Source organism: Grampus griseus (assembly GCF_964374135.1).
Source record: "Grampus griseus genome assembly, chromosome: 1".
In the NCBI taxonomy this organism is placed as follows: domain Eukaryota; kingdom Metazoa; phylum Chordata; class Mammalia; order Artiodactyla; family Delphinidae; genus Grampus; species Grampus griseus.
In genome coordinates this window covers 13,965,124-14,109,302 of record NC_139017.1, presented here as the reverse complement: position 1 = coordinate 14,109,302, position 144,179 = coordinate 13,965,124, and the positions used below count along the sequence as shown (strand labels likewise).

The window sequence follows — 144,179 nt, the reverse complement described above, 5'->3', positions numbered from 1 at the left end:
GCTGGCTGTTCAGTGGTTAAGACTTCGCCTTCCTGGGCTTCCCTGGTGGCGCAATGGTTGAGAGTCCGCCTGCTGATGCAGGGGACATGGGTTCGTGCCCTGGTCCGGGAAGATCCCACATGCCGCGGAGCGGCTGGGCCCGTGAGCCATGGCCACTGAGCCTGCGCGTCTGGAGCCTGTGCTCCACAACAGGAGAGGCCACAACAGTGAGAGGCCCGCGTACCACAAAAAAAACGACTTTGCTTTCCAATTCAGGGAGTGCAGGTTCGATCCCTGGTCGGGGAGCTAAGATTCCACATGCCTTGTGGCCAAAAATCCAAAATATAAAACAGAAGCAATATTGTAAAAAATTCAATAAAGGCTTTAAAAATGGTCCACATCAAAAAAAATCTTTAAAAAAAAAGGGTGTATTATGAGAACTAAGAAATTTTGTGTGTCCAGCAGGATGCCTGCTACACAGTAGGGCCGCCTCCCCACTCTACCCTCAGCCTCCCACTAAATAAAAGAAGGAGGTGCTTTCTTCCAAGAGGGAAAAGAGCCAGGTTAACAAAATTCTTATGTCACTAACAGTCATTAAGCCGGTGTTAGAATGTAAACATCTCTAACCAAGAGCACAATTGGCTCTGAAGGTGTGATGCCCCTTTGATGAGACAGTTCAACCTTCCTGGTCCTTGCTACTCTCTTCCCAGGAAAAGAATGACTTGCCCATGTTCCCACGGATAAGATTCTCTCGAACTCTGATAGTCTGATTCTACATTTCTGTGACTGGTAACTTGCTTCAGATTCCTTGTTTTCTCTTGCCATCACCCTTAACTCATTCCTCTCTTAAGAGATTTTTGGTATCGTATTTAGAGAAAATTCATTGAGCATGTTTTCTGTTTGGCTTTCGGCTTGCATTTAATCAGGTATGAATCCCCCTAATGTATTTCTGACTGGCGTGAGGCTGTTGTCTGGTTAGTTTCTCCTACGGGATCTAAGCTGCTTCCCCCCACGACTCCCACAGCTCAAGGTTTTAAATGATTTATTGCTGTTGGCTGACTCAAGCCGTGCATGCGTTCTAACACCTTACAGCCTGAGCGCCACAGCTTAGACTGAAGACCATCAGGACATTTCGTGAATGGAAATCTGAATTCTGGCACTCGGGCCAGGGACCGTGTTCTTTTTGGCCATCAGGTCTTTTGTTGCAACAGGAGGTCATCTCTACCTGTGAGGGCGCACAGGAGCACGTCTGTTCTTTTTCTGTCCCTCATGGCACCCCCTAGGGCTCTACTCCTAAGCCTTTTGTCAGCGATCTCTACGTTGCCTTTGAGACAAGTTACTCGTCTGAAGATGGGTTGCTTCTCACCTTCCTGTTGACCCAACTCACTTAAGCCATGATTGATCCTCCTGTCTCTGTGTTGGAAGCTTGTTGGCTGGGCGTAAAACGTTCAATGCAACCAAGTTTTCTCCGAGTGAATGTAGGTAATGTAGAATTCCAACCTGCCCTCATGGCTTTTCACAAACGGTTCCTGCTCAGCGAGGTAGCCATAAAAATGAAGGTTCTCCAAAGTCACCTGAAACTTAGGAAAGGGTGAGACATGTTTTCCTTCTTTCCCTTTATCTTCTAAGTTGAGGATTTACTAACTTGTAGTTATTACGCAGCCACCAAGTTCAGAGTGTATGTCTAGTTGCTAGGATTGGTGCAAGAGGCTAAAAACCATGGACTCTGCCGCTCAGGGGCTTAAAGTTGAGTGGATAAGACAAAGAAACAGACAACTCCTCATCTTCAGGGACAGCCCAGTCCCACACCAAACTCTCCTGGACACTCTCATTCCACTCTCTGGCCAGATGGTCTTGAGGAGCACGGGTGGTTCCTTGGCATTAAAGACGAGAAGCATTCCACAGAGACGTGAGGAGGGACTATTTCTCTATTTCTGCAGTCTCACAAAAGATGCTCTTTCCAAATGTCTCCATCCTTATGAGCAAATGCATCTCTCAGCCTGCACACTGTTATTGGTACCTTGGAAGGGTTCAAAATGTTCTCCCCTCCAGCAGTCAGAATCTCAGCAGGAAGCAGTTAAATGTCAAAAGGACATTTAAAGAGAATGTAATGAAAAGACTTTATGGAGGTATGGGCAGGATTAAGAGAATCAATAAGGGATATTAACATATTCTGGGACTAGCCATAGCCAGAAGCCATTACCTCTAGACCTAAAAGGACAAGAGGAAGAAGCTGTTTCCGGAACCCAGTAAATGCTATAGCCAGTGGGGTGGGGCTGCCATTCAGAAGCTGTGCCCATAGAGAAGGAACGCAGACTGTTGCCAAACCAGGATGCCAAAGAGAGAGAGAAGGAGAAAACAAAACCTTTCTCCTTCTTTTGTAAAGCAGTTTGCAGAACCAGCTTCACGGGCTACAGAGAGGAGCAGGGAAGGGCAGAGAATGGATCTGGGGACAAACAGAGAATACCCAGCACATCCCCTGTACCCCAGGTTGGCGCCGCTTCTCACCCATGTTGTGGCAATACCTTCTCCAGTAGAATTCTTTTTGGGCTAGAGGATCACCTGGCAAGCTTTGGCTTGCCACTCTGCGATTATTGATAAAACACTAAGTAACTCTGAAGGCTTTAGGAGGATTGCACTTAAGTACTTGGGCTAATGGTGTATTTCCATTAAGTTCCAAATAAATGTCTCTGTCTCTAGGAAGCAATCAAATCTACAGATGGTGACAAACACGTTAACATATTGAAGTAAATCAGATGCCGTCGATGAAAATCTTGAAGAAGATGGTCGAGGTTTTCTCTTGTAAATTGATTTATCTATCTGTTGGTGAATCTGATCATTACTAAGATGCCTATAGGTGTCTAGGAAACTGCACAGTTCTCTCCCAAAGGCATATTTTCAATGGAAATTGGAAACAAAATTCTTCACTTCGAAGAATCCATTGAATTGCTTCACCATTTTCTTTTTACATACTTTGGGGTGCTTTTGAGAAATGTTAATTCATAATAATGTTAAATGGAGGATGCCACCCAATCAACAGATTTTGACGCAGCAGCAGTATTTCTGAAAAGCCAGACTTTTGTTTATTCTAACCCTCAGAGTTCTAGAGTGAAGAAGTACCCAGAGACAGAGACACAGAGAGACGAGGGCTGACCTCAGAATGTAGTGAGGGTTTTCAGATCTATTGTTGATCCATAACAGCCAAATGGACCCAGAAGTGAGTTACAGAATTGCTGTTTAGTCTCACTTTCTCTTCCAAGGGGTCATATCCTGACTTTTCACACAAATAATATAATAATAACCATCGTTATGTATTTAGTGCTTGCTGTGTGCTAAAGACTATGTTAAAAATTTTACGTACATTAACTCATAATAATCATTTGAGACAAGGATTATTCTGAACAATTACCCTTAGAAATCCGAGGCACTGCGAGGTTAGTTAACATACCCAAGGATGCAGCCGGTGAGCAGGAGAACTCGAATTTGAACATAGAAATTCAAGTTCTAAAGACTGTGTTCTTAAATTCACCCTCCGGTTACTCCACATTGTGTTTGTGTACAGTTCTGGGGCTTTCAAAATCTTAATAAAATATTTACAAATGTACTTATCCACCACCGCATTCCTCAAAATTTATAGCAACTTTATTGCATGTAAATCTCAGAATAGTCCTGTGAGGTAGAGATTATTTTTTCCATATAATCAGGAAACTGAATGACCCAGTGAGGTGCCCAGTCAGAAGACGTTAGAGTCAGAACTTGAGTCCAGATGTTCTGATCCCAAATCCCGTCCTCATTCTGCTGAAGCACAGTGTCCTCAAGTCACACCCATCAGGAGCATGAACTCCTGACTCTGCAAGGATAAACTGACTCAAGTTGTAATCTAGGCTGCATGACTTACTGGTTCTGTGTTCTCAGCCAGTAATTTACTCTCTAAGCCTCAGTTTCCTTACCTGTAAAATTGGGAATGAAAAAGCCTACCTTAGTAGTTTTACTGACCAGGGTTCTTAGCCTCCTTAATCAATATAAATTGATCAGAGGCCAGACAAGAAATTCAGGCAAGGCTTTATCGGGGCCCCTGCTGCAGCAGGAGGGGAGCGAGAACAAGCAACAGGTCTCCTTGCTTGCTCGCCAAGACAGCGGGGAGCTGGTTCCTTACATGGGGTGAGGGTAGGGATGTGTCCGTGGGTCGGGTCAGAGGGTGGCTTAGGTGATCTGTCCACGCCTTTGGTGATGTTGAGTGCAGGGGGCATGTGCAGTCCCCCACTTTTGCTCCTGGCTCTTCAGAAGTGGCAGTTGGCTTTTTTTGGTCTTCTTGTATCTTTTTGTCCATAATTTTGCCCCAAACTTGCATGCACATAGTTATTTTTAGTCCCTTATAGTTTCTTTGTATTTTGTAGCTTGAGGAGACGTTTGTCCAGATGCAAGAACTGCAGCAAAGGGTCCCAGGTCCCAGCCTGTTTCAGTAGGATTGCTATGAGCTTTAAATAAGTTAATTTAAAGGCCAGGACAGTGTCACTCACATATAAAAGTAAAATTTAAGATATAAATATATAGGAAGTAGTCAATATCCAGTTATCCCTCTACAATGTAAGTCAGATAGTCGCTCCTTTACAGGGAACCCTCCCTTGGCCTCCCATGAAACGCAAACTCCTCTCTGGCTCAGTGAGGTCTTTCATGGTCTGACTTTTGTCCACATCTGTCATCATCCTGTCACTGTCTGGCCCTTACTCTCCAAGTCCAGCGGCACCAAACATTTTTGAGACTCCAGCCTCATGGCCTTTTGCGCTTGCCCTCCCTTTGCCTAGAATGTTCTCCCCCCAGGTCTTCATATGGTGGCCTCCTGCTTGTCCTTAGTATCCCAGCTTATCACCTCCTGAGAGCACCTCCTGGACGACTCACCCATTCTCTACTCCATTGCTATAGGCTGTAAGTTGTTTCCTTTCTAGCATGTATCATCACCTTTTCGTTTTGTGTTTATTGGCTGGCTCTCCCTAACAGGGTGTTAACTCCAGCCTTGTTCCCTGTTGTCTCCCCAACTCATAGAATAGTGCCTGGAACATAGAATGGCTCAGTGAGTACGGATGATAAATAATCTTACCTAGTTAACTATACTGTCACTTCTTGAGAAGTTAATCATGATTGGTGATTGTGAGCTTAGCTTACTCTAGCAACTAATTCTGGAGAAAGGATATGTTTCCAGTGTTACGTTAGTAGGGTATAGTTATGATCTCAGTTAACACAGCGGAATTTTTACACATGTTTGGAACAGTAGGGAAAGTATTTGAGTAGCATTTGCCTCTGTACAACATGCAATATTGTTTAAAGCATGACACGTGGCAGCAGGTATGGATGCTGTGATGTTTGTGGTCATTGTCACCACCTCACTTTGGGGCTGTTCTCTGCAGAAACAGCCAGCCCGTGCAGGGGTCAATGACAGCTCTAGGGCAGGATCTCAAACACTTACAAGATGTGTCCAGACCCTCCTTCAATAGAAAAAAGTAGAGAGTTCAGGCTTTTACATCACATACCTGTATTAGAAGGCTGGCCCTGCCACATACCAAGGTGCATAAACTTCTCTGTACCTCTGTTTCCCTGTGTGTAAACTGGTGATGATGCTAATACCAGCCTCATAGGATTGCTGAGAGGATGAAATAAATGAGTACATGTAATACCCTTATAAAAGTATAAGTGCTCAATAAACCCATGACCTACTTTTACGTATCCTCCATGAGAGCTGGATGGGACTGGGTTCCTATTTTCTCTCAGGGAGAGCAGACACAAGCAATAAAAAGGAGTATGATAAATTCCAAATTTTCATTATCATTACGAACATCACATGGAAGCTAGTTTCAGTATTCTCCACTAATGCTGAAGCCAATTTTCCCCTCCTTCTATTTTAGAAGAGCGCCGTTAATATTTGTTGAGCGCCCACAAAGGGCAAGGCTGTGTGCTCAGCAGTAGTGACAGAAGACACCCATTTCTAGCAAGGAAAATGTCTTGTAACCTCTTTACTAGCTTCACATCTCTGAATTTCAAAAGCACCGGTAGAAAGGAACACAATGTTCTGCTGTACCCTTCGTCCCCTGGGTCCCAGAATTCAATTAAAATTGTGTTCCATCTTGCCCGATCCAAAGTGTTTTAGATTAAAGAAGCCCGGAAGGCAAGGACCCTATCTGTAAAAGCATAACTATTAATGGACCCAGCAAAGCACCATGCAAACAGAGATGCTGAGAAAAGTCCACCTGATGAGGAAAGAAAATCAGATAGGTAGATGGTTAAACAGATAGCTACACAGAGCTTTTCAGCAAGTTATTCCTTTATGACTGCAGCCTACAGGACTGTTCATGAAATTTTTTTAAAAAATCTTGTTATCATTTCAGATTTATTGCCTTCCCTTTTTAGCCACGAGTCTCTCTTAACCACGGTTCTGGAAAAGTCCGTTTTGGCACGTTGCTCTTCGAACATATTCGAAACCCCCGGCAAGCTACCCTTTAAAAAGACATTAGCGTGAGTGCCATGGGAAAATATACTCCAAGGTTGTAGATAAATTGATATGATTTCCTTGATTGTATCTTTTTATTTATGAGGCATAATTTATGAGTGCTGGAGAGCAAACTGCAGTGAGTGATGACTAACTACAGCCCAAGTCATAAATCAGGAGCAGTGAAAAAAGAGGTGATTTTGATCGAATCTATTGAATTAGCTGTTGGCCTCAGCCAATACAGGTATCGGAAAGACCTTTTTAATATCTATTTGTCTCTCTTCTGGGAGTGTGATAACAATCTCATTACATGCCCCTAAGAAACAAATAATTTAATTGTTTGCCTGTTACCATGCAACCTATTTACTCTTCTTATTAATTACTGGCATGGCTGTTCATGTTGGATTTTTGTTTACTTCTGATGTGAATCGTCACGAAAATATATTCACATTCTCCAGTTTTTATAATGATGTTGCCTCCCTAACGCTGCTTGATATGAAACAATACTGTTGAAATGTCTGTGTTTCATCAAAAATTACCATTATTCCACAAGGAAGTGCGTTTTAGAATATCACAGAAGTTGCAGAGAACTGAAAAATCCCTCCATGTATTAATCCTCTGAGAGTAGCAGTTATACTGCAACTCATAACAAACAGCCAGGAAGAAAAAGCAAAATCTCAAATTGCTTCAAGGACAAGGATAGCCACTGTCGCTTACATTAGGAGTCAACAGATTAGAGGGTTTTTGTGAAAGATCACTGGCTGAATTTGCTTATTCCTGTGATCCATTTTTATATGGAATATGATAGCAAATACAAGACCAAGTAGACATCAGCTGGATGCTAACAGTATAGAACGCATCACTACGTATGGCCTCTTGGTCTCATCAAGACTTGTAGCATTTCCCCAGCCAAAAGAATCATAAGGTATTTTTACCATTAAGGACTTTTTTATTCCACGATCAAGGAAAAACACATCAAGAAACCCTGGAAATGTGGAAATGTACATTAAGAGTTTCTCTTTGCAGTGAGGCTACGCTTGGAAAGTATCAGTCCTGGGGAATGTTATTTTAGAAAGCTATGAGCCATTGAGTGAGACAACCCATTGAAATGAAAACTGCTTTACAGTTAAGTGTGGAAATTGTGCTAAAGCATAACTAGGTCAGTAACATAAGCACCCAACGGGCCACCACTCTAAGAGAATTTCTGAAGCATCTCCCCTTCTCCCATCCTCGGCAGAGTCATGGGTCCTTCTCTTTCTCTTTCACAAAATTTATTACCAGTGCTTCCATTCACAAATCTTGCTTTCCTTCTGGAATAAAATTAGAAGGAGAAATGTTGTAGGAGAGGAACTAGGAGCATTTTAGAATAGTTACTACTATTCATCTGGGCTGTAAAGAAAAAATAGACCCAACAAGTTCCAGAAAGATCAGTGTTTCAAGAAATTTGCACCTGGAGTGAAAACTAGGCAGCAAATGGTTGTTCTCCAAAGCTAGTGAACTCTGGTTCTGCTTGGAACTGTGGCCACTGTAATAAACTCAGTGGTGATCATTGCAGTTGTAACATACGCAGCCAGATACATGCTGTGTGCTTATTTGAATGGCTGAAGGTAATGACAAAAGTAATGCAAAGTACAACTCTAAATAGACAACACATGAACAGAAATTGAAAAAATGTATGGTGCCTAGATTTGTGTACCTGGTTCTATAGAGAAGAGCTCTCTATGTTTCTCAAATAAGACTGGGCACAAGAATCACTTGGAAATCTGTTAAAAAGGCAGGTTCCGAGATCTTTTCACTATAAATTATCTTACAAGAACGCAAGATGATTTTGATGATTGTAGCCAAGGAACACATTTTGACAAAGACTCCTCTGAAGGAAGATTTCTAAGAGGCAGTTTTCAACAGAGGACACACAACTGAGCCCATTGTTTCCACAGCAATGAGATCTGGGCAGCGTGGTGACAGATGCTGACATCTCATGTAATTAAAACTTTATAAAGCAAACTACAGTGATTAGACCTGGGGGATGGGAGGGGAGCAGAGTAAATAAAAGAACAATTTTATTTTTTAATGGAAAACAGCATAAAGATGGTGATAGTCACTAGTTAGATATCAAAAATTAGATTGAGAACAAATAGATCTATTCTTTCACTAGTCAGTTATAGAATTTATGGTTAGATCATTTTAGTTATTTTTAATGTATTCAAATAGTTAACCTGTGTTTTCCATGACATCTTCTTACATTGTAACTCCTTTCGCTGCTTCACCCAAAACGTTAGAGAGGAAAACACCCCAACTTGGCCAGTCCTGACTTGTTCTCATTTTTAACAGCTCTGCATTGGGAAGTTCCTAACTCTTATGTGTGTGTGTGTGTGTACACACACATGTGCAAGTGTTCATTAAACCCAAATAATAAGTTACTTTAGTGGAAATTTTAATCATCTAATTTTTTTATTATAAAAAAATATGTTCAATTCCACTAATGCTGTGGGTTTAAGGATATTCTGAATAAATGAAAGATAAAAGTATCCTTACATTTTTTTCTCTTGGCCATGGAATTCATAAGCTGTACTTCTGTTTCCAGCTCTTAAAATGTCCCTTCTTTTTTGTGAGTAGCTCACACACTGTTTATATACTCAATGATGATGTGAGGGAACCTTGGGATACAAACCAGGTGGATTGGCTTATCAGTTAGGTAACAAGTAGATAGATAGGCGATAGATGATAGGTAGATAGATAGATAGGATAGATTGAGATAGACAAAGTAGGAAACTCTACGTCTGTTCTCAAGATATTTAATTTCTTGATTCGTTAAAAATAAAAGATCAGGGCATATTACTCAAATTTTCCCACTCAAGATCTCTGCTTTTTCTTTCTCTACCATATAAAGATGGACCCAAATCTTGGGGCCATTATTTCTCAGTAGAAGTAAATCATAAGCATAATCTGTTAGTATTTTTATCCTGAACCTTGAACTATACTTTAGTTCCTTTATCTTTTTTTAATAAATTTATTTATTTTATTTTATTGTTTTACTCTATTCTTTTTGGCTGCGTTGGGTCTTCGTTGCTGCGCGTGGCTCTCTCTAGTTGCGGCAAGCGGGGGCTGCTCTTCGTTGTGGCACGCGGGCTTCTCATCGCTGTGGCTTCTGTTGTTGCGGAGCACGGGCTCTCGGCACGCGGGCTTCAGTAGTTGTGGCTCGTGGGCTATAGAGCGTAGTCTCAGTAGTTGTGGCGCGCGGGCTTAGTTGCTCCACGGCATGTGGGATCTTCCCGGACCAGGGCTTGAACCCGAGTCCCCAGAATTGGCAGGCGGATTCTTAACCACTGAGCCACCAGGAAAGCCCTAGTTCCTTTATCTCTTGCTTAGCTGGGCACAGACAAAAATCTACAGCGATTTTTGGATAAAGGACTTTTTACCTCGAGAGAGAGAGACAGAGAGAGAAAGAAAGAATATCACTGACAGTTTCTTTTTGACTTTTCTTCTGGTGGTTTGGTATAAGATACGATGCCTTGTTGGTGCAAGGTCTGTGAAATCCATAATGCTTCATTAGCACAGCTTTCTCTTCATTGTAACAGCTTTCATTTCCAGAGGAGCTCATGTAAATAGGCTGCTCCTGCTTTGCATAAGCATGTTGATTTATAGGAATGCTATTTTGATCTCAAATTGATTGAATACTAAAAAGAAAGACTAGGAAAAAAGCACTATATTATGAAGGTCTCCTGTCAAAGACAAAAGACGCTAGATCCTACATACATTTCCACTTACTGATGGGGAATTCTGTATTGCCTAGGTTTTAGAAGAGAATATTTCTAAAGATCCGTAGCAAAATACCACACTATTGAGATGCAAGTATTTGAAAATACCATGGATTAAATTACGTTTTGGAACTAGGACTCCTCCACCCCCGTTTGCCCAAGTAGCGCAGAAAGGCATGAGGTCTAGTCCCATCTGCCAACAGCAGCATTAAAAAGCCTTAATAGATGGGATGCTCAGTAATTAATTGGCAACTTGCTGAACTTTTGTCAAGCCCAGTTGCACTTTCCTCCTTGCGTTCTCTATCCTTTGTGGCCCCCACTAAAATTCTGTATACCCTTAAATTACCAACCAACCAAAGCCCTTCTCTTGGCAAAGAATTTGTTATCAATATGTGCACCTTATTTTGCATCCCTTTCTCAAGAATATTTTCCTTTCAGTCTTTGTTACTCGGCGTGTAATCAAAAATCCTCCACCGCAAGACATCAGCAGTAACAGAGGGTGGTCTGGAGCAGACTGGGGAGTCCACGACTCCTTCTCATCAGCCGTGAAATCTGACCTCCTCACCAATTACCTCCTATAGCTACCCTCCCTGTTGGAAGACTGACCATGGCCATTCCAGAGCGGATGCTAAGAGCAGCTACAGTTGTGTTCTGCCCTGTACTCTGTTTTCCATGGAGCCTAGCTTTCCCATTGCTAAGACAGTTTCCTGGGCCTATCAAAACAAACCTCTATCATTCGAGACAACCTGGGCATGTCTGTTTACCCTTGCAAGCTAAGAGACTTTACCCAATCCAGAATTGCAGGTAGGTAATTGTCTATAGAAAAGTCATTTAATATTCATGATCCTGAGTATCTTATTTATGTGTATGGATGACATACAGAATCAAAAGCACAGTTTACTGGGAAGAGCAATAAAGTTTATTGGTGAGTAGAATTCTAGTTTCAGCTCTAGTGACTTCTGTCACCTTGAACGAGAGTCACATTTCAGAGCCTTGATTTCCTCATCTGTAAAAGGGGCTAATAATACATTCTCCAGCCACCTTACGAGGTTGTGTTGTGAGGACCAAGTCAGCAAACGTTTCTTAAAGTGCTTTGTAAAGTATAGAATTTATACAGATATTAGTGGTTATTATGCAAACTATGAGAGAAATGGATCAGAGCTCTGAAAAGAACAGGTTCTGCTTTGTAAGTAGGTTAGTTACCTCTTTTTAAAATGTGGCATGTATGTCAACTATTTCTCAATAAAACCGGGGGAAAAAACAGGGTTTCTGGCAATCCTATCAGCAAGAGGCTGGAGATTTGCATTTGACAGCAATCCAAGAGCAATTCAACATCAGAAATTTTACTTTTACGAAGAAATCTGCAAAAAAAAAAAAAAAAAAGTACAGAAACACTGATAGAAGTTAGCCTAAGTACTGAAAATCTCTCCAATATTTATTTATTCTCTTAAAATTATTATTGATGCGAAAGCAAAATAAACAAAAATGAAACTAAACTCTCACTGCAAAGTATTCTCCTACAGTGTTTTCTAAATATCTCGTATTTTGAACATTCTGCATGCTCTTTTAACGCTGCACACCTAGAACGTGTGTACTATAGAATCAAACAAGTTTTCCAGACTTGTCTTTAAAAGCTCAGAACAAATTTATACATATATATATATATACACACACCTATATAATTATATAAAACATGTATATATCATATAATGGTATATATTGTAATTATTATCTATAGCGTATATATTGTATATATTGTAATATTTGTGTGTGTGTCTTTACATATATAAATACACAGAGACACCAAATGAGGGAACAATTTCCTGAGGTCAGACCTGCACAACACGAAAGCTTACTAAGGAAGACTCCTAGACGTGCAGACAGTCTGCTCGGATTGCCGTTTAGATCTATCATCCTGATTGATCACTGTGTGGTTGGCTATTATTGGGCCTAATTTAACCCTATCCACTCACACATCCATCTCCTCTGTCTATTGTACCTGACATTCTACAAATCACTTACTCATGCAAATGATGACCTAAGGCAACCTCTTAGGATATTCGTGTTTAATTATACAAATGGTGCTTGATAAATAAGATTACACCTCCTTCCATATGTTTATTCCCTCCTTGATGAAAGGAAAATTCAATTTTCATGCAGATTGGGTGGGGCCGGGGTTTAAGAATTGCTGAGTTTTATGGAGTCTGCAGATCCATCCAGTCTGCAGAAGCTGACAAAATCACTCCACACCCCGCACAGAGATGAGCAGTTTTTCATTAGGCTTAAATCAGCCATCAGCCAGCTTGCGTTCAGAAATCGGGACTCTAATAGGACCCCCTCTGTGTTCACAGGGTCAAAGGCTAAACACAGGAAGGACCCGCCCTCCTTTGCAATTACGAAGTTGCAAGATGCAAGTTTATCTCATTCTGTTGTTTTCAGTTGCTCTGAGTTGCCAACTTCTCTGCAGCCTGAAGTTTTCTGGCTTTTGACTGGTCTTACTGATTTCTTTTTGAGGTCTGGGCCGTGAATTCAGCAGGAAAAGCCTCCAGTAGCTGGACGCGGTGTAGAACTGGGCCCGCCCCCCCGGAAGGTCTCAGGGCCCCCAAGTTCCATGCCGTCTCTGCCACCCAAGCAGTGGTCAACATCAGCGCCCCGCAGAAGCCCAACGGGATTGTCAGTCTCTACAGATTGTTCTCCAACGATACCAGCGGGGCCCAGACGGTGGTGAGCAGCAGCATTCTGATCGGTTTATTTAAAACAAATCATAGGGGCTTCCCCGGTGGCGCAGTGGTTGAGAGTCCGCCTGCCGATGCAGGGGACGCGGGTTCGTGCCCCGGTCCAGGAAAATCCCACATGCTGCAGAGCGGCTGGGCCCGTGAGCCGTGGCCGCTGAGCCTGCGTGTCCACAGCCTGTGCTCCACGACAGAAAAATCATAAACCATGGTGTCCTTGCTTTTTCTTCCCCTTGATACTTCTTTCTTATCCATCTGTTCTCAATTGCCCTGTGGTGACCTTAGTGGCACAAAGATCCCTCTGCAAAGAAATAGCGTTAGGAAACGTACAGAATATATGTAAATGCTCTGGGAGAGGAGGGCTAAATGTGGTATTAAAGACTCCACAGATCTTTTAAGGAACCTAAGACTTTAGAGATAACCAAATTAGTTGAATTAATTTAATTAGAAAACACATGTCAAGCACTCAGCGTAGTAGTGGCTTATAGTAAGGGGCCAACAAAGGGTCTCTGTTGGTGGTGTAAATCTTAATATGAAAAAGGAAAAAGTAGAGCAAAGGATATCCTCGGAATCCCCATTTTGGCACGAGCAAATCTCTAATAGCACACTGAAATCTCAGACTTTGTTTTGGTGACTTCTAGAAAGTTCTAGGTCTTTGGAAGAAACAACAGAACAGCTCAGCTCAGCCCTACTCCGCTGTTCGTGTATTAGCACATTTGGGGCACATCGAGGAGACAGGATGGTCTGTGGAGGGAAATCATCTTTCACACTGTGTTTTAGCCAAGCCGTTCACTGAATGGGACACTAAATAATCAACTAGACCAGTTCCTGCGTTATTTAAATGAAGACACTACCTGCCAGGGGATGAAGTCTCTTTTCTCTGCAGGACAGCTGGTGTCACTCTCACATTTCTCATAAATAAGTATAGATTAGAATACTTTGTTCACACAAACCTCATAGAGAAATTGCACAGATCCTGGTATGACATGATAAATTATTTAGACCAATCGAGGGAACAATTTTGGCAAGTGTGGAGAAATCCTCTGAGGCCAGCGGAGCAGGTAGTGAAACACAATTTCAAAAGATAACTCACATGCAAGGAAGTCTTGTATGGAATGTTAAAGAAATATTAGCATATTTTCTACAAGGCTTCCGATTCAATAAATATAGATGATGTAAATACAATCAACCCTTGATTATCCATGCTTATAAAATGATAATATTAATAAACTCAAATAATTTCTATTTGGAGTGCCTTGTATGCATTTTTTTAAACAACAGGTAGCTCTTCTTAATTAAATGTTGCTTATGTCAACGTGAAAATGAGTTTCTAGTTTCTGAGCTCTTCTATTCCAAAGAGCACTTAGTAAAAGCACAATAAGGTAAAAGTATTTGCTCCAGAGAAACCAAAAAGTTTATAATGCAACAAAGATAATTGAGAAAAAACTATATTTCATACAGATCCATACCCTTAGAGGAAGACATGGACTTTCAAACTCTTACATATGTTAATATACAAATAGATAATATATATTTCAAGCTCTTAAATACTCAACTCTAAGATTTGAGGGGATCTGAGGGGAGTTTTGACCCCAAAATTACATGCAAGTAACAATGGCAGAATACGGACCTTAGTGAATGTTGACTTAGAAATCTAATTCAAATATAGATTTTGTTTTTCGAAAAGGCAGCATTCTGAGGGTCACAGAACCCGGTCAGTATTTTGTGATTTTTTGAGCCATTTTCTAATATCTCTTTATGGTAATAGACAACATTGTTCCCTGTGATTTCTACCCTGTTGCCTCAAACTTCTATCAAACTGTTATCTCATTCCATGTTTTTGCATGTTTAAGCCATGCCTCTCCAGCTGGATTGGTCATTCCTCAGGGTAAATATTGTGATAGATGCCAGGGTGCATCTCCCAGAGTAACTAGCATGGCACTCTATTCATAGAACGCATGGTACACGGTAAAAGTGAACCAACTGTCTGTGACTTGCCACTGGGCCTCATCTAGTCTTCTCTCTCCTCCTGCAGCTGGCTGAAGGCCTGGCCACCCAGCAGACGCTTCATGGCCTGCAGCCCTTCACGACCTACTCCATTGGGGTGGAGGCCTGTACTTGCTTCAATTGTTGCAGCCAAGGGCCAACAGCAGAGCTGAGAACTCCTTCTGCTCCGCCATCAGGACTGTCCTGTCCCCAGATCCAGACACTGGCCTCGAGGACAGCCTCCTTCCAGTGGAGTCCCCCGCTGTTCCCCAATGGCGTCATTCAAAGGTAGCGTGGGAGAGCCAAAAGGACAAAGAAACCGAAATAAGACATGAACACGGACATGCAGCTACCCAGCCCTCCCCAAGGAAGACTTGCTGATTGAACAGACACCTATAGCAAATTAGACAAATCAATTGATTTGAGTGGTCACATTCCCCACAAAGTGTTTCAATCATAAATCAGCTAAGGATAGCAAGGTGAACAACAAAATTTTCTTTAAATAAGAAAGGCGAGGCAAGGACTTCCCTGGCGGTCCAGTGGCTAAGACTCAGCACTTCCACTGCAGGGGGCACGGGATCGATCCCTAGTCCCTCATGCCGTGCAGTGCATCCAAAAAATAAAAAAGGACAAGGCAGTGTGTTCCCATTCATTGAAAGGATGTGCTCTTCCTCATGGTTCCCTGGAATGTTTCATTCTACAGGGCTCAGCTAGAACATAAGGAACTTCTGTGACTAAATCAGAATTTCCTTGATCTAATTTAAAATGTCGTAATGAACCACTGTTTGAAAGACCACGGAAGTTATTTCACTCAAGATAATCTGGAGGAAAAACAGATATTCTTTATTTTCAACATAGAAGAACAGTTTTATCACTCTCTTCTAAAAAGAGAGAAATATCTTATCTCTACCAACAAGGATTCCTGGCTGCTGGGTGGACAGCAACATGTGTATACATGTGACTTCTCTTATCATTTCTCTGGTTCCATCTGCTGCCCATTTCCAACAGCATTAAATAAAGTGTTTCTGAGAACAGTCTCCCACCAATGGGAATTTGAAAGAGCTGGCAGTTCAGTGAGAACAAAACATCAACAGGTTTAAAAGAGAGTGAGACTGATTCCTTTGCCTGTTTTCTCTTTACGTGTCCATTCTCATTCCAGCTATGAGCTCCAGGTCTACATGGCCTGCCCCCCGGATTCAGCCACCCCCTGTACTCCTAGCCAAACCGAGACAAAGTACGCTGGGCCAGGGCTGAGAGCCAGCCTCGGGGGTCTCCAGCCCTACACCACCTACAAGCTGAGGGTGGTAGCCCGCAATGATTTGGGCAGCACGGCCTCTGACTGGATCAGCTTCATCACCCAAAAAGAATGTGAGTAGAAGTGGCTGCCACCATAAGCCAAAAAGGTAGGAGGGCAGCCGCAGGGGAAGCTTGTCCTGAAAGGTAGGGGGAAAACAGTTTGCTAAAAGGACTGAGTGTTCAGTTCCTTCGAATGCTACTGAGACATCAGTGAACATGACTATGGGGGAAAAATGCCCATTGGATTCAATAATATGGAGATCAAGAGTGCATTTAGGAAGATTTTTCATGTAGCAATGGGATGAAAACCAATTAAGAGAAAGCTAATACATGGGTAAGATGACTTCTTTTCTTTATTTATTTTGAGCTAACTTTTTAGAGAAGTTTGCCATTCCTTTTCTTTTCAAATGACGTGGCGTCATAGCTCGCATTTCTGGAAAGCTTTGATATACGGCGCTGCCAGGAAAAGCAAAAGGGCTACTGAGTGCAGAAAAGGGCAATTAGCTAATACGTTGGGGCCTCCTGACATGTCTATAAAATAAGTCCTTTTCAGATTTTATAAGGTTTATATGTCTACTGTTTTAAAATGGCAAATACAAAAGGTATTAAGAATAAAATAAGTACTTGTAATTAGAGCCAGCTACGTCATTTGTGGGTTCCACTGGAAAATGAAAATATGGGGCCCCTTGTTCAAAAATCGTTAACAGTTTCAAGATAATGACAGCAGAGCATCAAACTAAGTCCATAATTCTTGTACATGAGGGATCCTGGCATCTGCACGGGTCACACAACCATGAAGCCAGTCCTGCTTATAATCCCACCACACCCAGAGGCAACCACCATTAATATTTTGGCGTAATTCATTCCTTTAATCCCTTTTCTATGCAGAGTTCTTATTACATGGCTGAGATCATACTCTAATGAAAATTTCATAGTCTGCTTTTTATACTTGACATTATTTTATTTGCATTTCCCATGGCATTAAAAACTCTTTAGCCACCGAGGTTAATGGCTATATAACATTGCATCCTATGAATAAATTGGGCATTTCAGTTGTTTCTAATATTTTCCTTTTATAAATGTGGTGAGAAAGTTTGTGAACAAATCTTTGTGTGAATGTCTGGTTATCTTCTTAAATGGCAACAAATGGAATTTACTACATCAGGAATTTTAAGGCTTTGCACACTTATTGCAAATTTGCTTTCCAGAAACATTATATCAGATTATAACCTCATCTTCGGTATTTGGCACTGACATTTTTAGAAGTAAGAGTTATGCATTCGTGAAAGTTCACTGCCTCATACGAAGACTTTAATGTACCCGAGCAGTAACATGGCAGGATGTTCGCAAGAGGTCATTTTTAGAGAGCACTTGCTCGTTCCTGGCACTGTTCAAGCGTTTTACAAATAATCCTTACCACAAACCTATGAAGTTAAGTACTATTATTAACCAAATTTATAGGTGAGAAAACTGAGGCAGGGCTGTGGACTGTGCACTACAATTCCAGGATGCCATTCACATTGATTAGAATCTGAAGTGAGGCTCCTGGAGCTATATGATGAGCTAAAGCCAGAGCTTAAGTCCCTCCAGTTTCCACACCTAGAAGGTAGAAGTGTTACTCTAAGCTCAGGATCACCCAGCTCAGCAGCACCCTCGGTACTGCTGTGTTAACCTGGTCAACTCACTACCTACTTTCTGTAATAGAGATTTCAGACCTTCTCCACCCTCCTCAAACCTTCCACTTCTTCTCATCCCTTTCCCGCAAGCCTATACAATCCTCACCCACCTCTCCCTAGAGTCTTGGCAGAACTCCTTGCCTTGTAATTCACCAGGAAAGGAAATGTCATCAGTCAGTAATTTGCTCCCTTCCCACCCTAGACAGCCACGTGTCCTGCATCTGCATCATTCCCGCCAGGGACACGGCAGGAAGGGGTGGTCCTTCATCTGAAATAAACCTGCCTCTTGTGCTTTGAGTACCACTTCCTTCACTACTATTCATCATTTTTCTATCCTTAATCTTCAGTGTATCACTGTTGCTTCTGCCTTTCTAATGTTAAAGCGAACAGACTCCATTTCCCCTCTGGTTCCTGCCCCAGCTCCTCCCCACAGAGACAACTCTTCTAAAGAATGGTCTTCAAGTGCTTTCCCATTTTCTTTCTTCCCACATGTTCTTTAACTTCCTCCACACTGATTTCCACCTCATCCTTGCATGAAAATCTCTTCCTAAATTTGCCCTTGACCTCCACACTGATAATCCAGTGGGCTTTTTTGGGAACATTGGGGAACGTTGGGAACATTCAACGTGATTGAAGCCTCCATCCTTGGTAGAAAGTGGCTCCCCTTCGTTTTCATGACAAGTCTCTCCTGGGAAACCTGCGTCTTTGGATGTTCAGTGTTAGTCAACTTTGTTGCTTGATCTTCCACCAGCCAAGGTTTTTAAGCCTCAACCCTAAACTTTGTCTGCTCACACTTTCCCTTTTATCCCCTTCCTTCTTTTTTCCTCTCCTTCCCGCCTCACCTCTTCCCTCTTCAGCTGAGTTCATCTCCTCCAGGGCTTCAGTTCCGAAGGCTGACTCCCAAATGGCCACCTCCTCCCCGAGCTCCCTGCTTGAAATCCAGACGCTCACACCCAGCTTCCTTGCCTCCCTTTGAACTTCTCATAACCAGCTTGAGTTGGGCAGACCCCCGACAGAGGGCGCATCTTTCCCCTTGAATGTGCGCTTCCTTTGGCTCTCATTCTCTCCATTTTATCTCCAGCACTGGGCAGAGTCTTAGATACCCAAAATGTGTTGTTTAGTGAGTGAGTGAACGCATCCAGAACGTCTCACGTTTACCATTGGCACCACGCAATCAGTGTCCTTTGTCACCCAACCTATAATCAAAGCAAAGTGTAATCGTTCTTCATAACGTCTACTGCCTAATTGTGTAACCTCCTTTTACCTTTTTGCCTATTCCTCTCGCTATCCTCCCTTCACAAACCCATAAAGAACTGTGAGAAACACTTATTCCTGAAATGAAAGTGTAGTCAAATGAATTCTGACTTAATAAAAAACGCTACTCCATACGAGGAATGGGACAAAACACCACCACCAGCTTTGAGAACAATTACCGTTTACAGTACAGACTGTCCCTTATGCACAATGGTTTGACTTCACGATGGTGCCAAAGTGATATACATTCAGTAGAAACTATTTCAGACTTTGAATATTGATCTTTGTCAGGCTAGCGATCTGTAGTATGATTCTCTCTCATGATGCTGAGGGCAGCTCCCCGTCAGCCACGCCATCAAAAGGGTAAACCACCAATACACTTACAACCATTCCATACCCGACACCCATTCTGTTTTTCACTTGCAGTACAGTTTGCAATAAATTATAGGAGATACTCAACCGTTCAGTGTAAAATAGACTTTGCATTAAATGCTTTCTGCCCAGTAGGCTAATGTGAGTGTTCTGAGCACGTTTAAGGTGGGCTAGGCTGAGCTATGATGTTTGGTAGCTTCTGTGTATTAAGTGCATTTTCAACGTAGGATATTTTCAATTTATGATGGGCTTAGCGGGCGTAACCCCATCCTAAGTCAAGGGAGATCTGTATATTTATAAGCCAATTTTTCTACTTGTTCCAGGTTTTGTGTGTGTATCGCCAGAAGGCCAGGCCAAAACAGCTATGTGAGCTTTGCAGGTTGTCACCAATTCTGTTTTTCAACGTGAAACTTAGTCATTGCCAGACATTTTCCCCTTATGCTGGATGAACAGATTTAAGATGTCCTGCCTTTCTATTCTTCCTTGACATGGAAGAAGTGGCTGAAGGTTGCAGTAGCACTGAAGGAGAAAGCGTTCTCTTAATCTGTTTACTGGATCCACAGACATGGAAAAACACAATAGTTCACTGGCCGTTGTAGGGGGTTTCAATACCATTTATGTTCCTTTTAACTCATTATACAAACTAGCAGAGAGAAAATGTGGATCGAAGAATACAAACCAGAAGATGCTTTGAAAACAGTATTTGCAATTTTATATAAACGTGATCAGAAAAGGGTCTAGAGAAGCATTAGCAACATATTCCGCCCCCTCTGCCTGAATTACACCTGCAGTGGAAGAGCAGAGGTGAGGTGTAAATGTTTAACGACTGGCCTCCATGAAAGAAAAATGTCCTGACTTGAAGCGCTCACCAGTTTCCATGGTGTAAAGTACTCCTGCTTGGGTGATTTCAAGTTGCCAACGTGACAGCACTGAACACAGAGGTGGGAAAAGATCGTGTAGCATTATGTAATATTTCCACCATCCCGATACAATAGATTTAAACAGCATGAGAGCATAGATAATAAAAGGTAGTGAAATAATTAAGAAGTTACAAAGTTTTAATATTTATTACCTTTGTTTTAATATAATTTATTTAGGTTTATATGATTTAATTTTTAATAGTGGCTGGGTTTAATAACCAACTCACAAAATTCCTGAATATTTAACCATCAGGATGAACCCACTCACCACTGAAGGGCACCCATAAAGTGAATTAGTAAATCATGCTCCTTTAAATACATGTGTACTGATTTTAACAAAAAAACACGGGCTTTGGCGTTAAGCAGGCCTGGGTTCAGATCCTTTGTCCCCTACCAGCTACTGACATTAAGCAGATTATTGGATCTCTCTAAACTTTAGTCTCCTCACATGGAAAATTAGGAACTCATTCTTACAAGATTGTTTTGAGGATTAAATAAAATAAAGTACATCAAGTAGTTTATTGTACTTGCATTGTACTGCTTTATTGGCATAGTAGCTGTTATCATTTTCTCAGTCTTCAAATCCGTTATTCCTGATTATTTTGATAGTTTGATCACTCTTTTTCCTCAGGAAGATCTCCAAATCCTGCAAGGCAAATAAAGCCCCTTCCTTTCTACTTCTGTACTGTTTACAAGCCTTCTCCTTATCTGTACTGTTACGATGTAGGGGAGAAGTGGAAATCTACTGAAATTAAGTGACAGAGGGAAGCCACAGACAAATACAATCGTATGTTCCATTGTGATATTAGGCACAATTTGTGTTAAAAATATATATTTAAAGAGGGCTTGATAGCTCTTGTTTCAGTATTTGCAGAAAAATTTTCCTATAACTTTATGAAAATATCTTATTTTAAAAGATGAGAATCAAATTTGTCTTCATGGTTGAATCTTACGATCACAAAAGCGTAATTATTCCTTATTTTGTTATATTTCCTCACATCAGCAACAGATGGATTTAATTTTTAGAGGAAAAAAGGATATCCAATTTATTTCTACCACTCACTTTTTTTTTCTTTTCTTAAAAGCCAATTTCATATATAGCTGGATCTTAATGCTCTTACAAATGTATTGATTATTCTGGAGAAAATGAGATCTCATGAAATAAATCTCTTCTGACTTGACAAGATGATATGGTACGCCTTCATTTGTTCCTACAGAAATGATTCATTTAAAAGATGAGCCTCAGTTAAGGATTATTCTTCCTTTATTGTAGTAAGGAGTTGAAAAACGAAAAGTTCTCATGCCTGTTAAATGCACACAACGTTGCTTCTCTATCTGATACAATACTTAGGAGACCTGAGCTTGATTATATACTAATGTACTGTGCTATTGATTGATTAGTCAGGGCAATGAATTATTATACTCGAATTGCTATTTGCAAGGCTCTTTAACTATCTTAGAAAACAAACGAACGGCTCAAGAAAAAGCTTTAAAAATAAATGGGTGCCAAAGGAACATAATTCACCATCTAAGCAGTTTAGTTAGGAGAAAATAAAGTATTAACTTCATCTAGTCCTTGGGGCTTTGTAGCAATAAATATTGATTTGATATGAAAAATAGCTATCCACTGTAGTTAATAGTGTTAAGGATACTTCACCTGTTAAAAGAAGGAAAATGCAACAAAATATAAGCTCCGGGGCTATGCTGATGAGCAGAACCATTGTATGTTAATAGTTGTATTTCATAAAACACCACTCTCCATTGATTTTTGTTTGGAAAGCAGGTGCGACATTGCTGAGAAAGCATTTCACATGCGTTCCCATGGTTTTCTTTTCACCCCCAAAGCCAGTTTTTTCCTTTAAGCAGTAAGGGAAATAGGAAGGGTTCCAGCAAGGACAAAAAAAAATGTGTGCTCATATTTTAAAATAAAAAGCACACTATTTTTAGGACTTACAACCTTCTCCCACATATTTTTAGAACTTACAACCTTCTCCCACTTATTTTTAGAACTTAGAAACTTCTTCCACCTCTTTTTAGAACTTGCAACCTTCTCTCAACTATTTTTAGAACTAGAACCTTCGTCCAACTATTTTTAGAACTTACATCCTTCTCCCAACAGTGCCCCAGTACCGTGCCCCTTTCTCGGTGGACAGCAATCTATCCGTGGTATGTGTGGACTGGAGTGGCTCCTTCCTGCTGAACGGGCGGCTGAAGGAGTTCGTCTTGACCGATGGAGGGCAGCGCGTGTACAGCGGCCTCGACACCACCCTCTACATCCCAAAGACCGCGGACAGAAGTGAGTTTCCCATTCCCATTTCTCAGGGCACGAGAAGCTGGGTTTCCCAGCTTTCCGAGGTGCGCAATCTGACGATCTGAAAGGTGACCTCCGATGGTCATCATTAACATGTTCTGGGTTAAGTGGTCACTTCTCGTGGGAAAGCGACTGCTCGGCATCAGTCAGGTTTTCCTGATGACGCTTCCTCTGAGCACTGCCTCTGCTGACATGAGGGTCCCCAGGAACAAGACCAGAGGGCAGGTTATGTGCACTAGAGAGATAAAACCCACAGGCAAAGAGTATCCCAAAATAACACACTTTTAGGGACTTCGGAGACTCTCTCGATGCATCCACAGCCTCCAAAGAGAGCATAATCAGGCCATGACCATCCCCAAATCTTAGACCCTGAGTAAGGGCTTTCCTTAACCAACATCGGTATCTGTTCTTGAAACAACAACGCTCTTCCCTCTAAAACTGAATACTTTCTCCCTACTTAATTACATGTCCTTCTTCTGTTTGTCTTGTTTTTAAATTGAAATGAGAAAAAGCTTTTCAAGGTACTAAGTATCTTCTAATGATAAACATGGCCACAGGACCAATAGATGTGAGGCCCTTTTGGGCAATCTGGTCTTATACAGTGAATTCATTAGTGGTTGATTTTTTTTAGTTTCCTTGAAAATATGTACTATTTCTTTTGGCTAAAAGGGGCAGGTAAACAATGAACTCCAGCATTGCATTTACAGCGTTTGAAACTTATCAGTAGCATTTTTACAACAATTCAGCTCCACATTTTCATGGTCACAGTTCTTGGTCACCTGGGCAGTTTGTTGGGATGGGGAGATGGCCTGGAAGTTGGGAAATACGGGCTCTAACCCTGGCCAGGCCTCTAATCATCTGTGTGACTTACAAGACTCACTTCCCTCAGGCTCCTGGCTACTGTAAGAGGTATTTAGATCATTTGATTTCCCAGATCCCTGTTGAGCCTTCCTGCTTGGTAGGAAACTCTGGGTTGCCTAGTGAAAGGAACACCTGTAAGTTTAAAGGAACAGGTTCCGATTATATGCATAACAAGATACATTCTGTGAATTAGCCTTTATTCTTCAGATAATTCTTTTCCTTTGCTATATAATCTCTAAACTTCTTTAGTTCTGTTACATATATATATGTTATTATATAGGGAACATATATGTAATAACATATATGTTATATACGTTATTACACTAATGATAGCTGTTTTTCTTGATAGTTTTTAAGTTAGAAATAAGTTTGCATAATAGGTAAAACCTCATAACTTGATGTGGAATCCTGTTTTCAGACTTCTTCATGCTATAATACATTGCTTTTCTGGAACTGTGCCCACTGTTTGTAGATGTTGAATAACTGACTCATTTACCTTTGTCTAGCTTTCTTTTTCCAGGTCATCTGCACTACAGATGAAGGAAGTGTTAAGACACCTTTGATTCAATATGATACCAGCACTGGATTTGGTAAACATTTAACTCAAATCCTATTTAGTGTAGTATCTACTCATTTTCCTAAAGAAACATGCATGTTTGTTTATACATATTTGTGCTTCTCTATGCATACATGTTTGTTTATACATATGTATCTATACATCTTCCATACACCATGTGGAAGAAATTGTGTTGAGTGTTGTAAGAATTTTTTTAAGTCCTCTTGAAACTTACATTAGGCAAGGAGTTAGGGTAAACCCTTAAAATGCCAAATCATTGAATTGTAGATGCAGAGAGATATGACTAAAGTTCTCTCCTAACCACAAATTCTGTCAATAAAGAGCTATATGAATTTGTGCACCAAAAAAAGTGAATTTATAGAGAAAGCCAGAGGAAAGAGAAAATACTCTAATGCCAATTTGTGTTGATAATAACGATAATATTCCAGATTCAGAGTTAGGGTTAGCAAAGTGTAGCCCCCCTCTCATGGAGTTCAATTTTTAATTTTAGTCACCTTCTCTCCCTCCCTTAAACATCCTCACCCCAGTGCTAAATGCTTCCCCTTTAATCAACTTGCCCTGACAATGTGGGTGTGAAGGCCAAGCAGACCCATCCAGTCCTTGAGGGGCTGCAAAGGGGGAAGGCTGTCAAAAGAGTAGGCGTTTACAGCTGTGTCTGTCTTTCTTCCTCTTGGCCACGAGCATTGGCTTTAGAAGAGCAGCTCCCTGGCCCTCTGCTGCATGCCAGCCTGCATGGCGGCTGCGTGGATCCAGAGGCTTCTGAGCTGGTGCTAGCAAAAGGCTGGGATGGAGATGATCTCTGAGACTTTCTCCCACTCAGATTGCCAGGCCGACGGCGATTCCACAGCTTAACGCTGTTCTGCAGTGATCCCATAAGCCTTTCCGAGTCTGCCCCGCTCATTCCAGCTTTCCCACAACCACAGACTTGACAGTCCTGCTACTCCCCATCCTTCAGTCCTTCATCCCTGGAAAGCCCTTACTTAGCACAGGGACTGGCACAGGGTAAATGCTCATTAAATGTGAGCTACGTCTATCAGCCTCATGTGCAGAGAATCACATCAACTGAACTCTTAACACCTGAATAGAAATCAAAGGTAAGTGGTCCCTTTGCTAAAGGATTTCCATCCCTAGGAAGCTCTCCCAGGGCATTTGAGTGATGACTTGCAGAGCTTTTGTTACTTAACAGAGAGGCCAGAGTACAAGAAGTACTATAAAGACCACATGTTAGTGAGCACAAGCTGTTAACATCCCAATGGAAAATGGTATCTCACGTCTCAAAATCCAGTTTGCAAGAAACTTCGCAGGAACAGGGCTGTTGCATGAAGTGAGGGAACCCTGGAGCCACACAGCATTGACTGTGTATGTAATGGGGTTTCTGTAGCAATATTAGTCTGGGATCCAATCCTCACACAAGCCCAGAAAGGACTGCTCCCCAGGCACACAGCTGTGAAGTAGGCTTTTCCCAAGGTTACTTTGGTAATAACCCTCTTAAAAAATCCCCTCATCCCCCCTCCAACTGTATTTCCCGGGAGCGTGCCAAGGCAGCTGCAATTTCCAACCTGAGAGGTGTCAGCAAGGTCTCCCAAGGGCTGTAAACTTCTCCTTACACCCACCGACCCACTGCACCATTTCCCCAGCCTGAACACAAGTGCAACAAAGCACTATACATGCCTTTCTAATTTATTAAACAACAGAGCAAGAAATCACAAAATTGCCTTCTGAAATAGCGTTTCCTTTTTCTGTCCCTGGGTTTTGCAGGCCTGGTGCTGACAACTCCTGGAGAAAAGAAAGGATCAGGGAACAAAAGCACGGAGTTCTACAGCGAGTTATGGTTCATAGTGTTAATGGCAATTCTGGGCTTGATCTTGTTGGCCATTTTTCTGTCCCTGATACTACAGAGAAAAATCCTCAAAGAACCATATATAAGAGAGAGGCCTCCTTTAGTGCCTCTTCCAAAGCGGATGTCTCCATTGAATGTGTACCCACCGGGGGAAACCCATATGGTATGTCTCTAAAGGCGGCCTCATTTCTCTATCACTGGACTAAAATATTTGTTTGTATTTAGAAGGAAATATTTTCAGAGCCATAGTAGCAAGGGACTAGATGACACTAATGTTTGGCTAAATGTGGAGACCAAGGGAGACTAACCCTAGAAGAGCATTCTCAACTTTGGCTGCACGTTAGAATCACCTGGTGCTACAGACTGAATATTTGTGTCCCCCCAAAATTCATGTGTTGAAACCCTAATCCCAAGTGTGATGGTATATGGGGGAAGGGCCTTTGGGAGGTAGTTAGGTCATGAGGGTGGAGCCCTCATGAATGGGATTAGTGCCCTTATAAAGAGACCCCAGGGAGCTCCCTTGTCCTTTCCACCATGTGAGGAAGTGGGCCCACACCAGACACTCAATCTGCTGGCACCTTGATCTTGGACTTCCCAGCCTCCAGAATTTAAGAAATAAATTTCTGTTGCCTCTAGATCACCCAGTCCATGGTATTCTGTTATAGCAGCCCTAACGGGCTAAGACATCTGGGAAAGTTTTTAAAATGCTGATACCTGGGCCTTATCCCAGAAATTCTGATTTCATTGGCCTTGGATGGGGCCTGGGGATTGGTATTCTTTTTTTAAATCTGAAAGTGATTCTAATGTGCACCAGGGGTGAGTATTTCTGCTTTGTAGTTGTAAGTCAGGGGATGGTGGAGGAGAGTTGTATATTGAAATCACCTGGAGAATTTATAGGTTATATTACTGTGTAACTTGGGGAATTAGAAATAAAAGGGGAGATAGGGAAAGACTTAAGTGCCAGCAGTCCTGGGTCTGTTCTTGACCCTGACACCCTGCGCCAGTGCAGATGGATGACTCCTTGTGGCTCCAGACCACGGACCACCTACTGCCAAGATGGAGGTCAGGCAAAGATCTGGGGGGTGAAGGTCACACGGAGGGTGACACAAGGCATCACTGCATCAAGCACTCATTGAAGAGGTAAAAGATGACTGAATCCCATGGTGCAGTCTGGCCTGGGGCTGTGTCTACCTGGGCAAGGAAAGGCTGTAATTTATAAATCCCCCAGGTACCAGTCTGCTCCCCAAACTGTGTGCCAAAATGCATCTGCCCAAGGGGACCCCTTTTCCCCAGTTTGCACAAAAGTTCTATATGAGCTAGTGGCCACCCTGTGCAGCTGAAATTCTGATCACCAATTCCAATGTGTGGGGAGGCTTTCCACACCAACAGGCAATTCTCTGACACCAGCTGGGTGTCCTGCAGTTCAACTAAATTCTGACACTGTCTACCCAGAGATAGCATCAGATTCCACAGGGGAAGGGCTCAGTCCTACAAGACTCTTGTCCCCTCTGTGTCCCCTTCCCCGCCAACCTCAGACGCCAATCACAAGTCCAGATTGTCACCTGTGCTTCTGACCTACTGGCTACAGATTGGGGGTTCCAGTGACCAAATCCTTGGGTTTCTTAATTCGTTAACGAATTTAATGAACAGTAATGAATTTTAAATTTGTTAACATTTTCAAGATCACAAAGCATAAATTGAGTGCAGCTAAGTTTAAGTGCAGATTCTACTTGTACAGTCAGCCCTATGTATCTACAGATTCCACACCCACAGACACAGAGCGCTGACCATGAGAATTGAGCATCCTCGGATTTTGGTACCCATGGGAGGGAGTCCTGGAGCCAAATCCCCTTGGACACCGAGGGACAGTTGTAATTACTGGCTTGCAGATCCTTTCATTCTCTGCAATACTAAACAAATAATGCAGTATCACCTCAACACTTAGCAATTAGTTTCTACTCACCGAGTGATTTAAATCGCCGAACTCTTATATTATGAAAATGCATCTCCAGATAGTATTAATGTGTGGGTATGATTATACTGTCCTTGGAGAAACATAAAGAATTTGGGTTTTGGGGTTTTTTTTTAATTTTATTGAAGTATAGTTGATTTACAACGTTGTGTTAATTTCTGTTATAGAGCAAAGTGTTTCAGTTATACATATATATATTCTTTTTCACATTTTTTCGATTGTGGTTTATCAAAAGATATTGAATAGAGTTCTCCTGCTGTACAGTAGGCACTTGTTGTTTATCCATCCTGTATAAAATAGTTTGAATCTGCTAATCCCAAACTTCCAATCCTTACCTCCCTCATCGCCCTGCCCCTTGACAACCACAAGTCTGTTCTCTGTGTCCTTGAGTCTGTTTCTGTTTCGTAGATAAGTTCATTTGTGTCATATTTTAGATTCCATCATAAGTGATACCATATGACATTGTCTTTCTCTTTCTGACTTACTTTGCTTAGAGGTTAATCTCTAGGTCCACCCATATTGCTGCAAATGGCATTATTTCATTCTTGTTTATGGCTGAGTAATATTCTCTTATATAAATATAGCACTCTTCTTTATCCATGCATCTGTCAATGGACATGTAGGTTGTTTCCATGTTTGGGGTATTGTAAATAGTGCTTTTATGAACATTAGCGTGCATGTATCTTTTAGAATTAGAGTTTTGTCCTGATATATGCCCAGGAGTGGGATTGCTGGATCATATGGCAACTCTATTTTTAGTTTCTGAGGACCATCCATCCTGTTTTTTATAGTGGCTGCACTGATTTACATTCCCACCAACAGTGTAGGAGGGTTCCCTTTTCTATACTCGCCCTCCAGAACTTGTTATTTTTAGACTTTTTAATGATGACTAGTCTGTCCAGTGTGAGGTGGTACCTCACTGTAGTTTTGATTTGCATTTCTCAAATAATTAGCAATGTTGAGCATCTTTTCATATGCCTGTTGGACATGTGTATGTCTTCTTTGGAGAAATGTCTACTGAGGTCTTCAGCCCACTTCTCAGTTAGGTTGTCTGTTTTTTTTATTATTAAGTTGTATGACCTGTTTGTATATTTTGTAAATTAAGCCCTTATCATTTGCATCATTTGCAAATATTTTCTCCCAGTCCATAGCTTGTCTTTTCACTTTATTTATGGTTTCCTTTGCTATGCAAAAGCTTATAAGTTTGATTAGGTCTCAATTAGTGACTTTTTCCTTTTATTTTTTTAACATCTTTACTAGAGTATAATTGCTTTACAATGTTGTGTTAGTTTCTGCTGTATAACAAAGTGAATCAGCTATATGTATACATACATCCCCATATCCCCTCCCTCTCGAGTCTCCCTCCCACCCACCCTATCACACCTCTCTAAGTGGTCACAAAGCACCGAGCTGATCTCCCCATGTTATGCAGCTGCTTCCCACTAGCTACCTATTTTACATTTGGTAGTGTACATATGTCCATGCCACTCTCTCACTTCATCCCAGCTTACCCTTCCCCCTCCCCATGTCCTCAAGTCCATTCTCTATGTCTGTGTCTTTATTCCTGTCCTGTACCTAGGTTCATCAGAAGCATATTTTTCTTTCTAGATTCCATATATATGTGTTAGCATACAGTATTTGTTTTTCTGACTTACTTCACTCTGTATGACAGACTCTAGGTCCATCCACCTCACCACAAATAACTCAATTTCGTTTCTTTTTATGGCTGAGTAATATTCCATTGTATATATGTGCCACATCTTCTTTATCCATTCATCTGTCAATGGACACTTAGGTTGCTTCCATGTCCTGGCTATTGTAAATAGAGCTGCAGTGAACATTGTGGTACATGACTCTTTTTGAATTATGGTTTTCTCTGGGTATATGCCCAGTAGTGGGATTGCTGGGTCATCTGGTAGTTCTATTTTTAGTTTTTTAAGGAACCTCCATACTGTTCTCCATAGTGGCTGTATCTATTTACATTCCCACCAACTGTGCAAGAGGGTTCCCTTTTCTCCACACCCTCTCCAGCATTTGTTGTTTGTAGATTTTCTGATGATGCCCATTCTAACTGGTATGAGGTGATACCTCATTGTAGTTTTGATTTGATTTCTCTAATACTTAGTGATGTTGAGCATTCTTTCATGTGTTTGTTGGCAATCTGTATATCTTCTTTGGAGAAATGTCTCTTTAGGTCTTCTGCCCATTTTGGATTGGGTTGTTTGTTTTTTTCATATTGAGCTGCATGAGCTGTCTTCTGGATTTTAGAGATAAATCCTTTGTTAGTTGACTCATTTGCAAATATTTTCTCCCATTCTGAGGGTTGTCCCATTCTGAGGCCAGACACTATAAAACTCTTAGAGGAAAGCATAGGAAGAACACTCTTTGACATAAATCACAGCAAGATCCATTTTGTTTTAATTTTATTGCCCTGGGAGACTGACCTAAGAAATCATTAGTACAATTTATGTCAGAGTATGTTTGGCTTCTGTTCTCTTCTAGGAGTTTTATGGTGTCATGTCTTATATTTAAGTCTTTAAGCCATTTTGAGTTTATTTTTGTGTATGGTGTGAGGGTGTGTTCTAACTTCATTGATTTTTTATGCAGTTGTCCAACTTTCCCAACAGGACTTACTGAAGAGATGCTTTTTCCCATTATATATTCTTGCTTCCTTTGTCAGAGGTTAATTGACCATACGTGTGTGGGTTTATTTCTGGCCTCTCTAATCAGTTCCATTGATACCTATGTCTTTCTGTGCCAATACCATGGTATTTGATTACTGTAGCTTTGTAGTATTGTACCAGCAACCTACTCCTTGGCTTCAATTAATTTGCTAGAATAAGTCACAGAACCCAGAGAAACATCTTACTTGCTGGATCACCAGTTTCTTCTAAAAGGATATAAATCAGAAACAGCTGTTAGAAGACATGCACAGAACTACAGATGGGGGAAGGAAGCAGAGCTTCCGTGCCAACTCTGATCACTCTCCCAAAATCTCCAGGTGTTCGCCAACCTGGAAGCTCTCTGAATGCCATTTTGGGGGGTTTTCTGGAGGCTTCATTACATAGACATGATTGACTAAATTATTGGCCACTGGTCATTGATTCAACCCCCATTCCTTCTCCCCTCCCTGGAGATCAGGGGGTTGGACTGAAATTTCCAACCCTCTAATCAGGAGCTTGGTTTCCCAGGCAACCAGTAGTCAACCTTAGGTGCAACCAAAAGTCACTTCATTAACATAACAAGACACCTGTGTCAGTCTAATCATTTAGGAAATCCTTAGGATTTTAGAAGCCCTGTACCAGAAACGGGATGAAGACCTAATATATATTTTTCTCATTATAAATCAGTTATTACAGCAGCACCCAGATAATGCACACAAACCTGGTCAAACTGCTTAAGTTTCAATCCTTCAGAAAACAGAGATGAGGGAACGCTAGCATTGTCCGCCTTCCATATCTCTTCAGTCCTCAAGGACACAGCAATGAGAGAGGTCAATGCCCTGATGTAGCTGTGTTGTGGCCAAGTAGCAGAATAGGTGGGGGCATGAGAGGTCAGCTCTTCCTCGTAGACCCGTGGACTGTGGTGGATGCAGAGGCAGCTGGGGGAAAGTGACGTGGTGGCGGGGAAGCAAGGAAGCTGCCACCCACGTCCCTTAGCCTGGGCTTCCTCGCCATCCACATCTCCCCCCTCCACTCTCCTGGCTCCGTCCTCCAAACCTCCTTCCTCTCTGAGCACATCAGGCTCTGCCTGCGGGGCAGCTGCTGAATGCAGGGCTGTTGAGTGGGCAGTTCAGGCGCTGGGGCCGTGTGCTTCTGTTCAGGGGAGAGCCCTGAGGAGGCTCTCACTGAGGGGCTGACACTGCAGAACTTTCCCGTGTTGCAGAGTAACGTTCTCTCTCCGACGAGGCCGTGCTCTTAGACGATGCACCACTGCTGGAGGGAAGTGCATGGAAGAGCCAGGCAGGCCGGAGAGGTCTCTTAGGCGATCTGGGAAATGAGTAAAATCAACCCTGGGGTGCATCGAGTGTGTGGAGAAGGTGGATGGGATCACCCGGGTTTATCGACTGTATAACATGACGTCCAGTTACAGGAAACTTACCCACAGAAGGGTAGCATCCAGGACTGGGTTCAGTGATCAGTTCTGTCCCTCCACCCATCCCTACAGCCCAGCCCCTCTGCCTCCTAGACCTTGCTGAGGAGGAATCCAGTTTTGCCCGTTTGGTTAGGATAGTGATCAAGAAGCGAGCAGCTCATCCCTGTGGGCAAGTTACACTCGATGGTTCCGTTGCTTGGAGTTATCCTGAGTCTTGTTAAGCTCTGTTTTGTCAAAGTGAGACCCCTGAATATCGGTATCAGCATGACATGGGAGGCTGACCTGCGTCTCAGAGGAAGAAACCTGAGAGTCTGCCATATCCAGCAACCTTGGAAAGGCTGTTGCTCAGTGAAGTTTGAGAATAGCCCTGAATGAATGAAAAGATAACACAGTTGCTGTGAGCAGTGTGTACGGTCCGATGACAAATAAGACCCACTTGGGGGTGGTGACTGCATGATTCCACTTAGATGAGGTTTTTAAATCGTCAGACTCAGGGAAGCAAAGACTAGAATGGTGGTTGCCAGGGGCTGTGGGAGGGGGAAATGGGGAGTTGATAATGAACAGGTGGAAAGCTTCAGTAATGCAAGATGAAGTTCTAGAACTCTGCTGTACCACATGGTCCTACAGAGAACAGCGCTGTATTGGTGAGAGGGTAGATCTCTTACTGCAAGACAATAAAATTAAAAAACAAACAGCTGAGACTGCTGATGAGTCCTTGCAGTCCTGACAGGATCCAGGCCCAGCCCCCTGTGGGCGGGGACATAGGCTTCAGCTGAGAGGAGCAGGCAGAGGAATTCAAACTCCCTCCTCCTCTCCTCCCCTGAGCACCCCGGCAAAGCAGAGTGGCACCCACCTGATTGACCTCTGCCGAGGGGCCAGGACAGAGTGAGGAGGGGAAGGGGAGGGGGCCGGCTGGCTCTGGGGGCTCTGGGCCCAGAGAAGGGGCTGGTCATCAGAAGGGAGGGTGCTACTTGCAGGCCCCGGAGCATTCCCAGAAGTGATACCTGGGGTCTGCCGGGGTGCCAGGCAGTGTTCCCCAGCCCATTGAATCAGTTTAACTCTACCCAGGGGACGAAAATTCCTTACAAGCTTGCTTTTCTAAAACCTCTTTGAAACTAAACTGTTCTCACAGTGTTGGAGAACTGGATGATTATTAGCAAAGGTTAGTCAAACTGAAGAGAAGACACTTTGCATTAATAGAACAAAAGCAAGAGCTGATGCGGATGTCCGAGCGCTCTGGAACCTGCAGGTATGAATCTGAATAAGAGCAAGCTGCATTCACCTGCTCTGTTTCCCAGGCTGACTTGCTTTTCCCTTGAGTAGGTCAATGCTAGCTACCCCTACAGCGCACGCGCGCGCACACACCCTCATCTGACAAGCCCTGGTTTCAAGGCTGCTGCAAACCTGTCCCAGGCACTCCTGTCCTCTGAACAGGTAAGATACTCTTTAATATCAGAGACAAATTGGTAGAAGGCTTTTCAGCTCAACCTTGAACAGAGAAAAATGGGGCAGAGGTGCCAGAGAAAGGGAGAACTTTTTCTATTGTTTAATTCTAAATGTGTTAACATTTTCAAGATCACTCAGCTAAGTTTATGTGTAGGTTTTTGGGGTTTTTTTTGCGGTACGCGGGCCTCTCACTGTTGTGGCGTCTCCCGTTGTGGAGCACAGGCTCCGGACGCCCAGGCTCAGCGGCCATGGCTCATGGGCCCAGCCGCTCCGCGGCATGTGGGATCTTCCCAGACCGGGGCACGAACCCGTGTCCCCTGCATCGGCAGGCGGACTCCCAACCACTGCGCCACCAGGGTAGCCCTAAGTGTAGGTTTGAACAGAGAAAAATGGGGCAGAGGTGCCCGAGATAGGGAGAACTTTTTCTATTGTTTAATTCTAAATGTGTTAACATTGTCAAGATCACTCAGCAGAAATTGAGTCCAGCTAAGTTTAAGGGTAGGTTTTACTTGTACAGTCAGCCCTATGAGTCTACACGTTCCACACCCACAGACACAGAAGGCTGATTATGGGACTGGAGCATCTTTGGATTCTGGTACCCATGGCGGGGTCCTGCAGCCAAACCCCCTTGGATACCGAGAGACAATTGTAATTACTGGCTTGCAGATCCTTTCATTCTCTGCAATACTAAGCAAATAATGCAGTGTTACCGTGGTACTAAGCACTTAGTTTCTACTCACCGAGTAATTTAAATTGCAGAACTCTATATATATGAAAATGCATCTGCAGATAGCATATTAATGTGTGGGTATGATTATGCTATTCTTGGAGAAACACAAAGAATTTGTTTTAGTGGTTTTTTTAAATGAAGTAGAGTTGATTCATCGTGTTGTGTTCATTTCTGCTGTACAGCAAAGTGATTCAGTTTTATACACAGACACACACACGTTTTTTTATATTCATTTCCATACTGGCTTATCTGAGGATATTGAATATAGTTCCCTGTGCTATAGAGTAGGGCCTTGTTGTTTATTCATCACATATAAGATAGTTTGCATCGCTAATCCCAAACTCCCCATCCATCCCTCCCCCACGCCCCTTCCCATTGGCAACCACAAGTCTCTCCTCTGTGTCTGTGAGTTTGTTTCTGTTTCGTATATAGATGCATTTGTTTTATATTTTAGATTCCATCATAAGTGATATTTGTCTTTCACTTTTTGACTTACTTCGCTTAGTATGATAATCTCTCGACCCATCCATGTTGCTGCAAATGGCATTATTTTATTCTTTATTATGGCTGAGTAATATTCCATTGTATAAATATACCACATCTTCCTTATCCACACATCTGTCCAGGGACGTTTAGGTTGTTTCCATGTCTTGGATATTGTACATAGTGCTGATGTGAAATTGTGGTGCATGTATCTTTTCGAATTAGAGTTTTGTCTGGATATATGCCCTGGAGTGGGATTGCTGGATCATATAGCAACTCTATTTTCAGTTCTTTTGAGGAACGTCCATACTGTGTTCCGTAGTGGCCGCACCAACTGACATTCCCACCAAGAATGTAGGAGGGTTCCCTTTTCTCCACACCTCCTCCAGCAGTTGTTATTTGTAGACTTTTTAAGGATGGCCATTCTGACCAGTGTTAGGTGGTACTTCATTGTATTTTTGATTACCATTTCTCTAATAACTAGTGAATATGAGCATCTTTTCATGTGCCTCTCAGCCAGCCGTATGTCTTCTTTGGAGATATGTCTATTTAGGTCTTCTGCCCATCTTTCAATTGGGTTGTCTTATTTTTATTTATTTAATTATTATTATTATTATTTTGTGTGTGTGTGTGTGTGTGCTGCATTGTGCAGCTTGCAGGATTTTAGTTCCCTGACCAAGGATTGAAATTGGGCCACGGCAGTGAAAGCACCAATCCTAATCCCTGGACCACCAGGGAAGTTCTGGGGTTGTTTGTTTTTTCTCAATGAGTTGTATGAGCTTGTACATTTTAGAAATTAAGCCCCTTGGGCTTCCGTGGTGGCACAGTGGTTGAGAGTCCGCCTGCCGATGCAGGTGACGTGGGTTCATGCCCCGGTCCGGGAAGATCCCACAAGCCGTGGAGCGGCTAGGCCCGTGAGCCATGGCTGCTGAGCCTGCGCGTCCGGGGCCCATGCTCCACAACGGGAGAGGCCACAACAGTGAGAGACCCATGTACCAGAAAAAACAAAAAAGAAATTAAGCCCTTATTGGTCGCATCATTTGCAAGTATTTTCTCCCAGACTGTAGATTGTCTTTCTGTTTGGTTTATGGTTTCGTTTGCTGTGCAAAAGCTTATAAGTTTGATTGGGTCCCATTTGTTTATTTTTGCTTTTATTTCTATTGCCTTGGGAGACCTAAAAAAAATCAGTATGATTTATGATTTTATGTCAGAAAATGCTTTGCCTATATTCCCTTCTAGGAGTTTTTTGGTGTCGTGTCTTATATTTAAGTCTTTCAGCCATTTTGAGTTTATTTTTGTGTATGGTGTGAGGGTGTGTTCTAACCTCATTGATTTACATGCAGCTGTCCAACTTTTCCAACACCACTAGCTGAAGAGACTGTCTTTTCCCCATTGTATATTCTTGCCTCCTTTGTCAAAGGTGAATTGACCATAGGTGTGTGAGTTTATTTCTGGGCTCTCTATTCTGTTTTATTGATCCATATGTCTTTTTGTGCCAATACCACACTGTTTTGATTACTGTAGCTTTGTAGTATTGTCTGAAGTCTTGGAGGGTTATGCCTCCTGCTGTTTTCTTTTTCCTCAAGATTGTTTTGGCAAGTCTGGGTGTTTTATGGTTCCATATAAATTTTAGTATTATTTGATCTAGTTCAGTGAAAAATGTCATGGGTAATTTGATAGGGATCACATTAAATCTGTAGATTGCTTTGGATAGTATGGCCATTTTAACAATATTCTTCCAATCCAAAGACATGTAATGTCTTTCCAGTTCTTTGAATCACCTTGAATTTACTTTATTAATGTTTTGTGTTTCTCAGCATGTAAGTCTTTCATCTCCTTGGTGAGGTTTATTCCTAAGTATTTTTTTTGGGATGCAACTTTAAAGGGTATTGTTTGTTTGCATTCCCTTTCTGATATTTCATTGTTAGTGTAAAGAATTGCAACCAATTTCTGTATATTAATTTTGTATCCAGGTACCATGCTGAATTTGTTTATCAGTTCTAGTAGTTTTTTTGTGGCATCTTTTGGGTATTCTAGATATAATATCTTGTCATCTGTTTATAATGATAATTTTACCTCCTCCCTACCAATTTGAACACGTTTTATTTTTCTTGTCTAATTGCTATGGCTAGGACTGGCAATTCTATTTTGAATAGAAGTGGTGAGAGTAGGCATGCTTGTCTTTTTCCAGATTTTAACAGGAAGGCTTTCAGCTTTTCACCATTGAATATTATACTGGTTGTGGGTTTGTCATAAATAGCTTTTATTATGTTGAGATATGTTCCCTCTATACCCACTTTCATAAGGGGTTTTATCATGAATGGATATTGAATTTTATCAAATGCTTTTTCTGCATCTATTGAGATGATCATGTGGTTTTGTCTTTTCTTTTGCTGATGAGGTGTATCACATTGATTTGCATATGTTGAACCATCCTTTTGACTCTGGGATGAACTCAAATTGGTTGTGGTGTATGAGCTTTTTTATGTGTTGTTGGATTCAGTTTGCTAGTATTTTATTGAGAATTTTTACACCTATATTCATCAAAGATATTGGCCTGAAATTTTCTTTTTTGGTAGTGCCTTTGTCTGATTTTGGTATCAGGGTGGCAGTGTCTTCATAGAATGTCTTTTGAAGTGTTCCTTCCTCTTCAATCTTTTGGAAGAGTTTGAGAAGGATCAGTATGCAGTCTTCTTTGTATGTTTGGTAGAATCCACATGTGAAGACATCTGGTTCTGGAGTTTTGTTTGTAAGGAGTTTTTTGAAATTACAGATTCTGTTTCACTTCTAGTGATCAGTCTGTTCAAGTTACCTATTTCTTCTTGATTCAGTTTTGGTGCATTGTATGTTTCTAGAAACTTGTCCATTCCTTCTAGATTGTCCAATTTGTTGACATAAATTGTTCACAGTATTCTCTTATTCCCCCCCCCCCCATGGTATCAGTTGTGATTTCTGCTCTTTCCTTTCTTATTTGTTTCTTTGTGTCTCCTCTCATTTCTTCTTGGTGAGCTTGGCCAGAGGTTTGTCTATTTTGTTTACTATCTCAAAGAACCAGCTCTTGGTTTTATTGATTTTTTTTCTATTGTCTTTTAATCTCTATTTATTTCCTCTCTGATCTTTGTTATCTCCTTCCTTCTGCTGACTTTAGGTTTTCTTTGTTCCTTTTCTCATTCTTTTAGGTGGTGGGTTTACGTTGTTTCCTAAAGAAGACCTCTATCACTATGAATTTCCGTGTAAGAAATGCTTTTGCTGCATCCCATAAATTTTGTATGGCTGTGTTTTCATTGTCTCATTGCTTCAAGTATTTTTTAATTTCTTCTTCTTTTTTTTTTTTTTTTTTTTTTTGGTTTTCAGGGAAAAGTTTTTATTTTACTTATTTATTTTTTTATTTATTATTTTATGTTGGAGTATAGTTGATATACAATGTTGTGTTTCAGGTGTATAGCAAAGTGATTCAGTTATACATATATTTATGCTGTTTCAGATTCTTTTCCTATGTAGGTTCTTACAGAGTATTGAGTAGAGTTCCTTGCACTATACTGTAGGTCCTTCTTGATTATCTATTTTATATATAGTGGTGTGTATATGTTAATCCCAACCTCCTAATTTATCCCTTGCCCCACCCCCACCTTTCCCCATTGGTAACCATAACTTTCTTTTCTATGTCTGTGAGTCTGTTTAATAATTAGCAGTTCTTTAATAATTAGCAATATAGAGCATCTTCTCATGTGCTTTTTGCCCATCTGTATGTCTTCTGTGGAGAAATGTTGATTTATGTCTTCTGCCCATTTTTTTTATTGTGTTTTTTTTTTTTAATATTGAGCTGCATGAGCTGTTTTTATATTTTGAAGATTAATCCCTTTGTGGTCACATCATTTGCAAATATTTTTTCTCATTTGGTGGGTTATCTTTTCGTTTTGTCAGTGGTTTCCTTTGTGGTGCAAAAGCTTTTTTTTTTTAATTTTTATTGGAGTAGAGTTGATTTACAATGTGTTAGTTTCACATGCACAGCAAAGTAAATCAGACTAATTATATATCTTTTAAAATTTTTATTGGAGTAGAGTTGATTTACAATGTTGTGTTAGTTTCACATGCACAGCAAAGTAAATCACACTAATTATATATATGTGTGTGTATATATATAATATATATGCATATTATATATATTTTTTATATATATATAAAATCTTCATTCTTTTTCAGATTCTTTTCCCATATAGGTTATTACAGAATATTGAGTACAGTTGCCTGTGCTATATAGAAGGTCCTTATTCGTTATTAATTTTATACATAGTAGTTGGTATATGTTAATCCAAATCTCCTAATTTATCACTTACCCCAACACTTCCCCTTTGGTAACCTTAAGTTTGATTTCAAGATCTGTGAGTCTCTTTCTGTTTTGTAACTCGGTTCATTTGTATCATGTTTTAACTAGATTCCACATATAAGTGATATCATATGATATTTGTCTTTATCTGACTTAATTCACTTAGTATGATAATTTCTAGGTCCATACATGTTGCTGCAACTGGCATTATTTCATTCTTTTTTAAAATTTTTATTTTATATTGCAGTGTAGTTGATTTACAATGATGTGTTAGTTTCAGCTGTACAGCAAAGTGATTTAGTAATACATATACATATATCTATTCTTTTTCAGATTTTTTTCCAATGTAGGTTGTTACATGGTACTGAGTAGAGTTCCCTGTGCTATACATTAGGTCCCTGTTGATTATCTATTTTATATATAGTAGTTTGTATATGTTAATCCCAACCTCCTAATTTATTCCTCCCCCCACCTTTCCCCTTTTTGTAACCATAAGCTTGTTTTCTAAGGCTGTGAGTTTGTTTCTGTTTTGTAAATAAGTTCATTTGTATCATTTTTAGATTCCACATATAAGTGATATCATATATTTGTATTTTTCTGTCTGACTTACTTCACTTAGTATGATAAACTCTAGGTCCTTCCATATTGCTGCAAATGGCATTATTTCATTATTGTTTATGGCTGAGTAATATTCCATTATATATATGTACCACATCTTCTTTACTCATCTGTTGATGGACATTCACATTGCTTCCATGTCTTGGCTATTATACATAGTACTGCTGTGAACATTGGGGTGTGTGTATCTTTCTGAATTAGAGTTTTCCTCTTTTCTGGCTATATGTCCTGGAGTGGAATTACTGGATCATATGGTAGTTCTATTTTTAGTTTTCTGAGGAACCTCCATACTGTTTTCCACAGTGGCTGCACCAACTTACAATCCCACCAGCAGTGGAGGAGGGTTTCCTTTTCTCCACACCCTCTCCAGCTTTTGTTATCTGTAGACTTTTTAATGATGGCCATTCTGACAGGTGTGCAGTGGTACCTTGTTGTACTTTTGATTTGCATTTCTCTAATATTCACAATGTTGAGCATCTTTTCATGTGCTTTTTGCCCACCTGTATGTCTTCTTTGGAGAAATGTCTATTTACATCTTCTGCCCATTTCTTGATTGGGATCTTTGTTTTTTTGATATAGAGCTGCATGAGCTATTTGTAAATTTTGGAGATCTATCCCTTTCAGTCACTTCATTTGCAGATATTTTCTCCCATTCTGTGGGTTGTCTTTTCATTTTGTTTATGGTTTCCTTTGCTGTGCAAAGCTTTTAAGTTTAATTAGGTCCTATTTGTTTATTTTTGGTTTTATTTTCATTACTCTAGGGGTTGGATCCAATAAGATGCTGCAATTTAAGTCAAAGAGTGTTCTGCCTATATTTTCCTCTAAAAGTTTTACAGTATCCAGTTTAACATTTATGTATTTAATCCATTTTGAGTTTAGTTTTGTGTACAGTGTTAGAGAATGTTCTAATTTCATTCTTTTAAATTTAGCTGTCCAATTTTCCCAGAACAACTTCTTGAAGAGACTCTCTTCTCTTCATTGTATATTGTTGCTTCCTTTGTCATAGATTAATTGATCATATTTGCCTGGGTTTATTTCTGGGCCTTCTATCATATTCCCTTGATCTCTATTTCTGTTTTTGTGCCAGTACCATACTGTTTTGATTACTGTAGCTTTATAGAATAGTCTGAAATCAGGAAGCCTGATCCCTACAGCTCTGTTTTTCTTTCTCAACATTGTTTTGGTTATTCAGGGTCTTTTGTGTTTCCATACACATTTTAAGATTTTTTGTTCTAGGTCTGCAAAAATACCAGTGGTAATATGATAGGGATAGCTTGAATCTGTAGACTGCCTTGGGTAGTATATTCATTTTGACCATATTGAGTCTTCCAATCCAAGAACATGGTATATCTTCCCATCTGTTTGAGTCATCGCCGATTTCTTTCATCAGTGTCTTATAGTTTTCAGAGTACAGGTGTTTTGCCTCCTTAGGTAGGTGTAGTCCTAGGTATTTTATTCTTTTTGATGTGATGGTAAATGGGATTGTTTCCTTAATTTTTCTTTCTGATCTTTCGTTGTTAGCATATAGAAATGCAACAGATTTCTGTGTATTAATTTTGTATCCTGCAACATTACCAAATTCATTGATGAGCTGTAGTTATCATCTGGTAACATCTTTAGGATTTTCTATGTATAGTATCATGTCATCTGCAAACATTGACCATTTTATTTCTTCTTTTCCAATTTGGATTCCTTTTATTTCCTTTTCTTCTCTGATTGCCATGGCTAGGACTTCCAAAACTTCCAAAGCTAGGACTATTCAAACTATGTTGAATAAAAGTAGTGAGAATAGACATCCTTGTCTTGTTCCTGACCTTAGAGGGAATGCTTTCAGCTTCTCACCTGAGAATGATGTTAGCTGTGGGTTTGTCATATATGGCCTTTATTATATTGAGGTATGTTCCCTCAATTCCCAGTTTCTGGAGAGTTTTTATCATAAATTGGTGTTGAATTTTGTCAAAAGCTTTTTCTGCATCTATTGAGATGATCATATGGTTTTATTCTTCAATTTGTTAATGTGGTGTATCACACTGGTTGATTTGTGGTATTGAAAAATCCTTGCATCCCTGGAATAAATCCCACTTGATCCTGGTGTATGATCCATCTAATGTATTGTTGGATTGGGTTTGCTAATATTTTGTTGAGGATTTTTGTTTCTGTGTTCATCAGTGACATAGTCCTGTAATTTTCTTTTTTTGTGATATCTTTGTCTGATTTTGGTATCAGGGTGATGGTGGCCTCGTAGAATGAATTTAGGAGTGTTCCTACCTCTGCAATATTTTGGAAGAGTTTCAGAAGGATAGGTGTTAACTCTTGTCTAAATGTTTGATAGAATTCGCCTGTGAAGCCATCTGGTCCTGGACTTTTGTTTCTTGGGAATATTTTAATCATTGTTTCAATTTCAGTGCTTGTGATTGGTCTGTTCATATTTTATATTTCTTCCTAATTCAGTTTGGGAGATTGCACCTTTCTAAGCATTTGTCCATTTCTTCTAGGTTGTCCATTTTATTGGCATAGAGTTGTTTGTAGTAGTCTCTTATGATCATTTATATTTCTGTGGTGTCAGTTGTAATTTTTCCTTTTTCATTTCTAACTTTCTTGATTTGAAAGTTCATTTCTAACTTTCTTTTTTTCCTTGATTGAGTCTGCATACGTTTTATCAATTTTGTTTATCCTTTCAAAGAAACAGCTTTTAGTTTCATTGATCTTTTCTATTGTTTTCTTCTCTATTTCGCTTTTTTCTGCTCTGATCTTTGTGATTTCTTTGCTTCTAATTTTGGGTTTTGTTTATTCTTCTCTAGTTGCTTTAGGTGTATGGTTAGGTTGTTTATTGGGGATTTTTCTTGTTTCTTGAGGTAAGAATGTATTGCTATATAATATTCCCTAATAAAACTGCTTTTGCTGAATCCCAGAGGTTCTGGATCATCGCATTCTCGTTTTCATTTATCTCTAGGTATTTTTTTATTTCCTTCTTGATTTCTTCAATGATCCATTGGTTGTTTAGTAGAATATTGTTTAGCCTCCACGTGTTTCTGTGTTTTGCAGGTTTTTTCTTGTAGTTGATTTCTAACGTGATAGTGTTGTGGTCAGAAAAGATACTTGATATGATTTCAGTTTTCTTAAATTTACCAAGGCTTGCTTTGTGGCCCAGCTTGTGATCTATTCTGGAGAATGTTCCATGAGCACTTGAAAATAATGTATATTCTGCTGCTTTCTGATGGAATGCCCTATAAATTTCAATTAAGTCTATCTGGTCTAACATAACATTAGAGGCCTGTGTTTTCTTATTGATTTTCTATCTGCATGATCTGTCCATTGATGTAAGTGGAGTGTTAAAGTCCCCCATATTGTTGTGCTACTGTCAATTTCTGTTTTTATGACTATTAGCATTTGCCTTATATATCGAGATGCTCATATATAGGGTGAATATATATTTAAAATTGTTATATCTTCTTCTTGGATTGATCCTGTGATGATTCTGCAGTGTAATTTTTTTGTCTCTTGTAACCGTCTTTATTTTAAAGTCTATTTTGTCTGATACGAGTATTGCTACCCCAAATTTCCTTTGATTTCCTTGTACATGGAATAACTTTTTCCATCCTCTCACTTTCAGTCTGTGTTTCCCTAGATCTGAAGTGGTTCTCTTGTAGACAGCATATATATGGGTTTTGTTTTTGTATCCATTCAGGCAGTCTATGTCTTTTGGTTGGAGCATTTAAACCACTTATATTTATGGTAATTACCAGTATGTATTTATTGCCATTTTGTTGATTATTTTGGAGCTGTTTTTGTTGGTCTTTTTGCTCCCCTTCCTCTTATGTTCTCTTCTTTAGTGATTCAGTGACTATCTTTAGTGTTGTGTTTGGATTCCTTTTTCTTTTTTGAGGGTATATCTATTGTAGATTTTTGATTTGCAATTACCATGAGGTTTTGATATAGCAGTCTATGTATATACAAGACTGTTTTAAGTTGCTAGTCTCTTAATTTCAAATGCATTTCCAATATCCTGCATTTGTACTCTCCTCTTCTCATGATTGCTGGTTTTGACAGCATATTTATGTGTGAGTGATTTCCTACCTTTACTATATGTTTACATTTACCAGTGAGCTTTCCCATTTCGTGATTTTCTTGTTTCCAGTTGTGGTCTTTTCCTTTCCATCTAGAAACGTTCCTTTAGCATTTGTTTCAAACCAGATGTTGCATTTAATGTTTAAGAGATATCTTAAACTGTCCTCATTTCTTTTTTTTAAATTAATTAATTTATTTATGTTTAATTTATTTTTGGCTGTGTTGGGTCTTTTTTTTTTAAGACTGCACTTTTCCCCTTTTTATTTATATAAACTTTAAAAATTTTTTTCACATCTTCATTGGAGTATAATTGCTTTCCAATGGTGTGTCAGTTTCTGCTTTGTAACAAAGTGAATCAATTATACATATACATATGTCCCCATATCTCTTCCCTCTTGCATCTCCCTCCCTCCCACCCTCCCTATCCCACCCCGCTAGGTGGTCACAAAGCACCTAGCTGATCTCCCTGTACTGTGCGGCTGCTTCCCACTAGCTATCTATTTTATGTTTCATAGTGTATATATGTCCATGACACTGTCACACTTTGTCCCAGCTTAACCATCCCCCTCCCTGTATCCTCAACTCCATTCTCCAGTAGGGCTGCATCTTTATTCCCATCTTGCCCCTAGGTTCTTCTGAGCATTTTGTTTTGTTTTTTTTTTTCCAATTACATATATATGTGTTAGCATATGGTATTTGTTTTTCTCTTTCTGACTTACTTCACTATGTATGACAGACTCTAGGTTCATCCACCTCACTACAAATAACTCAGTTTGGTTCCTTTTTATGGCTGAGTAATACTCCATTGTACATATGTGCCACATCTGCTTTATCCATTCATCTGTTGATGGACACTTAGGATGCTTCCATGTCCTGGCTATTGTAAATAGAGCTGCAATGAACATTTTGTTATATGACTCTTTTTGAATTATGGTTTTCTCAGGGTATATGCTCAGTAGTGGGATTGCTGGGTCGTATGGTAGTTCTACCTGCAGTATTTTAAGGAACCTCCATACTGTTCTCCATAGTGGCTGTATCTATTTACATTCCCACCAACAGTGCAAGAGGGTTCCCTTTTCTCCACACCCTCTCCAGCATTTATTGTTTCTAGATTTTTTGATGATGGCCATTCTGACTGGTGTGAGGTGATACCTCATTGTAGTTTTGATTTGCATTTCTCTAATGATTAATGATGTTGAACATTCTTTCTTGTGTTTGTTGGCAATCTGTATATCTTCTTTGGAGAAATGTCTATTTAGGTCTGCCAATTTTTGGATTGGGTTTTTTTTTTTTTTTTGATATTGAGCTTCATGAGTTGCTTGTATCTTTAGGAGATTAATCCTTTGTCAGTTGCTTCATTTGCAAATATTTTCTCCCATTCTGAGGGTTGTCTTTTCACCTTGTTTATGTTTTTTTTTTTTTTTTTTTGCTGTGCAAAAGCTTTTAAGTTTCATCAGATCCCATTTGTTTATTTTTGTTTTTATTTCCATTTCTCTTGGAGGTGGGTCCAAAAAGATCTTGCTGTGATTTATGTCATAGAGTGTTCTGCCTATGTTTTCCTCAAAGAGTTTGATAGTGTCTGGCCTTACATTTAGGTCTTTAATCCATTTTGAGTTTATTTTTGTGTAGGATGGTAGGGAGTGTTCTAATTTCATTCTTTTACATGTAGCTGTCCACTTTTCCCAGCACCACTTATTGAAGAGGCTGTCTTTTCTCCACTGTATGTTCTTGCCTCCTTTATCAAAGGTAAGGTGACCATATGTGCATGGGTTTATCTCTGGGCTTTCTATCCTGTTCCACTGATATATATTTCTGTTTTTGTACCATACTGTCTTGATTACTGTAGCTTTGTAATATATTCTGAAGTCAGGGAACCTGATACCTCCAGCTCCATTTTTCTTTCTCAAGGTTGCTTTGTCTATTCGAGGTCTTATGTGTTTCCATACAAATTGTGAGATTTTTTGTTCTAGTTCTGTGAAAATTGCCAGTGGTAGCTTGATAGGGATTGTATTGAATCTGTAGATTGCTTCAGGTAGTAGAGTCATTTTCACAATGTTGCTTCTTCCAATCCAAGAACACGGTATATCTCTCCATCTGTTTGTATCATCCTTAATTACTTTAATCAGTGTCTTATAATTTTCTGCATACAGGTCTTTTGTCTCCTTAGGTAGGTTTATTCCTAGATATCTTATTCTTTTTCTTGCAAAGGTAAATGGGAGCGTTTTCTTCCCCCCCTCCCCCCGCCCAGTATGCGGGCCTCTCACTGTTGTGGCCTCTCCCGTTGTGGAGCACAGGCTCTGGAAGTGCAGGCTCAGCGGCCATGGCTCACAGGCCCAGCCGCTCTGCGGCATGTGGGATCTTCCTGGACCGGGGCACGAACCTGTGTCCCCTGCATCAGCAGGCGGACTCTCAACCACTGCACCACCAGGGAAGCCCGGGAGCGTTTTCTTAATTTCACTTTCATCATTAGTGTATAGGAATGCAAGTGTTTTCTGTGCATTAATTTTGTACCCTGCTACTTTACCACATTCATTGATTAGCTCTAGTAGTTTTCTGGTAGCATCTTTAGGATTCTCTATGTATAGTATCATGTCATCTGCAAACACTGACAGCTTTACTTCTTCTGTTCTGATTTGGATTCCTTTTATTTCTTTTTCTTCTCTGATTGCTGTGGCTAAAACTTCCAAAACTATGTTGAATAATAGTGGTGAGAGTGGGCAACTTTGTCTTCTTCCTGATCTTAGTGGAAATGGTTTCAGTTTTTCAACGTTGAGGACGATGTTGGCTGTGGGTTTGTCATATATGGCCTTTATTATGTTGAGGAAAGTTCCCTCTATGCCTACTTTCTGCAGGGTTCTTATCATAAATGGGTGTTGAATTTTGTCGAAAGATTTCTCTGCATCTATTGAGATGATCATATGGTTTTTCTCCTTCAATTTGTTAATATGGTGTATCACATTGATTGATTTCCGTATATTGAAGAATCCTTGCATTCCTGGGGTAAACCCCACTTGAGCATAGCATATGATCATTTTAATGTGCTGTTGGATTCTGTTTGCTAGTATTTTGTTGAGGATTTTTGCATCTATGTTCATCAGTGATATTGGCCTGTAGTTTTCTTTCCTTGTGACATCTTTGTCTGGTGTTGGTATCAGAATGATGGTGGCCTCATATAGTGAGTTTGGGAGTGTTCCTCCCTCTGCTATATTTTGGAAGGGTTTGAGAAGGATAGGTGTCAGCTCTTCTCTAAATGTTTGATAGAATTCGCCTGTGAAGCCATCTGGTCTTGGGCTTCTGTTTGTTGGAAGATATTTAATCACACTTTCAATCTCAGTGCTTGTGATTGGTCTCATCATATTTTCTGTTTTTCCTGGTTCAGTCTCGGAAAGTTGTGCCTTTCTAAGAATTTGTCCATTTCTTCCAGGTTTCCATTTTATTGGCATATAGTAGCTTGTAGTAATCTCTCATGATCCTTTGTATTTCTGCAGTGTCAGTTATTACTTCTCCTTTTTCATTTCTAATTCTATTGATTTGAGCCTTATCCCTTTTTTTCTTGATGAGTCTGGTTAGTGGTTTATCAATTTTGTTTATCTTCTCAAAGAACGAGCTTTTAGTTTTACTGATCTTTGCTATCGTTTCCTTCATTTCTTTTTCATTTATTTCTAATCTGATCTTTATGATTTCTTTCCTTCCTCTAACTTTGGGTTTTCTTTGTTCTTCTTTCTCTAATTTCTTAGGTGTAAAGTTAGGTTGTTTATTTGAGATGTTTCTTGTTTCTTAAGATAGGCTTGTATAGCTATAAACTTCCCTCTTAGAACTGCTTTTGCTGCATCTCATAGGTTTTGGGTCATTGTGTTTTCATTGTCATTTGTTTCTAGGTATTTTTTGATTTCCTCTTTGATTTCTTCAGTGATCTCTTGGTTATTAATTAGTGTGTTGGTTAGCCTCCATGTGTTTGTATTTCTTACAGATTTTTTCTTGTAATTGATATCTAGTCTCAGAGCATTGTGGTTGGAAAAGATACTTGATATGATTTCAATTTTCTTAAATTTACCAAGGCTTGATTTGTGACCCAAGATATGATCTATCCTAGAGAATGTTCCATAAGCACTTGAGAAGAAAGTGTATTCTGTTGCTTTTAGACAGAATGTCCTATAAATATCAATTAAGTCCATCTTGTTTAATGCTTGTGTTCCCTTATTTATTTTCATTTTGGATGATCTGTCCATTGGTGAAAGTGGGGTGTTAAAGTCCCCTACTATGATTGTGTTACTGTCAGTTTCCCCTTTTATGGCTGTTAATATTTTCCTTATCTATTGAGGTGCTCCTATGTTGGGTGCATAAATGTTTACAATTGTTGTATCTTCTTCTTGGATTGATCCCTTGATCATTATGTAGTGTCCTTCTTTGTCTCTTGTAATAGTCTTTGTTTTAAAGTCTATTTTGTCTGATATGAGAATTGCTACTTCAGCTTTCTTTTGATTTCCATTTGCATGGAATAACTTTTTCCATCCCCTCACTTTCAGTCTGTATGCGTCCCTTGGTCTGAAATGAGTCTCTTGTAGACAGCATATATACAGGTCTTGTTTTTGTATCCATTCAGCCAGTCTAAGTCTTTTGGTTGGAGCATTTAATCCTTTTACTTTTAAGTTAATTATCGATATGTATGTTCCTATTACCATTTTCTTAATTCTTTTGCTTTTATTATTGTAGGTCTTTTCCTTCTCTTCTGTTTCCTGCCTAGAGGAGTTCCTTTAGCATTTGTTGAAAAGCTGGTTTGGTGGTGCTGAATTATCTTAGCTTTTGCTTGTCTGTAAAGCTTGTAATTTCTCCATCAAATCTGAATGAGATCCTTGCTGGGTAGCGTAATCTTGGTTGTAGGTTTTTCTCTTTCATCTCTTTAAATATGTCCTGCCAGTCCCTTCTGGCCTGCAGAGTTTCTGCTGAATGATCAGCTGTTTACATTATGGAGATTCCCTTGTGTGTTATTTGTTGTTTCTCCATTGCTGCTTTTAATATTTTTTTGTATTTAATTTTTGAAAGTTTGATTAATATGTGTCTTGGCCTGTTTATCCTTTGATTTATCCTGTATGGGACTCTCTGTGCTTCTTGGACTTGATTAACTATTTCCTTTCCCATATTAGGGAAGTTTTCAACTATAATCTCTTGAAATATTTTCTCAGTCCCTTTCTTTTTCTCTTCTTCTTCTGGGACCCGTATAATTCTAATGGTGGTGCATTTCATGGTGTCCCAGAGGTCTCTGAGACTGTCCTCAATTCTTTTCATTATTTTTTCTTTATTCTGCTCTGCAATGGTTATTTCCACTATTTTATCTTCCAGGCACTTATCCGTTCTTCCGCCTCAGTTATTCTGCTATTGATCACTTCTAGAAAATTTTTAATTTCATTTATTGTGTTGTTAATCTCTGTTTGTTTGCTCTTTACTTCTTCTAGGTCCTTGTTAAACGTTTCTTGTATTTTCTCCATTCTATTTCCAAGATTTTCGATCATCTTTACTATCATTATTCTTTATTCTTTTCAGGTAGACTGTCTATTTCCTCTTCATTTGTTAACTCTGATCGGTTTTTATTTTGCTCCTTCATCTGTGGTGTGTTTTTCTGTCTTCTCATTTTGCTTAACTTACTGTGTTTGGGGTCTCCTTTTTGCAGGCTGCGGGTTTGTTGTTTCCATTGTTTTTGGTGTCTGTGCCCAGTGGCAAAGGTTGGTTCAGTGGGTTGTGTAGGCTTCCTGGTGGAGGGGACCAGTTCCTGTGTTCTGGTGGATGAGGCTGTATCTTGTCTTTCTGGTCAGCAGGTCCACGTCTGGTGGTGTGTTTTGGGCTGTCTGTGTACTTACTATGATTTTAGGCAGCCTCTGTGCTAATGGGTGGGTCTGTATTCCTGTCTTGCTAGTTGTTTGGCATAGGGTGTCTAGCACTGTAGCTTGCTGGTCATTGAGTGGAGCTGGGTCTTGACGTTGAGATGGAGATCTCTGGGAGATTTTCGCCGTTTGATATTACATGGAGCTGGGAGGTCTCTTGTGGACCAGTGTCCTGCACTTGGCTCTCCCACCTCAGAGGCACAGCCCTGACACCTGGCTGGAGCACCAAGAGCCTGTCATCCACAAGGCTCAGAATAAGAGGGAGAAAAAATAAGAGAGAAAGAAAGAAAAGAAAGAAAGGAAAAAAGAAAGAAAGAAAGAATAAAATAAAATAGTTATTAAAATACAAAATAAATAATTATTAAGAAAAAATGTTTTTAAGTAATAAAAACAATAAATAAATGGACAGACAGAACCCTAGGACAAATGGTAAAAGCAAAGCTATACAGACAAAATCACACATAGAAGCATACACATACACACTCACAAAAAGAGAAAAAGGGAAAAAATATGTATCGTTGCTCCCAAAGACCACATCCTCAATTTGGGTTGATTTGTTGTCTATTCAGATATTCCACAGATGCAGGTACATCAAGTTAATTGTGGAGATTTAATCCGCTGCTCCTGAGGCTGCTGGGAGAAATTTCTCTTTCTCTTTTTTTTGCACAGCTCCCGGGGTTCAGCTTTCTATTTGGTCCTGCCTCTGCGTGTAGGTCACCTGAGGGCGTCACTTCTTCACTCAGACAGGACGGGGTTAAAGGATCAGTTTGTTCAGAGGCTCTGGCTCACTCAGGCTGGGGGGAGGGTGGGGTACGGATGAGGGGCAAGCCTGTGGCGGCAGAGGCCGGTGTGTCGTTGCACCAGCCTGAGGCGTGCCGTGCGTTCTCCCAGAAAGTTTTCCCTGGATCCCGGGACCCTGGCAGTGGCGGGCTGCACAGGCTCCCGGGAGAGGAGGTGTGGATAGTGACCTGTGCTTGCACACAGGCTTCTTGGTGGTGGCAGCAGCAGGCTTGGTGTGTCACGTCCGTCTTTGGTGTCCGCACTGATAGCCACAGCTTGCGCCCGTCTCTGGAGCTCCTTTAAGCAGTGCTCTTAATCCCCTCTCCTTGCGCACCAGGAAACAAAGAGGCAAGAAAAAGTCTCTTGCCTCTTCGGCAGCTCCAAACTTTTTCCCGGACTCCCTCCCGGCTAGCTGTGGTGCACTAGCCCCTTCAGGCTGTGTTCATGCAGCCAACCCCAGTCCTCTCCCTGGGATCCGACCTCCTAAGCGCAAGTCTCAGCTCCCAGCCCCCTCCCGCCCCAGCGGGTGAGCAGACAAGCCTCTCGGGCTGGTGAGTGCTGGTCGCATTGATCCTCTGTGCGGGAGTCTCTCCGCTTTGCTCTCCGCATCCCTGTGGCTGTGCTCTCCTCCGTGGCTCCAAAGCTCCCCCCTCTGCCACCCGCAGTCTCCGCCCGCGAAGGGGCTTCTAGTGTGTGGAAACTTTCCCTCCTTCATGGCTCCCTCCCAGAGCTGCAGATCCTGTCCCTATTTTGTCTCTGTTTTTTCTTTTTTCTTTTACCCTACCCAGGTACGTGGGGAGTTTCTTGCCTTTTGGGATGTCTCAGGTCTTCTGCCAGCGTTCAGTGCGTGTTATGTAGGAGTTGTTCCACATGTAGATGTATTTCTGTTGTATTTGTGGGGAGGAAGTTGATTTCCACGTCTTACGCTTCCGCCATCTTGAAGCTCCTCCCTGCTGTGTTGGGTCTTCGGTGCTGCAAGTGGGCTTTCTCTAGTTGCGGTGAGCAGGGACTACTCGTCGTTGCAGTGCATGGGCTGCTCATTTCGGTGTCTTCTGTTGTTGTAGAGCACGGTCTCTGTTTGCGGACTTCAGGAGTTTTGGCACATGGGCTCAGTAGTTGTGGCTTGCAGGCTGTAGAGTGCAGGCTCAGTAGTTGTGGCGCACGGGCTTAGTTGGTTCGCCACATGTGGGATCTTCTGGGACCAGGGCTTTAACCCATGTCCCCTGCATTGGCAGGCAGATGCTTAACCACTGCACACCAGGGAAGTCCCTTAAACTGTCCTCATTTCTTTTCATTCGTTTTTCTTTATTCTGTTCTACAGCAGTGATTTCCACTATTCTGCCTTTGAGCTCACGTATCCAATCTTCTGCCTCATTCATTCTGCTATTGATTCTTTCTACTGTATTTTTCATTTCAGTTATTGTATGTTCAACTTTGTTCTTTAGATCTTCTAGTTCTTTGTTAAGCATTTCTTGTAACTTCTCAGTCTGTTCCTCCATTTTTTTCTGAGATCTTTACTGTCATTACTCTGAAGTCTTTTTTTGGATAGATTGACTAGCTCCACTTCACTTAGTTGTTCTTCTGGAGTTTTATTTTGTTCCTTCGTCTGGAACATATTCCTCTGCCATCCTATTTTGTCTCACTTTCTGTGTTTGCAGTCCCACAAGCTGCAGGATTGTAGTTTCTCTTGCTTCTGGTGTCTGTCCCCTGGTGAGTGAGGCTGGTCTAAGAGGCTTGGGCAGGCTTCCTGGTGGGAGAGACTGGTGCCAGCCTACTGGTGGCTGGAGCTGGGTCTTGTCCCTCTGTTGGGCAGGGCCATATCAACAGGTGTGTTTAGAGGTGGCTGTGGACTGAGGAAGACTTTAAACAGCTTGTGTGCTGACGGGTGAGGCTGTGTTCCTGCCCTGTTGGTTGTTTGGCCTGAGGCGACCCAGCACTGGAACATGCAGGCTGTTGGGTGTGGCCAGTTCTTGGCATCAAAATGGAGACCTGCAGACAGCTCATACCAATTAGTGCTCCCCAGTACCTTGACACCAGTATCCTTGTCCCTGCAGTGAGACACAGTTACCCCCCTACCTCTCCAGGAGACCCTCCCAGACCAACAGGTAGGTCTGACCCAGGCTTCTGTGAAGTCACTGCTTTTTCCCTGGGTCCCAGGGTGCACAAGACCTTGTGTGTGCCCTCCAAGAGTGGAGCTTATGGTTTCTCCAGTCCTATGGAGTTCCTGCGATCAAGTCCCATTGGCCTTCAAAATCAAGTGCTCTGGGGGCTGCTCCTCCTGAAGCCAAACCCCCAGACTGGGCAGCATGACGTAGGCTCAGAACTCTCATTCCTGTAGGAGACCCTCTGTGATACAATTATTTTCCAGTTGTGTGTTGCCCACCTGGCAGGTATGTATGGGATTTGATTGTATCGTGAATGCACCCCTCCTACCATTTCATTGTGTCTTCTTCTTTGTCTTTGTACATAGAATATCTCTTAGGTTCCGGTCTTTTTTGTCGATGGTTGTTCAGCAGTTAGTTGTGATTTTGGTGTTTTCTTGAGAAGAAGTGAACTCAGGTCCTTCTACTCTGCCATCTTGTCCTCCAGCCAGGCATCTATTTCATTCTTTTCTATGGCTCAGTAATATTCCATTGTATAAATATACCACATCTCCCTTATCCATAAATCTATCAATCTGTCAGTGGATGTTTAGGTTGTTTCCATGTCTTGGTTATTGTGAATAGTGCTGCTATGAACATAGGGGTGCATGTATCTTTTTGAATTATAATTTTGTCTGGATATATGTCCAGGAGTGAGATTGCTGGATCATATAGCAACTCTATTTTTAGTTTTTTGAGGAACCTCCATACTGTTTTCCGTATTGGCTGCACCAATTGACATTCCCACCAACAGTGTAGGAGGGTTCCCTTTTCTCCACAACCCCCTCCAGCATTTGTTATTTGTAGAATTTTTAATGATGCCCATTCTGATTGGTGTGAGGTGGTACCTTGTTGTAGTTTTGATTTGATTTCTCTAATAATTAGCAATGATGAGCATCTTTTCATGTGCCTGTTGACCATCTGTATGTCTTCTTTGGAGAAATGTATATTTAGGTATTTTGCCCATTTTTTAATTGTGTTGTTTGTTTGTTTTGTTGTTATTGAGTTGTATGAGCTGTTTGTATATTTCAAAAATTAAGCCCTTTATTGGTCACATCATTTGCAAATATTTTCTTGCAGTCTGTAGATTCTCTTCATTTGGTTTATGGTTTCCTTTTCTGTCAAAAGCTGATAAGTTTGATTACGTCCCACTTGTTTATTTTTGTTTTTATTTTTATTGCCTTGGGAGACTGACCTACGAAAATGGTATGATTTATATCAGAGACTGTTTTGCCTATGTTCTTTTCTAAGAGTTTTATGATGTCATGTCTTATATTTGTCTTTAAGTCATTTTGAGTTTATTTTTGTGCATGGTGTGAAGGTATGTTCTAACTTCATTGGTTTGCATGTGGCTGTCCAACTCTCCCAACACCACTTACTGTAGAGACTTTCTTTTCCCCATTGTATGTTCTTTCCTCGTTTGTTGATAATTAATTGTCCGTAAGTGTGTGAGTTTATTTCAGAGCTCTTCTATTCCATTGATCCATGTGTCTTTTTTCTGCCAATACCACACTGTTTTGATAACTGTAGCTTTGCAATATTGTCTGAAGTCTTGGAGGGTTATGCCTCCTGCTTTGTTCTTTTCCCTGAGAATTGCTTTGGCAATTCTGGGTCTTTTTAGGTTCCATATAAATTTTAGTGTAATTTGTTCTAGTTCTGTGAAAAATGTCATGGATAATTTGATAGGGGTCACATTAAATCTATAGATTGCTTTGGATAGTGTGGCCATTTTAACACTATTAATTCTTCCCAGCCAAGAGCATGGGATATCTTTCCATTTCTTTTTATCATCTTCAGTTTCCTTTATTGATGTTTTGTAGTTCTCAGCATATAAGTATTTTCACCTTGTTGGTGAGTTTTATTCCTAAGTATTTTATTTTATTTTTTGATGCAACTTTAAAGGGTATTGTTTGTCTACATTCCCTTTCTGATATTTCATTGTTTGTATAAAGAAATGCAACGAATTTCTGTATGTTAATCTTGTATCCTGCTACTTTGCTGAATTTATCATTTCCAGTAGTTTTTGTGTGGAGTCTTTAGGGTTTTCTCTATGTAGTATTATGTCATCTGCATATAATGACAATTTTACCTCTTCCCTACCAATCTGAACACATTTTATTTCTTTTTCTTGTCTAATTGTTGTGGCTAGGACTTCCAATACTATGCTGAATAGAAGTGTTGACCATGGGCATCCTTGTCTTGTTCCAGATTTTAGCAGGAACGCTTTCAGCTTTTCACCATTGAGTATTATGTTGGCTATGGGTTTGTCATAAATAGCTTTTATTATGTTGAGATATGTTCCCTCTCTATCCACTTTTGTAAGGGTTCTTATCATGAATCGATGGTGAATTTTATCAAATGCTTTTTCTGCATCTACTGAGATGATCATGTGGTGTTTGTCTTATTTTTTGATGTGGTGCATTACATTGATTGATTTACATATGTCAAACCATCATTGTGACCCTGGGATGAATCCAAGTTGGTTGTGGTGTATGATCTTTTTTATGTATTGTTCTATTTGGTTTGCTAATATTTTGTTGAGAATTTTTGCGTCTATAGTCATCAAAGATATTGGCTTGTAATTTTCTTTTTTGGTGGTGTCTATCTCGTTTTGGTATCAGGGTGATGGTGACTTCATGGAATGTCTTTGGGAGTGTTCTCTCCTCTTCAGTCTTTTGGAAGAGTTTGAGAAGGATTGGTGTAAGTTCTTTGTATGTTTGGTAGAATTTGCCTGTGAAGCCATCTGGTCCTGGACTTTTGTTTGTAGGGAGTATTTTTATTACAAATTCTATTTCATTTCTAGTGACTGGTCTTTTCAAGTTATCTATTTCTTCTTCATTCATTTTTGGTGGACTCTATGTTTCTAGAAACTTGTCCATTTCTACTAGGTTGCCGAATTTGTTGGCATATAATTGTTCATAGTATTCTCTTATGGTTTTTTGTGTCTCTGCAGTATCAGTTGTACTTTCTCCTCTTTCCTTTCTTATTTTATTTGAGTCTTCTCTCTTTTCTTCTTGGTGAGCCTAGCCAGAGGTTTGTCAATTATGTTTATCCTTTCAAAGAACCAGCTCTTGGTTTTATTGATTTTTTTCTATTGTTCTTTTTTAAATCTCTATTTATTTCCTCTCTGATCTTTATTACTTCCTTCTTTCTGCTGACTTTAGGTTTTGTTTATTCTTTTTTTCTTTTCTAATTCTTTTAGGTGATGGGTTAGGCTTTTTTCAACTTTTCTTGTTTTATGAGGAAGGCCTGTATCACTATGAACTTCTCTCTAAGAACTTCTTTTGATGCATCCCATAGATTTTGCATAGTTGTGTTTTCATTGTCATTTGCCTCAAGGTATTTTTAAATTTTTTCTTTGTTTTCATTGTTGGCCCATTGGCTTTTTAATAGCATGTTGTTTAGTCTTCATGTAATTGTTTTTCTTTTTTCCTAATTTCTTTTTCTGTGGTTGATTTCTAGTTTCATGCCATTGTGGTCAGAAAAGATGCTTGAAATAATTTCTATACTCTTAAATTTGTTGACTGTTTTGTGCCCTTGTATGTGGTCAATCCTAGGCAGTGTTCCATGTGCACTTGAAAAGAATGTGTATTCTACTTTTTTAAGATGTAATGTCCTGAAAATATCAATTAAGTCTAACTGTTCTATTGTATCATTTCAGAGCTCTGTTGCCTTATTGATTTTCTGTCTAAAAAATCTTTCCATTGATGTGAGTGAGGTGTTAAAAGTCTCCTACTATTATTGTATTCCCATCAGTTTCTCTCTTTATGTCTGTTAGTATTTGTTTTATGTATTTCGGTCCTCCTATACTGGGTGCATATATGTTGACAAGTGTAATATCCTCTTATATTGATCCCTTTACCATTATACAGTGTCCTTCTTTATCTTTCTTTTTAGACTTTGTTTTAATGTCTATTTTGTCTGATATGAGTATTGTGACCCCCACTTTCTTGTCATTTCTGTTTGCGTGAAATATCTTTTTGCATTCCCTCACTTTCCACCTGTGTGTGTCCTTTGCCCGAAAGTGGGTTTCTTGTAGGCAGCATATTGTAGGCTCTTGTTTTATATCCAATCTGCTACTCTATGTCTTTTGATTGGAGCATTTTTTCCATTGACATTTAAGATAACTATTGATATTTTATTGCCATTTTAAACCTTGTTTTCCCATTGATATTGTATTTCTCTTTGTCTCTTTCTTTTTCTTTTGTTTTTCCTTTTGTGGTTTGATGATTTTCTTTTGTATTATTCTTATGTTCTTTTTGGTTTTTGTGAATTCATTGTATGTTTTTTATTTCTAGTTACCTTGTTTTTCAAGTATATTAGCCTCTTCCTATATCTACTGATTTTAGACTGGTAGTCATATAGTCTCAAACACATTCTGGAAAAAAAAAATCTTCATTTTCATACTCTCCTCTCCCACATTTTATGATTTTGATGCCTTCTTTTACACCTTCATGTTCATCCTTTTTTCATCCTTTTGGTTATCATTGCTTTCACAGAAATTTTTTCTTTTAATATGTGTACTGGCTTATTTAAGTGATTTAGTTTCAAACAGATTTTCTGTTTCCTATAGATTCTTCTTTTCTATTTAGAGAAGACGTTTTGATATTTCCTTTAGGATAGGCTTAGTATTGCTGTATTTTTTTAGTTTTTGCTTGTTTGAGCAATTCTTTATCTCTACTTCTATTCCAAATGATAAGCTTGCAGGCTAGAGTATCCTAGGTTACGTATTTTTCCCTTTCAGGACTTTCAATATATCTTGCCACTCCCTTCTGGTCTGCAGCATTTCTGTAGAGGAAGCAGCTGATAGCCTTATGGAGGTTTGCTTGTAATTAACTCTTTGTTTTTCTCTTGCGCCTTTAGATATTTAGCAGGCCTCCTCTTTGCTCTGTGGTTGTCATTGCCCTGTCAGGGGCAGAGTCTGCTCCTGAGTTGTTGGAGTAGAAGCCCTCAGAATGGTTTCTGAGCTGCAGTGTGAGGTAGACAGGAGTGGAGTGTTCCCGCTGGGAGAGGGGCCACTGAGTCTTCCTTTGCGGGAGCTGTCTGCCAGGGAGTGTGCTCTGTGGTGTCACCTGTGCAGGCTCGCAAAGTACACTGTGGTTGGCACTGCCCTCGGCACCACCTCCACTGTGGGAATTCAGGCAGTTGTCCCTGTTGTCCCTCAGGCACTGTGTTCACAAAGCCACCAGCACAGATCCTTAGGTGCCGATCCACTGAAGTTGGGTACCAGGACCGCAGTAGTCACACACCTGGACCTGCCATAGGAGCTGTGGAAGCATCCCAGACCCCAGCCCCGCCTCCAAGCACATGTGACCGCAAAGCTCACAGCTGCTGAGGCCGGACTTGTCTGAGCCATGGGAGCACCCACTGTCCTGCTGCCAGAACTCGTAGAGGCAGCAGGGAGAAAGAGGCTGTTATGGCAGGCTTCACCCCTCCCTTCACACGCCCTTTAGCAATGGCACTTTGCCTCTATGGCAGGCCCAGGCTTCTTCTGTGTACACCCCAGTTGTGGCCCATACCACACTCCAGCCCCTTCAGGCTGTCTCCATGCTGCCAACCCCAGTCCTCTCCCCGGGTCTGTCCTCTGAAGCCTGAGTTTCAGCACCCAGCCCTGCACATACCAGTAGGCATGCATCTTGGGCTGGGGATTGCCCCAAGGTAGCACCAATCCTCTGTGCCCATCTCTCTCTGTTCTGCCTGCTGCCAACCAGTTGTTGTACTCTCTTCCGAGCCTCTGAAGCTCTCTTTCTGTCCCAGCTGATCTCCCCACCAGTGAAGGTGCTTCCTAGGATGTAGGAACGTTTCCTCTTTCACAGCTCCCTCCTAGAGGCGCAGGTCCATCCCAATTTCTTTTTTTTGTTTTGCCCTACGCAGTTTTGTGGAGTTCTTTCTTGCACTTCTGGGTGTCTGATATCTATTGCCCTAGTTCAGTAAGGTATTACATGAGCATTATTCTACATGTAGATGTATTTTTGATGTATTTGTGGGAGGAGGTGAGCTCCACGTCCTTCTATTCTGCCATCTTGATTCCTCCCTCCAAAGAATTTGTTTAAAAACGTTCCAAACGCTGATACCCCACTTTTGTTTTCAGTTTGACTCCGTGGCTGATGTATCTGATGTGTCAAGCAATGTTACCCTAAAAAGTTACACCATGCACTTTGAGGTACCTCTGTGTGCTGCATGAATGCACGATCTTTGCATGGTGTGTCGGTGGCACGGTGAAAAGCAGAACACTTCACTGATTGGTTAAATCAGCTAAATCAGAACCCTCAGATGTTTAGAGTAGCTACACTTCCTAATGGCACGTTCTAGATCCTAATCATAGAGTGCCTTTGTCTTTCTGATGTCTTTGTGTGTCCTCCTTATTTTGGAGGCTGGAATCCTATAACAAGGGGAACAATGTGGAATGAGAAAAGAGGGAGGGAGGAGTCAGGTTCCCTACATAAATCCAGGAATTTTAAAGTGAAATACAGTTGTGCTCACTTAGTGACTGACCATGAGAGAACATTGCTAATTTTGCTCTGGGGAAGGGCTGTTCTCAAGAAGGAGGCTCTGTGCTGACACCCATGAAGAGACTACCTTGCTAACCCGACCCCTCACCCTACTGCTTTGCGATGCAGCAGCCCTAGTCCACAGGGAATAATAGCCAAAGCACCAGTATGTGAACTCTTGGGGCACTAAGAATGCTGGCCATCTAACGTGGCCATCAGCTTATTATCTCACCTTTACCAAGAATCCAGGGGACACAGGATTCCAGATGAGCTAAGTTCCATAGGAGGAGATGGGGACAGCGCTCCCTTCACTGATGACATGTGACACATGATTTTCTATCCTACTTCAAGACTATTTTCTTTAGACCTTAGTCACCAACAGTAACTTTTTTTTCAGGGCTTAGCTGATACCAAAATCCCCCGGTCTGGGACACCTGTGAGTATTAGGAGCAACCGGAGCCTGTCTGTACTGCGCATCCCAAGTCAGAGCCAAGTCAGCCAGACCTATTCCCAAGGCGCTCTCCACCGCAGTGTCAGTCAGCTCATAGACATTCAAGACAAGAAGGTCTTGATTGACGACTCGCTGTGGGAAACCATCATGGGCCATGATAGCGGACTGGTGAGTCAATTTCCTTGTCCAGAGCCTTTGCTAAACATTCCAGAAGTATATTGATAAAGAGGTGGCATGGAGCTTCCTGTACCTCATTGAAGGATGGCCGCACGGCACTCAGTGCATCCCTCTGACCATTTACCCAATTATTTTGCAACAACTTGTTTACCTGCTTGATGAGCAGGGTAGAAACTTTGTCTTGTTCTTCTGGCGCACAATAGATGCTCAAAAAATAAACTCCTGCATAAGTGAATAGACAAACAGGCTCTACTTCCTTATCTGGGGCAGAACATGACTGAAAACATTGGAACTGGCCTAAAAGAGGCATAAAGTACAAGCACCTGTTTTACTAAAGAAAAAAAAAAAGAAAAGGAAGTGTGTTTTCCTTCTGGTTTATGGTTAGAGGAGAAAAAGAGTCTCTCAATAGGATCAATAGTTTCTTTCCAAGAAACTCAGAAAATTATGATAAATAAGGGCATTACTATTTATGAACTTTGTTTTTCATAATTTCAGTCCAGGGGGTACAAAAGAGTTAACGTCATCATTATGTAATATTTATTTTGAGCCCCTAGTGGCTGAGATGAATAAAGTCCTAGAGTTTTTAGCAACCGTCACACTTCATTGTGCCAACTACCTACATGTCTGAGGGAGTACCATTCCTTTGGAAAGTTGGATAATAAATAGATGGCCAACTAAGACCTTAGCCCCTCTGCTTACTCCTCTGAGCCAGAAGTCGTCACCTCCATTTCTTTCAACTGTCTGCTTCTGCATTTGGACTCTCACTCATCGCTCTCTCTCCCACTTCTCACTTTTCCTTCACTGAAAAGTTGATGACTTCCATGAAACCTTTCTTAACTTATGGCAAAGAATAAAGCAAGTTTCCTGGCTCCAGGTTCCAATCACAACAAAAACTAAAATTTACAGTCCTTCTGGTTTGCTTAGAATGATGATAAATAATAAGCATTTAAAAATCATGGGGCTGTTTGAAGTTGTTACAACTATTGAATTCCATGATTCCATTTTGGATCTAAAGTTTCTAAATATCAGGAATAATTATATTAGGTTGAAACATAATTGATCATATTTGACATGCAAAATGGTAGTTTCATATAGTTCAACATAATACATTGAGGGCTTAGATGAATGTGTGCCCTTACCCAAGAACACACAGCTTGTAATTTTTTTGTGGAATTGGGATCTTAGAAACATTGTCTGATTACACTGCCCCCATTCTTCACTATTATACTATATTGCCATTTTGCTTACTTTTGACCATACTGGTAATAGGCAGTCTGCAAAGTGATTCAGTGAAAGCTTTTCAAGATGCCCATACTCGGCAAATTATCTGTTCATTATAACATTATAATCAATATTACTAGCCCTATCCAATAAATATAAAATAAAGTAAGAGAGTGAGACACAGTGGAGCATAACAGCTTGCATTCTGGCTCTTCTGTTTAATTTTGAACGAAATCATATAAAATGTCCCCACTTTACAGATGAGGAAACTGAGGCTTGAAAGGTTAAGATATGGTACAATGTAACGCTCAAATGATATATTAATACATTTTGCATAAGACTATTGCCAGCAACATCCTAACCAGTGATGATTGGTGTCTTTTTCAGTATGTGGATGAAGAGGACCTGATGAATGCCATCAAGGGTTTCAGCTCTATGACTAAGGAACACACCACATTCACCGACACCCACCTGTAAAGGATGGAAACCTGTAAGATATAAAGCTGGATGAGGGCTCCACACCCCATCCCCACTGGGTTATCACACATCATAAATGCTAAAAAGCCATTGCTTGTTATCCTATAATCCTTGAAAGAAATAAGGAGTGTTTTTGAAATTGTTCCTAATAGAGGTCTAAGAACTATTATTTTTCTGGCTGTCTGAAATGTGGGGTTTCTGAAATTTTATGTCCGTATGAAAATACTTATTTTGCTCTCCTTATTTTATGGAAGCTAAATAAGCATATAACTTTTACTTGGCTCATCTGGCAGTGACGCCATTGTTTAAATGAATAATCAGTGGCAATTTCGAGTTGGCCCACAGTTGCTACCGGTAAATGAAGTTACTAATTTAAAAACTAAGGATCCTTCTGAGGGGATGTCATTGCTGCTTCTTTGAGCAGCACAGCACTGCTTCTGCTTTCATTCCCCTATTTCCATGAAAGTTGACATGATCCTGTGAGGAACAGTTCTAATAATAGCTGCAAAATCAAGTCCCAATTTCAGATCAAGCTGAAACACATAAGAGAAGAACAAACTCTGCATTGAGGCTACACGTTTGGCTGTAGGTTCTATTTGATTACAATGTTTAGGGATAAATATTTACCAAACCACATAAACTTGTAAATCAATGTCCGTTCTTACATTTATGAATCTTTTAAAAAACTAAGGAATTAAACAGCTAATTTATAGATTTCAAGGAGAAAAATGAAGGGGTTTGATAGATATTTTACATAGTTTTGCAACTCCAATCAGTACTTTACATAAAATTCTCTCAATTCACTGAATACCCAGGAATATTGATATCTTCAACTTGGCACATTTCACATGGAAACTACTGTTATATTTGCATTTTTTAACTAGCCTACGTGAAATTAAAAAAGGAAAAATTTTGTGTTCCTTCCAGCCTTGAAATTATAAAATTAACATTTATATGTAAATGCAGGATTACATATATGAATATATATCATATATCTGTACTATATCCCTTCATTTCAGAGAACTGCTAGAATCACTAAGCGCAGATGATATTTAACAGTACCAATTTCCATGGGTCAAAAGTTTTTGCTGTTTACTCTATTTGGATTATAAAGCTGTTGGTGAGTCCTACATCAAGAAGCATTTTTTTCCCCAAGTCAACATAAAATGAAACGTATTTAAGTTTGTGCTTTGCGGAAAACGATGGACAAAAACCCCTTCTTCATTCCTAAAGGTCTTAATGACTCCAGGAAGTTATTTTGAATATGTATGTCTAAAACACAACTGTCGGACATATTTTGTGAATTACATTCAGAAATAGGTGGATTTCCCCAAAGCTGAGATGGCAAAAACTTGTAAAACAAGGAATAACCTTACTTAGTCTGCCTGAAAATGATGAATTACCCTAAATGTCCAACAGTCAAAGATCATGAACTTTGGGGGTACTGAGACTATCCACATCTGCAGAAGAGCAGCTCCTCAGAATGACCAACTCCTGGACAAGCCTTGCCAACCTTAAGTGTCAACAGCACAGACCAGTATTAAGCAGAAGTTCTGCCCCCTTGTTAGAAATGCGACAAGCAAACGAATCTGAAATAATTGTGCACATTTGGCAGTGGATGTTCAAATTATATTTTTTCCTCGCCAAAAGTTTTATACTTTCTGAAATGGAAACAGGATTGGCTAATTTCGTTTACAGGTTTTAATTCCCACTTGCTGATTCAGTCTTAGCTATTTAGAGCTGGCACAGATGAGCCTTGACCAACCAAGGCTGAGTTTCTGATGCATGTGAGCTACTTAAGGTATATACAGAAAAGTGTTCCTTCCCAGTCCTGTGCTTGCATCCTTATCCTTGGTCTACTCCTCTGCAAATATGATTGGCTAGTCATGGGTGGATTCAGGAGAATGAGCACATCCTCACTGTTGAAAAATTAACTAGACACTATTATCACATTCTAAAGCTTCAAAGGAACATAAAAAGAAAATTGCAGGGGGTTTTATCTTAAGTTTTTCTCTACTTAATCACCTGTTTAGACATCTGGTTATTACATGAATTTGTTTAGCTGAATCATTTACATTTTGATCCCATGGCTCAGAGTGGACAGAAGCCTGCACAGCTTCCACCCACACCACCACCCTTGTAACACTCTGAACTCTACTTGTATTTACTTCAGAGAAGCCCAAGATGTTGTCTTGCTACTTTAAGTGGTAATGTGTGCCAAGCCCCTGTTCAACAGTTGGACTCACCCCTGGAGATTCTGATTCAATTGGTCTCGGGTGGTGCTGAGGCATCAGTACCTTTAAAAGCTTCCAGATATTCCTAATGTTGAGAACCAGTTATGTAAAGAACCTGGAAAAATACATGCTGTGCACAGGGACTCCAGTACTGGCCCACTTCTCCTTTACAGAGACTACAACAGGTGGCTCTCTCTAAATCTGACTCATGTCCCCTCACTTGAAGAGGCCACATACTCAGCTTAAATTTTAAGAACTGCTTTGTTATGCCTGATATTAACTGTTTGATAAGAGTACACACCTATGCTTTTATAAGCTCTACCAAGAATTGTATTTATAGATGACCTATTGCCATTTCTACTAAATGGAAAACCTAAATATGAATCTGTTATGGTACCTTATGCTGATCTAAAAACCATGTTGGCATCAATATAATTCAATCTGAACAACCTGTAAATAAAACATAGGCCAGGTGGAATAATTCAGTGAGAAGGAATTAATTATGTCACACATGAATAGTTTATTTCCAATGCACAAATATCATGTAAATTAATCTAAAGATGGTTTGCTTAATAAATATTTAAATGTGAGCCATCTGATTTAATATATTTATGAAAAAATACTAACAGCTCTGAATTGTATTTACAGTTTACACATAAATGATAAAGGTGAGCCCATTTAAGAAAAGAGGATGTTCTGAATAATCTCTCAACCACTGATGAATTAGATGAACGTCAGAATCAACTCTTAACACTTTTTTTCAAAACATGAGTCCCGACCACCAGAGATTCAAATTTAGCAGGTAACCTCAGGTGACTCTCATATAGAAGCCTGGATGAGAAAGCCAGGAAAAGACCATAGGCTACTGAAACAGATGTGGGTTCACAAGATGGCTCAGGAGCTAAGGAGCCTTATGGTGAAATTATTTATCCTCAGTGGGTCTTGGTGATCTCATTTTGAATGAGGATAACAATACTTATCCTAGTGATATGAAAATACTTGAGTGTTGTTTTGAAGTAATTTCAGAATTCCTGGAAAAACTTTTCATCATGAGAATTATAATTCCGTTGTTTTTCATCAGTCACACGAAGTATATACATATTTCATTTTTTTTCTCAATGTATTTGTTTTTTGAAGTTTTTCCTTGTAGTTGATTTCTAATCTCATAGTGTTGTCAGAAAAGATACTTATGATTTCAATTTTCTTAAATTTACCGAGGCTTGCTTTGTGGCCCAGCATGTGATCTATCCTGGAGAATGTTCCATGTGCACTTGAGAAGAATGTGTACTCTGCTGTTTTTGGATGGAATGCTCTATAAATATCAATTAAGTCCATCTGGTCTAATGCATCATTTAAGGCCTGTGTTTCTTATTGCTTTTCTGTCTGGATGATTTGTCCATTTAGGTAAGTGGGGTGTTCAATTCCCCCTGTATTATTGTGTTACTGTCGATTTCTCCTTTTATGTTTGTTAACATTTGCCCCGTATATTGAAGGGCTCCTGTGTTGGGTGCACATCTATTTACAATTGTTGTATCTTCTTGGAATTATCCCTTGATCATTATGTAGTGTCCTTCGTTGTCTCTTTTAACAGCCTTTATTTTAAAGTCTATTTTTCTGATACGACTATTGCTACTCCTGCTTTCTTTTGATTTCCATTTGCATGGAATACCTTTTTCCAACCCCTCACTTTCAGTCTATGTGTCTCTAGATCTGAAGTGAGTCTCTTGTAGACAGCTATACAGGTCTTGTGTTTGCATCCATTCAGCCAGTCTATGTCTTTTGGTTGGAGCATCTACTCCATTTATATTTAAGGTAATTTTCTATATGTGTATTCTTATTGCCATTTTGTTAATTGTTTTGGACTTGTTTTTGTAGATCTTTTTTCTTCCTTTCCTCTTTTGTCTTCTTGTGATTTAATGACTATCTTTAGTGTTTTGATTTCTTTTTCATGTGTATATTATAGATTTTTCTTTGGTGGTTACTGTGAGGTTTTGATACAGCAGTCTATATATATGTACATGATTGTTTTAAACTGCTGATCTCTTAATTTCAAATGCATTGCCAGTATCCTGCACTTGTACTCTCCTTCTCTCACGATTACTGGTTTTGATGTTATATCTGTGTGTGAGTGATTTCCTACCTACCTTTACTATATTTTTGCCTTTACTGGTGAGCTTTCCCACTTCATAATGTTCTTGTTTCTAGTTGTGGCCTTTTCTTTTCCACTTACAGAAGTTCCTTTAGCATTTGTTGTAAAGCTGGTTTGGTGGTGCTGAATTCTTTTAGCTTTTGCTTGTCTGTAAAGCTTTTAATTTCTCTGTCAAATATGAAGAAGAACATTGCTGGGTAGAGTATTCTTGGTTGTAGGTTTTCCCCTTTCATCACTTTAAATATATTGTACCTTCTGGCCTGCAGAGTTTCCACTGAAAAATCAGTTGATGGTCTCATGGGGATTCCCTTGTATGTTATTTGCTGCTTTTCCTTTGTATTTTTTTTTGTCTTTATCAGTTACTATGTGTCTCGGCATATGTTCCTCCTTGGGTTTATCCTTTATGGCACCCTCTGTGCTGGGTGACTGTTTCCTTTCCTGTGTTAGGGAAGTTTTCAGCTATTAGCTCTTCAAATATTTTCTCAGGCCCTTTTCCTCTTCTCCTTTTGGGACCCCTATAATGCAAATATTGGTGCATTTAATGCTGTCCCAGAGGTCCCTTAGACTGTCCTCTTTTCATTGTTATTCTGTTCCACGGCAGTGATTTCCACCATTCTGCCTTCCAGCTCACTTATCCGTTCTTCTGTCTCATTTATTCTATTGATTCCTTCTAGTCTACCTGTTTATTCTTTAGATTTTTCTAGCTCTTTGTTAACCATTTCTTGTGTCTTCTCAGTCTGTGCCTCCATTCTTTTCCTGAGTTCTTGGATCATCTTTACAATCATTACTCTGAACTCTTTCTCAGGTAGATTGCCTATCTCCACTCAGTTGTTCTTCAGGGGTTTTATCTTGTTCCTTCGTCTGGTACATATTCCTTTGCTGTCTCATTTTGTTTAAATTTCTATTTGTATTTTTACGTATGTAGTAGCTTAGTTACGTTTCTCTATCTTGGAGAAGTGGCCCCCTGTAGGGGATGTCCTACATGTCCCAGCAGTACTCTCCTCGTCACCCAAGGGCCAGGGGCTAGTTGGTCCCAGGGTAGGTTCTCATCTGTGCTGTGGACTCAGTTCTACCGGCTGCAAGACTGTAGTTTCCTTGCTTCTGGTGTCTGCTCCCTAGTGGGTGAGAACGGTAGAGAGGTTTGTGCAGGCTTCCTGGTGGGAAGGGCTGGTGCCTCCCCACTGGTGGGTGGAGCTGGGTCTTGGCCCTCTGGTGGGCTGAACCCTGTCAAGCGGTGTGCCTAGAGGTGGCTGTGAGTCCAGAAGTCTTTAAGCAACCCGTCTGCTGATAGGTGGGGCTGTTTCCCACCCTGTTGGTTGTTTGGCCTGAGGCCTCCCAGCACTGGAGCTTACAGGCTGTTGGGTGGGGCAGGGTCTTGGTGCCAAGGACTTGAAATGTCTGACTCCATCCAGAGTTTACACAGGTCCCCACATCAGCCACCAGCTTTTATGACCCCTGAGAGCCACAGCTGCCCCTGCCTCCCCAGGAGTTGCTCCAAGACTAGCAGGTAGGTCTGGCCCAGGTTCCTACGGAGTTACGGCTTTTGCCCTGGGACTGGTGAGTGTGGGACCTTGTGTGCACCCTCCAAGAGTGGAGTGCCTATTTCCCCCAGTCCTGTGGAGCTCCTGCAGTCAAGCCCCACAGGCCTTCAAAGGCAAATGCTCTAGAGGTTCCTCCTCCCAATGACTGACCCCTAGGCTGGGGAGCCTGGCGTGGGGCTCAGAGCTCTCATTCCTGCAGGAGAAGTTCTGTGATATAATTATTCTCCAGTTTGTGGGTTGTCCACCTGGGTGGTATGGGATTTGATTATACTGTGAGTGCACCCCTCCGTCTCATGGTTTCTTCTTTATGTCTGGATGTAGAATTTTGGGTGGGGTTGGGGGGAGATTCTAGTCTTTTTTACTGATGTTTTTTCAGCAGTTAATTGGTTGTGATTTTGGTGTGCCCAGGAGGTGAGGGTGAGCTAAAGGTCCTCCAACTCCACCATCTTGTCTGAAATTCTCTGTTCACGGTTCTGGAGGCTGTAAGTCTGAAATCGAGGTGCTGTCAGGGTTGGTTTCTGGTGAGAGTGCTCTTGTAGGTGGCCATCTTCTGAGTCCTCACATGGCCTTTCTTCTAAAATCTGCTTCTTCTTCCTTACAATGATGGACAGTGTTAAAGATGTTCCTGTTCTCGAAGTTCACAGCACAGATGAGGAAGAGAGGAGGTTGTGGCGTGCAGGTGGCTGTGGAGGTTTTTTTCCCCTTTCAGTCTCAAAAACTCTAATAAGGTAATTATCCCTGCTATGCCTAAGTTTTTTCATTATAATCATCTGCTCAAGGTTACAAGTTAAGTGCCAGAGTAGACTCAAGTTCCTGCTATAACATCAAGGTTCAAGCTCTTGTTAAGTGAGAGAAAAGATTTGTAGTATAATGCAAATATAGTACGGAATAATGGTATAGTGAACTGCCTTTTTATAAGATTTTACTACATAATTCTTAAAAGAAACTTCCAGTGGCCTTTTACTCTTGGAAAAGGTTGGGTAAAAACAATCAATTTGTAACGTTTTCTTACTTGCCCACCTAACTTTAACATGAGTATCATGAGAAAGAAGTCTGTAAGAGATAATTACAATCCTTAGTAATAATGAAATTATGCTTTGCCTAACAATATTTCCCCTCATTGGTAATACAAGTTAGTTTGTTTTCATACATATAAATTGCTCCCTCTTCCCTTCCCTTTTATTATGGGAAAAAGCAAAGACATGAACAAACTCACGGTAGGTGCACTTTAAACAGGATAACTGTTCCTTGAATAACTTGAAAACACAGTCTTAATCACTTTTATTTGACTTAATTGACAAATACAAGAGAATGGCTGTGAAACCACTGGCAATATAGGAAACTTTATTTATTTTGACTTGATCCACTTATATTTCTCAGAATGGGAATATATACATTATTCACCAATAAATGCTTAATGCTTTAAATTTACAATTACCTTATTTGCAGAAACTTGGAAATCATTCCAGTTAAATGGAAAAAAATACAAAAATTTTTTTGTTCTTATAATTCAAAATATATTTAAAATATTTCTACAGCAGCCAAAACCTTTAACCAAAAAATTCAGAACTGCAGTCTCAAGCTTAACGAAATGGCCACATTCTAATTTAATTATCTTGATTATTAACACAGGAAAAAAAATATGGTGGCTCCTAAAACAAGGCAGACTAGCAACTGGTACAGTTTTCCTTTGTGGTCACTCAAAGCTGTCTTTATTATTTTTACTTCATCTGTTCAAACACAGACAACTGCTCCAACTTTAAAGAAAGTTTAAACTTTTGACCTATTTAATATTGGTGATGCTTGCTAAGATTTAAGAACTCCAACAATGAGAATCAGAAAATGACCACAATTAAAGTAAAATTATCCTAAAGGACTTCCTACTACACAGAGTAATCTGGTATTCAATAGTGTTTTTGAATTACATATTTTTTCACAAACATAGCACCTCATTAAATACCTGGTAAACCACTTTGCAATCACAATAAGGGTTGGGAGACTAAGCTCCAAAGAGAATTATGTAGTTCGCTTAATATAACATTGCAAGACAAATCTCAGGCATGATCAACATTTGGAATGTTGGTTCCCACACTCTAAGGGGATGCTCATCTATATGGGCACCATCTTATTAAGACATGGTACTATGCTTCCAAAATCCACAGAGTAAACACTGAAGTAGACTCCTGCTTTACAAATGATCTATTAAATGTGCCTGTAAAACTAAAAAAAATTTCCAAAAGATCTGAAGAGATGATATGGTTATTTTATCTCCTTACCCCAGGTAATTCTGTCAAAAAGATACTGAATGAAGTCCAATCTTAATTTGTAAAGTTTTGGTGTAAAAGCTAATGTGTTGAACTCCAGTAAAGTTTAACTCTCATCTAAATTAATGAAACTACTCATTTTGCTGAGTTTTCACAAGCTGTATTCTTGACCTGAAGAATCACTTTTTTTGTGCCGAGGAGATGGAGTAGTCTTCGTAGGAGATGGGGATGCAGTACCAGGTGAGTCAGTTCCTCCATCAGAGGTACTTGGTGAGGATGCCAGGTGGGGGACTTTCTTTCTTCCAAGGAATCCTCCTCCTTCAAATCCTCCTTTCTTCCGTAACTCCACTTTATTTTCATTTTCATCCTCTGATGACCTTTTCTTGGATTCTAGAAAACCTTCAGCTATTTTATGCACCTCCACTCCACTATCTGATTCTCTCAAACTTTTAACTTCGGTTCCAGGAGACTTTCTCTCATACACATTACATTCCCCTGTTGCCCGCTTCACTTCAGCTTGTACTGGACCCAAGTTACCATCTTCAGGGACAGCTCTTTCTACATTTCTGTTCAAGTTCACAGTCTGGAAGTCCCTGTAACTGTGAAAGCTCTCAGTCCTCCTTGCTCTTGCTAACAAGGGACTTTCTCTGTAAGGCCTCATGGAACCGTAAGTAGCTGCTTCATGGATGGTTTCATGGTGCTGGAGCTGAAGACTGAAATATAGTTAATAATTACAGCTCACATTTCTTTCTGGGATTTTTCAGGGGCACATCTCATTAATTAAACTACCAGTTAAAACATATAGATTTTATAATGAATACTATATCCTTATTTACATATATAAAAATGTATTTTAAGCATGCTATATACTGTATGTGTGTGTACAAAATTAACAATGGAAATAATACACCATACATATATATTCGCAATGAAGCTAGATTTTTGAATAGCTGAAAAAAAGCTGGGGAAAACACCTTTAAAACCAATGTGGAACCAACAGTTTCAGTATTTGGCCCTTAATTCAGATTTTGGAATTTTTAAAAAATATGGTTAACTAACTAAAACAATATACTAAGGCATTATGTACTTTTAATACAATGACAAAGTAAGATTAGACAAGATAATGTAATCATTTTTATTAATATGTCCCATCATTTTTATTAATATGTCCCTAGGCAATAGGAACACCAGTTCCACATACCATCTAAGGGGACATGTGATTTTTCTAATTTCCTTTGAATGAATTCTTGATCACATAATAATTCAAATTGGCAGCAATTCACAGAATAAAAGGGCCAAAAATGTTTTTTTTATGAAAAGAAACATGCATGTAGATGAGAAATTTAGTAAAAAAAATTAAAAAGCAACATAAAGTATGAATTTAAAATGTACTTTGAAAAATTTGGCTTTAAAGAACTATGTGGTTACAATAGAAAGAACTATGTGGTTACAATAGCGCCAATTTTCCCAAAGCAATCAATTCAGCTCTTTAACCTACCTAGAATTTGATTCACGAAGACGGCTATGCTGAACCACAGAAGTTGCTGGACTGATATTAGGAGTAGCGCAGCGAGATGTGCTCAGATCACACTGATCCAGTAATTTGAGTAGCTCCTCTTCAGTCGGACCACCTACATCTTAGGAAAACATACATCACTATAATCACTTATGTCAAAAGCCTACCCTGTGCCAAACACCTTTCCATATGGAACCTACCCTTATCCTCACTCTTGTTAACCATATCCATGGCAGTGGTCAGATCCCACATCTGAATGCTGCCATTTGTGTGTCCTGTGAACAAGTAGCGCCTTGGCCTTGAGCCCATCCTACTGGAGCCCTCACATTCTCTCACTGTAAATGAGGATATTGTAGTACAGTCAACAGCTTGGATCTCACAGATTCTGCAAAAGATATTGTACAGTTGTAAACCATGAGGAACAAATTACATTTTATAATTCAGATTTTTAAATTAATTGTCTCTTTGCAAAGTTACAGTTGACTCTTCCACACATATAAAACAGATTTAAAGGAGTCAAAGAGAGTCAATGGGAATAAAATTCAAGCCTTGTATTCTCCAATATATTAATACTCAACTTTTTCAAAGCACTTTTATAGCTATCTTCATTGATTTTTTTCATAAAAGATAAAAGAACCTGACAAAGAGCAATTATCCACATTTGACAAATGAGGAGACCAAGCAATAATGTCAGTAAATGATGTCCCAAAGCCATAGAAGGGTTAACAGAATTGTACTTGATTGAAACATTTATCCCAGCCTACTTCAAAACAAAGGTGAGGAGGCTTATTTAAAAAAAAAAAGATTATTAACAATTAGTGCCAGGCAAATGCAAGGTCCGAAAATAAAGGAGGAAGAGGAAAAACTCATATTAATGTGAAAAACATAGGAACAGAATATGAAGCTTAGCTGAGCTTCCTAGCAGGCAGGGAAAAGGATGGTGGAGGGTAAGGGGGGAGTTCATTCCTGCAATGCCCACATATAGCAAGTGACAGAGCCCATCCCAGTCTCATTCCCAATCTCAAGGCAAAAGCTAGTATTTCACCATTGAGTATGAGGTTTGCTACAATTACTTTTGCAGATATTATTTATCAGATTAATAAATTTGCCCTTTATTAAGTGCTAGGATTCTTCTTTAAAAATCATAAATGGTTGCTGAACTGTCAAATGTTTTTTCTGTTTATCAAGATGATCACTTTTCTATTTTTGTTAATGTAGTTATTTTTCAATATCTGTGAATTGACAAAATATTTTTAAAAATCTAGATTCCTGTTTCTGTTTAAAACTACAGTCAGCCCTCCATAATGTGGAACCCACAGACACAGAGGGCTGACTGTACTACACCAGTTTATATAAGGGACTTAAGTATCAGGGGATTGTGGTATCCACCTGCAGGGGGAAGTCCTGGATAAAGATGTCCCTCTGTAAATATTAATTAAGAAAACAGTTGCGACAGCCTCATGCAAATCAATGACGCTAAAACATGCCCTCACATCATACACAAAAATAAACTCAAAATCGCTTAAAGACCTTAAAAATAAGACATGATACCATCACATTCCTAGAAGAGAACACAAGCTAATAAGCATTCTCTAGCATAATTCGTACCAATGTTTTCTGAAGTCAGTCTCCCAAGGCAAATAGAAATAAAAGCAAAAATAAATAAATGGGATCTAATCAAACTTACAAGCTTTAGTACAGTAAAGGAAACCATAAACAAAATGAAAACACAACCTACAAACTGGGAGAAAACATTTGCAAATGATGTGACCAACAAGGGCTTAATTTCCAAAATATACAAACAGCTCATACAACTTAATACAAAAAAACAACCCAATCAAAAAATGGGCAGAAGACCAAAAAGGGAACCCTCCTACACTGATGGCAGGAATGTAAATTGGTGCAGCCACTATGGAGAACAGTATGGAGGTTCCTTAAACTAAAAACAGAGTTGCCATATGATCCAGCAATCCTACTCCTGGGCATATATCCAGACAAAACTCTAATTCAAAAGATACAAGCACCTCTATTTCACAGCATCACTATTCACAATAGCCAAGACATGGAAACAACCTAAATGTCCATCGACAGTTGAATGGATAAAGAAGATACCTGTATACAATGGAATACTACTCAGCCATAAAAAAATGAAATAATGCCATTTGTACCAACATGGATGGACACAGAGATTATCATACTAAGTGAAGTCAAAGACAAATCTCATGTATCACTTTTATGTGGAATCTAAAATATGACACAAATGAACTTATTTATGAACTAGAAACAGGCATAGAGAACAGACTTGTGGTTGCCAAGGGAGAGGAGGGATGGATTGGGAGTTTGGGATTAGCAGATGCAAACTATTATATATAGGGTGGATAAACAAGGTCCCACTGTATAGCACAGGGAACTATAGTCAGGATCCTGTGACAAACCATAGTGGAAAAGAACATGAAAAAGAATATAAGGGCCTAGACTTTAAATGAGAGAAAAAAACATTTCCAACCTGGCTCCTTGGCTTATACTATCTTTTCAACTATAGCTTTCCCTCTGGAATCATAAACTTAAAAACTATATAAAACTTGTTTTATCATGCAGAAATTGTAGTTGATTACAACACTCTGCTATTGTTGGAAGTGACAGAACCATACTTAGGGACAGAACAACACTGGAGAGGACATGAGCACTGAAGAAGAATGTGAAAGACTACATTGTTAGAGAACGCTGTTGTAACAGCAGCTTCAAACCATTGGGCAGCTTCTTCACCCAACAAGTACACCAACACGAAAGTGCAGGGACGCATTTCTCCAGATACAAATTTGGCCTGTAACTACACTGTAGCTTCCTAATAACATTTTCTTAAAAAAAAAAAAAAGTTTAGAACACAAAAATCATTTTCTGGAATCAATTCATTTAACAATCACTGATGACTACATGCAATGAACTTTGATGGAAAGAAAATTTATCTCAAAGACTTTATCATTAAAATATTAAGAAATCAGCGATCACATGCTGAAGATAATAGAGAAATTATTTAAAATGTCACTAGCATTAGTAACATTGATATAAAAATTTGTAACCTACTTAGTAACTACTAATAGGAATTTTACTTTTTTCACTTCCTTGACATGCAAAAAATTTTGTTCTTAAAGAGGAGAAATGTTACAGCACAATATGTTTGAGGCTGTAAATAATAATTTTAAGTGAAGTAAGATTTTAGTCAAATGAAAAAGAGGAAACTAACTCCTACTGAGCATCAATTATAGTCAGGGACTATGCAAGGTATTTTGCATGTTTTTCACTCAGTGAAATCTTGGCAAGGTAGTTAAACTTTAAAAGAAACTGAGGCTCACAGAAACAAAGTAAGTTAAGTTGAATTTACATAGCTAGTAAAAGGAAGTGCCGAAATTAGAATTTCACTTGTCTACCATCCAATTCACTGTGTATCTGTTCTACTATCATATCACTAGTCCTCCGTAAAAGTCCACAGCAGTGAAATCATAAGTAGATTGTAGAGAATAAGCACTAAGTATACTGTATTAATTTTAAGTTAAAATGACCACAAGATAAAGAATAGACGTCTCTCTCAAAGATCTGTTTCTGATACCACTATTTATCAGTGTCAAATGACTTAACATGGTTTGCAAGACAAATGTGACTTCTGAATATAATATCTTTACAGTAAAGTGTTACCTCTTCCCAGTAGATGAGAGTCTTACAAACAGTTTGTTAGTGATGGGAACAACTTTCTGGATAAACACCTGTTGATCATCTCGCTCTCCAAAAGGCCCTTGGGTCAGAAAACAAAATGGCAAAAGTTAATTAAAACTTAACAGGTTTCATTTAAAAAAGGAACATTAATTTTGAAAAACAAAGAATTCTTCATGCCTGTCATTGTGGCATTGCATTCCACGTCAAAATCAGACACAAAATGCAACACTACAAGTAGTTCATCTTGCATCAGAAATTTTTTTAAAAAATAACTCAAAATGGATCAGAGACCTAAATGTAAGACCAGACACTATAAAACTCTTACAGGAAAACACAGGAAGAACACACTTTGACATAAATCACAGCAACATCTTTTTTGATCCACCTCCTAGAGTGATGGAAATAAAAAATAAATAAACAAGTGGGATCTAATGAAACAAAAGCTTTTGCACAGCAAAGGAAACTACAAACATGGACGAAAAGACAATCCTCAGAATGGGAGAAAACATTTGCAAACAAATCAACGGACAAAGGATTAATCTCCAAAATATATAAACAGCTCATGCAGTTCAATATTAAAAAAAAAAACCCAATCCAAAAGTTGGCTGAACACCTAAACAGACCTTTCTCCAAAGAAGACATACAGATGGCCAAAAAGCACATGAAAAGCTGCTCAACATCACTAATTATTAGAGAAATGCAAATCAAAACTACAGTCAGGTATCACCTCACACCAGTTAGGATGGGCATCATCAGAAAATCTACAAACAACAAATGCTGGAGAGGGTGTGCATAAAAGGGAACCCTCTTGCACTGTTGGTGGGAATGTAAACTGATACAGCCACTATGGAGAACAGTATGGAGGTTCCTTAAAAAACTACGAATAGAACTACCATACGACCCAGCAATCCTGCTACTGGGCATATACCCAGAAAAAAACATAATTCAAAAAGACACATGCACCCCATTGTTCATTGCAGCACTATTTACAATAGCCAGGTCATGGAAGAAACCTAAATGTCCATCAACAGACGAATGGATAGAGAAGATGCGGTACATATATACAATGGTATATTACTCAGCCATTAAAAGGAAGGAAATTGGGTCATTTGTAGAGATGTGGATGGACCCAGAGACTGTCATACAGAGTGAAGTAAATCAGAAGAGGAAAACAAATATCATATATTAATGCATTTATGTGGAACCTAGAAAAATGGTACAGATGAACCTGTTTGCAGGGCAGAAATTGATACACAGATGTGGAAAACAAAGATATGGACACCAAGGGGGGAAAGAGGTGAGGGGGTGCTGGTGTGATGAATTGAGAGATTGGGATTGACATATATACGCTAATAAGTATAAAATGGATAATAACCTGCTGGGGGGTCATTCAAGATGGCAGAGGAGTAAGACGTGGAGATCACCCTCCTCCCCACAAATACGTGAGGAATACATCTACATGTGGAACAACCCCTACAGAACACCTACTGAATGCTAGCAGAAGACCTCAGACTTCCCAAAAGGCAAGAAACTCCCCACGTACCTGGGTATGGCAAAAGAAAAAAGAAAAATCAGAGACAAAAGAATAGGGACGGGACCTGCACCAGTGGGAAGGAGCCGTGAAGGAGGAAAGGTTTCCACACACTAGGAAGCCCCTTCGCAGGCGGAAACTGCGCATGGCAGAGGGGGGAAGCTTTGGAGCCACAGAGGAGAGCACAGCAACAGGGGTGCGGAGGGCAAAGCGGAGAGATTCCTGCACAGAGGATCAGTGCCGACCAGCACTCACCAGCCTGAGAGGCTTGTCTGCTCGCCCGCCGGGGCAGGCAGGGGCTGGAAGCTGAGGCTCGGGCTTCGGTCAGATCCCAGGGAGAGGACTGGGGTTGACAGCGTGAACACAGCCTGCAGGGGGTTAGTGCACCACGGCTAGCCAGGAGGGAGTCTGGGAAAAAGTCTGGAGCTGCCAAAGAGGCAAGAGGTTTTTTCTTGCCTCTTTGTTTCCTGGTGCGCAAGGAGAGGGGATTAACAGCGCCGCCTAAATGAACTCCAGAAACAGGTGTGAGCCGTGGCTATCAGCGTGGAAACCAGAGACGGGCGTGAAATGCTAAGGCTGCTGCTGCAGCCACCAAGAAGCCTGTGTGCGAGCACAGGTCACTATACACGCCTCCCCTAACGGGAGCCTGCGCAGCCCGCCACTGCCAGCGTCCCATGCTGCAGGGACAACTTCTCCGGGAGAACACACGGCATGCCTCAGGCTGGTGCAATGTCACGCTAGCCTCTGCCGCCACAGGCTTGCCCCACACTCCATACCCCTCCCTCCCCACGGCCTGAGTGAGCCAGAGCCTCCAAATCAGCTGCTCCTTTAACCCCGTCCTGTCTGAGCGAAGAACAGACGCCCTCAGGCGACCTACACGCAGAGGCGGGGCCAAATCCAAAGCCGAACCCCAGGAGCTATTCGAACAAAGAAGAGAAAGGGAAACATCTCCCAGCAGCCTCAGGAACAGCAGATTAAATCTCCACAATCAATGTGATGTACCCTGCATCTGTGGAATACCCGAATAGACGACGAATCATCACAAAATGAGGGGGTGGACTTTGGGAGCAACGATATATATTTTTTCCCTTTTTCTCTTTTTCTGACTGTGTATGTGTAAGCTTCTGTGTGTGATTTTGTCTGTATAGCTTTGCTTTTACCATTTGTGCTAGGGTTCTGTCTGTCCTTTTACGTATTTATTTTTTTAGTATAGTTTTTAGCGCTTCTTATCATTGGTGGATTTCTGTTTTGGTTTGGCTGCTCTCTTCTTTCTGTTTTTTTAAATTACTTTTTCATTTTTTAAATTTTTAATCATTTTTTAAAATAACTTTATTTTATTTTGTTTATTTATTTATTTTCTTTCTTTTTTTCCTTCCTTTTATTCTGAGCCATGTAGATGACAGGGTCTTGGTGCTCTGGTCAGGTGTCAGGCCTGTGCCTATAAGATGGGAGAGCCGAGTTCCAGACAGTGGTCCACCAGAGACCTCCCGGCTCCATGTACTATCTAATGGCGAACATCTCCCAGAGATCTCCGTCTCAACGCCAAGACCCAGCTCCACTCAACGACCTACAAGCTACAGTGCAGGACACCCTATACCAAACAACTAGCAAAACAGGAACACAACCCCACCCACTAGCAGAAAGGCTGCCTAAAATCAAAGTAAGGTCACAGACACCACAAAACACACGAACGGATGCGGACCTGCCCACCAGAAAGACAAGATCCAGCCTCACCCACCAGAACACAGGCACTAGTCCCCTCCACCAGGAAGCCTACACAACCCACTGAAACAACCTTTGCCACTGGGGACAGACACCAAAAACAGGAACTACGAACCTACAGCCTGCGAAAAGGAGACCCGAAACACAGTGAGTTAAGCAAAATGAGAAGACAGAGAAACACACAGCAGATGAAGAAGGTAAAAACCCACCAGACCAAACAAATGAAGAGGAAATAGGCAGTCTCCCTGAAGAAGAATTCAGAATAATGATAGTAAAGATGATCCAAAATCTTGTAAACAGAAGAACTAAAGAGCAAACAAACAATGATGAACAACACAATAAATGAAATTAAAAATTCTCTAGAAGGAAACAATAGCAGAATAACTGAGGTAGATATTCCAGATAAGTTACCTGAAAGATAAAATTGTGGAAATAACTACTGCAGAGCAGAATAAAGAAAGAAGAATGAAAAGAATTGAGGGCAGTCTCACAGACCTCTGGGACAACATTAAATGCACCAACATTCAAATTATAGAGGTCCTAGAAGAATAAGAGGAAAAGAAAGGGACTGAGAAAATATTTGAACAGATTATAGTTGAAAACTTCCCTAATATGGGAAAGGAAATAGTTAATCAAGTCCAGGAAGCACAAAGAGTCCCATACAGGATAAATGCAAGGAGAAACATACAAAGACACATATTAATCAAACTATCAAAAATTAAATACAAAGAAAAAATATTAAAAGCAGCAAGGGGAAAACAACAAATAACATACAAGGCAATCCCCATAAGGTTAACAGCTGATCTTTCAGCAGAAACTCTGCAAGCCAGAAGGGACTGGCAGGACATATTTAAAGTGATGAAAGGGAAAAACCTACAATGAAGATCACTCTACCCAGCAAGGATCTCATTCAGATTCAATGGAAAATTAAAACCTTTACAGACAAGCAAAAGCTAAGAGAATTCAGCACCACCAAACCAGCTTTTCAACAAATGCTAAAGGAACTTCTCTAGGCAGGAAACAGAAGAGAAGGAAAAGATCTACAATAACACACCCAAAACAATTAAGAAAATGGTAATAGGAACATACATATCGATAATTAACTTAAACGTAAATGGATTAAATGCTCCAACCAAAAGACTTAGACTGGCTGAATGGATACAAAAACAAGACCCATATATGTGCTGTCTACAAGAGACCCACTACAGACCTAAGGACGCATACAGACTGAAAGTGAGGGTTTGGAAAAAGACATTCCACGCAAATGGAAATCAAAAGAAAGCTGGAGTAGCAATTCTCGTATCAGACAAAATAGACTTTACAACAAAGACTATTACAAGAGACAAAGAAGGACACTACATAATGATAAAGGGATCAATCCAAGAAGAAAATATAACAATGGTAAATATTTATGCACCCAACATAGGAGCACCTCAATACATAAGGCAAATACTAACAGCCATAAAAGGGGAAATTGACAGTAACACAATCATAGTAGGGGACTTTAGCACCCCACTTTCGCCAATGGACAGATCATCAAAATGAAAATAAATAAGGAAACACAAGCTTTAAATGATACATGAAATAAGATGGACTTAACTGATCTTTATAGGACATTCCATCCAAAAACAACAGAATACACTTTCTTCTCAAGTGCTCATGGAACATTCTCAAGGATAGATCATACCTTGGCTCACAAATCAAGCCTTGGTAAATTTAAGAAAACTGAAATTGTATCAAGTATCTTTTCCGACCACAACACTATGAGACTAGATATCAATTACAGGAAAAAATCTGAAAGAAATACAAACACATGGAGGCTAAATAACACACTACTTAATAACCAAGAGATCACTGAAGAAATCAAAGAGGAAATCAAAAACTACCAGGAAACAAATGACAATGAAAACACGGCGACCCAAAACATATTGGATGCAGCAAAAGCAGTTCTAAGAGGAAAGTTTATAGCAATACAATCCTACCTTAAGAAACAAGAAACATCTCAAATAAACAACCTAACCTTACACCTAAAACAATTATAGAAAGAAGAACAAAAAAACTCCTAAGTTAGCAGAAGGAAAGAAATCATAAATATCAGATCAGAAATAAGTGAAAAAGAAATGAAGGAAACAATAGCAAAGATCAAAAAAACTAAAACCTGGTTCTTTGAGAAGATGAACAAAATTGATAAACCATCAGCCAGACTCATGAAGCAAAAAAGGGAGAAGCCTCAAATCAGTACAATTAGAAATGAAAAAGAAGTAACAACTGACACTGCAGAAATACAAAGGATCATGAGAGATTACTACAGGCAACTATATGCCAATAAAATGGACAACCTGGAAGAATTGGACAAATTCTTAGAAAAGCACAACCAGGAAGAAACAGAAAATATAAACAGACGAATCACAAGCACTGAAATTGAAACTGTGATTAAAAACTATCCAACAAACAAAAGCCCAGGACCAGATGGCTTCACAGGCAAATTCTATCAAACATTTAGAGACAAGCTAACATCTACCGTTCTCAAACTCTTCCAAAATATAGCAGAGGGAGGAACACTCCCAAACTCATTCTACGAGGCCACCATCAACCAGATACCAAAAACAGACAAAGATGTCACAAAGAAAACTACAGGCCAATATCACGGATGAACATAGATACAGAAATCCTCAACAAAATACTAGCAAACAGAATCCAACAACACATTAAAAGGATCATACACCATGATCGAGTGTGGTTTATCACAGGAATGCAAGGATTCTTCAATATAACAAACCAATTAATGTGATACACCACATTAACAAACTGAAGAATAAAAACCACATGGTATCTCAATAGATGCAGAGAAAGCTTTCAACAAAATTCAACACCCATTTATGATAAAAACCCTCCAGAAAGTAGGCATAGAGGGAACTTACCTCAATATAATAAAAGCCGTATATGACAAACCCACAGCTAACATTGTCCTCAATGGTGAAAAACAGAAACCATTTCCACTAAGATCAGGAACAAGACAAGGTTGCCCACTCTCACCACTATTATTCAACATTGTTTTGGAAGTTTTTGCCACAGCAATCAGAGAATAAAAAGCAATAAAAGGATTCCAAATCAGAAAAGAAGAAGTAAAGCTGTCACTTTTTACAGATGACATGATACTATACATAGAGAATCCTAAAGATGCTACCAGAAAACTACTAGAGCTAATCAATGAATTTGGTAAAGTAGCAGGATACAAAATTAATGCACAGAAATCTCTTGAATTCCTATATACTAATGATGAAAAATCTGAAACAAAATTAAGGGAATACTACCATTTACCACTGCAACAAAAAGAATAAATTATCTAGGAATAAATCTACCTAAGGAGACAAAAGACCTGTATGCAGAAAACTATAAGACACTGATGAAAGAAATTAAAGATGATATAAACAGATGGAGAGATATACCATGTTCTTGGATTGGAAGAATCAACATTGTAAAAATGACTATACTACCCAAAGCAATCTAGGGATTCAATGCAATACCTATCAAACTACCACTGGCATTTTTCACAGAAGTAGAACAAAAAACTTCACAATTTGTAATGAAAACACAGAAGACCACGAATAGCCAAAGCAATCTTGAGAAAGAAAAACGGAGCTGGAGCAATCAGGCTCCCTGACTTCAGACTATATTACAAAGCTACAGTAATGAAGACAATATGGTACTGGCACAAAAAAAAGAAATATAAATCAATGGAACAGGATAGAAAGCCCAGAGATAAACCCATACACATATGGTCACCTTATCTTTGATAAAGGAGGCAAGACTATACAATGGAGAAAAGACAGCCTTTTCAATAAGTGGTGCTGGGAAAACTGGACAGCTACATGTAAAGAATGAAACTAGAACACTCCCTAACACCATACACAAAGATAAACTCAAAATGGATTAAAAACCTAAGTGTAAGGCCAGACACTATAAAACTCGTAGAGGAAAACATAGGCAGAACACTCTATGACATAAATCACAGCAAGATCCTTTTGGACTCACCTCCTCGAGAAATGTAAATAAAAACAAAAAGAAAGAAATGGGACCTAATGAAACTTAAAAGCTTTTGCACAGCAAAGGAAACCATAAACAAGACGAAAAGACAACCCTCAGGGCTTCCCTGGTGGTGCAGTGGTTGAGAGTCCGCCTGCCAATGCAGGGAAACGGGTTCATGCCCTGATCCGGGAAGCCCCCACATGCCGCAGAGTGGGTAGGCCCGTGAGCCATGGCCGCTGAGTCTGCGCATCCGGAGCCTGTGCTCCGCAATGGGAGAGGCCGCAACAGTGAGAGGCCTGCGTACCGCAAAAAAAAAAAAAAAAAAAAAAGACAACCCTCAGAATGGGAGAAAATATTTGCAAATGAAGCAACTGACAAAGGATTAATCTCCAAAATTTACAAGCAGCTCATGCAGCTCAATATCAAAAAAACAAACAACCCCATCCAAAAATGGGCAGAAGACCTAAATAGACATTTCTCCAAAGAAGATATACAGATTCCCAACAAACACATGAAAGGACGGTCAAAGTCATTAATCATTAGAGAAATGCAAATCAAAACCACAATGAGTTATCACCTCACACCAGTCAGAATGGCCATCATGAAAATCTACAAATAAATGCTGGAGAGGGTGTGGAGAAAAGGGAACCCTCTTGCACTGTTGGTGGGAATGTAAATTGGTACAGCCACTATGGAGAACTGCATGGAGGTTCCTTAAAAAACCAAAAACAGAACTACCATATGACCCAGCAATCCCACTACTGGGCATATACCCTGAGAAAACCATAATTCATAAAGAGTCATGTACCACAATGTTCATTGCAGCTCTATTTTCAATAACCAGGACATGGAAGGAACCTAAGTGTCCATCAACAGATGAATGGATAAAGAAGATGTGGCACATATACACAATGGAATATTACTCAGCCATAAAAAGAAACTAAATTAAGTTATTTGTAGTGAGGTGGATGGACCTAGAGTCTGTCATACAGAGTGAAGTAAGTCAGAAAGAGAAAAACAAATACCATATGCTAACACATATATATGGAAACTAAAAAACAAACAAACAAAACTGGTTATGAAGAACCTAGGGGCAGGACAGGAATAAAGACGCAGACCTACTACAGAATGTACTTAAGGATATGGGAAGGGAGAAGGGTAAGCTGGGACAAAGTGAGAGAGTGGCATGGACATATATACACTACCAAATGTAAAATTGATAGCTAGTGGGAAGCAGCAGCATAGCACAGGGAGATCAGTTTGGTGCATTTTGACCACCTAGAGGGGTGGGATAGGGAAGGTGGGAGGGAGGGACACCCAAGAGGGAAGAGATTTGGAGATATATGTATATGTATAGCTGATTCACTTTGTTATAAAGCAAAAACTAACATACCACTGTAAAGCAATTATACTCCAATAAAGATGTTAAAAAAACCTGCTGTATAAAAAAATAATTCAAAAATTCATAAAAATTTTTATATAACTTTTCAAAATTATATTTTATGCACTAAGACTGTAAAAACTGAAGGCAATAATTTGCTTGAGACTATACATTAAGAGTACTAGAAGGAGACCTGTTAAAATAGAAGCTCTACATTTACTATCTTTCAGAATGTGCTCAGTTTCTTATCACTTCAAGAAAGGGATGTATAAATGGAGTTACTTTATGTATTGATGTTACTTTTTTTGAAAACTTAACTTGCAAAATCTTAAAAAATAAAGTACAACTTCATTAAATAGAATTTCATTTATCAGAGCCTGTTGTACCCTTCAAGGATTTCAATCTAAAAGGTAAATTCAATTATTTTTACTTTATTGTACTTGGCAAGGTAGGAAAATGGCTCATATGTTTTAGAAAGAATGTGAACAATATAAAGTGTTTTTATGCAAAACTTACACATAAAATGTTAATAATTCTTTCCCAATACTCATTAGCTAAATATCAACTCATCATTCACAAAAAGTATGTGATGTACAACACATTTTTTAAAGATAGTATATCCCAAGTTATCTTATGTGAATCATACCTAATTTATAAACAGAATAACACTCTTATTAGTTAGCAAATACTTACGCTTACTATACCACACTACATGCTTTACAAATCACTCATTTGAATCATCATAACAACCACATAAAGGATGCACTATTATCATCTCCATTTTACAAACGAGGAAAGTAAGGCACCAACAGGTTAGTTAACCAAAGATCTCTTAAGTTCTACTTGATGGAACTGGAATCCAAACCCAAGCTGTCTGGCTTTTCACTAAGCTATGCAGTTGCCCAATTCCTGCACAACTCTCTGAAGTCTAATTCTATTGAAATGAAAAGACAGTCCTCACTCAATAACCCATAAACAAAGTCAAAATATTGACGACGGGTGAAATAACTAGGAAAGAGGATTACGGGACTATATCTTCCCTCCCCCTCAAACTTTATTACTGATGTGAGATTCTCACATAACTTCATACCTTAAGTAATTATCCATACCTCCCCTCTTATAGTTTCCCCAACACTTTTGCCCAAATTAGCACCTTTCCTTCAGAGAACACAAAAAAATATCCTTACATCTCTGTTATCTTCAACGGGGGAGAAAGGAAGAGGACTCAAAAATATGACCTTTGAATGTACTCACCTTCTAACTAGCTCCATTTCTTTCTGGCACAGCTGTTTCCAGTATCTGTTACTCCATTCCCCTTTACCATCTACACTCCACCCCTACCACCCCCACTGATACTGGACTTTCTATTCTGTTCCACTAATCTACATGTCTACCTCTTAGGATATTTTTTTTAAACGAAACTATGAACAGAAAAGAAAAAACATCTCCCTGGCCCTTTTAAACATTTTACATATGACTGTCTTAAGTAATTTACAGGGCTGCTTCTAAATATCTTTTATTCACATTACACATGTGCTCCCTGATCTGACGCCTGCCTATCTACCTAGTCTCATGTCCTACTATTCTCAGCTACATACCAACAATTAATGACGTTCTTGACATTTGCCAAACCTGCCAGGTTCTATTGGCCTCTATCCTTTTAACATGCTGCTTTCCCTTTCAGGAATGTCCCTGTCCTAGAACTTACACCTTCACATCTCAGTTCAAACTCCTAGCATCACCCCCCGCCGCCTCTCTCAGTTCCAACATTAACACCTCTGTGAAGTGCTCTGCCTGAACATTGGTTTCTGTCAAAGTTAAGTGGGGATAAGATCTACCCCATAAAATTGTCCAAAATAAATGTGAGTGTATGCTACAACACCCAGCACACAGACTAGCACTCTCTCCTGGGGGCTTTCCGCCCTATGCACTTGAGCAGTGTGCAAAATACAATCGTTTGCTTTTTATTCCCACCGCTCACTATAGTGTAAGTCGATGTTCACCGCAATTTTTTAGATTTCTAATGCCTGGAGCAAAAGTACACAATATCTGTTGATGCTACACCTTTAACTTACACTATGTTATATGTCAATTATATCTCAATAAAGCTGGAAAAAAAATGTTCAAATAAAACTTTCAGTGCCTATCATCACACTGGGAACTGGAATCGCACAGCAACTGATAAAAGTGACAACACTGAGCAGTTCTCTTTCTAAAAATACTAAGACTATGGTACTACAATTCTCTTCAGAAGCTTACATTTCTTAAAGATAACTATTTTTGAAATCTTTACTGTGGGAGCAAATATCCTGATGGACATACATTTAATAGTTTCATGCATAACAATTCTGATCCACTCCTCGTTTTCCATCAGTGCTATAATTTCTGCTTATACAAGATGATCTACAAGGTGCATTAGTTCTTTCAAACAGATCCTTGAGGAAAATGATCTACCTCCATGAAGACTGTTTGTGTGTATGTATGGTGTAGGGAGAAATTGATTTGTTATAACTAACTTTATATACCCTTTGCTGAAATCAGTAGAGACATCCTACACTGTTTACTAATGGATGCCATCAAAACCACTCTCAGTATGTAAGAACACCAGCCCTTTTCCAGCTTCAAATCTATTTTCAGGTTAATTATTAGCAACGAAGGAAAAAAGTATTTCAAGTTTCAAATGTGTACAGCCATTATGGCTTTTAATTATAAACAAAAGTGGTTAGCATTTGGAGATAATATCACTTAAATCAGGAAATGCTAGTAAGATAAAAAATGTGCTCTCAACTTTTATTTATTTTGGGCTGCATTGGGTCTTCATTGTTGCACGTGGGCTTCCTCTAGTTGCGGCGAGCGGGGGCTACTCTTTGTTGCGGTGCACAGGTTTCTCACTGCGGTGGCTTCTGTTGTGGCAGAGCACAGGCTCTAGGCCTGTGGGCTTCAGTAGTTGTGGTGCACGGGCTTAGTTGCTCCACGGCATGTGGGTTCTTCCCGGACCAGGGCTCGAACCCATGTCCCCTGCATTGGCAGGCGGATTCTTAACCACCGCGCTACCACGAAAGTCCTCAACTTTTTAAACAATGAAAAATGATGCTATAATACAGATTTTCCTCAACTTATGATGGGGTTATGTCCCGATAAATTACTCCTAAATTGAAAATATCCTAAGCCAAAAATGCATTTAGGGGGGCTTCCCTGGTGGCGCAGTGGTTGAGAGTCTGCCTGCCGATGCAGGGGACACGGGTTCGTGTCCCGGTCCGGGAAGATCCCACATGCCGCGGAGTGGCTGGGCCCGTGAGCCATGGCCGCTGAGCCTGCGCGTCTGGAGCCTGTGCTCCTGAACGGGAGAGGCCGCAACAGTGAGAGCCCCGCGTACCGCAAAAAAAAAAAAAAAAAAAAAAAAATGCATTTATTACACCTAAGCTACCAAACATCATAGCTTACCCTAGCCTACCTTAAGTGTGCTCAGAACACTCACATTAGCCTACAGTTGGGCAAAATCATCTAATACGGAGTCCATTTTATAGTAAAGTATTGAATATCTCATGTAATGTACTGAATACTGAAAGTGAAAAAGAGAATGGCTATGTGGGTACAGACTGATTCTAAGCACATCACTTGTTTACCTTTGTGGTCACGTGGCTGCCTGGGAACTTTGGCCTGCTGCTGCCGCCTGTCACCACGAGAGAATATGGTACCACATATCCCTAGCCCGGGAAAAGTTCAAAATTCAAAGTACTGTTTCTATTAAATGTGTATCACTTTTGTACCTTCATAAAGTCAAAAAAAATGTATATTTTGTGACTTTATAGAACTTAATCAGAAAAAGATTAAACTTCTGTTTTAAATGAGTTTCAAAGTGAAAATGAAAAACTTATATTTAAAACTCCTTTTTAGGTTTCTACTACAGATAATATACTTCTTCAGCATTGCCTACACAGTACTTGAAAATGTCCCCCCAAAAGATCTAGCTCACCTATGTCGTTTCCAGAGGAATAGCTTCCATGGCTTTCTGTCTCCTCCAGGGACAGTATCTTGAACGATGCTAGAGGAGTAGAACCTGGCTGAGTAGAGATCATTCCTCTGAATCGTGTTACCGTCCATGTCCGGACATGATTATTATCTGCACAGACTAGGAGAGAAAGAGAGCACACAACAGTTGTTAATAAATATAGATTATGAGAGCACCAACAAAATCACCTTTATAAACATATTTTAACTTTTTTCACTATAATTTACAGAAAACAGATCGTAGCACATTTTGAGTGGCAAACAGCTTACTTATCTTAAAATTACACTTAATTTGTACCTAGCCAACAAAAATGAGATAACTGAATATGGTTTACCTTGCTGCAAATATAAGGTATATAAGTAAAATCTATGGATCCTTATAAAAGTAGCCTGTAGGGTATGAATTTAGAGAAGGTTAAAAAAAATGTGTATGTAAGAGAGAAGATGCTGAATATTTTTCTGTTCTGTGGCTAAACTCCATTGTAAACAAGTTGCCTAGTTTATTTTTTCCAACCATATAAATTGTTTCTGCTTACGTTACTCCAATATTAAACAACCAAGATCAGGAGCTACTGAGAATTTACTGGCACAAATAACATTTGTCAAAAAGCTTATAGGAACCAGTTATTTATTGCTCATTCACAGTTGCATCAAGAAAAATTAAGATTTCAATACTAAAGCTGAGAATTATTTTTATATGAGAGTCTGCATTTAAAAAACATATTCCAATTAGCTTTATTTTTTCACGGTAATATTAAGTGGGTATATATTGAGATATCTCCTAACAAGTAATCTATTTCTGCTGTTTTTTCTGTCTGAATAGATACTCTGCTAAAAACTGTAAACCAAAAAAATGATATCATTAATGTAAGAACTGTACTTTTGTGGCGTGCCTTAATAAAAAATGTATTAATTTGCCATTTATTATGAACTCATCAGTATCTACTAGGAAAGTATCCAAAACTTCTTATATGCACACAACATTTCCTACTGGATAAAATGTCACAGTTGCATATTTTAAACAAAACTTCAGAAATTTAATTTTGGCAGACAGCAATAAGAATAAAAAGTGTACATATGTTACTTATACAACAAAATTCTCAGTTCTCAGGATGCCAGTTTTCTGGTGAAAAAGAAGACATTTACTTCTAGGCTACTGAATCAGCTTCATGGGAAATAATTTCCTAATTTCATTATTAAGCTTACTAGGATTCAGAAAAATAACAAATACTTCTAGCTGACTCAAAAATGCAACTATGGGATTGACATATATACACTAATATGTATAAAGTAGATAATAAGAACCTGCTGTATAAAAAATAAAATTCAAAAAATAATGCAATTATGCAATTTTGTTAGTATTAATCATTATCTAACATTTCAAACCTACATGAAATACTTGTTGTTAAAATGCAAATTTAACTACGTAGCTCTTTGACATCACATCCAACAATAACATCATTACCATCAAAATAATATCAACTGCTACTGAGTATGGCATTGTCATTTAAACATCAAAACAATCTTGCAAAGAAATAGTCTATTTTCTCACGGGACCAAATTACCTCATTTTATACAACATTTATTCGTAAGGACTATGCTAAGTGCTGAGAATAGGGTGGAGAACAAAAGCTTCTGCTGCTGTAGAAACTTACTATATTCTGGAAGAGGGAAAGAGATGATAAATAAGAAACAAAGTGATAAGTCTGTGAAGAAAACAAATCAACATACTGATAGCAGAAAGTGCCTGTTAGACAGAGGGCTGGCTAGTTTAGACAGGGTGGCCAAGGAGGCCTCACTGAGGAGGTATTTGAAATGGGACCTGAATGTCAAGGAGAGACAGCGAAACAACCATCTAAGAAAGAAGATGTCAAATGAAAAGAACAAGTGCAAAGTTTCTAAGGCAATTTAAGAAATAGAAAAGCCAATGAGTTAGGTATCATGAGCAGTAAGAAAAGTGACATGGGAGGCGTGGTGAGCAGGTGAGCAGGATCCGGAACAGGAAGAGCCGTATTAATCTGTTCATTCTGTTCATTCTATAAACAGAAAGAAGCCATCGGAAATCAGATCTGCTTTGCATTTCTTTTTCTTTTTTTTAAAATAAATTTTATTTATTTATTTATTTATTTTTGGCTGTATTGGGTCTTCGTTGCTCTGTGTGGACTTTCTCTAGTTGCAGTGAGTAGGGGCTACTCTTCGTTGCGGTGCACGGGCTTCTCATTGCGGTGGCTTCTCTTGTCGCAGAGCACGGGCTCTAGGTACACAGGCTCAGTAGTTGTGGCTCGCGGGTTCTAGAGCACAGGCTCAGTAGCTGTGGCACACACGGGCTTAGCTGCTCCACGGCATGTGGGATTTTTCTGGACCAGGGCTCGAATCCGTGCCCCCTGCATTGGCAGGCGGATTCTTAACCACTGCGCCACCAGGGAAGTCCTGCTTTGCATTTCTAAAGATATTTCTGGCTGCTGTGTGGAACATGTACCATAGAGAGCCAAGACAGAAACAGGGAAAGAATGGAGTAACCTAGGGGAGAAATGCTGATTTGAGCTAAGGGGCTGGCAGCAATGGACACAAAGTGAAGTAATCAGACTTGTGATGTATGTTGAAGCAGAGAAACGGGACCTACTGATGTATTACACGTTATGTGGAGGGCAGGGGGAGGCGGGTGCAGTGAGAAAAAGGGAAGAATCAAGTGTGATTCCTAGATTTTCAGCTTGGGTAAATGAGTAGTGATATTGTATACTAAGATGGCTTTTGAGACAGAAATCAAAAGTACTATTTTATCTAGGTTAATTTAGAGATGCCTATTAAACATAAAACCAAATACTAAGCACAAGCACTGGATATACAATTTGGAACTCTGTGGATGGTCACAGGTGAAGGGCAAGTCTGGGAGTCACTGGCATGTAGATAATAATATTCAAATCACCAGGGAAAGTACAGACAAAGAATGGAAAATCTAGAAAGAGATCTGAGGCAATCCAACACTTAGTAACTGGGCAAAAGAGGAGGAACCAGCCATACAGAGTGAGAAAAACTCCTCAGCGAGGCAGATATTAGATGAGTACTGCTCTATGAAAGATTAAAAAAGAGACTGTTTCAGAAAGGCATAATTACATCCAAAACAATGAGACATTCAATAAAAGCATATTCATCCATCCATCCATCCATTCATATATGGACAAGGTATTTCAGCTCCATTTGGTGTTTAATTAGTGAAAGATGCAGCATCTTTTTATATTAGGTAGTCTTCATATAAACAAAGCTGATGCATGAAAAGGATGTTTATAAAAATTTAAGTTAGGCAGGAGCTGATCTACAAAAGATTTAATGCAAGATTGTTTTAAAAAAGCAAACTACTGATAAACCTGACTCAATTCAATTTTCATCAATGCTTTCAGAAATCATCTATCATAGACATTGAATCTCATGATGGAATTTTACTTTGTGATCATTTTATTTTGTGTCAGGCTAATTTTGCTTGAAAATCTGTAACTAATTTTTTAAGTATCAAATTAGTATCTAAATGTTAGAAACATATATGACTATGAAGAACAACAAACCCACAAATGTTATTTTCTTCACCTCTCTTTACACATTTTACTAATTTTTAACAGTAGTTGATGTTAGACTATTAACATTCTACTAACTTTAGCATTAAACCTTAAGACAACACAACCAAATTTATATTATATTCATACTTGAAAAATTTCTCTAATAAAACATTCTTCAACAGGATTATGATAAATATTCTGAAGTAAAATATGCCATAAGAACCAAATATTAAAATAGAGAGTAAATAAAAGATATGATGCCTTCTAAATTTATGTATACTACAACCAGACAATATCAAAGAAACCTCAGAAGACAATCATAGTATTTCTTCAGTTATTAAACTTTTCTACCACTTTTTCTGGTGTGTTTTTCTTACATAAAACACTGCTTTTATATTCTTTTAATTTGTAGGAGTCTAAAAAATAACACCCAAGGCAAGGTTTTACATGACATGAGGTAGACCTCCTTACCAGTACTAATAAAATCACTTTACCTGATACAAGATGCTTCTCTGAGAGCATGATTTTTGTGACGGGACTTCGGTGAACTGTGAAGGTCTGAAAAAGCTGAGGGCCTGACCCAACCGTCTCTGGGTGCTGCACAATTACTCGTACTGCTCCAGAGCTCGTACCATAGGCAATCTCAATCCAGTTACCACTGACACCTAACCAAAATCAAAAATTGAAAGGTGATATAATAGAAGACAATAAAAAGAAAGCTGCCCTTGCAAAGTGTTCCCTGTGATAGAAGAGGCAGAGCTGGATTCAGCACTTGTTATCAGCCCCAAATCCAGCTCAGCAAAGAAATCTTAAGACTTCTCTGACCATCTTAAATTCATTCTTTCCTTTACAAATCTTTTCCTAACACTCACTCCAATATAGAATTGTTCACTCTCTCCCTTGTACTATGTATCAGGTTCTATCAGAGCAACTGTAACACCCCAATTCTCTATTTCCATGTCTATCTACCTCTACTCTTTATTGATAAGAGACTGAATCATAATCATTTTTTAATCTATATCACCTTACAGAGTGCCTGAGACATAGTAGGTACTCATTAAATGTTTAAGGAATAAATCTGACATGCTAAGAACACCACTGACACAACACAGTATTCCTAAAGCAATACTCCATATTATTTCTAGCCTCGAATGACCATCTGTTTTACTTCTGCCACAATATTGAATCTTCTCTTTGAATAATCAAGTAATCCATGTACTATTCAACAGTTTCAAAACTGTTATAACTATGGGAAAATATATCCATTCCATTGCTTACATCACATTTACCTATGTTGTTCTCTTCTAATTATATACAACTAGCTCATGACGTCAGGTTCATCTGTGGCTTTTTTTTCAAACAAGTGCCCAGATTCCATCATATATTTAAGACAGAATGGAGTTCAGTGACCTACATTCCTTAAAAGCGTCACAGAGAACCTCTTAGCTTTGATAGCTGTTCTTTCTGATTCACGTGAAAATACTGGAATCGAAGGAAAAGGGCATGCTATGGAAAACACTTCTCAAAACTTAAAAGGCAACTCCATTCTTGTGTCTTAAAAGAAGACACTGCCACCACAAAAGAAGTTTTATTCTCCCTTTTTAATTAGACTGGGGCCGGGGAGGGGAGCATATCTCATTCTAGAGCAGGGGTCAGCAAACTTTCTATAAAAAGCAAATAGTTTAAACTTTGCATGCCACACTGTCTCTGTACAGCCACTCGACTCTGTCACAGTTGCAGAAAAGCAGCCAAAGACAATACATAAAACTATTAATAAAAAGAGCATGGTTTGCTGACCTCTGTTCTGGAGCAACATAGTTTAAATCCTACAATTTCAATCAAAATCATCTGTGCACACCAGAATCTTTCTTTCTTTCATACCGAAGATAATGATTTATTACAATGCATTCAATGAAATGATTACACAAGTAACGTATTCAAACTATTAATATTACTAGCCACATGTAAGTATTTCCTAGAATTCCTTTCATTACAGATAAATTTTGAATTTCCCATTTATGTTTATCTTTCACTCTAGAATATAAAAATTCTTAATAATTTACAGAGCTAGTTTGTTAATTTCATTGCAATGGCCTTTGAAAAAGCAATAAGTTATGGATACTGAGGTTTTCCAAAACTTAAATTTAAAATTTCCCAGAGAAATTTTCAATAGAGATTAAAAGTCTAAAAGCTTTCGTTGTTGTTATTGTTGTGAAAAAAAAATAAAGCTCTTAATTCCAAAATGAAATCAGCTGTCATAGGAAGGTAAATGTGCAGATAAGTTTAACAAATAATTTTAGTTATTATTATAATAGTAGGGCTTAACAATACAATTCACAAGAGGGAAAGTTCTAACTTCCCACCTCAGATTATGTTTACTGGTCATGTCTGACTTCAGTATAAAACCAAACATAAACTTTAGACTCTAAGAGATGAAATCCTCAGCACTGCAGTTCACCAAAACAAAGGGCCAGATTAGTGTTACAATAAACCAACGAATAAACATACATTATCAAAAGAACTTCAACAATTTATAATAATTTTTCTATGCACTAACTTGTTTTGGGTGTGAGGTAAACACTCAGAGCAGTAATAGCATCATTTGAAGGATCATGATAAAGTTCAGTTACAAGAAGATCGTTATCCTTCATTCGCAAAGGGAACTTCTGCATATCTAAAAAATAAAAAAAAAATTAAATAGCATTAAAATAAATAGTGAATCTATTTAAAACTAAAAAAGGTAATATTTTCTTGTTCTCATTTTAAAAATCATACTAAATAGGACCATACTAAGTGTCTGACCACTTACCTATATAATATATTGATCCATTGTTACATCCCAGGAGAAGGAACGACCCAGCAGTGTCATAACTAGTTATAGGAACAACGTCTTGAACCTGATGTAGTGAGAATATTGTTAGATGTCAGTTATTAATTACAATCTATATTTTCTGCTCAATTTCCTCAAAATTTTTGAGTCTTTTAATAAAAAGGATACTAATATCCGATTTAAGTAGGGCTTAGAAAATACTTTCTTTACACACACACACACACACACATCTCCAAGGGGAACTCTGACCTTTTAAAGCTTTTCTAAAAAATTTTTTATTTCCGACAGCAGCACTTTCCTTTCAGAATTTACTCATTTCCTTTTTCTGCACATGACTGTGAGGTCACAGCACACTTTAGGACTGGAAAACCAAGTCTGACCAGGCCCCTTTCTCCCTTGTCTCTCTCATAGAAGAGATGAAATGACCTGCCCAGAATCAGAACTAGAAAACAGATCAACCGATTTCTAGATAGCACTCGCTCCCTTGGTAGTTCATTACCATTTCTTTGAAAAGGTAGTCTTCTCTACTTTCATATTCCCCACTAAATACTTCACCTCTATTTCCTAGGAAATGGCCAAACAAGTTCTCAAATGCTTTTATTTTTTCAAGTACTAGAATTAAAAAAAATCAGTTTTCCAAGCAAATCAGTCTAGTTACAAATTAATGAATGCCTATGTGTGTGCCAAGAGAAAAGCAAAGGGCATGATTTTTACTATAAAACAAAACGAAAAACAAACAAAAAGTGTTATTGTACTGGCGATGAGATCAAACTGAATCACCCCTATGTACAGCCAGGCCAGACATGCATGCGAAAGTTTACACACAAAATTTAAATGAAACACTTTTTATGTACCAGATATTATCCAGGTGAACAAGTACTGGAATGGATAAGGGATGTGAAATATCACTTTTGCTCTGTAGAAGCTTAGAAACTTGTGGGCAAGAAAGAAAAATAAAGACAATTATAATGTGATAGGCACATTAATGCCTATCACAGTATACATTATACATTATTTAATGTATAAACACAGGGTGTGCAATACAATCATAGAAGAGGGAGAAAGGATTCCCATCTCAACCCCAGTCCAGGGAGAAGCACAAAGATCAAGGAAAAGTTCAAAAAGAAACTAAAGCTGAAAACTAAAAAACTAACTAGGAGTTAGGTAGAGAAAGGGAAAAGCACACTTCTGACAGAACAGCAAATACAGCAAAAGAGTCTAACTAAAAACACAAATTTAAAAAGAGCTAAAACTTGGAAATAATGATTCCTAGAAGCCGTTCATGTCCATGACCCTAATTTCTGTGTGTGCCTTCTGGTGTCCTGCATGGTTATAAGTTACACTAGAAATATCTCTGCAAAGATTCAGTGATCACCCCCAACCCCAGGTCAGGTTTCTGTCCCATCAGAACCAACACGTTTCGTAGCAGGTAAACACCGACAACTTCTCAGTGATATGAGTAAAGATGTCTGAAAAATGGAGGGAAGGCTGCTTCACTGACCAATTTTCTTACACCAAGTGCATCGTTTTAGCTCCAGCACTCCAAGAAGAGCTTCAATTCTACCCAGAATCTTCACAGTCAGAGGCTGGGGATAGGTAAGGCCATGAGATTCCTCTCCCTCCGGACCCATTTTTCAGTGAAAGAGCAGCAGCGGCCTGGAGCTTTCCCAGGCACGTCCAAGACAGATATCTGACCTTTCAGTTCTCTGGGAGGATGGGCTCCAGGACTAGAGCCTTCCTACCTCTTTTCCTGCAACCCCTGAGCACGTCCTGCTTTTCTGCTCATGTCTACCCCTCAGTACAAGGAGAACAGGGAAAGCAGAGGATAAGTAAAGTTAGGTTACAGAGGAGTTGGTACGAAGTTCTTCTCTCCCAGCATAAGCAAGGAGCCAGCCTTTCATGGCCTCCTCTTCTTTACCCCAACAGCTTCATGTCAGGAACCTGAGACACCATACTGATTAGTATATTTGGTTCAGTCACGGTGGTCACAAACCTAAGGTGGAAGTGGGTTTTCTCTCCTAACGTTGCATGCAGTGATTATCATTAACTCCTATGTAAAAATTTAAATGACTTACATTTTGAAAATCACTCTATCTTCCCAAGCAACACAAGGCCCCTAGAATCCTTTAACCACAATCTCTACCTGCATGATGATCACTGTTTCTAACATCAGTATGTTTTAACCCTCACCCATTACTTCTTAGACTTATTTAGAGTCACCAGCACATCTACAAATTCTTTGGCTAGTCATGTTTATTGTATTCCACTACTTTCTCTTCTAAGTATAAATAACCTTATCAAAGGGCATTTCTATAGAGGTCCTTCCACTGAAGGTTATAAGTGACAAACTTTGTCTGTATTATCTGAAAACATCTCTCATTCATGTTTGAATGATAGTTTTGCTGGATATGAAATCCTAAGTTGAAAGTTATTTCCCCAACTAACTTGAGAATAGCCTATTGTCTTCTGGATTCTACTGCTGGTGATGAAGAGTCTGTTTTAAGTCTAACTACAGTGTACCTCTCATTACTCTGTGGACACCTTTATGATACTTTTATCTTCTATTATTGGTTGGCCAAAAGGTTCATTCAGGTTTTCCCATAAGATCCTATGGAAAAACCCTGATGAACTTTTTTGCCAACCCAACACATCACCATGTGTGTAAGTGTGACTCTCATTTTATTTAGCCTTGATGTATTTCTTTAATCAGTAGAGTCATGTCTTTCTTCAACTCTCCAAAATTGTTAGCAATTATCTTTTCTAAATTGCCCCACCTCCACTGTTCCTTTCTGAAAGTGATTTTCTCATTTTTTTCTTTCCATATTTTCTCTCTCACTCTTTCTGCTTCAGCGTGAATGATTTTTTTCAAATGTGTCTGTCAATTCATCGTCCTTCTATTCAACACATTAAGTCAGAGTTTTGTTTTGTTTTTAATTTTCAATGACCTTTAAATTTCTGCTCTTTCATTTTGCTTCTTTTCTGACTGGTCCTATTCCTTCGTTATAGTCCAGTCCTTCTTCTATCTCATTAAATAACTTCAGAAATTTATTCTACATTAGTTGTCTAATTGTTCAATTATTTTCAGCTTTGGGGTACATCTGTACTCTAACTGCTAACATTTGATGACTTTCCCTCATTTGCTTTCATGTTTCATGTGTAGTTTACAAATTTGGGGAGGTTATGGGCTCACTTTCAGCAGAAAATATTTCTTCTGCAGAGTCCTGTGCACCATATCTTGTGAAAGTTCAGTTTCATGTCCACATCTGGAAACGCAAATGGCCCTAGACCAGCTTTTTACATTAATTTCTCAAATTGGAGTTCCCATACTTACCTTTGTGTTTTCAATTCACACATTTGTACTCCTAATTTGATTATTTTGGTCTCAATTTCTCATTGATGGTTTTCCCCTGCACCACCTCTCCCCAGTCCAAGACACTAAACACAGGTCAAGCTTTCTTGTTCCAAAATTGTTGAGCAAAATTTTCCCATTCTTCTTCTCAGGGACTGAGGCAGACCTTTAAAGCGTCAGCTTTTTGCAGGAGGCTGGTTTACACTGTCCCATGAAGCCATGCCTCCTATTCCTGGTAGAACCCCAGACCCCAGAGCCTTTACTCTGATACGTGACATGCAAATATGTATAAACAAACAAATAAATGTAATTCAATACTTGATATAGATACAATATATGCTGTTTTAATATTTTTACCCAATATTTCTATATGTCAGCTGATTTAGCTATGTTACTGTAAATCCTAAGTAAGCAAATATAACATACTCAGGGTAGTGGTCAGTACATAATAGACACCAAAATGTCAAGTCTTCTTACCAATAATTGATCTAATTCAGCTACATTACTGTAAATCCCAAGTAAGAAATACAACGTACTTGGGATAGTGTTCAGGACATAATAAGACACCCAAATGTCAGTCCTCTCCAATTCTGGGCCTAAGAATTCTGGGCCTAAGATTCCAATGAATTCTGGGCCTAAGATTCCAATGCCCACCTTATTCTTGTTCCTAACTTGCAGGGGTTCATAAACCTATTACAAAAACAAAAAAGTAAATCCCACCAAACCCTACTTGTGACATCAGTGCTACAAGTGCATCAGAGCACAAAAGAAGAGAAGCCACATCAAATAAGCCTCCCTAGTTCTTGTCCGGCACAGACCATAAGAGCACAGAAATTCACTCTGACTCCTTGTTCCCACAGCCAGTACTTCCTTCTCAAGCTCGTCCTCCACTGTTCATTCAGAGGCCAGGCTGTGACTCAGATGGTGACTCTGGCTGAAGATCTCTCGTCTTTCAGAATGAACACAGACAGAGCTCTCTGATCTTTAGCAATCACAATACACAATGACTTTCCAGGACTAACTTCCAACACTGTCTCTCTGCTTTGATATGAGAACGAAACATGTATAATCTATGTTTCCAGTATACATCTAAATTTAAACTTGCACAACTTGGGAAATAATGCCTAAAGTTACTATTCTGCCACGTAATTCAGCCTAGGCCATGTATTTGAAACACTAATTCCTTATTACTAATCTTCTGAAGTCTAATGAAGAGGAATTAAACAAAAAAAAGAAGAAAACACTGAAACTTTCCTTCTAAAAATAATTTTCTTTTTTCTTACCCAAATCAGATACAATACTCATAAAATTTTCATTAACATTTTATTGAAGCTGTCCTAATAAGAAACTGCTACACCAAAATATCACAACCGCTTTTAGGCTCAAAAACGCTTGCTCTCTCGCTCTCAGGCTCGTTTGTCTGACTCAAATACCTCAAATCAATCTTGACTGTACAGCGAGAGTCACAAACTACACTAGTTGTCCTGTGTACCTTCTGTGTCACTCATGGGCAGAACTGTTGCTAAAGGCCAGATCAGAACCCGCTCATCCAGTGCCACAGCAGCCAGCCTCAGGTCAGAACTGTCCGTTGAGGTTTGCAGATCAGACACTGAGATTTCATTACATCCTAGCTCTGCACTGCACCACCAAAAAAGTAAATCATCTATCTGGGCTAAAAGTTATAAGGCTTGTTTGCTGCATGAATGCTCGACTTACCCCAGGTCTTCCTGAAATGTAATAACAAACCTACTTTGTCAGCTATGGTTTTCAACTCATGCATATACCAAACAAGAAGCAACAGGTTATACATACAGGACTAAACGCTTAAGGTGAAGTATCCACTTTGAGGATGCTAGTATAGTTTTTGGGATCTCAAAATATGAAAACTTTTATATGCAGTTGTGACATTAGTAAAAAACAAAGAAGGTAATAAAGAAACATGTTCCTGGGCTTCCCTGGTGGCACAGTGGTTGAGAGTCTGCCTGCCGATGCAGGGGACACGGGTTCGTGCCCCGGTCCGGGAAGATGCCACGTGCCGCGGAGCGGCTGGGCCCGTGAGCCTGCGTGTCCGGAGCCTGTGCTCCGCAATGGGAGAGGCCACAACAGTGAGAGGCCCGCGTACCGCAAAAAAAAAAAAAAGAAACATGTTTCTTTAGAAACCTAAATGCACCTTGGGAGTTTTATGGCACAGATAGCACAGCTTCTCAGAGCCACTAAAAGCTCACTGGACATAATTAGCCACGTAACTTACCTGAGAGCAGATCTTCCACAAATCATTAAAATCCACATTCCTCTTTACAGAAACAGCACCAGCTGAAGAACCCCTCTGATCGACCTCCCTCCACCTCAACTTTAGATCAGCCTAGATCAGGCCTTCCCCACATTCCTCGGCCCATCACTTTCATGGTAACAACCTTTATAATGCCTTTTCTGTGCCCATATGGAAGGTCCACTCTTGGCTAATATATTTTTTCTACAAACATGACTTCCATGTCTCCATCTAGAATGAAATTTAACTTTCTCCGATTGCCATCTCTCTCATCGGAAGTCATTCATTCTCTCACCATTTCCCCAGCATCTCAGGCGCGGCCGTACGGCCTTAAGAATGTCCCTCCACAAGCTCAGCCCAATCACGACATTCAATTACCCTACCTCTGCCCAGACTGCAGCTTCCAGATCAACACACCACTTCTGCTGAGGAGCTGGGCACCTGGATCAGTTAGCTTTTTGTCCCATTCTCCATTACTGTTCTGGCACCTAAATGTTCACCCTGATGACCCTTACAGTTCTCTGACCACTATTTTAACTACTTTCATCTTTAAGTCAGTTCAACACATGATTTAAATGGCTACGTCAATGAGAACTGCTCCAACTCCAAAACCTTAACTCCAGTCTTTGACCACAACAATTCCCACTCCTTGTAAGTCACCAACCTGCTTTCACGTCCCTCTAGTCCCTTGAATCCCTGCATCCCCCTCTGCTGACCTGGCACTCCTTCATTTCTTGATCTTACAGTTTCAATTACTTTGCCACTTCATGTTTTCTCATCCCTGTGTGTGTCATACCCATTTTATTACATCTCCAATCCTGAATCAGGCCGACACTGTTTTCTTTTCTCTTGCTTCTGTTCCCAGTACTGAGGATTAAGGAAGAAACTCACATAGCTGTACCAGCCAGGTCCATTATAAAGATTTATAATCTCTGCAATCCTTGAAACACACTTCCAATGTCTTTCTCCTCCACAGTACGCCTTCCTCACTCTTCCATCGCAGAGAAAGAAGTCTCTCTACTCTGTTGGGGCAACCCCTCCAGCTGTGTTCTAGACCCCATTTGCTTCTAGGGCACTAGCAACCATCTTCATTCTTTCAACCTTCAAATGCTTTCTCTGTCAACTCCCCTCTCTGACTAACAAGCATGCTCAAACTTCTCCCGTCCTAGAGAAAAAGTAAAATAAAGCACTGAATATCTTTTCCTCCATCCAGCCTTGATCCTTAAACTATCACTTTGTTTCTCTGCTCTCCTTCACCACCAAATTTTTTGAAAGACACTCTGAATTTGCTAACTCTAATCTCTGATCTTTTAATTCCTTAGTTCCTGCAATCTGCCACCCCCAATCAAAACCTAATTAACTTATTAATACATCTGCAAATGATATCCTACTGACAAAACCAATGTCATTTCTCAATCGTATCATATGTGTCACTTTGGCTCTCGGTTTCCTATCTTGTTCCCTTAAGAGCTAATGTTCCTCAGGATTTTAACTTTGGCTTTTCTTTCGCTGCAGATATCCTCTCAATGGAAAATCTTACCAATTCCCATTTTTAAATTACCAAGTATTATGGTTTCCAAATACTTTTTTCTAGCCCTTTTCTTCTTCCCTAAATTCCAGAGGGGTGCTTCCAACTATACATTGAGCTCCTGTATATGGATACCCACAGGAATCTCAAAGTAAACATATTTAGTCATTCTAATTATTCCTCACACTATCTACCAGCATATATGATTCTCCTCCTCCGTTCCCTATCAATGTAAAATATTACCAGCCACTCAACTGTCAGAACTAGAAATCCATCTCTCTCTCCTTTAATTTTTCTCCACCTAATCAGATACCAATCCTTTTAGGAAGGCTTATGAAACGTTTTTCAGCTAGTCTCATCTTTGCCGTCTACTCATTTTAGTTGAAGCTCTGCCTCTTTTGCTGCGTTACTTCCCTGATCTCCAGTCCACTTTTCATATTAGCTAGCACTGTTCTCTTTCTAAAACATGGATCTGGCCAAGTCACTCTCTGCTTAAAGTCCTTTCATTTTTCCCCTCTCCTTCAGAATCAGGCAATAACCTTTTTCTTAGTCTTATCTCCTTCCTGTTCCTCTCAAGTACTTGAAACCGTTTAGCTTGCTATCTTTTCCTTGAACAGGCTATGTATTTTCACACAGAAGTGTGCTCCCACTCAGGAGATGAAGTTTGCCTGGACTACTATTCCCAAGGCATGAAACTTAAAACATTTCAAGGAAATAAAGAAATGTCAAACCAGTTTAAAAACTCACTCATTTTCCCAAGTGACTTAAAATTCTTGAAAATGTAGTCAAACTTGTATCCAGAAGCAAACTTAGCAGTAAATATATTCAATATTTTATACAGTAAGTCCCCTACATGCGAACCTTCAACTTGCAAACTTTCAAGGAAGCAAACGTGTGTTCGCATGCCCAGTCACGTAAGTTAGTTCACATGTCTGGCGTGCACTGTCACGTGCATACATCCTCTACAAGTGGTTGTGCTTTTGTGTACTTTACTGTACAGTACTGTACAGAGTACAGTAGTACAGTATCTTTATTTCGAGCCCAGGATATCTGGAAGCAAGCGTAAAGGCAGCGGTGATGTAGCTGGTACTGCTAAGAAGAGATTCACGACACAGGAAATGGCAAGGGGATTCTCTTTATCTGAGGAGGCACTGTTAGTTTCTGAGGCACAGGACCCGAAAGTAGAACAGTGCACAGAGGCTGCAGCAGACGATTAGAATGCATCCAGTGCTACCGTGCCATCTATGAGGAGAAAAAAAGAGCTACTACCCAGACATCACTGGATCGCTTTTTCAAGAGGGTAGACAGAATTGAATCCAGCAAGGAACCAGACCCTGTGCTATCAATGTCAGGCCTGAGTGAAATCGCAGCTTGCCCTCCGTCGCCTATTGCCGAGGATCCTTCAGCTCTACCGTCTCCCACCTCCAATCTCTCCTCCAGTCAGGAACTCTTCCTGCCTGTTCACTCGATGCCAGCCCCTGGATGCCAGCTGTTGTACTGTACTACTGTACTTTTCAAGGTACTGTACTGTAAGATTAAAAATGTTTTCTTTATTTTTTGTTTGCTTTTATGTATTATTTGTGTGAAAAGTATTATAAACCTATTACAGTACAGTATTATATAGCAGATTGTGTTAGTTGGGTACCTAGGCTAACTTTATTGGACTTACAAATTGGACTTACAAACACACTCTTGGAACTGAACTTGTTCGTATGCTGGGGACTTACTGTATAATCAAAACAGAAACAATATGAATTCCACAATAAAGCAGATGCATAATCAGCGTGAGCTTCAGAAATAATTTCATTTCTGCAATATGCATTAGTTAAAACCAACCTGCCAGTGCTGGGTGACAGCATTCCACACTCCCACTTTCCCTGTATGACTCGTGGCCACCAACTGGTTACCGATGAAGAAGAGAGCATCTACAGGAACACCAAGGCTGAACACTCCTTAAATGATAATAAAAAATAGAGGTTAATCAGTCACCATCTTTCGAATTAATCAAAACCCAGATTAAAAACATCTTTTAAAGGCATCTCATTTATACAAATTATGTTCCAGACACTTTGGGAACCAGAAATAAGAAACCTGTAAGCTCGGGCTTCCCTGGTGGCGCAGTGGTTGAGAGTCCGCCTGCCGATGCAGGGGACACGGGATCGTGCCCGGGTCTGGGAAGATCCCACTGCCGCGGAGCGGCTGGGCCCGTGAGCCATGGCCGCTGAGCCTGCGCGTCCGGAGCCTGTGCTCCGCAATGGGAGGGGGCCACAGCAGTGAGAGGCCCGCGTACCGCAAAAAAAAAGAAACCTGTAAGCTCTTAAGCGGCAGACAGAAGTCTACCCCAAGTAGTCCCACTCTGACTGAACAGCTTGTTACCTGAAGCTGTGGCTCCCAAACCTAGCTGATCATCAAAACAACCGCGTAGATTTCAAGTGAACAAAATAAAACAGAAAGAATCCTGGGATTCCTGGATTCATGCCAGACTCGCTAAATCAGAAAACCCACTGCATTTCTATAAAATCCACAGGAGATTTAGCTGCAGCCTGCTCATGGACCGACACAGACTTGACAACCTCAACTATCCAGAATGTATCTAGAAATCTGGAAATAGGCAAAAAAGAGAAAAGAACAAAACAAAACAGCAAGAAGTCACACTGTATTCAAAACAAACATTCAGGCCTTTATCAGAGCTTATTTTAAACCTCTTGTTTCCCAACACTGCAGATCTCAATTTAATTCACTCCAAAGACACTAACTATACTAGGCCATGGGATTAAAAAATATGAGAAGATAAACAACAGGGATTTAGTGTATAGCATGGGGAATTATATTCAATATCTTGTAACCACCTATAATGGAAAAGAATGAAAAACAAGTATATATACATATATATATATATATATATATATATATCCGAATCACTCTGCTGTATGCCTGAAACTAACACAATACTGTAAATCAACTAAACTTCAATAAAAAAAAAAAAACAAATAAACGTAAGAAGACTGGATATTACTAGGAACTTAAGATTTAAAGGAAAAAAATACCAACAACCAATTTTAATGCAATAACAACAGAAGGATGCACAGAGTACAGTAATAACCAGAGGAGTAAAAGAGGGCAGGAAAAGGAGCTTGAGAATATTTCTAAGAAGCCATCTGAGTTGGGTTTTTTAAAAAGGTGAAAAGGAATTCGTCAAATTGGGGGATCAGGAATGGGTAAGCCTAGGGAACCTGAGAAACAAGGGAAGCGGGGTTGCAGGTGAGGGACCTTGTAAGGATAGCCCACATTAACAGCAAAAGAGTCAAGAATGTCTCGGCTCACCTTGGTACAGCATGCATGGCCCTACACAGCTGTCTCTCTCTAGCTGAGTACTACACCAGCAGGGAGGAGATTCTGGGTCAGAATCCTGGCTCTGACAGTACCTTTCTTTGCCACCTTCAGGTTCTTACTTATCTGATCTATAAAATTGGGTCCAAGCTAAATGTCTCAAGGCTCACTTTCACCTTAAAAATGTTATAATCCAATTTTGACATTTAAATAGTGTTCTATTACTTGAAAAGCACCTTATGAGAAATACCTTTTTACCTAATTATTCTAGAAAATAAGCCTCACTATAAAATATTGTTTTATGTGTATCTTTAGCTGTTTCAAGTATGTTTTTTTATTTTTAAAAAAGTACGCCCAAAAAATAAAAGTACCTAATGTGTGACAACACGAACAATTTTCTCAGCATCTAACTGAGAAAAACAAGGATTCACAAGGCTTTGAAGATCTCACGGGGAGAAACAAACCAATTAAATGCGACTGTAACATGTTAAAAAGCATAAGCCAGAAAAGATAACTGATTTCTTTCGAATCTTACATGAATGAGGGATATTTCTTTATGTTCAGAAGTGTACTATATACAAGACCAGTGGCAATAAACAACACCTTGAAAATTCTTAACCAATCTTGAAAAAGCCAGGCATCTAGCAAAAAGAAAAATGATATACACTGGACAAAAATGAAAAATAAACAAATCTGGAAAGTATTGCTAAGAATGTCTTCCATATGTACATTTTAACTTTTATGTACTCATAAATACATATTTATACACATGAATAGATCATCTCAGCCCAACCTGTCAACCAAAAAAACCAGAGCAAAATAAAACACAACACACATACAAAAGCTAATAAGCTCTCTGATCAGAACTGGCTGAGAAATTAACTTCCCACTTCAAAGCAGAGAGTAATCATTTCACACGCAACTTCAGGGACTCTCATGTATTAGTACTTTAATCTTGATGCTAGACAATTTTTCAGAACATGTTAAGATAACTATATTCAGTACTATGGGCTATGTGAATGGTAGAAATAAAAACAGGAAAACCAACAAACACTGATTACTCGAGAGAAGAATGAGATTCTGGGAAATCAAGGAAGACATTCTGAATGATCTCAAGAAATTTCAAGTGTCACCCCTGCTTAGACTCAACAATGCTGACCCCTATGCACAGGGAGGACACCAGTATAAGTAATGACGAGCTCCTGTCTTAAGGGGCCCTGCTTATGGCGGCAATCCAGCAGCAATGTCTTATGTAAGTTACAACAAAGGCGCTCAGCCTCTGGGGAAGCTCTATCATGGATACACCAGTCCTAACAATTTTCTTCGGATGGTGCCGTCAGGTCCTAAAGAATATTTGTAACAACAAATAATCTCTTTTACATGAACAAATTACCATCTACCATCTCATAAGGTAGCTACTGACCACACCCTTTGTTTTTGGGGGGGAAAGAAAGCAAGGCATAAAATCTCCTTCACTAATTGGTATGTTACAAGTGGCAATTTGAAAAAAACAAACAAAAAAACCCCACAACTGATTTCTTTTCTGTATACCTACCAGCATATTATAATTTCAAAAATTTTAAAGTATTTTTTTTTCCCTAAAGTTTTAGGGGGGACTTTCACTGCCAGTCATGATGGAATAAATGGCATCAGACTATTCCTCACCATACAAAAAACCTGGCCAAAATACATGAGGCAACTGTTTTTAGGCACCGGACAACAGGGAGCAGAAGACCTGAAACAGTAAATACATAAGATAAGCCCCACAGTCACACTGGCTTTCTGTATAAGCTCTCCCGACCACAGCGAGGTGAAACCCAAGGGAGAATCAAGTGAGGGTTTCTCTCAACTGAGAAAGCTGAGATCAGAGTCTAGAGCTGTTGAGGCAGCTAGAATTTATGAACAAGGTATAAGAAAGAAAGAAGTGTGGGAGTGGAGATGGCGCAGAATTTGTACAGGGGTTTTCCTATGCCTCGGCTGAGACCAGGCTGCACCTGGGCTGGGCGAGAATCCCCGAGGAATAAAAGAGAGAGGCTGCTGTAGGCCTGGGAGCTAAGTGGAAATAGCAGAGGTCATTTGTGGGTGGATTCAATAGTTCCAGCACAGTAAGACTCACTCTTCAGGCATTCAGTTAAGACTCCAAAAAGATAACACCACACCCTGAGTAGGAGTCATGCCCTAAAATAAAAAATAAAGGTGAAAAAGGCTACCTATCCTTAACAACGCAAAAAAAAACAAGCCTAGCGGGATAACGATCCTCTGGTAATTTAATTGCCTGCCAGAATAAAACTCACATCTTTTAAAAGAAGACAGCATTGTTACTCCCTACATCATAATAATAATAATTCATACTCCCTACATAATGTATCATGCACAAGCCCAACATATAATTACAACTTCCCAGACATGTGAAGAAGCAGGAAAATGTAACTCAAAATAAATGAAATGGTGCAGACAGTGGAATTAGCAGACAAAAACTAATAAAACAGCTATAATGAATATGTTGCATTTAGCAAAAAATAAGGCATGAGTGAATAGACAAGAAATCTCAGCTGAGAAACAAACTAAAACAGAATCAAAAAAGGTAATTTTAGAGTTGAAAAGTCCAGCATCTCAAATAAAAAACTTACTAGATGGGCTTAACTGCAGATTAAATGAATACCGTAGCAAAAGGGCAAAAGACAGTAAAGATATTGATCTAAACTGAAGAAGGGGGAGAAAAGAAATTGGAAAAAAAAATAGCGCTTCAGTGCCATCTAAGGCCAATATGAAGTAGCCTAAAATGTAACTGAATTTCAAAAAGAGGAAGAGAGAAGAGGGAATGAGGGAGGGATGTTAGGGAGAGGGAAAGGGAGTGAGGTGGGGGGAGTTGGAGAGAAAGAGAGAAGAGTCCTCCCTCAATGGTGTCAACCAAAAATGTCTCCAGACATTTCCACAGGTCCCCTGGAGGACGACATTATCCCTCATTGCAAACCACTAATCTATGTACAGACCTATTACAAATCAATAACAGGATGACAATCTCATAAAAAGAGGGCAATGATTTTAAGACACTTCTCAAAAACACAGTACAAATGGTCAATAAGGACATGAAAAGATGCTCAATATCATTAGTAGTTAGGGAAATGCAACTAAAACCAACATTAAAATCACTGCACATCCACTAGAATGGCTCAAATTAAGACTGACAATAAAAAAGTGTTGGTAAGGGTGCAGAGCAACCAGAACTCTCACACATTGCTGGCAGAAATGTAAAATGGTAAGAACCACTTGGAAGACAGTGGCGCATTTTCTCATAACATAGACCATACACTTTTCACAGGTCCCAGAAATTCCACTCCTAGATATTTAATTTAAAAAACGTCCAAAGACGCAGATGTAGAGAATGGACTTGAGGACACGGGGAGGGGGAAGGGTAAGCTGGGATGAAGTGAGAGAGTGGCATGGACTTATATATACTACCAAATGTAAAATAGATAGCTAGTGGGAAGCAGCCGCATAGCACAGGGAGATCAGCTCGGTGCTTTGTGACCACCTAGAGGGGTAGGATAGGGAGGGTGGGAGGGAGATGCAAGAGGGAGGAGATATGGGGATATATGTATATGTATTTATGATTCACTTTGTTATACAGCAGAAACTAACACACCATTGTAAAGCAGTTATACTCCAGTAAAGATGTTTAAAAAAAAAATGTCCAAAGAAAGATTGCTACCTTCATAGCAGCTTTATTCCTAATATCTCCAATCTGGAAATAAACCAAATGTCTACCAACAGATGAATGGAGAAACAAATTCTGGAATATTACTTCAATGGAATACCACTCAACAATAAAAAGGGATGAACCACTGATACACTCAACAACATGGATGAATCTCAAAAGCATTCTGTAGAATGAAAGAAGCCAGAGACAGAAGAACACACACTAACTACATAACTCCACTCATGAAATTCTAGACAAAAGAAATCTAATCTATGCTGACAAAAAGCCTAAACTGCTGTGTAAACAATGTCTCTATCCTGAACATCTGCTTCCTTTTGGGAATCTGGAATCTTGGTACAGGCTAGGCAGAGGGTACTTAAGTGACTAGCCTCTAGTAATAACCTTGGGTACCAAGTCTCTAGTGAGCTTCTTCCCCGGTAGACATCTCACAAGTTTGTCACAATTCACTGCTGGAGGATTAAGCATGTCCTATGAGATACCACTGGAAGGGAACTCTTGAAAGCTTGTACCTGGTTTCCACTGAACTTCACCCCATGTGTCTTTTCCCTTGCCAATTTTGCTTTGCATGCTTTCACTGTAATAAACCATAGCTCTAAGTACCTCTACGTGCTGAGTCCTCTAAGTCCTCCTAGCAAATCACTGAACCTGGGAATGATCTTGAGGACCAGACACAGATATAGAGGAATGAAGTCCAAGGACTGAGCCCTGGGGCATGCCAAGATTTTGAAATTAGGCAAATAAGGAAGAATTAGCAAAAGGAACTGAGAAGAAACAAAGAGCTATAATAAAAATCAAGGGGCTTCCCTGGTGGCACAGTAGTTGAGAGTCCACCTGCCGATGCAGGGGACACGGGTTTGTGCCCCGGTCTGGGAGGACCCCACATGCCGCGGAGAGGCTGGGCCCGTGAGCCATGGCCACTGAGCCTGCGCGTCCGGAGCCTGTGCTCCGCGACGGGAGAGGCCACAGCAGTGAGAGGCCCGCGTACCGCAAAAAAAAAATTAAAAAAAAATAAAGACAATAAGGTGTCCTAGAAGCCAAAGAAAGAGTCTTCAAAAGGAAAAGAGTAATCAACTATATCAAATATTATCAAATGACAGTTCTAACCAGATGAAGACTATAAATTGATCCTAGGATATAGCAGAGTACAGATCATGGGTCACACTAACAAGAATAGTTTTATAGAGTGGTTGGGGGCGTAATTAGAGCAACTTCTAAAGAGAAGAGGAGGATATAGAAACAAGATCAGATAACTACTCTCTCTTGCTTTAAGAGGAACAGAAAAATGAAGTAAAAACTGGAAGAGAACATAGAGCAGTTTTTGCTGTTGATTTTAAGGCAGAATTAAAGCACAGCTGTATGATGATGGAAATGATCCAACAGAGCGGAATGATTTCTAGAGCAATGTCTCCAGTAAGTAGAAGGAAATAGGACATAGTACACAGCTGGATATAAGGAGCTGGCCTTAGATAAGATCAGAGACAATTTAATCACAGTAATAAATGTGATAATAGATTATATGAGCACAGATACACGTAGATGGGCAGATATGATTGAAGGAATTTAGGAAAAGTCTCTCCTGGTTTTCTCTATTCTCTCAATGAGAATGACAGAAGATGTTGGAAGTTTAAGGAAAAAGAAAAAGGTATGAAACAGTCATCTAGGAGAGTGGCAGAACCGACAAGGGTAATGTAGTAGGATTTCTGGGTAGCCTTTAAAGGCCCACTTGAGAGTAGAGGCCACAGACTGAGACTATTGTTTTGTGTGCATATGCATTTCTTTTTCCTCACCGCCTTTAATATTCGGGGGAAAGGTCGATTTGGCCAGGGATGTGGTTTCTCCAGGTAGGTAAGGCAAAGGGAAAGACACAAGAAAACTGAGGCTCTATGCTAGAGTGATTATAATGATGGAATCCAAGCCTATAAAAAGGGAAGTAATGAGTGAAGATCCCAGTGGAGTTAAAGAATTTTTGAGTTGGAAAATCAGAGTTAGTAATTTCAAAGGCATGAAGGATAGTAACCTAGAGAGCAGCTGAGGACTACATCAAGCGTAAATACAGATGGTATGAGATTCGAAACGTGGGCAGGCGTGGGGACTGGGGGAGTAGCTGGGAGAGAAGGGAAGGAAAATGGCCTAGAACAATGATTCTCTTTAAGTATAGTCTAGGAATCCTTGGTCTCTGAGAACCCTCTGGAAGTCTGAAGTCAAGACTATTTTCATGGTGATATTAAAGCACTACTTGCCTTTTTTTTAACAAATTCTCATTATCTCAAGAATGTACAGAGGGGTTTTCCAGAGGCTACATGACATGTGATGAGGTCACCATTTAGACAATGGCATCTGCATATGTGTTCTTATATTCTCTAGAATGGTTTATGATGGTAGGCTGGGGTATAACTAAGTTTCCCAAGACTAACTTAGTCTGGCCTAAATACTTCCACTATGCTTTTATTAGTCATCTTCAGTTACATCTGCTATAATTATTTTAAAATACAAGTTTTCCTTGTGCCTACAAAGAAACACAAGAAGTACACTTTGTTGTTTTGCAATATTAGTTTTTAAAATGTTCTGAAAACATTTCTTAATTTTTAAATTTTACCTAAAACTGTTTAAAATATTTTATTCTAAAATAAATTATTTTTAATGTATTTTTCTTATACTTAACTTGCCTTTCAATCCATAGCTGCACCATCTAAATCTAACAGTGCTGGCAAAGATACATATGACATAGTAGAGTTCTTTGATTCAAGGAAGGGAGGACTCTAAAACAAACTGAGCAAAACTGTATATAAAAATTTTAAATAACAAAAGTAATCTTTCCTTCAACTATATAGATATTAATAACCTGCCTTATTGTGCCTATGCAACAGAACAATTTTGAACAGTATTATAAAGCCAGCTGTGGGTTCCTTGAGACCAAATACTCAGAGTTTAAAGAAATATTTTAAATGAAGATGGAAAAAGTGTTTTAAAAGCCACAAATTGTTACAGGTTTTCAAACTAGATATGAAAAAGCCACTGAATCATCCTACAGGGTAAGTTATGGCATTGCACTGGCTAGAGGAGGGCACACAATCACTGGGAGACTAAGAAAGCTAGGACAGATGGCGATGGTGAAAGCCTGCCAGATGAAATGTCAGTAAAAGAAACCACAACACTGGCACTTTTCAATGACACAGTAAGTCCTCGAATTAAAGACTGGTGCAGACAGTAGGCTGTCTGCAAAACTGCATTTTTGTCTTACAAAAACGAATACACAGATGTGGCTGGACCTGGTGTTTTGTTTCTGTGCATCCAGTATCAGTACCAGCCAGTCATCAGAGATCTTCTACCTGAGTATCGGCCACAAACACACATGGTGTTGAAATATTCAGAGTGTTGAAAACGTATGACTATCACACTTTATCCTAGAACATTCCTGTTGATCTTTGCACTAATGGTGCAAAGCAATGTTGGGTAAAAAGAGCGAGCACCTTAGCATGAATCAAAGCAGTGGCAGTAAACTGTACTGGTAGTGATTCAATTCCTCTCTGCCGCACACTTTCAATGGAAGAAAACAAGGCCAGCTGAACTTAAGAATTTCCTGGATGAAGCAATCTGTGTAAGAGTATGTACTGACTAAGTCTCAATTTTGAGTGTGTGTCTTCTGAATATTCTGTGTGACTAAGTACCATGACTGTGTCGAGGAGAAGCATATTCCCAATTGCTGGAGCTGAGAGGAAACCAGCTGCTCTTCTCTTAGCGTACCATTTTCATGTGAAAGCATGACTAACAAACTATGGTAATTCAGATTTGGTTATTTGGTAAACTTTCCTAAAAAGGGAGAAAAGTGGACCTGTTACTTTAATGATACAAACTCAGTGTTTCAAGTGAATATCAGAATTCTGGAAAGCGTTTATCTGCCACAGCGAGCATGACAACTTCCTAACACAACAGAGTTCAGAGGTGTGATCAGTGGTTATAGTAAAAAAATGTGATTTTTTTTTTTTTTTTTTTACTCTATTGTACAATGAAAGGTATCAACACTTGGAAGATTTACATGACTCAGAATAAACCAACACTTTCCAAATGACCAATGCATCATGTTATAAAATTATGTAAGGACAAAAGATCCATTCAAAGTACAAAACAGATTGATGGATTTTAATTTAACAGAGTATGATCTGTATGAACAGAGTTCATCGATATCATTTCAAAATTTTGGGACAGAAGCAAACACTATCCACGATTATCTGAAAAGACTATATAAAAATATGTTTTTTTCAACTATGTATCTGTGTGAAGCCAAATTCTCTTCATGTAGTTCAACCAGAGTAACAAAACGTAGCAGACTGAAAGCAGAAATAAGTATCAGAATTCAATAAAACATTAAAGAGGTTTACAAAATTGTAAACCATTGCCACTCTTCTCACAAAAGTTTTTGGAAATATAGTTATTCTTCATTAAAAATGTTATTCGGGGGCTTCCCTGGTGGCGCAGTGGTTGAGAGTCCACCTGCCAATGCAGGGGACACGGGTTCGTGCCCCAGTCCGGGAGGATCCCACATGCCGCGGAGCGGCTGGGCCCGTGAGCCATGGTCACTGAGCCTGCGCATCCAGAACCTGTGCTCCGCAACAGGATAGGCCACAACAGTGAAAGGCCCGCGTACCGCAAAAAAAAAAAGTGTCATTCATGTTACCATGCAATGGGCTTATTTATGTTATATTTTTAATTAATAAGCAGTTATTAAAATTTCAGTTTTAATTCCTATTATGGTAAATATCATTAGATAAAACCTATACAAACAAAAACTCTTAATGGTCCTGAACTAGAATGTCAAGTGAAATTTAGAAGAGATTTAAAAGCTTGAGACTTTCTGGCCTAGAAGCAACAAATGAGGAGGAACAAGAAAGTTATTCACCCAATCTTCAGGCCCAGTGGTATGAAAGAGGTGGAGAGAAAGCAGCCACCACTAAACAGGATTCAGGAAAAGCACATTCTTATAGAGCAGTCAGGTTTCAGTTTTCTTCCCTCCTTACCAGATCATTCCTCTCACATTGAGCAGCCCTGTATATTACTGGACCCTGAAAATAAGATGCAGCAGCTCTAGCTAACTAATATCTAGTCCAATAACCAGTTCTAATATTTATGGGCAATCCCTCTTAAACTTCAGAATATTACGTGTCACAGCGTACACAAGATTTTTCCTACCAATTTCACTTCCACTTCCTCCATCTTGGACACTCCATAAGATGATGCTACTCTCTGAGGCAACGGCGACCATTTTGTCTTTGTCTCCATGTGGACCTCCAACCACTTTTGCATTTAGAGCGACTCGTTCAATAGTCCAATCCAAATATGGGCTTGTAAACACTTGTTGCCATCCTGAAGATTCTTTGATTCTGTTAAACAAGAACAGACACATAAGTGAGACTCAGCAGCACTTAAGCAAAAAAACACAAATCAATGTTCCAAAATAACTTGAGTCACAGCTATTTATCTACCTTTATATTTATTAAACATAAAATTTTGTTGATCTATATCCTCTACAAAGCCAGATTACTCCTGAGGTACCTTACATTTACATACATAGAACATATAAACCACTTAAAAAGGAGCCTAGAGTTCTATACTTCTCCAAAGAATAATTTAGCCAAGTCCTTCAAATTGTAAAAACTTTAGTAACTTTAAAAAAAAAAAGGTAGTACCTTTCACTTTTCTACACAAAAATTTGGTACTGTGATTATCTATGGATAGAAATAGTCAACAAAAACCAGAGTTTCAGGCTGATTATTATTCCTTTCAGTTACTGATCAGTTATTGTTACTCTTATTAACTGAAACTCAACCAATCGTTTTTTTTTGAAACTTCAGATGACAGTCTATTCATGGAAACTAAGATAATGGAGTGATCTGGTATACGATGTATACTCCAACACCTTGGCACAATCAAGTGAATAAAATGTGGGGCTTTGGAAACCATTCTCTGAGGACTGGATTTTAAATGTTTTATTCTAAATGAAAAAAGTCTCATGAGCCTATTCATTCCCCATATGTAAAGACTTATTATCATGATTCAGATTTGCAGTTGACTGAATAAAAATGCTTTAATATTTAACTTCTGATAAACACACCTGTAAATTTTTAATAATTTTTTCTGTTCTAACTGAATTTAAGTCTTTCAGACATGTATTCTCTGTGATTATACAGTAAGTCTTCATACACTTAAAACCTACAGTTAAGCAATCGTGACAATAAATGACCTGAACTTTAACTATGGAGTATCTATTTTTTTAAGTTATACCAAACAAGTGATACAAACAAAATTGTAAAGATTCTCTTTGCCTTACCTAAAGAGAACAAATAAATGTGAAGAAAATAAGTGCTCCTTTATATACTACATGACATATTCACCGCAAAAATCAAACTTTAGTATTCATAAATGATGATCACCTAACCTAAGTAAAATCACTTTAGCTTTTTGTTTAAAAATGTACAATAAAGTAATACAACTATAATTCACAAAAATATGCAATTCAACCTTCTTATTAATTTCAAGAACTAATGATTTGCTTAAACTTAAAAGCAATACACAGAAATATGTATTATTTTTTCCTAGGCAATGGATGGTCTGTAATTACCCACTTCAGCCACCAGATGGGATTCATGTGTTGAAACACACAAATGGAAATAATTATCTAATAAACTCTAAATACTGACAAACATTGAGAAATGAAATAGAGATGGCTCTCAGCAACTGTCAGACTGGACACAAAGCAAGAATTGCCAGCACTTCAAGAATAGTGATAATATGCTGCTATGTGGATGCAGACATATACTAGGCTCATACACTGTTCAAGAAAGAGATGCTGTATCTATTTAATGAGGTGAATGATATAATCTTGTGATCATTAATTGAGGAATATAAGTAATAAAGCTAAATACGATCTAATCTTTTTAAAAATAATAAAACTAAATACAATCTAATCTTTTTAAAAATACTATCTAATCTTTTACAAAGAGTGTACTTCTAAATAATTTTTCTCTAGAAAAATTAGGGGATTATAAAATAAAGAGATGCCAAAAAAGAGTAAAACAATCAGGACAACATATTTGAGAGGGATTATAACAATTACATAATTTAACTCAATAAGATATGTGAATTTACTTCTATTTTTAAGTTAAAATTAAGTACAAAGAAAAAGCAGTATTTGCTCTATAATTTTCCATACATGTAATACAAAATTTCACATAAGTAAAACAAGACAGAACAAGCTCAATTGATATTATAGCACTCCATCTCCTTACTGCTGCCTAGTAAACCAATGCTCTGAAGTCGGAAAAGCTATGCAAAGAATATGGTTATCTTCCACATTACGATCTCAAAGAAAGAAAGTGGAGGGGATATGCCTTACAAGATTTTGAAATTTACTATAAGCATGCTGAACCGCAAATTGTATGACAATAGATATATATGTCAAAGAACCTAAGTGTTTAAAATGGCAATAAGAACATACATACCAACAATTACCTTAGATGTAAATGGATTAAATGCTCCAAACAAAAACACAGACTGGCTGAATGGATACAAAACAAGACCCATATATATCCTGTCAACAAGAGACCCACTTCAGATCTAGGAACACATTCAGACTGAAACTGAGGGGACAGAAAAAGGTATTCCATGCAAATGGACATCAAAAGAAACCTGGAGTAGTAATACTAGCATCACACAAAATAGACTTTAAAATGAAGACTGTTACAAGAGTTAAAGAAGGACACTGCAAAATGATCAAGGGATCAATCCAAGAAGATATAACAATTGTAAATACATATGCACACAACATAGGAGTACCTCAATATATAAGGCAGATGTTAACACCATGAAAGGAGAAATCGACAGTAACATAATAATAGTGGGGACTTTAACACCCCACTTACATCAACGGACAGATCATCCAGACAGAAAAGCAATAAGGAAACACAGGTCTTAAATGACACATTAGAACACATGGACTTAATTGATATTTATGGAACACGCCATCCGAAAGCAGCAGAATACACATTCTTCTCAAGTACACATGGAACATTCTCCAGGACAGATCACATGCTTGGTGACAAAGCAAGCCTCAGTAAATTTAAGAAAACTGAAATCATATCAAGCATCTTTTTCTGACCATGCTATAAGGTTAGAAATCAATTAACAAAGAACAAAATTGTAAAACAACCCGCAAACATGTGGAGGCTAAACAATATGCTACTAAACAACCAATGGATCACTGAAGATATCAAGGAGGAAATCAAAAAAATACCTAGAGACAAATGACAATGAAAAGATGACAATCCAAAATCTATGGGACACAGCAAAAGCAGCTCTAAGAAGGAAGTTTATAGCAATACATCTTACCCCAGGAAACAAGAAAAATCTCAAATAAATAACTTAACCTTACACCTAAAGTAGTACGAGAAAGAAGAACAAACAAAACCCAAAGTTAATAGAAGGAAAGAAATCATAAAGATCAGAGGAGAAATAAATGAAATAGAGACAAAGAAAACAACAGCAAAGATCAATGAAACTAAAAGCTAGTTCTATGAAAAGATAAACAAAATTGATAAACCTTTAGCCAGATTCATCAAGAAAAAAAAGAGGGCTCAAATCAATACAATTAGAAATGAAAAAGAAGTTACAACTTACACCACAGAAATACAAAGGATCACAAGAGACTACTACAAGCAACTATATGCCAATAAAATGGACAACCTAGAAGAAATGGACAAATTCTTAGAAAGGTACAACATACAACCTTCCAAGACTGAGCCAGGAAGAAACAAAAAATAAGAACAGACCAATCACAAATACTGAAATTGGAACTGTGATTAAAAAACTTCCAACGAAAATCCAGAACCAGACGGCTTCACAGGCGAATGCTATCAAAATTTAGAGAAGAGTTAACACCTAGCCTTCTGAAACTATTCCAAAAAATTGCACAGGAAGGAACACTCCCAAACTCATTCTACGAGGCCACCATCACCTTGAAACCAAAACCAGACAAAGATAAAACAAATAAAGAACATTACAGGCCAGTATCGCTGATGAACATAGACACAAAAATCCTCAACACAATACTAGCAAACCAAATCCAACAATACATTAAAAGGATCATACACCATAAGTTAAGTGGGATTTATCACAGGGATGCAAGGATTCTTCAATATCTGCAAATCAATCAGTATAATATACCACGTTAACAAACTGAAGACTAAAAACCATATGATCACCTCAACAGATGCAGAAAAAGCTTTTGACAAAATTCAACACCCATTTATGATAAAAACTCTCCAGAAAGTGGGCACAGGGAGAACATACTTCAACATGATAAAGGCCCTATATGACAAACCCACAGTTAACATCAGTCTCAACAGTGAGAAGCTGAAAGCATTCCCTCTAAGATCAGGAACAAGGCAAGGTTGTCTGCTTTCACCACTTTTATTCAACATAGTTTTGGAAGTCCTAGCCACCACAATCAGAGAAGAAAAAGAAATAAAAGGAACAGAAATTGGAAAAAAAGTATATCACTGTTTGCAGATGACACAATACTATACATAGAAAATCCTAAAGATGCTACCAGAAAACTACTAGAGCTCATCAATGAATTCAGTAAATTAGCAGGATACAAAATTAATGCACAGAAATCTCATGCATTACTACATACTAACAAGGAAAGATCAGAAAGAGAAATTAAGGAAACAATCCCATTTGTCATTGCAACAAAAGGAATAAACCTACCTAAGCAGGCAAAAGACCAGTACTCAGAAAACTATAAAACTCTGATGAAAGAAATCAAAGACAATACAAACAGATGGAGAGATATACCATGTTCTTGGATTGGAAGAATCAATATTGTGAAAATGACTATACTACCCAAAGCAATCTACAGATTCAATGCAATCCCTATCAAATTACCAGACATTTTTCATAGAATTAGAATAAAAATTTTACAATTTGCATGGAAACATGAAAGATCACAAAAAGCCAAAGCAACCCTGAGAAAGAAAAAACGGAGCTGGAGGAATCAGACTTCCTGACTTCAGACTATACTACAAAGCTGCAGTAATCAAAACCTTATGGTACTGGCACAAAAACAAAAATACCAATCAATGGAACAGGATAGAAAGTCCAGAGATAAACCCATACACCTATGGTCACCTAATCTATGACAAAGGAGGCAAGAATACACAATGGAGAAAAGACAGTCTCTTCAATAAGTGGTGCTGGGAAAACTAGATAGTTACATGTAAAAGAATGAAATTAGAACATTCTCTGACACCATACACAAAAACAAACTCAAAATGGATTAAAGACCTAAATGTAAGGCCAGATAGATACTATAAAAGTCTTAGAAGAAAACATAGGCATAACACTCTAGATATAAATCGTAGCAGTTATCTTTTTGGATCCATCTCCTAGAGTAATGGAAACAAAAACAAAAATAAACAAATGGGACCTAATTAAACTTAAAAGCTTTTGAACAGCAAAGGAAACGATAATCAAAATGAAAAGACAACCCACAGAATGGGAGAAAATATTTGCAAACAAAGTGACCAACAAGGGATTAATCTCCACAATTTACAAACAGAGCATGCAGCTCTATATAAAAAAACAAACAACCCAATCAAAAAATCGGCAGAAGATCTAAATAGACATTTCTCCAAAGACATACAGATGGCCAAAAAGCACATGAAAAGATGTTCAACATCACTAATTATCAGAGAAATGCAAATCAAAACTACAGTGAGTTATCCCCTCACACCAATTAGAATGGCCATCATCAATAAATGCTGGAGAGGGTGTGGAGAAAAGGGAACCCTCCTACACCCCTGGTGGGAATGTAAATTGGTACAGCCACTATGGAGAACAGTATGGAGGTTCCTTAAAAAACTGAAAATAGGGCTCCCCTGGTGGCGCAGTGGTTGAGAGTCCGCCTGCCAATGCAGGGGACGCGGGTTCATGCCCCGGTCCGGGAAGATCCCACATGCCGCAGAGCGGCTGGGCCCGTGAGCCACGGCCGCTGAGCCTGCGCGTCTGGAGCCTGTGCTCCGCAACGGGAGAGGCCACAACAGTGAGAGACCCGCGTACCGCTAAAATAAATAAATAAACAAACAAACTGAAAATAGAACTACCATATGATTCAGCAATCCCACTCTTGGGCATATATCTGGAGAAAACCATAATTTGAAAAGATACATGCACCACAGCGTTCACTGCAGCACTATTTACAATAGCCAAGACATGGAAGAAACCTAAATGTCCACTGACAGAGGAATGGATAAAGATGTGATACTTATATACAAGGGAATATTACTCAGCCATAAAAAAGAATGAAATAATGCCATTTGTAGCAATATGGATATACCTACAAATTATCAGACTAAGTGAAGTCAGAGAAACTATCATACGATATCACCTATGTGTGGAATCTAAAAAAAAAATAGTAATAATACAAATGAACTTATTTACAAAACAGAAAGAGACTCACAAACTTTGAAAACAAACATGGTTACCAAAGTGGAAACGCAGCAGGGGAGGGATAAATTAGGAGTTTAGGATTAACATATACACAATACTATATATAAAATAGATAATCAACAAGGACCTACTGTAAAGCATAGGGAACTCTACTCAGTATTCTGTGATGACCTAAATGGGAAAAGAATCTGAAAAAGAATGGATATATGTATGTGTATGACTGAATCAACTCTGCTATATACCTGAAATTAACAGAACACTGTAATCAACTACATTCCAAAAAAAAAAAAAAAGACCTGTCTCAGTAGGTGTCTTGTACAAGCTAATTAAAATCCAAACTAGAAGAGTAATATTCACCTCCAAGTTGATGTCTGTCCTATCCATCTGAACTATGGCACTCCTCACCAAATGTGGTAAGCAGAATAATGGCTCCCCAAACATGTCCTCATCCAAACTGCTGAAGCCAATGAATATGTTACCTTATATGGTAAAGGGGCTTCGCAGTCGTGATTAAATTAAAGAGATGGAGGGATTATCCAGGTGCAACCAATGTAATCATAAAGGTCCTTATAAGCAGAGGTAGGAGAGTGGGAGTTAGGGAAGAGATCTGAAGATGCCATGCTGCTGGTTTTAAAGACAGAAAAAGGAACTGTGATCCAAGGAACACAGACGGCCTCTAGAAGCCGGAAAGGGCAAAGAAACAGATTCTCTGCTGGAGCCTCCAAAAGGAACCCAGCCCTGCCAATACCATGATTTTAGCCCAGCAAGATCTAGTTTGAACTCTTCTGAACTCCAGAACTGAGTGATGATAACTGTGTTGTTTTAAGAAACTAAATGTGTGGTAATTTGTTAGAACAGCAGTAAGAAACTAATACAAGTCACCTATGTTATTTTCTTCTCATAAGTCTCTGCAGCTGAAACTTTGTTGTTCAGTTGATTTGTTTGTTAGATGTTTCCACCCCAGTCCACTCCCTTAGGAATAGAAACCATAAGGTGAGGAGGGGTAGCCCTCAGACTGAGACCACTGCCTGTCCCACTGAGTCAAAGAATTACTAATAATGTTGTCAAAATTGTTTGACGTTACTAACACCAGAGACCAGGAACACAGCATTTATTCTGATGCATTCTTAGGTATCTTCTGTGTGCCAGGGACATGGGAAGCATTGGGATGGAGAGAGGTATTAACAGCTCCTGACACCCAGATCTCGATACAATCACATGGAGCAACAAGGTAATACTGATTGTAAGATGTTTTTGAGCAATTAAAATGCAAATGGAATAGCAATGTTTGGAAGGCTGTAATTTAAAAGAAAGGCATGGTGGGCACAGTGGTGAAGAGCAGGGGCTTTAGACTCAGGATTTAGTTGAGAATCCTGTCACTTCTTTCCTCAGGATGACCTGCGGTACTTTTTTCTCCAAACTGATTTCCTCACTAGTAAAATGGGGACGATGAGATCCATGCCACAGGTTGTTGGAATAATTAAATGAGAAAATGTATACAAGAGCCTTTAGTGTAATGCCTGGCATAAAGTAATACCCCAATAAATCGTAACTTAAAAGTCCAATTCATTTCTCAATATTTAGAAGCAATTTTTATGGAACTAGATGGTTTCCCAACCTTTTCTCATCCGGAGCCTCTAGAGCTGAGTTATTATTTGTTTTTTAATTGGAGTAAAATTGCTTTACAATGTTGTGTTAGTTTCTGCTGTACAATGAAGTGAATCAGCTATATGTATACATATATACCCTCCCTTTTGGACCTCCCTCCCATGCCCTCCCACCCCACCCATCTAGGTCATCACAGAGCACCAAGCTGAGCACCCTGTGCTATATACAGCAGGTTCCCACTAGCTATCTATTTTACACATGGTAGTGTATTTACGTAAAACCAAATCTCCCAATTCATCCCACCCTCCCCTTCCCCCTGTGTACACATGTCCATTCTCTACATCTACATCTCTATTCCTGCCCTACAAATAGGTTCATCTGTACCATTTTTCTAGATTCCACATATATGTGTTAATATACAATATTTGTTGTTCTCTTTCTGGCTTACTTCACTCTGTGTGACAGACTCTAGGTCAATCCACATCTCTACAAATGACCTAATTTCGTTCCTTTTTATGGCTGAGTAATATTCCATTGTATATATGTACCACATCTTCTTTATCCATTCATCTGTCGATGGACATTTAGGTTGTTTCCATGTCCTGGCTATTGTAAATAGTGCTGCAATGAACATTGGGGTACGTGTGTCCTTTTGAATTATGGTTTTCTCAGGGTATATGCCTAGTGTTGGGATTACTGGGTCATACGGTAGTTCTATTTTTAGTTTCTTAGGGAACCTCCATACTGTTCTCCACAGTGGCTGCATCAATTTACATTCCCACCAACAGTGCAAGAGAGTTCCCTTTTCTCCACACCCGCTCCAGCATTTACTGTTTGTAGATTTTTTGATGATGGGCATTCTGACCAGTGTGAGGGGATACCTCATAACTCTAGAGCTGAGTTATCTTATTTGGAAGAGCTCTCCCTCCTTCCCACATCTCCCCACTCCTTTCCCCACTCCCAAATCCATAATTTCTTCTCAGTGCTGAAATGATTTATCACACCAGATTCTGTCAATTAGGGTTTCCCTTTGCCTATTTTCCTTCAAGAGATGGACCCCAGCCAGATAGAGGGATTTGGAGGTTAGTTAGGAGATCCTCCAACTAAAAACACAACTGTGGTTTGGAGAGGGTACCATACGAAGGCAGAAATATAAGGACACAATGATTCTTTCTTTGTGGTCAAGATGGATGAGCTACGTTTAATAGAGCAATTTTGTTTGCCTATGTTGTTGTTCTTTTTTTTTTTGGAAAAAACACACTGTATATCAGCATAAAATCCCTCACTGTTTATTTTCTACTGGACCTTTCTCAATATAACTTTCACTGTTTTCTTTCCAACACCTCACTGCCAAGTTGATTAGAAAGGCAGTTGATTCTACCTCTCAAAGGTTAAACTGTGAAGTTAAACATATATGCAAGTCTTTCTCTTTAACACATAAAAATGCTTTATCTTGTTTCTCTTCCATCTAACCCAACACACAAAAATACTCAATCTCCTATTCTGAATTCTCAGCAGATAATGAAGGGAATAATTAAGATGATCAACAAATAGGCCTATGAAACAGAATCAAGAGCCCAGAAATAAACCCAAGCATATGCAGTCATCTAGTATTTGACAAGGGAGCCAAGAATAGTGTATGGAGAAAAGGCATTTTCTCTTCAATTAATGGTGTGAGGAAAACTGGATATTCACATGTAAAAGAATGAAATTTGACCTGTACCTTACAACACTCACAAAAATAAACTCAAAATGGATTAAAGACTTAAATGTAAGACCTAAAACCATGAAACTCCTAGAAGAAAACATAGGAAAAATGCTCCTTGACATGTGTCTTGGTAATAATTTTTTTTTTGAAAATGACACCTAAAGCACAAGCAACAAAATAAAAAATAAACAAGTGGGACTACATCAAACGAAAAAAGCATCTGCACAGAAAAAGAAACTATCAACAAAGTGAAAAAAAACCTATGGAATAGGAAAAAATATTTGCAAACCATATATCTGATAAGGGGGTCAATATCCAAAAAATATAAAGAACTCATACAACTCAATAGCAAAAAACCAAATAATCCAATTAGAAAATGGTACAAAGGACTTGAATAGACATTTTTCCAAATATATACAAACGGCCAACAGGTACATGAAAAGATGTTCAGCATCACTTGTCATCAGGGAGATACAAATTAAAACCAGAGTAAGATATCACTCCATACTTGTCAGAATGGCCATCATCAAAAAGACACGAGATAACAAATGCTGGTGTGGATGTGGAGAAAAGGGAACCCTTGTGCACTGTTGGTGGGACTGTAAACTGGTACAGCCACTATGGAAAACAGTGTAGAGTTTCCTCAAAAATATTAAGTATAGCTCTACCCTATGATCCAGCAATTCCAGTTCTGGGAATATATTCAAAGGAAATGAAAACACTAGTTTGAAAAGATATCTGCACCCCTGTGTTCATAGCAGCATTGTTTACAATAACCAAGACAGGGAAACAATCTAAATGTCCATCAATGGAAAAAAAAAAAAGTCTAAAATTAGATTCAAGTATATAAAAATAAATATAAAGCAAGATAAAGGGGGCTTTCATATTCAATGAGAAAGGATGATTTATGTAATAATCAGAACATAATTAGCCACCCACTTGGAAGAAAATAAAACAGATTGCTAAATCTAACACCATATACAAAAAGTAAATTCCACATGGATTAAAGATCTAAAGTGTAATATAACCTCCAAAAGGGAAACAATCTACACAAATACTCTTCATTAATACAAGTGACAGGTTGTAAACTGAGCAAGAAAAAAGAAATATAGAAGTAAAACCTAACAAGGTAGAAAATTAATGACTATAGGTGAAAAATATTTCACTGTGCTACTCTTTCCTTTTTTAAGGTTTTAAATTTATTGATATAAAAAGCTGTGGAAAAACAATTTATTAAAATGATTACACTTAAAATAATTTGAATATTTTCCTTTCTTCTGAAATCTTTTTATTGGCATTGTGTTGAGTGATTTAACTGTACATGAGAAAATCTAATATGTCCTTAATTCTTTCCCTTTGTCACTTTGCATGGGCATATTGCTCTGAAATCAACACTCAGTGAAAGCAAAGAAAAGTCATGGTCAAAAGCAAAAACAAAGAATGGAATATGTAACAGCATCATCTTTCTTACATTACTCACTCAATGAGTGAAATTTTGTGCAATACCATGTGTCCCTGTCTGGCAAGTCACAATCTTTAGCACTGCTGTGCAGTAACATAAATGATGCTGTTACACCTGGATAACTTGGTATAATCGTTATACAACTAACTCCTTTGGAATCCCCTATCAAAAAAATGTACATAATATTTAAACAAACAAAGCAAAATCTAAAACCATTTCTCAATTTAGGTCCATAAGCTGGTAAGTTCAAAACAACACTCTTGAAAAAAAAAGAATTCGGGCTTTCCCTGGTGGCGCAGTGGTTGAGAGTCCGCCTGCCGATGCAGGGGACACGGGATCGTGAACCGGTGAGGGAAGATCCCACGTGCCGCAGAGTGGGCTGGGCCCATGAGCCATGGCCGCTGAGCCTGCGCGTCCGGAGCCTGTGCTCCGCAACAGGAGAGGTCGCAACGGGAGAGGCCACAACAGTGAGAGGCCTGCGTACCGCAAAAAAAAAAAAAAAAAAAAAAAAAGAAAATCCCTTTTTCAAATCAGTCTTGCTTCATATAAAATCATCCCTGAAAGAAATCATCCAAAAAATATTTTTCATACTACTCAATAAATAATATTAAAAATACATATCAATAGAACGCTCTCAAAATGAAAAGTGTGCACCAAATCTCTACTGCAATGAAAATATAAAGTGCAGATTACTGATATAAGGTCTTTTTTTTTTCCTTTAACACATATGGCAAATCTCTCATAAACTGAGGGGTTTTTTCTTTTATTCAATACATCTGGGATCCTTTAAATGTATCTGTAAACTTCAGAAGCCATTTTAAATATTTTTAATCTATTGTGGCTACTTTTTCTCAACTGAATTCAACAGTGACAGAATATGTGTATGTTTTTTGATATTTTGGCAATTAATTCAATAGGGTCATAGTCTAAGTTAGTATATCCTAACCATTGTTGTTCTTCTACGCCATTTCCTGTCATCAACATTTCTCACTGCATACAGTGATTTTGAACTAATAATCCTACCTCTTTTCCAACTGAAAAAGAGAAATCACTGGTGTACACTTTTCCTTGTTCCCTGTTAGTTACTGAGAATGCAAGAATTAGTAAAACCAAACTACCTCTGCGTAAAGCTCACACACTATGGATGTTAAACTACATCACTTCTGCCTACAACTGTCCTGCTTCACCTCGCTCCCAACCATATGGCAGTCATGACCCATGTAGGGTCCTATTCTCCCCTACCGTAGAGTACGAAAGACTCAATCATTACAGACAAAAAACACAGGGCTCACATTAACAATCCTGCCTCATCATTTAATACAATAGTTAAATGATTCAGAAGCTGGATATACTAAGCAAGAAGGTGTAACTTCAAGATATCTCAGTTATATCACAGTTCACACTGTATATGCAATATATAAGACATACTAAGGCTATCAATAATATTCACCAAATTAGTTGTGAGAATAAAAGCAAACTAAATCTAATCAGGAGATACAGAAGTGGGCAAAATATGAAGGAAAAATATTTGATGACTAAAATAAATAGCTCTTAAATCTATAAAAATAAAATCACAATATTAAAAAATACCCCCCAAAATAAAAAGCAAACCATTATTAATTATACAATACCTGTAACACACAGCAAAATGGGCATATGCAGCTACAATCCAGTTGTGATGGCCAGCTACTATTAGTACCTTTCGTGGATCCACAGGAAATCCTGTTGGTATTAGCAAAAGAAATCTTTTACACTCTAAAGAAGGAGTTGGCAAAACTATGACTAACAGGCCAATTCCAGTCCGCTACCTCTTTTGATAAAGAAAGCTTTGTTGGAACACAGCCATTCACATCTGTGCATACATCGTCATCGCTGCTTTCGTGCCACAATGAAAGCTGAGCAGTTCCAACAGAGACCCTTCAGCTCATGAAGCCCAACAGGTTCGCTGTCTGGCCCTTTCCAGAAAAAGGCTGCCAACCTCTGTTCTAAAGATTTAGAGCTAACAGAAGATCATGAACTTTCTAAATAAAAATTATGTTAAGTGAGATTCTTCAAGATATAAATGGTAGATCTAGATTAAAAAGAGACAAAGCAAAAATCACATCTTTAAAAATAATTACTCAATATCATCTAGAACTAAAAACATACGTACTTTTAAAATTTATGTACTCTTTGCTTACCTAGCCTAACAGTCTCTTCCCCAGCTCCAGAGAGAACAGGCTGTGTACCATTTCCTCGAGCTTCACCTTCTGTAAAATTTAGTCCATTTCTAGAATCAGCAGAGGATCTAGTAGTGTTGTTTATTTTACGACTAGGAATACCTATAAAAGGAAAGAAAAAGATAAGTTTATTTCTAAGTTCACTTACCAAAAATTTAAAATTTCACATTATGGCTAAGAAACAAACAAATGTGAATTTCATTATAGCCAAAATTTATCTTCCAATATACCAATTTACTGCAAATAATTAACTACCATAGAAAACAAGACGAGATTTTTTAAAAATAAAATTCATTCAACAGATTTGATACTTATGTTATATATATAAAAAGTAAGACTGAGACTTATCATATTATACTCTGTATTTACCTAGCTCTAGGTTACCAAATCAATCACTAACTCATTCATTCTGTCACTAGTCTTCACATTTATGGAACAGTTACTATGCGTTAGGTACTATTTACTAATTTAAACCGCTCTACAGCTGAATTGCCTTATACTTTCAAACATCTCTTATTTGGCAGGAGAGCCTTTTTCAAAATGAAATCTTGTTCAAAAGCCTGCTACAACACAGGTGAAGACCGAACTCTTCTAACTCACTGAAGAGGGGCAGAGATGACATGCACCTCACACTCCTCTGCCTGTACACTGCTAAATCTCTAAAAACTCCTGGGGTTCCACAAAGGAGATCAACAACCAATTCTCAAACACGGGAGTCAGCAAATCTGGCCATGGTCAGGTCCAGCCTGATGGCTCTTTACGTAAATAAAGCTGTTATTAGACACAGTCTCACCCATGCATTTCTGTAGCGTTTATGGCAGAGCTGAAGAGTTGCCACAGAGATCTTTTAGCTCACAAACCCATCTGGCCCTTTACAGAAAAAGTTTGGCAAATCCCTACCCTAATACACAGTATGACTTAACTTCTGTTAATATTAAGGTTCTCACTTTTTCTAGTAGATTTACAAAGGAAACTCAATAATCAAGAAACAGATTTTCCTACTCACACATCTGTACTTACTTCATGATAAAAAGACTTAAAAAAAAGAACTAAATAAATAAAGCAGAAGTACCTGGTGGAGGCAAGTAACCATGAAAAAGGACACTGCCACAAGATGAACGCTCCAGTTCTTCACATAAGAGAAGCCTTCTTACTAAAAACATTTCAAAGCAAACTTGTCAAGAGTACATGCAAACACAAAAATAGTACTCCACTTTTATTTTCTCTAGTTAAAGAGGATAAGGAAAGAAAAGGAAAAGTTTAAGTTAAATCAGCTGACAACACCTTTTTACTATGAAAATCCACAAAAAGCAAGCACTGAGTAGTCCATCAAAAATTAGAACCTGATATAAAACAGATTTCATTTGGGCAAGTTTAGTGCTCAAAGGGTCAAATCATAAATATAAAATACTAGAATACATACCTAATGGAGTGATTCCATAAAATTCTGCTTCATGCCTGAGAACATTAATACTCACTCCCCTACAAAGAAACCAATGAATGATGTAAGTCCTCTAACACTGGCAACTCGGATTATCATCTGAAGCAAAAAGAAAAAGTACTAGGTTCTTAATGAACAAAGTCATAGGGCTTTAAAACTTACTTTTTTCCTAAGATCCTTAATTATTTGAAGAAGTATAGATAAAAAAACTGCACACCACCAAGAACGTTTTCTTACTAAAAAAACCATTTATATATAGATGAATTGGATGACTAAATGAGAGATTAGGGCTTTATAGGGTTAATACAAGTAATTATCAGAAGTATCTAATAAGGCAAACAAGAGTGGAAATCATTCCTATGGTATTAATTGCTTTTAACCATAATTTCCATACATATTTTAACCTCCCCAATTATCCTATAAGCTCCCTGCAAGCATGTTCTCCTCTGATCCATGTTTGTATGCCTCATGCAGGGCCTACCACAGTGCTTGTATGTAATTGTTATGCAATCCATATTTATTGAACAAATAAATTCAGATAAATGACTCTTCTCAACAGAAACCAAAAACAAAAACAAAAGCAAAACAGAAGGCGGAGGAAAACAAAGATCAGCCTTAAGAAGGGCTGTTACCCAGACAAAGATGTTACAAGAAAGTAATATGAAAATAAGAAGTAAAAAAAAAAAAAAAATAGAAGCTTAAGAGTTTAAAATGATTCATTTTAGGTTTCAGTTATAATCTGTTCTTACTTTAAAAATATTGCCTGGGCAGAAAAAAGAGGGGACATCACTGCAAATTCCATGAAAATTAAAAGAATAAAGGAATACTATGAACAACTCTATGCCTACAAACTTGATAGCCTAGGTGAAATGGACAATTGCTTGAAAGACACCATCTGCCAGAGCTCACACAAGAAAGACGATCCATCTCAATCGGTCTACATGTATTAAAGAAACTGAATCAACAATAACCTTCCAACACAGAAAGCACCGTGCCCAGGATTCACTGGTGAATGCCACCAGACACTGAAGGAAGAAATTAGACCAATCCTCTACACTCTCTTTCAGAGAAAGAAGCAGAGAGAACACTTCCTAACTCATTTTATAAGGCCCTCACTACTTTAATACCAAAACCAGACAAAGACATTACAAGAAAACTACAGACCAATATCTCTCATGAACACAGATGCAAAAATTCTCAACAAAATATTAGCAAACCGAATCCAACAATGTCTAAAAAGAAATATACACTACAACCAAGTGGGTTTTATCTCAGGTACGCAAGGCTGGTTCAATATTCCAAAATCAATTAATGTAATCTATCACATCAACAGACTCACATGATCATATCAATAGGTGCAAAAAAAGCGTGTGACAAAATCCAACACCCATTCATAGTAAAAAGTCTCAGTAAACTAGGAATAGAGGGGAACTTTCTCAACTTGATAAGACTATTTAAAAAAAAATCCTATAGCTAGCATCATATTTAATGGTAAGAAATTTGAAACTTCCCACTAACATCTGGTTACAAGACAAGGATAGTCCCTCTCACCACTCCTTTTCAACTTCATACTGGAAATCCTTATTTACACAAGTCAAGAAAAGAAAAGAAAAGGCATACAGATTGGGAAGAAATATATAAAACTGATGATCACAGATGACATGATTGTCTATATAGAAAATCCAAAGGAATGGACAAAAAACTCCTGGAACTAATAAGCAATTATAGCAAGGTTGCAGAATACAAGGTTAATGTACAAAAGTCGATTGCTTTTCAATATACCAACGGTGAACAAGAGAAACTTGAAATTAAAAACACAATACCATTTACATTAATACCCCCCAAAAAGAAATACTTAGGTATAAATCTAACAAAATATATACAAAATCTATATGAAGAAAACTACAAAACTCTGACGACTGAAATCAAAGAACTGAAAAAATGGACAGATATTCCTAGTTCATGGATAGGAAGACGTAGTATTGTTAAGACATTAGTTCTTCCCAATTTGATCTGATTCAATGTAATCCTATTCAAAAGTCTAGCTAGTTATTTTATGGATATCAACAAATTGATTATAAAGTTTACATGGAAAGGCAAAAGATCCAGAATAGCCAACACAATACTGAAGGAGAAGAACAAAGTTAGAGCACTACCACTACCCAACTTCAAGCTTTATTATAAAGCTAGAAAAATCAAGATAGCACAGTACTGGTGAAAAGAATCAACAACAGATCAATGGAATAGAACAGAAAGCCCAGAAATAGATCCCATACACATAGTCAACTGATCTATGACAAAGGAGCAAAGGCAAAACAATGGAGTAACAAATGGTGCTGAAACAACTGGACATCTGCATGCAAAAAAAAGAGAGAGAAATTAGTCTAAACACAGACCTTACACTCTTCACAAAAATTAACTCAAAATGATTCACAGACCTAAAGGTAAAATGCAAAACTAAAAAGCTCAAAGAAGATAACATTTAGGAGAAAACCTCAGTGACAGTGGGTATGGTGATACCTTTTTAGATACAACCAAAAGACATAATCCATGAGAGGAATAAGGATAAGCTAGATTTCATGAAAATTAAAAACTTCTGCTCCACGAAAGACAATGTCAAGGAAATAAGACAAGCCACAGAATAAGAGAAAATATTTGCAGAAGACAAATTTGATAAGGGACTGTTATCCAAAATATACAAAGAACTCTTAAAACTCAACAATAAGGAAACAAATTCAATTAAAAAATGGGCCAAAGACCTTAACCGAGGAAGATACAGAAGTAGCAAATAAGCCTATGAAAAGATGCTCCACATCATATGTCATTAAGCAAATGCAAATTAAAACAATGAGTTTCCACTACACATTAGTTAACATGGCCAAAATCCAGAATCCTAACACCAAATGCTGGCAAGGATGTGAAGCAGTAAGAACTGTCATACACTGCTGGTGGGAAAGCAAAATGCTACAGCCACTCTGAAAGACAGTCTGAGGGTCCTATAAAACTCTTACCATACGATCCAGCAACTGCACTCCTTGGTATTTACCCAAAGGAGTTGAAAACTTACGACCACACGAAAACCTGCACATGGATGGTTTTATAGCAGCTTTATTCCTAACAGCCAAAACTTGGAAGCAACCAAAATGTCCTCTTTAGCAGGTGAGTGGAAAAATAAACTGGTATATTCAGCTAATGAAATACTATCAGCATTAAAAAGAAATAACATGAATAGACATGGAGGAAACTTAACTGCATAATATTAAGTGAAAGAAGCCAATCAGGAAAGGCTACATACTGTGTGATTCCAAATATGACATTCTGGAGAAGGCCAAATTATGGAAATAATACTTTGTACAGTATTATAAAGATGAACACGTGTCATTATACATTTGTGCTAACTCATAAAATGTACAACACCAAGTGAACCAAAGGTAAACTATGGACTTTGGGTGACTATGATGTCAATGTAGGTTCACATCAATTGTAAAAAAAAAAAAAAGTGTATCATTCTGGTAAATGATGTTAACAGTGGAGGAGGTTGATAATGAAGGCAGGGGGCACATGGGAAATCTCTGTACCTCCCTCTCAATTTTGTTGTAAACCTGAAACTGCTATTAAAAAAAGAAGTCTTAAAAAACAACAGACAAAAAAAATTCCGTAGGCCTAATGAACACGTGTAATTGCGATATTAAATTGCTTTTATTTGTGAAATTGGTTGTAATTAGTTTAATAAGAACAGTTAAAACTTTCTTATTCTATTTGAAAACTACTTGTGTTAACAGTACAGTAGCACTGGCTAATTATTTGTCTGGGGAAGACAGACAAATATGATAATGATAATACAGTGTGATATGTGCAATACAAGAATTTTATGCAAAAAACAGAAGTAGAACATAGTATTCTTTTTTCAATTCCTTCCCACCTCCTTTTAGAAGGTACTACTCAGAGAACTTAAGTTTGCTAGGCTTCCCTAAATGAAATAAAGAAGCAAGTTGAAAGAAAAGCAGTGAATACAAATATTTAAACGATTATATTTCTGCCTTTCATGGGTGATTTAGTCGTGGATTAGTCACAAGGACACTGACTAGGAGTAAATTTAGGCTTTAATCAAATGCTAAAAATAATTTTACCCCAGAAGTAAGTAGTTAGTAATATACTTCCCACTTCCACCCCAGGCCAAGAAATAGACAAACAAAAAGCCCCAACAAACTCTTTTATTCATTCAATAAATATCTATTGAGCAGCTACTATACGTGCCGTTTTAACAACACTGGGAATACAGCAAGGAACAAACCAAACAAAAAAATCTTTGCTTTCAAGGAGCGCATATTCTAGTAAATATAAGCCCCAAATTATATAATATTATAAAGCAGCAGCTTAAAGAAACAATTAGAATTCTAAAAGGTGTTATCTCAAAAAGTATTAATAAGTCCTTAAGTGAAAGTTCATTAGGAATATACGAAATAAAACAATAAAATACAAATTAGATTGTAGCTTCCATTGTAGATTGTAGTCTATGGCAAAGTTGAAGAAATAGTTTAAATGGTCATTCATTTACCCACCAAAGAAAAATATCGCTATGAGTCAAGCACAATGCTCGATCCTACAGGTATACAGTAAATAACTTGTCCTTTTAGAATTTAAAGTCTAATGGAAGATAGACTACTGGGGTAGTGGCAGTACAGGAAACTCTGAACACCTGCATCAGGCAGACACAGCAGAGATCATTGAAATGATCAGCATCAAGCTGAGAGCAGAAAGAGTTGAAAGTGTTGAAGCAACAGAAATCAAGCAGGAGCTAGATTAGAGAGAGCCTTAAGAAACAACAGGAAGTCCAAAATCCTTAGCCATTAATCCAGTAACACGTAAGAGTTTTAAGCAGAGGAATAACCAGATTAGATTTACATTTTCAGAAGTTAATTGTGGCTACAGTGTGAAAAATGAATTGAAGGGATATAAGAATGAAGACAGGCAAATTGGTAAGAAAGCTATCAGAGTAACCTAGAGGAAGGGATGATGGTGGCCTGTATCTATGACAGTTTAATTCTGATGAAACTTTTAAACAAAAATAATCTTGGGGCAGGGAAAAAAACTTTTCTTCATAAAATATACCCAAAACCATACCTTTGAATAAAAAATTTACTTTAAAAAAGTACATTTCTTACCTTAAGTCTAGTTCTTTTGTCCGAAGAAAATTTAAAATGGGTGCAAACGCTGCTGGATCTCTATCAATAAATATCTGTAAATAAAGAATTACAAATTTTACTTCCAAATTATAAATTAAACTTCTAACTTTAATATCTGTAACACTGACTTAGGGAACAAAAACTGAATTATTTAAATACTATATTTCCTTGACTCCACTCTTATTAAATTTTAATGTTTCTAAAATTGATACGTAGTTATAACCGTGTGCATTTATGTGGTAGTAGTGGTGTCTTTTCTCCACCTGAAAAGCTGTTGTTAGATTGATTATATTTTAAGGTGCAGGAAAAATGGTATCAAATAAGTCCACTTTCTCATTTCTATTTAATTGATATATTTGGTGAAAGGGACACCAAAGGGAAAATTTTTATCTGAAATATTCTAGAATTCAATAAATACTTCGAAAACATTATGCATGAATAATACTTTCTTACATCATCTGATCACTAATTATTGGTGACAGTGATTGTGATTTACATAATTTGTGATTCATAAGTGAATAATTAAAACAACAATGTACTTTTATAACACACACCAGGCAATCAAGAAAAGTAAAACTGCACACTGCTGTCTAAACTGGAAAACAGCAACACTTTTACATACGACTATCTCAATTTCCTCAAGGGCTGGGTGTAGGGTGAAGGGGAGGGTGACAACAACAACAAAATTTTTTTAAATAAAAAACACAGCACCATAGAATACATATGGGGAAAATAAAATGCTTAAAAAATATGAAATACATAATTGATAACTTTTTACAGGAATGTATGCCAACACTATTCTGAACCAATTACAAAAGCTCTAACCATAAAATTGAACACCTTTTAAAGCTTATGTAAGTCAATTACACAGCAGAATGGTAGCAAATAATAAACCTTTTTATATTATATTCAGTTACTATATACAGTGAATGAAGTTCTTCTGGCTTCATAAATTCTTGCTTTTGTTTTTATTAGAATCAATCAGAAGTTGAAGAAAACACCACAGATTTGTAGAGATCTAATTACTGATGTCCTTTTTCTAATCTCACATGGACATATCTACTTGTGCTGCTTTATTCCATCTGCAAATCTCATCACAGCAAATAAACACCTCTGGTCACTTTGTTGCCTCCCAAATGAAAGTCTTACTTGCTTTTGTGAGCCCTAGACATTTACTTTACATGCTATTGTTCATATTACAACTGCTTTTTAAATTTATAAACCAATTTTTTCAACTGAAATTTAATAGTTCTTTACTACCCTTACTCCACCATTGCTGCACAAGTTCATAAGGTTATTCTCCAAAATAAAAAATTGTAGAACTTTTTGCAACATCTTACCAATATTGAAATATTTTAGTATTTACATTCATCTATTTACTGTTCGAGTTTCAATTACTGATTAAAAGAAATATTTCCTCTCTTGACAATGTAAGCTCAGATCCTACAATCTCTCTAATCATCATTACTTAAATTGCTATATGCAGTATTCCCAGTTTCAAGTTCTCTTCTATAATTACAGAAACACTATTCATGACAAGAAATCAAAATCTTTAAGTACATATACTTTCATTTAGTAGTTATTAAAAGAGTAGTTTCCCTGTCTTCTTAGAGTATAAGGATCAAACATTATAAGCATTTTTTGATCTAATTTAGAACATACATCAACATTGTTATACTCACAGCACCAGTTTCATCTCGAAGTGTTGAAATTCTTCCACTCAGCAAACTAGAAGTCATTAACATTAAGACAGAGTTAGTTTTTAAAATCTGAGTATGAATAAAATGCTCTAAGTCTTTCAAACATCAAAGACCAACACAAATGAATCATCCTATCTCCAAAGTAAAATAACAATTTAAAAATTATATTTTAAGAGTTAAGCTTTTGTATTCGATACATAAAAATATTTAATTTTACTGTTTTAATAAATAATCAACTGTATTTAAAAAAAGGTACTAAAGAATTATATGAAATACCTGGAAAAAAAGGAATCTGGAATCCACATAAGTGTTTGTCTTGAGGTACTAAACCTGCAATTAAAAAGTAGCTGGTATTATAAGAGAGGACATGATTTGAAATTTCCATGTTAGTTAACTTGCTTTAATACACTGGCTAATGATTTACAAGTTGCTGCATAGCTACAGCTGTATCAATTATATTCATTACTTTTAATATCTTTAAATTTTGCTACTTTCAATTCAGAGTTAAGTTTATTCCAAGAGCTGTCAACAAAATCAAATAATTAATTTGCTTACATATAAAGCTTCCTAAAACACTACTTTCTAGCATGCCAATCTACTGAAGAATCAATAATTAGCGCACCACACCAAGTCTAAAATTCTCAACATAACATACTATCTTCAGGTCACGTTTCATCTCTCCAACACAAACTGTTTTCCCCTCTAATAAGACAGTACTTCTTAATATCCCCAAACAATCCATGCTTACACCACTTCAGAATCTCCATCCCAGCTGCATCAACCTCATGTTCAATTATCTAAGTTCCACCCATCTTTTTTTCATAAATTTATGTTTTTATTTTTTAATTTATTTTTGGCTGCGTTGGGTCTTCGTTGCTGCGCGTGGCCTCTGTCTAGTTACAGCGAGCGGAGGCTACTCTTCGTTGTGGTGCACGGGCTTCTCATTGCGGTGGCTTCTCTTGTTGCGCAGCATGGGCTCTAGGCGCGCGTGCTCATTAGTTGTGGCTCGCAGGCTCCAGAGCGCAGGCTCAGTAGTTGCGGCTCACGGGCTTAGCTGCTTCGCAGCATGTGGGATCTTCCCGGACCAGGGCTCAAACTCGTGTCACCTGCACTGCCAGGCGGATTCTTAACCACTGCGCCACCAGGGAAGCCCCGCCCATCTTTCTTGATACCATCCAGGTTCTACCTTCTCTTTAATGGCTTTCCAAATATACTACCCTATACTATCTTTCTGAGCTCACATTAATCCCACTACACATAATGCATTTAACATTTCCTTTATAGTCTTGTGCTATTCACAACTGTTGCATTCACTCATTCAAAAATCACTCAGTAAACACTGTTTTGAGGTTAACTGCCATTTGATCAAGTCTGCTTATTACCACCAATTTGAGGGGAACTTTATCAAAGCCACGTGTAACAGACCGAGGCAAAACAATCAGTAACAGATGTAAACTGGCATGACAAAGAATTCGATATAGGGCTCATCCAGTCCAGCATTTGATGTCTGAATATTTTCATTTTAAGACTCATCACACTGCACTATGTATTTCTGACTCGCTGCCCCATCACCACGTGTCCTCACACAGAAGAGAGCCCAAAAGACCCTTTACTTTCCCTCCACATTCATTTTCTAGCATTACATGACTGTTTTAAAGTAGCTCCTGTGCCCATTAATCAGGCTAAGAAAGGAGCCAGTTTACTCAAGAAAATATGGCAAATTTTCCCAAGCACATTTCTTACCAGAATCTTAAGAAAAAAATGAGAAGTAGATTACAACTAGTTAGAGGAAACTGACTTGGTCAAATCAATAGAAGCAAACCCAGTAAATATGGTAAACTGAAATATCTAAGGATCCACTGCAAAAATGAGTCACTGTGTTTTGGAGGCAATCAAATTAATTCCAAATAAGGATCACTTCTAACTTGTGACCTTTCACGTTCACTGCTTATTCAGCAAATTGTCTGCCAAATAACTCAAATTTTGTGTTACTTAGAAAATTACCCAGCTCTGCTTAAAGTCATATTAGCAATTTCAATTAAAATCAGCAGTTCGGGGTGGGTTTAGTAATCTGGAATTTCTGGGCAAAGGGATTAGACTCTCATCCCCACCAATTTTTTTTTTTCTCCAAACAAGTGGAAGATAGGGGGAGAAAATCCCAGAGCTCTAAAACTGGTTCCAAATATGACTTCATGAAAACTACAACATTTAAAATTACATATGACAAGCATAATTCTCTGAAACGTATATATATGAAAAGCCTTTTCTATGTTTTTATCTCATATCTACAGCATGCCAAGAAAAAGATCACGTGCAATCTGGCCTCAGCAAAACATATCCACATTTATACTCCATGCTACTTGCCTCCTAAATTTACTTGGAAACAATCTAGTTAAAATTATTTATTCCGCAGTTACTGTTGATAGATAATGCCACTAACCTTGTATTTCCCATTTATTGCTTCAAATTTTTTTATCAATCCTGGAAGGTTGTACTATTATTGTCATTACACATTTTAGGAAACTAAGCACTAAAAAATAATTTGCCTAAGGTTGCTGAGCTTGTCTCCCACTGGCTGGTCCCAGACTTCTCTCCTGAGGCCTCAAATCATACTCATTCGTAACAGAATTAATCACGAATGGAGCCACATTGGTTTTCTTTCACTTCATTAGGGTTCTTCTGGTAAATAATAACATTAACAATTCTAAATGAAACCTCATCTTCTCTACTTTCTGAATCATCCATTAAGTGTTAAATAAATGATAAAAATTGGTCATTTTTTTGATTAGACCCTACGTATACCATGTGCTTCTCTGCTCATAAGAAACTCTCGTTTGAGTGTCACGCTATCACTTCACAGCTGAGTTCAATTCTATGCCACAGGTGGTTCTCCCAGTGGCAATTACTCAACTTCAAGGAAATTAGAAACTAGGGCAGGGATTTTAAATGACTATAGTGCTACTCTTCTGAAGGCCAGCTCTTGCAGGGTATTCCAGTTTTGCATTCATAAGTTACCAAAGCGGCAAAATTTTCACGTGATTTTAGGAAAATATCCATGTCTTGCATTAGGAGACACCAATCTTCCCCTCCATAAAACCGGAATCTATATAGCAGCAATAACGTTGTAAACTAATTAAGTTTTGCTTGGGGGATGAGAGGGAAAAAAAAAGAGTGAGCGGAGAAAGCATTAGTTTCCTGTGTTGAATTCTCCAGCACACTTAGAAAACCATTCAAACACTATACATTTTTACCACTATGGTTCACAGTGCTGCCGTTCTGCATTTTTAAAAATACTAGTTAAAAAGTCCTAGGTGTTGAGCATAGCAAAATACACTACCTCCCAGGGCGCTTCATCGTTTATCTCCCACCTAGCCTAAAACTCAACTACCCCTTCCTTGAAACAGCTGGCAAACTCCCATTTCCGAGAGGAGTGACTCATAAACCATAGCAAATCCACAGAAGTATGATTCCCCCCCACCCCGCAACAAGCTTATTAAAAGACATAGTAAGGGAGTGGAAGGCCAAAGAGATCAGAGAAGAGCTTTCCGTCTGTTTACTAGGAGAGCGCAACAGGGTGCCACTACCCAAAGCTTCCCAGAACCAACTCTTCAAACTGCAGTTTCTGGACTCGCTGCCCTACAAGTTGAACAGATCCTTCAGAGCCACGCATCAAGAAACTCTGAAAATAAATAACAACGTACCACGCATCTACGGCACTCCCTCCACCGAAATTCTTGGAGATTTCAAACAGCCCTTACTGAGGCGTTATCGCCCGAGCAAATCGATTTACCTTGTTGACCAAAGAGAAAGGGAGGCAGATGCACCTGCAACAGTCAAACCACAAGGCCCGGCTTCTACAAAATAAATTCCTCAAGTACGCGCCAGGGTTAGGTAAGGAAGGCTATAGAATGTTCCTCTCGGCCTGATCCCCTAGAAAGGGGGAGGGACGTAGCTGATATTCTAGTAAGGCGGCAGCGCGGCCAGATGAACCCTGGTCTCGGTGATTCCCAAGGCCGCCTGCCCCTCGAGATCCGCGGACCTGCACCCGCCCGGAGGGCCCTGCACTCCCCGCCGACTCGGCGCCCATGCTCGCCCGCTATCCCGCCCCCCCGGGGCCCGGCCTCCCCCGGAGGTCGCCCGCCCGCTATCCCCCCACCCCGAGCCCCTTCTCCCCGACTCACCTGGTTCCCCCCACGTTCAGCTGCACGATCTCGCCGCTGCCGGCCGCCGCCGCGGCGAAGCTGCCGCAGTGCCCTCCCGACATGTCTGGCGGCTCCGGCGGCACCCGCCGCCCTCCCTCCCTGGCCGGGGCCGTGGAGCCCGCGGCGGGAGCCCGAGGCGGAGGCAGCGGCGGCGGCGGCGGCGGCGGCTGCAGGGCCAGCAGGGCTGCGGACGCCGGGGGGCGGGCGGCGCGCGGAGCCTCCCCCACGTTCTCGGCGACCGGGCGGGGCTGGCGGGCGTCCGCCTCTTCCCCTCCGCTCCCGTGCCGCGGGAAGGCGGCCGGGCCTCCACCTCCCGTGGCCTCCAGCCCGCCCAGCCGTGGCCTGCCGTCAGCTCTCCGCTGCCTCCCTCGCAGCCGCTGCAGCCGCAGCGCCGGCAGGAGGAGGGGTCGCCGCGTGGGACAAAATACCGCGGCGTTCTGCCCTTCGCCCGCCACGGCCACCGAGCTTGAGGCGGAGGAAGGAAACGGGGAGGAGGAGCTTCCCAGCCCAGCGGCCGGCGCGGAGTGGGGGGTGGGGGAATGCGCTCCTGGACCAAAGCCGGGTCCCGTGGGATCCTGTTTCTTCCCTCCTACCCACGCAATCCCAGCACGTTTCTCTTTTACATTTCAGATTTTCCAGCCCCGGGACTCAGATTTCCCAGGTTGAGGGCAAGTCTGGGCAAGTTTTCCTAAGCATCCTTATTGTCTCCCTTCTCCACATGGATTTGGGAGATGAAAGGAAAATTTCTTAGAGGAAGTTATGCTTAAATGTTTACGTTGCTATTTATGGTGGAAATGCAGTGAAAATTGGGGGATTTTAAAACTTTATAGCGCTTATCTCAGCAAACTCGTTACCTTACCCTCTTCCTTCTCATCCCTACACTCCCAAGCAGTTTGATTTTGTTAAGAAGGGGAGAAAACAAAAGACAAAAACAAGGAAAAAAAAAAATACCCCTAGGCAGTGTAGGGCCACAAGTTTCCGGACTATAGTAAGGTACTCAGCTAATGTTACACACACAAATACAATTTTTTAAAGTTTATTTATTTTTGCTTTAAACAGTATATATTGGAACTGGAAACCTTAATGGCTACTAAAATATATTTTTAAAATGGTAACACTATAATACCTGGTGAAGTAAAATTCATATTTTATGGCAAGAGGGGAAATATTTAAACATAAAATTTTTCTTGGCTTCCTTCGTCCCTTTGGGGCGGAATGAGCATCTGCATTCCCCGGACCTCCTTAGGAGGTAACGTTCCTTCTTAATCTCATCAAGGGTCACAATTCTTTAGGAGATAATCTTCCTTCTTAATCTTGGGGCCGCTCACTCTGTACTCGTAGATCTGGATTGTGTAACTGTCAGTAATACATCATTTAATGTACAACCCTCTGTCTCAAAAACTTGTATAGCTATGCTTTGACCTCATAGGCAGAACAGACCTCGAAGCTTTCCGAAAGGCTGTTCCTGGGTTATAATTTTCAATTTGGCTCAGATAAAGTTTTTCATTTCTTTCTTTTTTGTCTTTGGAGATTTTCTAAATTCTTTTTTATTTAATGTTTTTACTGTAGTATAGTTGATGTATCCATTTCTTTCTTTTATCGACTAATTTATTTTGTTAACCTGATGGCTCCACGAGCTAACAAAGACAGTATATTATGTTTCAGAAGTCGTCTGTGGTACTAAAGCCTTTGCATGAATCCTGTTTTGCTATAATTTTACCATAAAAATTCAAAATGAAGATCTACATGATAGTATATTTTTAATTTTCATTGTCATATAATTTTTTTAATCCTCTGCTGGCAAATATGCCAGTGATATGATATCCAAATTTGACTTAAAAGAGGATAGCAGTACTTACAGATATAAGATAAATATTATTTACCCCAGTTAATGATGATGATAATAATAATAGCTAATCTGTATTTATTAAGGATTTATCATATCTAGGTGGTTTAGATATTTTCTGTCATTTTTTTTCTTCACAACTATTGTTTCACTATTTTAAAAATAGAAACGTGGGACTTAAAATGATCAGAAAACTTGCTCAAAATTATGTAGGTGGCATATAGCATAGCAAGAATTTGAAGACAAGCAGTTTGAAATCAGTGCACTATAACTCGCTATATCTCATATATTCACTTGATACTCAGAAGATCAGATTAAGGGAGAAGCGAACTAATAATTTTTCACACTTTAAACAGTATTAGCTGTCTTTGTTCTAACCCTTAATATCTATTTCTATAAGGATTGGAAATTTTGCTTTCAAATTTGCAGGATAGAATTAGATGATAAAAAAGGCCATTTATTTATCCCTGGGCGTTTAATTTTCCATTGGAAGAATGTAAAAGAGCACTTATTAACAGATTTTTGCCTTTAATGAATTCAAAAGGCAGCATAGAGTTATTTGTGACAAGGCTTCTTATCCTTCCTGAAATAAATAAATGAAACCACATTCATCTCAATGTGTAGTAATTATTAACTCTCAGCAAGACATCTCATCAGGAGAGGGGAGAGGACTCACTATTTTATAAACCAAATGGTCAGAGCTTCTTGATGTATCCAGATCAATGTGAGTCTGAAGGGATTTGTTACTCATAAAACTTAAAGTTAGGATATTATTTACTTCTTAAGAATAAATTGAAACATTATTATCAAAGACAGCAGAAAGGGAAAAAATATTTACAATATCTATCAGATAAATGATTAAAAATCCACAGCCCTTGGTTGTATGTGTATCACTTTACAAATCAACTGAGGAGACAAAAAGGGAAAAATATGGAAAGTATATCAACAGGCAAGTGATGGGATGATAACTAACAAAAACACTGAAATTCTTGCTCAAACAACAGAAAAGGATGTAATTTTCACTCACGAGGTTGGCAAAAATTAAGAGATTTGGTAAAACTCCAGTGTTGAAATGGTCACACTCATGCATGTTGATTGGAATTTAAAGGGTATGGAGTTTTTGAAGACAGCCTGAGAGTATCAACTTTTGAACTGTATATACCCTTGACTCAGCTCTTGTCTTCTAGGAATAGATCCTACAGACGTATCGTAGAGATGCACGATGTGCAAATCAAGAAGTGCATATTCATTGTAGCAGTGTTTAGAACCAACTAGACTGTTCAACAATAGGAGGATGATTTTTAGAAGTGTTGCATATTATGATTATTATGGGGCAAATCTGTATGAACTGACCAGAAAAGGTCTCCAAGTATATTAGTGGGAAAAAAATCGGGTCACAGAATAATGCATTATGAGTGCAACCTCATTTATTTAAAAAAAAACTAAAATTGTCTGTGTCTACTAATTTCTATCTAAAAGCGCATGTATTAAACTGGGAAGAAACCTTAACCCTAGAACGGTCATTAGAATCAGAAAGGGGAAGTCAGCAGTGATAAACAGAGGTAGAACCTTTCAACTCTGTGGACTTTCACATTGCTTAAAGTGTTTACAGTGGGTTTTCATTCATGTATTACTTGTATGTATGTATATGTGTATGTATGTATGTGTAGAGTAGATTCAAGGTTGTCTGCATGACAGTTTTTTAAATTTATTTATATTATTTAAAGACTTAAATTAAATGTTCTTTAAATACCATTACTTTTTTTAGTAGATGTGTTGAATTTGAGATGTCTACTAAACCAGTACTTCTCAAACTGTCTTAGGTGAAGGACAAGTTTACTTCATTTCCAACTCATGGAGATCAGTGTTTTTTCCTACTGTACATGATTGGAACTCACCTCACACCACATGCAACTTATCAAGCAAATTTGACAACATATGAACTCGTCTACACCCTGTGCAATGAGATAAGACCACTGCTGGCATCAAATTGCTATAAATGTTGTTAAACTCTTTCTCTCATTTTTATACTTAGTTTGTTGCAGACTGATGACAAATGATTTGTGGATGGACCACACTTAAGGCGGCACTGTATTCAATATTGAAGCGAGATGTTGAGTAGGCAGTTATATATAGGAGTCAGAAGTTTGGGAGGGAGACCCAAACTGAAACTACTGTTATCTTTACTAAAATAAAATTTTGGAAATTAGCAATATATAGATCGTTTTTAGAGCCATGAGGCTACCTGAGATTGTAAGGGGGTGAGTGTAATATAAAGAGACAAGAATAGGAATTAGGAGGGAGCCCTTGACTATACAGTATTAGGATATTGGGGGGAGAAGGAGATACAGCCAAGGAGACAGAAAGGAGTACCAACAAGAGGAGGAAAACCAAAGAAGTATGGGGTCCTGTGAGATAAGAAGTCTAGTAAAATAAAGACTGAGAATTAACAATTGGTTTTAGCAACATGAAGGAAATTGGTGACCTTGTAAGTAAGGGTAATTCTAGTGCAGTGATGGGAGAAACAGCATGATTGGTGGGATTTTGCTGTAAAGAACAGTAAGGAGATGGATGGTAGCAAACAGACGAAAGTAAGGTCAAGAGAAGGCTTCGTAAGATGATAAAAAAATAATAGTAATAACCACAAGCCAATGGAAACCATTCAATAGAGAGCAAAAAAAACAGGTAATTCAAGAGAGGCAGAAGATAACTTTTGGACTTATGTCTTTGAGTAGATGAAAGGAGACAACTTCTAGTTAACAAAATAAAGAAATTGAGCCAGAAGGAGAATGGGTAATTTGCCCAGTGTTTGCAGTTGCCATTATTATTATTATCTCCTAACCCACTCTAAGTGTAGACACACCCGTTATTTGGGGTATGACCCTAATGATATACTCTATATATCAGATTTTAAAACAACATCTTTTAGATTACAAACAACGATAGGGGAAACTTCCTCAAACAGATCTGTCAATATCCAAAAACATGCCTTAAGAAAGGGGTAAAGGACTTGAAGTTTCACTGGGTCTCATCGATCAAAGCTAGAAAAATACACATTCCTAGCCTGATGGTATACTCATCAAAGATGTTAGTTTAAGGGAAATGAAGGACAATAATTTGGAGGCAGTAGTGAAGGGCCAGGATAACATCTACCCTCTAGCCCCATGGTATGAGGATTACAGGGAAGAAACTAGCCTACATTTGAGTGAACAGCAAGGGAATCAGCGTCCCCAAGGCAG

At 38.9% G+C, this 144,179-nt stretch overlaps 2 protein-coding genes across 3 annotated transcripts in view; one reads left to right on the top strand and one right to left on the bottom strand.

Moving 5' to 3' along the window:
• Positions 1-61,429, top strand: part of USH2A (usherin) — a gene marked incomplete at its 5' end in the record, with an annotated part of 770,156 nt that extends 708,727 nt beyond the window's left edge. The window contains 8 exons of the mRNA XM_082666701.1: positions 12,733-12,942; positions 14,986-15,224; positions 16,096-16,304; positions 22,574-22,750; positions 24,133-24,216; positions 25,962-26,206; positions 59,471-59,692; positions 61,310-61,429. Of these exons, the coding sequence (XP_082522827.1) occupies positions 12,733-12,942; positions 14,986-15,224; positions 16,096-16,304; positions 22,574-22,750; positions 24,133-24,216; positions 25,962-26,206; positions 59,471-59,692; positions 61,310-61,399 (1,476 nt within the window). The 3' untranslated portion in view covers positions 61,400-61,429. The remainder of the gene's footprint in view (positions 1-12,732; positions 12,943-14,985; positions 15,225-16,095; positions 16,305-22,573; positions 22,751-24,132; positions 24,217-25,961; positions 26,207-59,470; positions 59,693-61,309) is intronic.
• A 6,914-nt stretch (positions 61,430-68,343) lies between these two features.
• KCTD3 (potassium channel tetramerization domain containing 3) lies at positions 68,344-139,177 on the bottom strand. Of its 2 annotated transcripts, none has more exons than XM_082652395.1 (18): positions 139,074-139,177; positions 135,169-135,222; positions 134,875-134,920; positions 133,172-133,245; positions 127,989-128,047; positions 127,638-127,718; positions 126,527-126,667; positions 125,978-126,068; positions 113,254-113,444; positions 102,852-102,967; positions 93,849-93,936; positions 93,597-93,713; positions 91,534-91,704; positions 87,454-87,609; positions 74,797-74,893; positions 71,304-71,488; positions 71,086-71,224; positions 68,344-70,300 (listed from the first exon to the last, which is right to left on the bottom strand). In XM_082652395.1, exons 1-18 carry the CDS (start codon positions 139,154-139,156, stop codon positions 69,739-69,741), a joined length of 2,451 nt encoding a protein of 816 aa, XP_082508521.1. In that variant the 5' UTR covers positions 139,157-139,177; the 3' UTR covers positions 68,344-69,738. The 2 variants fall into 2 exon arrangements, with proteins under 2 accessions (XP_082508521.1, XP_082508522.1); XM_082652396.1 differs by having other exon boundaries at positions 71,086-71,218.
• Positions 139,178-144,179: the final 5,002 nt, after the last annotated feature.

Bases quoted from the DNA above. Each gene is read 5' to 3' on its own strand.
- KCTD3 (XM_082652395.1), bottom strand. From the start codon at position 139,156: ATGTCGGGAGGGCACTGCGGCAGCTTCGCCGCGGCGGCGGCCGGCAGC. The intron at 134,921-135,168 runs GTATTTCATATA...AATGACTTCTAG, and splicing joins CCAGATTCCTTTTTTTCCAG to TTTGCTGAGTGGAAGAATTT. The intron at 93,937-102,851 runs GTTGGTTTTAAC...TCACTACATCAG, and splicing joins CTGTCACCCAGCACTGGCAG to GTTCAAGACGTTGTTCCTAT.